The sequence below is a fragment of the Corylus avellana genome, chromosome 10 (assembly GCF_965113065.1).
Source record: "Corylus avellana chromosome 10, dhCorAvel1.hap1.2, whole genome shotgun sequence".
Lineage (NCBI taxonomy): Eukaryota > Viridiplantae > Streptophyta > Magnoliopsida > Fagales > Betulaceae > Corylus > Corylus avellana.
Window position 1 is genome coordinate 6,237,877 of NC_142499.1, and position 142,241 is coordinate 6,380,117.

Sequence of the window (142,241 nt, forward strand, 5' to 3'; positions counted from 1 at the left end):
CGGTCGGTGTCGGTCGAAAGTCGCTTAGTCAGTAATTTGCTCGGCCCTAGTTGGCATATATCAAGCTCTCATATATATATATATAAAGTTTACAACACGTAATTTCATAGATTTTTGTTCAATTTGACGAAAATTAGTAACAAAATGTTTGAATTGAAAAGTTTTTAAAACATTATGAGATACATTATCAATTTTTAAATATTAGAATTTGAATTGAAAAACTCCTAAAACTTCATCAGAAAAAAAGTAAATTTAACCCTTTCTTTCGGAAAAAAGGAAAAACTGAGTTATCGTAAGTTTTCTTTTCTTCTAAAAAATGAGGTTTTGATTGATTGGAAAGCTAAATGTGTAGCGAAAGTAACTTGAATTTATCAAGTCTTACGTGGGCCCCAGTTTTTTTTTTTTTTTTTTGGCTCTAAGCAACAATAGGTATTTTAGTTACTCAAAATTCACCTTTTTGTATTTGAGATACTAATTTTTCAATACAAACTACAACAGACTATCTATTCAGTTCTCTACTTTCTTCAAATATTGTTTTTTAACATTATTTTTATTGTTTTTTAGCCATTGTTATGTGGATGAGAGAGAGGGGTAGAGGGAGAGGGAGAGAGAAAAAACAATAAACAAATTTTTCTAGTGTATGCAGTTTTAGAGCATATTTAAAAGAGTAGTTAAATTCACCATAATAGTCAAATTTGACTATTTTTTTTTTTCTCTCCAACAGAATAGGCTCTTTAACTTTTTTGATCTATTTTATTACAGTAAATAGATTATTAGTTCATTTTTATTGACTCTGACCTTGACCTATCGGTGCCTTAATGGCATTCAAGTTTAAAAAAGTCTACTTGACGACTTAATGACGATAAGGTGTTTGTTAGCCACACATATATTTCATTTTCCTCGAAATTTAATGACTACTTCAAAGTTCAAACAGGTAGCAAGTTTCCCATCTTGCATCTGGATCAGAAATAAGAAAGATTATTTCCTATAACTCTTTTCTCCTCATTCTATTAAAAAAAAAAAAAAAAAAGTAGCAAGTTTCCTTGAGCTGTCATATTTTCTTTTGCTCGGGTCCACGTATAATGGCATTCTTCATTGAACTAAATGACATTCTTCTGTTAATTGGGTCCACGTATGTCACTATCTTTCTTTCGGAAAAAGCAAAAAAAAAAGTCATCTTAAGTTTTATTTTCTTCTAAAAAGTCAGGTTTTGATTGATTGGTGTTAAAAATGGGTCTTGGTCTAACTCAACCTAAAAGCTAGCTTAAGAGTTGAGATTTTCCCTCACCTTATAAATGACCCATCTCCTTAATACCCAGACAATGTGAGACTTTCAACACGCCCCCTCACGTGTGGCGGGAGAACATCCAAGCCAACACGTGCGACAATGGGTGACGGTGGGCCACAGCTAATTAATTGGGTTAGGCTCTGATACATGTTAGAAATGGGTCTTAGGCCTAACTCAATCCAAAAGCTAGCTCAAGAGTTGAGGTTTCTCCTCACCTTATAAATGACCCATCTCATTAATACCCAGACAATGTGGGACTTCCAACAATTGGAAAGTTATATGGAATTGGTTGGTTTGTTTGAAGCTAAATTTAAGAATTCAAAATGAAGGTATAAGATATACCAAAAGTGAACCTATTGAATGTATGTCCATCATTTCAATTTAAGTTTATTAAGAGATAAATATTTCTAAACTTTTTTCCTTGAATTTGGCGGAGGTGTTGTGAAAAAACCTACTATATATATGTATGTTACAACTTTTTTAATGGTTGGAATTTAATTTCCCTCTTTTCTCTTTTTTGTAAAAAATTTAGAATTAAATCTTGAACGTTGAAAAAATTTATAGCACATACACTTTTATTTATTTTTATTTTTACAATACCTAAGCCAAATCCAGTTTAATAAAGGCAAATAAGAATGATTATTAAAGTTACAATCATCTTTAGGCTTCAGGCTATTTCTTATTCTTCTTTTTTCCAGTAAACGAAACAAAAATCCTAAATGTATGACATCGTTGCACTCCTCTCTACTTTGTCATGCTTGAATATAATTTGGTTTCTTATTTGGGGCACGTGGTTTGCAGAGTGACACAGCAGTTCCACGTCGTCAATGTTTGACGACGTGGTACTGTTGACACGACGTCCTCCGTGTAGGGAACGTCGTTTCAACAGTAGAACGGCACCTCTTCACTGTTTAAACAACACCTATTTGATTGGTGTCGTTTTTATGATAAAATGACACTATATAGTTTTATTTTCTTTTAACAACCCACTGTTTATCCTCTCAATTTCAAATCTCCTCTATTTGTTCTATTTAGTGTATTTAGAAGAGTAATATTGTTCAAAAAGTTTGAACCTCAAAAACAATTTGGATAATTTTAGACAACACTACTATTCTAAATGCACTAAATAAAAAAAATAAAAGAGATTTAAAATGAAAGAGCATCATTTTTCCCTGTTCACACCACACGAAATCAAAGAATTCTTGTGGTGGAGGTTGTCTCCAACTTCCAAATAGCTCCCAATCTCATTTATGATCATAAATGCAATTCATGTATTCTATGCAATATTGAGATAGTTCAGAAGATCATAAAAAGAGCCGTGATTCAGAGCACGCGATTCAGAGCACGCGCGTGCTCTAAACGCCAAGGTAGCAAAAAAAATTTTTAATATTTTAATAAAAAAAAAAAAAAAAAAAATTGCACTGGCGTGCCACTGTTTTACTACACCCCATAAAAAATAATGGAATTTCTTGTATTTTTACTCTTTTCCTTTTAATCATTTTAAAAAAATACATTATTCCTCATCTTTCTTCTTATTTGACGGAAATCAGAAACATCAGAGAATGGGAATCAGGCTTACAACACACAAGTCAAGAATGCAGACTTTTTTTCTTTTCTTATGAATTAAATAGTATTTCATTCAACAAGTGAACCAACTACAAACAAACAAACCAGCAAATGAGACTCATTAGAGACCCTCAACGAAAACACAGAGAGAAGCTCAAAACCATTAATCTACATCTGCAGAATACAAGCCAGAAATCAACCCAACAAATCCATTAGGAAGATTTAGATTCCATTGTTGACGCAGAACAACATTTTCCAAAATCAACCACCACCTCTACAACCACCACCTCCACAACCACCACCTCCACAACCACCACCACCACCTCCGCAACCACCACCACCACCATGTCCACCACCACCACCTCCGCAACCACCACCATGTCCTCCACCACCGCCACAGCCTCCGCCTCCACCTCCAGCTGCATAACCAATACCGCCTCTTCGCTTGCGAGGTTTTCTAGAGTCGTCATCATCATCACCACAAGCAAAGATGGCCATTGATATAATTGAGAGAGACATGATAATCATGCAGATCAACAAAAGTAGGCCACCCGAGCTCTCCATCGCAACACCTGAATCACCGACATGGGCACCAAAATATCTCACCATTTGTGGGATTTCCTTCTCTTTCTATGATTTTTGATAGGTCAAGTATGTGCCTCAACAGCATTCAAGTTTAAAAACGTCTGCTAGCTTCACGACGGATCCGGCTTAGGTGCTGTAGTTAAAAACAGTCAACGGTTGGGATTAAATAGAATAAAAAAATAACAATCAACGGTTAAGATTTAACCAAAAAAAAAACTAGAGGAGAAGGAATACTGCTTCTAGTAGTCTGTACTAAGGGAGTTGGGTGCTTTTAGCAGACACTTGAAGGGCTTGTGAGTAGGGGACAATCTTGTCTTGTTGGAAAACGGATTATAATTGTTTCCAAAGTTTTGGGAGATAATTTGTTCCTTGTAAATTTTGAATATGCGTGGTATAAAGCATTATTTCCCAACTCAGCCTGAATCATACAGACTAGAAGCAGTATTTCCCAACCCATCTTCTCTCTTTAATCTCTTCCTTCAAAATCCATCCTCAAATCATCACCAAAATGAACACAATAACACCCGCCACAACCGAAAGAGAGAAAACAAAACAAAAAAGAAAACAAAAAATTTATCTACCTTCTTTCTCCTCTGCACCTTCTTCTTCTTCTCTCTGATTGACCTTTTGGAGTGTAGTACTGGGTTAATGAGTTTTTTTGATGTGAATTGCGACTCCCTGCAATTGATGAATTGAGAATGGCTATATCTCCAGGTTCGGGCAGCTTTGCAAAGAAGCCCTTGAAAGATTTTATGAATCAGTTCTCTCCCCTCCTCCCCAATTTGAGCAAGGGACTGACATGGAATTCCAGCAATTGAGAGGAAAGTGCATAGGGGAAGAACAAGAAAATGGGTTATGCAAAAAATAATAATAGTAATAATTGTTAAATCTCAACCGTTGATTGTTTTTTGTTTTTATTATATTTAATCCCAACCATCTGTTGTTTTAACAGCACGGCACCTAAGCCAGATCTCAAGCTACCCGACCCAAGCAGTGATTTATGTTAATGTTATTTAATTACAAAATATAATTAAAATATATATATTATAACACTTGCTTTCATGCACGCTAATGTCATGTAAATCATTACTCCAAGCTACTCTCATCCATCTCATTAAATGAGGCTCTCATCCATTTCATTAAATTTGGAAATATGATTCATTTTAAACGTTTAAATGAGATTAATGACTAATATATATATATATATATATATATATATATATAAAGCAATTAAGCTTACAACACGTAATTTCATAAATTTTTGTTTAATTTGATAGAAATTGGTAACAAAATGTATGAATTGAAAAGTTTTTGAAACATTAAAAAATATATTAAAATTTAAATTAAAAAACTTATGAAACTCCACCAAAATAAAATAAATTTAACACTTTCAGAAAAAAGGAAAAACAGAGTCATCACGTAAGTTTTCTTTTCTTCTAAAATGAGGTTTTGATTGATTGGAAAGCTACGGCCTTGTTTGGGAAGCAAGATTTTCCAACTCAATCTCAATTTTTTTCTAAATTCAAGTTTGGCAATTTTTTAAACTCAATTCAACTCAATTCAAAAAATTTTAACTTAACTCAAAAATTTTCAACCCAATTAATAAAAATTATAAATAAATATTGAAAAAATAAATAAATAAAATAAATAAATAAATTTAGGGTAGCCGAAACACCCCAGGTGGTGGCTGGGCCACCCCAAGCCCAACTGGGGTGGTCCGACCACCCCTTAATATTTTATTATTTTTTAAAACTTCTTATTATTATTATTTTAATTAAATTTAAAATATATGTAATATTTTATTATTATTTCTATCAATGGGACATATGTTTCATTTATGACCTTAGGATCTCTCTAGAGAGATCCTAATTATTAATTGGATATTCTCCAATCCAAAATAGATCGAAGAAAATCCTCTACCGTGTTTGACCCACATTCCTTCGTGGGCCATAGGTCGAAAAATGAAGGTTGTTGATAGAGGACAATCTTCAATCATATTTGCTTTAACAAAAGGGACATATATAGCGATTCTGACATCATATGGGGACATAATTAATGGCATTGGAAAGCTCATTTAGAGGGTTACAAAGTCATATTTCATTAAGTTTTTCTAATTCAAATGTTTACTAAGTAAAAATAGACTGTAAAAAGAAAATTGAAAAGCCGTACAAAATTGCTCGTATGTTGTTTATGTTTGAACAAGCTTTAAAACGAGTTGACAAAATAGCTCGTTCAATAACTCATATGAAGTTGGGTTCGAATGAGTTATTCATAGATGCACTCGTTTAAAGTTGGGTTAGAACGAGGTGCTGTGTGAATTGAGAATTCATGTAAGAATACGAGGAAACCATAGTTAGGTTCGAAAGAGCCTCTTACACGTTCAGACAAGCTCCAATAAATTTTTATAAACAAACTTTTATTGGAGCGTTTTCTTAGGTTCAGGAGTCTAGGTAGTATAAATATATGTAATGGCTATCTATAGCCTTAATTTATTATGTTCTTTTGACCAGTTATCAATGAAAAACACTTTTAAGAGTGGTTTTATTTTCTATCCACATTAAATCCTTGATATATTTGCCGATAGTTAAGAGTAGTAATTACTAACGTTCCTGCTCTGCTAGTTAACGCGCTTTGGATGAATTTTTTTGTTGTTTAGCCCACAAGATCTCCATCAACAATTAAATAATTGATGCAGTGCAACTTGACTTTGATATTAATTAATGCAGCGTGTAGTGATTAGTTTGCAACTTGACTTTGATTGAGTATTAGTTTTAAGAAGAGTTGTGATTCTTATCTTGTTTGTCTTGGCAAACTAATCACTACACGCTGCATTAATTGATATCAAAGTCAAGTTGCACTGCATCAATTATTTAATTGTTGATGGAGATCTTGTGGGCTAAACAACAAAAAAATTCATCCAAAGCGCGTTAACTAGCAGAGCAGGAACGTTAGTAATTACTACTCTTAACTATCGGCAAATATATCAAGGATTTAATGTGGATAGAAAAGAAAACCACTCTTAAAAGTGTTTTTCATTGATCACTGGTCAAAATAACATAATAAATTAAGGCTATAGATAGCCATTACATATATTTATACTACCTAGACTCCTGAACCTAAGAAAACGCTCAAATAAAAGTTTGTTTACAAAAATTTATTGGAGCTTGTCTGAACGTGTAAGAGGCTCTTTCGAACCTAACTATGGTTTCCTCGTATTCTTACATGAATTCTCAATTCACACAGCACCTCGTTCTAACCCAACTTTAAACGAGTGCATCTATGAATAACTCATTCAAACCCAACTTCATATGAGTTATTGAACGAGCTATTTTGTCAACTCGTTTTAAAGCTTGTTCAAACATAAACAACATACGAGCAATTTTGTACGGCTTTTCAATTTTCTTTTTACAGTCTATTTTCACTTAGTAAACATTTGAATTAGAAAAACTTAATGAAATATGACTTTGTAACCCTCTAAATGAGCTTTCCAATGCCATTAATTATGTCCCCATATGATGTCAAAATCGCTATATATGTCCCTTTTGTTAAAGCAAATATGATTGAAAATTGTCCTCTATCAACAACCTTCATTATTCGACCTATGGCCCACGAAGGAATGTGGGTCAAACACGGTAGAGGATTTTCTCCCGTCCATTTTGGATTGGAGAATATCCAATTAATAATTAGGATCTCTTTAGAGAGATCCTAAGGCCATAAATGAAACATATGTCTCATTGATATAAATAATAATAAAATATTTTATATATTTTAAATTTAATTAAAAAAATAATAATAAGAAGTTTAAAAAAATAATAAAATATTAAGGGGTGGTCAGACCACCCCAATTGGGCTTGGGGTGGCCCAGCCACCACCTGGTGTGTTTCGGCTACCCTAAGTTTATTTATTTATTTTTTCAATATTTATTTATAATTTTTATTAATTGGGATGAAAATTTTTGAGTTAAGTTGAAATTTTTTGACTTGAGTTGAATTGAGTTTAAAAAATTGCCAAACATGAATTTAGAAAAAATTTCAGTTTGAGTTAGAAAATCTTGCTTCCCAAACAAGGCCACATGTGTAGGAAACGCGACTTGAATTTATCAAGTCTTACGTGGGCCCCAGTATGTTACTTTTTTTTTTTTAAAAAAAAAAACAATGATAAGTATTTTAGTTACTTCAAATTCACCTTCTTTATATTTTAGCTACTAATTTTTTAATACAAACTCTAACATACTATCTATTCAATTCTCTATTTTCTTCAAATATTATTTTGTAACATTATTTTTATTGTCTTTTAGCCATAGTTGTGTGGATGGGAGAGAGAGGGGGTAGAAGGAGTGGGAGAGAGAAAAAACAACAAACAAATTTTTCTAGTGTCTACAGTATTAGAGCATCTCCAAATGAGTAGCTAAATTCACCATAATAGTCAAATTTGACTTTTTTTTGTACTTTTTCTTTCTCTCCAATAGATTAGGCTCTTTAACTTTTTTTGATCTATTTTGCTACAGTAAATAGGCAAAAGAGTCTATTCACTATTCACAACTACAAAATTTTTTAATCACTTCTCTCTCATCCCTTTCACCTTTCTCTCTCACTCCCTTTCTTTCTCTATGATAAAAATAATACTACAAAATAATATTTACTTAGAGTTGAGAGTTAAAATAGCTATTCTGTTAGAGTGTGTTGTGAAAAACTAGTAATTAAAATAGAAAATGTGGTATTTTGAGTGGCTAAAATAGCCACCCTTACCGGAGATGCTCTTAATAGGTTAATTGGCCTATTCACTATAGCAAAATAGTTGAAAAAAGTAAAAAAGCCTAATATGCTGGAAATGAAAAATGGCTCACAAAAACAATTGTAGATTTCTTTTTTTTATTATTATTTATTTTGGACAAACAATATTTCTTTTTTTTTTACTTCGCCCCTTTGCATCAAAAGAGCAAGAGCTGCTGTCAGTATTGGAAACGTGTTCAGTTCTTTGTTCCATTCCGTAGCGCGAAATCCAGCTTAAGCCCTTCCGATCACCCGAGAAGCCCTCGATGAACTGCCTATAGTATTATATATACTTATATATAAATAAATATTTTTAAGTATAACTAATCTGAGGAAGAATTGGTGGTTTTATTTGTACTTTATGTTTTGTTAGTGAATTTCTCGTGGATTGTCTCCACCAGTAAATATAAGGTTATTAAATCGAACCACTTATATTTTGGTGTCTTGTGTAACTGATTATGATTTTTTATTCTAATATTTTTTCTGCTTTATTGACAACTCTTTTCCTTGGATAGGTATTGTGAAAAAACCTGCTACATATATGTTATAATTTTTTCAATAATTCGGATTTAATTTCATTCTCTTCTTTTTTCTCATGAAAAATTTAGAATTAAATCTTAACTTTTTTTTTTCTTTTTCTTTTTACAATACCTAAGCCAAATCCAATTTGATAAAGGTTGATAAGAATGATTATATATTAAAGTTACAATCAGCTTTAGGCTTCAAGCTATTTCTTATTCTTCTTTTTTTTTTTTTTTTTTTTTTCCAGTAAAGGAAACGAAAACCCTAAAATGTATGAAATCCTCGCACTCCTCTCTACTTTGTCCTGCCATTTCTACTATGATTTGTTTGTTGGTTGGTCATTTCTAGCGAGGTTATCTCCAACTTCCAGAAGGCTTGCACCAGGCAATAGTAATTGTGAATGAGGACCCATCTTGCTTAGAAAGCTAGGCATATTTGAGTATATTTTGCAATTACTTCAGAGATTTGGCCTTTATGGGAAAAGTAAGAGAATTTAGCCATAACTCTTTTTTTTTTTTTTTTAATTTTTTTTTTTTTTTTAGGGTAAGGAACCCCTCCAAGGCAATGATACTTTGCATACCCACTCACGTCGAGTAAACATCGGATTCATGTAAAGCACTCCTTCTACACAGATCGGGTAATACTCCGACTTCATCAACAAAATGGCCTCAAGAAATTATTTGCACTCAATGGAATTCAACCTTAAACCTGATGAAATGCCACCAAGACCAAGACTCTTACCACTTGAACCAACTCCTTCGAATTTTTAGCCATTAACTTTAGACAGTAGAAAACATTATTATATTTGGCCAAATAACAGCTTTAGAGATTTTAAACATGCCTTTACCTTTTGCGCCCTATCCTTAATTTGTAACCTAAACTCTTTGTTTTCTTTTAATTTTTAATCATCTTTATCACTTTCGTTTTTCACAAACTCTTTCATTTAGCAATATTACCTTTAGAATTACAAATAGTTATTAGTTTTCTGTCTACAAATATGAGGAAGGTACCATGTTCAACCTTAATTGACATATATAAGTCTACAACCATAGTGAAAAAGGGAGATGTTCACACCCAAGTAACTCCATAATGTATTTACAACAAAATCAAATTGATAGCAGACCATATGTAGATGCCAGATACCATCATCACTTCTAAAAAAAACACTTGTTTCATGTCAAGAAATTCTCATGCTTTCTCCTTTTTTTCATGTAATCACCCAAAATTATAGGCTTCTCAGTGATAACCAACTGGAGCAGGAGACTCCCTCAACTCACGTCCTTGATAATGTATGTCCTGCAATTCAACATTTGCAACAAAAAAAGACCATAAACATACAGAAGAGCTAAAGGGGGAAAACCTGCAACAAGCAATGAGATCATTTTATACTTACAGATGCAAAGTGGTTGACATCGCGGTGGTGAGCCTCATCCGCTCTCACAACCATGACAACGTCACGTAAGGTTGAGTTCGCGGGCAGCTGCCAGTAATCGATGGCAATGGCCGGAGCCGGCACATTCTCAATGGTGCCCTTGTCGAGTTCCTTGAGGAACTCGGTGTAAGAGTGTATTGCCTCCTCCTCGAGGTAACCCACCACACGGTGAGCGAATTTCGGAGATATCATATAGCCTAAGAAGTAAGCATTGAAGAAAACACCTTGGACAGTAAACACAAGAGCGCGCTCGTACCACCTGGGATTAGATACCTCCATGAAGGTCATGAGATGCATACGCTCATTCTCAGCTTCTTCCAGCAGGGCTTTGATCCACCCGCCGCTGTGCTCGAAGCGCCTCAGTGACTTGCAGTGCAGCAGCAAGCCACCCACCATGCCTGGAACAGCAGCTACAGTTTCTAGCATCATTGCCCGGCAGCCATATCGCCTCTGTAACATATATGCAAACACATAGAAGAAGGAAATTTAATTAATCTATCCAAGGGAATTTCAAACATAAAAAACACATGGGAATATGCAAATTATGCGCCCAAAATGACACAGGAAAGCATGGCTGACTTTGTTTCCAAATTCATTGGAAGCCAACAATAGTTTCACAACTTCCTCATTATGTAATAACTGCTAACATGTTCTTTCTAAATTTTTTATAAGAGCATATTTGAGATTACGTTTAAGAAATAGAGCTTTTAAATAAAAAATATTTTATGGCATAAGCTTTATTATAAAGTTTTTGGCTTTTGAACCATTAAAAGGGCTTTCAATTTTTTTTACTAAACTATTACTTTTTTGTTCAAACGGATTTTTTAAGTATTAAACGCACTTTTAAACTCCTCAAACGCTCACCCAAACAAACTCTAAGCCAATGATATACTATTAAGCCCGTTCGACAATCCAAACAATTTTCTCACAAAAAATTCAAAACTCGTTTCACATTTATATCACATCAATCATTTTTTTTTTCTCACAAAAAATATAAAACTCTTTTTCATCTTTATATCACATCAATTAATTCTCATTTGTATTACAAAAAATAAGAATGGTTTGCCAAACACAAACACAAATTATATTAATTTTAATTACATGAGGAAAAAAAAATAAAAAAATCCATTGAACCTCAACCATCCATCCCAATAAGATAATCACCATCCAACAACTTAAAAACTTAACAATTGTCCTCGACAAAAAAACTTGAAAAAATAAAAAATATTAAAACATTTTAATCAAAGACATATAATAAATAAGACATGCTCTTTAATCGGGTGGAGACAAAATCTGAAATAATTTGCAAGAAAAGAGGCCGTCCGATTAAATAATATAAAAAGAAAAAGAAATAAGAACCTGAAAGAATAAGTCGGTGGGCCATCTGAGGGATTTGACGGTCCAATAAGCCAATTTGTCCATAAACGTCGCAGGTACGTGGTGCTTATTCAGATCTATCGAAAGATCAGCTTGGTACGCCTCCCATGGCTAATTCCATCGTCAATATACAAACCATAACATAAATCATTAATTTCCAACACAAATCAAATTTTAAAATAATTACCAAAAAAAAAAATTATAAATCCTTTAACAGAAATTCGTTCTTATAATATTTTATTTAAAAATATGTATAATATTCCAGAGATTCCCAATAGCTACGTACCCTAAAGCAGGTCCACCTCCATTCGGTGCCATCCTTTTTCACAACCTTCCCCGACGGCACGCCCCAGTAACTCACAATCTCCTTCTTCTCCTTCGCGTTCTCAGCAGTAACGGCAACACTTGGCTTACCATTCTCCACCTGCTGCTGCTGCTGCTGCGCCACCGCGCTCAAGTTCCGGACGCCGACGATCCAACTCTTTCCCGACCCGCTGGTCGCGTTGCCGTTCATGATTCCGGCCAAAACAGATTTCCCGTTGGCCAAGCCACGGGCGGAAGCACCGGAGGTGGCGGAGTGGAAGAAGAGGCGTGCGCCTAACGCGGCCGCCGTAGACCCGGCGAGCCTGGACCCACCTTGACGCATCATCGCGACCACCGCTGCTCTGATTGTTTGAGAGGTCTTGGCAGAAGATTGAGAAAGAAAAAAAAAGGGTTTCAATTTCTGGGTTTTGACTTGGTGAAAGGGTTTAAGACAGATTTCTGTATGTTGTGTGGTTACCCGTGGGTCACGCCAAGAGCGTTGGGGTTAATATATACGTGCAAGTTAACTATGGTTAGTTTGGTGGGTTAGCCTATTATTTATGAATGGGGAAGAGAAGGACGTTTTTCAACTCTGGCACACCCCGACTTCGCTGGTAGACGCTTGTTCACGATATTTCCAGTAAAGAGTTTTAAGGAATTGACGTAATTGTCCTTAAATTTATTGTATTTTGTATTGCAGGGGGTGCGGATATTTTAGTAACTTTCTAGAATAAAAGAATTTGTTGACGATAAGTAAAGCGTGTTGTACTACTTTTTTTTTTTTATAGGTACTACCGTTTCTTGGGGACCAAGCGTAAGGGTATATGGTGAGTTAAGTTGCGTGGTGGGCACGAACCATGGTTAACTGCATGTTGCCAAGTTGGCAGTTTCCAATTTGGAGGCCCACGTTTTGGGAACTTTCTCAGGCTTTGACCAGTTTGACTTTTGGCGGCCGGGAGAGAGAAATAGGTGGCCCAATCTCCCCCACACAAAATCAAAAGCAGTAAACAAAAATAATAATATTATTTAGGATTAAATACTATTTAAGTACAATTTGCACCAAAATCAAAACGCCACCTAATTTTTTAAAAATATCACAAATTGTACCTATAGTAAGCCAATAAAACCACTTGATACCTCTGTTAAAATTTAGTTAAATTTTTTAATGAAATGCCCCATCACCTTTATACGTGGGCACGTACCTAAGTTTTAGAGTGCCACTTCATATTTTATTTTATTTGAAAAAAAACAAAAACAAAAACAAATAAGAAAATACGCTGGGGTGGCCGAACCACCCCAAAGGCCCAACGGTTGGCGGCCAAACCCTAAAAAAAAAAAAAAAATTGAGGGTTTGGCCAACTCATGTTGGGTGACAATAAAAATCAACCTTTAGATTAAGGGATTATAAAACAAAAAATCTAATTATTAAATAGGATAAAAAGAAAAAGGTAGTAAAAGACTAAGAAGTAATCCAATTTAAAATTTTATTATCGGAAAAAGACAATTCAAATAAAAATGTTTGAAAGTGCTATGGGGAAATTCAAAAAAAGGTTGCCCCAACATTTCTACAAGAAAAATTATAGTGAAATTTAAGACATGGGAAGAGATCTCTCGACGCTTCTACAGAACATTCTATTACATTTTGTGAGGCATGGAAAGAGAAGCTGGCTTGTGCAGCCATACTAGTTGGTTCAGGACTGAAGGCCATAGCCCTTGCGATTCCAGACCGGAGTCGTCTCGATAAGCTTATGAGGTACAAGCCGCCTCTCTCGCTTGGAGAGCTTGCGGAAATTATGGACTCTAAGTCTGGCTATCTCCGCCTCCTCTTCCGCGGTCATCTCCCTTACTACAACCGTTAGTCGGCACTCCGGTCTCATTTTGACTCCGCATCTTCCTTTAGAATGGTAGGAAACTCTCTTTTTGTAGAGCCCTTTTCCAAGAAATGCCTCGGCTGTATGGAAAGAGAGAATGCAGGGATAAGCAGGATTACAATAAGAGGAAGAATGCAGCAACTTCACTTTCATCATTTACCAACAAGGAGACGATCTGGATCCAACCCATGGTTATGTGTTGCATTTGCTCGAGCTGAGTGAATAACCTGCAGAGAACACACTCTTATTACATAATGTAAATCTGCAAGTTCAAAGAGAGAAAAAAAAAAATAAGAAACCTCCTTTCATGGTTTTGTGAACACGTCTTGAACATGAGCCAGCATTAAGGCACAAACTAAAAAGATTAAAGTAATTTCCAGATCCAATTGCAAAACCATGTATGTGATGATAAACGACTATTTGCATGAGATCATATAGACCAAATTTGAAGAAAAATTCACACTGGATCTGTTCCCAGAAAGTGCATGGCACATCAGCTTCCTCTTAAATATGAAAAAAAAAAAAAAAAAAAAAAAAAAAAAAAAAAGAAAAGAAAAAAAGACTAGTTCAGTCTAGAAGTCTAGAAGGCTGTTTAGAACCAGATCACCGAGATATATATACACACTCCAGTTTCTTTGCCATATTACAGTGCAAGCTCTCAAACATTTAAACATCACCCCTCCCCCCCCACAAAAAAAGAGAGTATTTATGATCAAAGCTACCATGATCCTTCCTAATTGGTATTACTGACATGTAGAGTGCTTGTATTACCTGATATACAGTTTTTGCAGCTCGCTTTACTGTCACTTGCAACTGCAACAATGCATCTTCAACTCGCATCCCACGAACTAATGCAGCAACCAAGTTAACCTTCTTTGGACTCTGAAAGCAGCATTTAATCAGGGGGACAAGCAACGCATGGATGGTGGTTTGTAATATTAAATATACAACTTATACAGATGCCCTTCAGGTGCAACAGAATATAGCATTATATACACATATGCATATATTTATACACACAATGTTTTTCAAGCAATTAAAGTTTGTTTATTGATCCAAATATAAAATTTCAAATTCTAGGAAAGTTAGCAGCTGACTATAATGAAATTATGGTATGCTTCGCTTCCACTTCAATAAATTTGTCCATCCACAGAGGTTGTTTAAAATGGATGTCTTTTGTCCTGTGGATACTTAGAATAACAGAAGTACAAAAAGAAAAAAAGACGAAAATAATAATGATAAGAAGGTCCAGAGTATCAATATGAGAATATCTCGTGTTGTTCCCCTGGACCTTGGAAAGGTGGTAACAGGGTTAAGTGGAGTCGGACTAGATCTTATGATCAAATCTTAGCAAGCTTATTTAAACCCCTTTTCATTATAATAGATTGGGAGATGTTTAGGCACCTTATGGTAACTGAATCATACAATTGAGCTTTAACAGCATTTGACCTCTCAAACTGGTAGTGTTACATACAGATTACTGTATTCCTTTTTTTTTTCTTCTATAAGTAATTCTTACAGATTACAAACAGAAATACCAGCCTCTAAAAGCGACATTGAGTCCTTTAACATATTAAAAAAGCATGTGACAAACACATGCTATTAAAAACACATGTGCGTCTCACATGCTAAGTACATATGTTCCTTTTAGAAGTTGGTTCCTAGGAAATTCCCTACACACGTGCATCTCACATGCTAAGGCATCTCATACCTGCTTAATGCCCTTTAATACAGCTTGAACTTTTGAAGGCTTAGAGACTGCTTTCTGGTTCTGATCTTCACTTTTTCCGCTATTTAATGCTAATACAGGAGTCAACGGAGATGGGACAGCTGCTTCTTCAGGAGACCCTGCTAGTAACTTCCTTGAACTGGAAATTCCCTGGATCAGTAAAAGATTATCAAAACAAAATATCATGACAGTAAACAATGTCTAGAAATGCACATTTTGATGATTATAACTACTTTAACTTATATATGTAAATTGAAGGATAAAAATCAAGCTTCAAAACACACACACTGTATGAGCATGATTTAAAGGTTGAGTTTCATCCTCCAATTGAGATGAACGCTTCCAAGATATGTACTTACACCATCCCTCCTTTTTTACAATCATTCATTATACTTGCACTTCATCATATTAAAAAAATCAATACATTTAAAAGATGTTTAGTCCACGTCTGCTGCATCTATAATGTGATGAAATTTTATTTGAATTCTGGACACCAAAGAAGGTTTACAATATATTTCCATTTCTGTTGGAAAATGTCATGTTTAAAATGCTGCACAAAATCTCTGCTAAAGTATCATAGCTACATAGGATAAAAACCAAGAAAAACGTAACTAAACTAGAGGACAGGTGAGGAACTAATATCAGTACATTTTTTTTCAATATATATATATGACAAAGGATAAGTTAGCAGTACCATATGTTGAATATATTGATAAAAAGGCCTCAAGATGTTTGCAGGAGGCGGTCTCCATAGTCTCTGCAGATAAGGTAACTCACCTGCAAAAGCAGCAAGTGTTATTCGTTACTATTAGACACAAAAACACTGAAAGGCATTGAATTTATTTATTTATTTTTTATTTTTTATAAATAAAGGCATTGAAATAAATATTATCTTTAAGATGACAACAACAATGGCATTTCAAACATAGAACTTGGTTTTGAATGACAGAACCAACAAGGAAAACAAAAATGCTATCTAAACATTTTCCACTTCTAAAATCGGTTACTTAATAAAATTTCGTATATGGCAAAATGTTTCCACCAAGAAAATTGGAGACTGACATGGAGAAATAGAGGATTCCAAGCGATACGAAGAAAAGTTGGCAGATACGTTGTAACTATGTTCCACCCTTTTCCCAACACGACGAAGCACAAATTGAACGTGTCTCTGCCAGCCCACCATGACCTCAAAAGCCAACTCTACCAACAAATCTTCTGCCAGGAAAACATCAAATTATCTACAAGTAAGCACAATTAGACAGTAAAATCCATAAAACAACAATGCACAAAACAATAGACGTGTATTAGTGGGGTAAGGTAAAACTCAACAGTCTCTCATTCAAGACCCAAAGGCCATCTACATCTATCACCCAGTTGATAAACTTAACACTCCTTAATTTGTTTTAGTCCCATTTTCATTCCTCAAACACGTTTATCTAAAAATAATCAACATATAGCCAAAAACAAAAAATTATAAGTAATGCTCCGTTTGTTTCGGTGTGAAGCTTGAAACAGCTTTGATTGTCAAAACTTAATGGAGAAATATCAGATCTGGAAGAGAGAAGGAGGTGCGAGAGAGTGCCGAGAACTCCAATGGCGACAGGGAACGAGGCTGCGGAGGAAGTGAGACAGATTACGCTAGTGAGGAAAGTAGGCTGTTTCTTCGTATGTGTTTTCTGGGGTTTAGGGGCGAGGAACACTAGCGGAAAATGGTTCAGGGTTTAACCAACATTTTCCGCCGATTGGGGAAAACTTTTTCTGAAAAAGGTTTTACACCCAAACAAACGGGGCCTAAAGTTAAGTAAATTCTATAACTATTAGAGGAAAGAAAATCAAATTCCTTCTAACACTTAAACCCTTTAGGGTTTTTGAACTGAGTTTTGTTCTTCCATTTGCAAAATCTTGCACTTCCCACACATGTTTCTAGGTTATTTTCCTCGAACTTTTCCTGGAGTTTCGCGGAAACCAAACAGAGAGTAAGCGCGTGAGAGTTTTACCTGAACGGGTGCAGTTCCTGCAAGCTGAGTAGAGCAGCGAGTCGGCTTCCGGGAGAGAGATGGAGTCCCAAGCTTTTCACAAAATGAAAAAAGCCTAAGATCCTAAATCGAAGCATACGGGTTTGAACCGACCCGGAAACCCAAGTAAAAAAAAAATTTTGGGTTTTTCATGGGCTTGTAAGTTTCTAAAAACAATCGGCCCAACGAAGACCATAAAACTTGACTTGCAAGGCACCGCCATAAATCTTATTTGGGAAACCAAAACCCCTAAGAGGCAACGGTTATATATATATATATACGTCTCCTTGTTTCCAACTACATTACAGTCGCCAGAGAAAATCTGAAGCGTAGTTTTCGCTCTCTTCTCTTTCTGGTTCTTGAATCAGTTTCTATAAAAGTCGAGAGATATGGCGAGGCCACAAGGTACGGGGCGCAGGAAGATCGACATCAAGAAAATAGAGAAGAAGCAGAGTCGGTTGGTGACCTTCTCGAAGCGCCGGAACGGATTATTCAGCAAGGCTGCCCAACTTTGCTCGTCCTCCGGTGCCAACATCGCCATCGTCGTATTCTCTCCGCACGACAGGCCCTACGCGTTCGGCCACCCATCCACGGACGCGGTGATTGAGCGCTTCCTTGGCATCGAAGAAAGATTGAAAGATGTGGAAGAGGGAGAGGGAAAGAAAGGGTTTCAGTTGGACACGGAGGTAGAGAAGATGGGTTTGGATGATGAGGAGGTTGAGCAGAGCGAGGCGATCTTGAAACGGACGAAGAACAGAGGGTTTCAGTTGGACATGGCGGTAGAGAAGATGGGCTTGGATGAGCTCGAGCAGAGCGAGGCGATCTTGAAACAGACGAAGAACAAAGGGTTTTCGTTGGACATTGCGGTGGAGAAGATGGGTTTGGATGAGCTTGAGCAGAGCGAGGCGCTGTTGAATCGGATAAGGAACAGAGTGGCCGTGCTGGTAGACGAGATGGGGATGCGGAGGGTAGCCACCAGAGAGTTTTTCCCTCTCAATCCCGTGACTGTGGTTACTTGATGAAGGGGGTATTGAAATGTTTAGTTTGGTAGTATTTTAGGGTTTTGCCTTTGTGGATTATTTATTTTTTGTTTATTCGAGTGAAGTGCTACAGTTTGTAATTTATTTTTAATTAAAGAATGAGAATTGAACTACTCTTGCTCTTATATAGTTATATTTACTAAATTTTGTTGCGTATCTCGTTCATGAAAAGTGCGTTTTACACTTAAAAAGTCTGTTTAAAGAAAAAAATACCTGTTTAATAAAAAAAAAAATTAAAAGCGCTTTTAAGAGTCCAAAAAGCCTAAAAGTGATCAAAACACACTTTTTCCAATCCAGCCTCCCATTTTTTATTTCTTTTTGTAATTTATATCCAAGATTGATTAACATCTCATGAACAGAGATTAGCATGACCCAGATAATGTTGAATGTGAATTGGCATTATGATATATAGTGATGGGGAGGAGGAAAGAAGGAAAAAACCAAAAAATAATCACTGTTGACGGAGCTTCCTCATTAACCACTTCTTTCGTAGAGAGGCATCCAATGCTAAAAACATCCTGCCTTTTTTCTCATCCTCCAAGAAGTCACAGGCATCCAGCAATAGATTGTCATCCATGTCCGGCATAGCCTGGAGCACATCAACCACGCCCTCCATCAAAATAGAGCTCTCTTTCTTTGTTTTCCTTGTTAATGATGTAACCACAGCTGCCATCTCCCTTAGAGCATCAGCCATACCATCATGAATTCTTTTTGCTCTTTTTGACTGTTGAAAGGTTTGTTTACACATCTCAGGTTGAAGCCTTTTCTGTTGTTCACTTGCAATATTCTTATCACCATCTGAAATTGAATGATGCTTCTTCTTGTCACCACCTGAATTTTTTCTGGATTTGTGGTTCTTCTTCTTATCACCACATGAATGCAATGCTTCTTTACCTGCATTATCTGCTGCTAAATCTGTATCACTGATAATCAAAGCTTTTCCATTCATATTCTTCTTCCCATGGGTTTCCTCCTGAAGATGTGACTTGCAATATGGTGTATTATTTTTCATGGTGGTGGCTTCATCGCCGCATATGATGCGCATATCAGAATAATATGGCATTACTTTATTTCTGTACATCCGAAAGTTGTGATGAGCCTGTATTTACAAGAAGTAAGCTAGTTGACACAGAATCTGTTGAAAAACTTGGGACTCATTTGGCTAACACTTTTAGGACAGGATTTTGCTTTTCAGCAAAGCAAAAAACATTAACAAATAACTCAACACATAAAACATTCAAAACTACTGTCACCTTCGTGTTACATTACAACCAAAAAGCAAAAAACATCTAAAAAGTTTTACACTTTTACCAGACAAACCCGGATTGAGATCCCAGCAATTTTGCTGCCAAGATTGCTAGCAAAATTGTTGAGGATTCAAACCCAACAAACCCTAGATCATGAGGGGGAAAAAAACTTTGTACCTTGATATACTTATTCCAGAGCAACTCATCAGCTACCACTTTTTGTTGTGTTTCATCCCAACAAAACCCGTTTTGAGTGAGCAGAATCTTTATGCTACTGTGATGCCTCCTCAAGATATTATACCGATTTTTCAACACCACCCCACCACAGTGGAAGCCAAATTTAGTATTAAATGATGTGACCATGCCTGCCCAAGCTTTCTTCTTAAAAGTGTGGCCAATTTTATTCCCTTTATGCACCTGGTCCAGCATTAGTTCAACAAAGAATTGGTCCATGGTCTGCGACCAGTCAATTTTTGAATGATCATCACTAGGTGGAGTTTTAACATTTGTTGTTTCTGCTACAAAGTTTTGAGAAAAAGTAATTAGAAATTAAATTGCTTGCTGTTTGTGGATATAAATTAAGTAGGAACAAGTACTAATAAAAATCACCAAACTTCAAATTGATGAATACTCTGCATTTCATACCTTCATTGTCAAAGTCTATGTCGAAACATGAAAGACTGTATCTTCCATCGGCAACTGCATGCCCACATATTATGCACAGCTCATTATAGTGTGGCACAACCCTTGCTCTGTATGATAGCATATCAGGGTGGGCCTGCAGGTTAAAAGTAACCAACTGCAACTCAAATTTTTTATGCAGTTTTGAAAGATTTAGATATAACTTTTACCTTGACGAACTCATCCCATACGTTCTCATCAGCTGTTACCATATGTCGGGTTTCATCCCAGTTAAACCCACTTTGATCAACAAGAGTTTTTATCTCATTGTATTGCTTCCTAAATCGTTTGTATCGGTTTTTCAGAACATCTGTACCATACTTAAATCCAAGATGTGTATTAAACTGTGCAATCATCTCCGCCCATGCTTGTTTGATAAATATATGGCCAGTTTTATTCCCTCTGTGTACTTGGTCTAGCAAAAGGCCAATGAAATGCTTGTCTTGGGATGGAGTCCAGTTAGCCCTCAAGCTATCATTGCTGATGGAGGAATTATCATCCATTTCCTCACCTGCAATTTAAAGAGCAGCTGGAATAATGAATGAAGCACATGCTTGCAAAATGTCATATGCTTAGAGATGTCCAATAGTGTCATTGTAACACGAGTTTAGCACCCAATTGATAGTGTGAGATATATTATGACATACTCTACATACCTCCTTCCCATGCACATTAGTTTCTGCAACTACTAACATCAATGGCCCAGCCAATACAACCACGCATACCCCTGACATCAACACTGACTCTCCATTAACACCACCATACCCGTCGCCATTGCCAATGCATCACCACCACTACTGGTATCATTACCTGGTCCACACCAGTACATAAAAATTTTGAATCATGATTTATTGCAATAGGCAGAAGTGCCAATCTTCTATTGCTCATCGAAAATAATTCTTAATTTTCAATTTATGATGCCTAATATGTTTTAGTAAATTTCATTAAAAGCACAAAGGCGCAACCCCGATACATAGAAAGTATACACCTATACAAATTCCTAATATGTTATTTTAATATAATATAATACTGGATATCAGAAAAAGTTAGCTCCCTGGCTAACACAAAGCTTACTAGTTACTAGTGCATCTTATCCACTAGGGGGAGTAGTTAGCAGGCCCTTAATGCATGAGGGGGAGTAGTTAGTAGTTGGTAACCCAAAATGGAGTTAACTGCATGAGATAAGGCCAAAAAGTAGCGACTAAGTCAAAAGCAAAAAAACCAGCTCACCTAATATGAGAACATTTTTTAATGTTCTTGGACCAGTATGAGATTTTAGAAAGAGGAATAATAATACAGGGGAAGTATACAAGAAAGGACATTGACTCATGCATCTATATAGGACACAGATTTTACCCTACCTAATCAATTTTAAATTTTACAGGTAGATTCCTTTATTGTTCCTGATACTACTGCAGACAAAATCTAAAAGTATACACTATATCTCTTGTGTTTTCATTGTAAAATCTTTCATATTTTCCTAAGCAACATTTGCCTTATCGCCAATCCATATATAATTTAGTACTGCTGTCCGTAAAACAAGATGTTTATGGTACCCTCTTGCATAGTGCAAAAGTATCACTTTCACTCATTGTTCAAGAAATTTCTTTGGAAAAGATTGGATAATGTTTCAATGTTTTGAGTTGCTTTCCTGTTCATGCTGATGTTTCTACATGATCGGCAACATTAGCCAACCCATGTTTCAAGGAACAATTTAAGCTATTACAATTTTGTCTTGGGAAAATGCTAAACATCCCAAATTTTCTTCCCAAAAGTTGGTTCCCAAATGATGTGTCACCATCCCATGAGTTAGTAACACACTTTCCAAAATAATAAATTTCATGAGATGGTGACACATCATTTAGGAAACAACTTTTAAGAAGAAATTTAGGATGTGTAGCTCTCCTCTTTATCTTATTCATGAAAGTGTGCAATCTGTCTAAGTCTGTGACCATTGATTAGAGAGCAAATAACCCAGTTGAGAAAATGAGAACGATAGTGAAAAATTAGTGAACTACACTTTGCAATGTCCCCCAAACCAAAAATAAATAAAAAAAAATTGCAATCGACCCCAAAAACTATTAGCCCTTTGACTTCACCACTTGCCGATAGGTTTTGGTCTGTAAAAGGTCTATTTTATACAAGTAATGATGCTAAACGTCACCCCATGTCCCCCTTGTGTCACCTCAAATTTGACGTAACTTTTAAAATTACCATTAGATCAAAATTTAATAGTGAGTTATCACAAATTCAATAATATTTGTAAAAGTCACGTCAATTTTGGAATTACATGAGTTTACCTTTAGCATTACTCATTTTATACTCCATGTTAGATGTGTGAAAATACCAAAATGTCCTTAAATTAAATAAAATTAATATATATATATATATATATATATATATATAGAAGATTTTTACTTTTATATTTGATGCTTGGTTTCCGGGAAAAGGAGAAACTTTTGTCATTTACATTAAGGGCATGTTTGAAATTGCGTTTTTTAGCAAAAACTTCATTTTTAAGCTTAATTTTTGCCATTCACATTAAGCTTCATTTTTTGCCAAAAAGCTTTTAAGCTTAAGAACTCTATTTTTCAAACACAATCCCAAATATGTTCTAAGAGAACTATAGTTTCCGTTATATTCCCTCAATTTCTCAGCAGCCAAACAGGCCACGACGAAAAGGAATTAAGAAATAGTTCACAGTCTAGCCAATCACTTCATCAAAATATGGATTCTCAGTAAATTTACAAGTTGGTCCTCGATTGAAAATATGATTAAACACTTATGCTCGTGTTTGGATGCCCAGAAAACATAATGAGGAAAAGCAACGAATTCCTAACCAACCAAGAACCATAAGCAAGTGAATGAAAAATAAATAAATAAATACAACAATGAAATTTTGAAACCTAAAAAATTAAACAAGAAGAATATCAGGTACCTCTTTGCACAGCTTCGGATCAGTGAAGCTCTGGGTGGCAAAATGGGGAATAGGGTTGTCCGAGAAAGGTCTTGCTTGGTTGGGATTGGTTTACCTGTAACCAAAATCCCACGTATTCGGTAAGTGCGGTTTCCATGGATCGACCCATTTGTCATCGATTGGATCCGTCGTCAAACTTGAAATACTGAAATTATTTTATTACATTGAAATTTATCAATATTTTGTCACATCGACAATTACTACGTACTTTTTCTGTCTCAGCATTTTCATTTGAGTATTTACCCATATTTTACAAGTGATTAATATTTATATGACAAAATATTAACCATTTAATTTAAAATTATCTCCCTTAATCTGTCTTTTCATTTATAATGTTTTTCAATCTTTTTAATTTGGTTGATATAGTTTCTGATCTAATATTATGTTCCAACGTCCTTCTTAAAAATCGAAAAAAGAACAAGAAAAAAAACAACCATAGTCGCGCCATGAGTCACAAGTTTTTATTATTATCATTATTATTATTTTTTTTTAAGGTATTTTTGTCTTTTTTTTTTTTTCTTTTTCTTTTTTTTTAAGGGTAAAAGCGAGACATTGCGACTCCAAATTACAACAAAGATAATAAATTAAAAGTGGGTAATGAGTTTTCAAGATGTAGCTCAATCGGCTGGGACCACACTTAATGAAGTGGAGGTCACTAGTTCAAATCTCCCTCCCTCCTCTTGTGCGGACATGTCAAAAAAAAAGGTGGGTAATAGTATTTTCTTCTTCGTTATGATTTACACTTTTTTTTTTAGTAACTTTATTTTAACGACAGTACCTAAAAAAAACCAAAATATCAATAATTTTTGTTTTTAAATTTAAAATTAAGGATAAATTTAAAATTCTATAAAAAATTCAAGGGTATAAACGTCATTGTCTCATTTTTAACGTTTAAAATATGATGGAGGGGTTCAATTCAAATTGACTTTAATTGAAAGTTCAAGAGTTCAAATTTAAAAGTTTTAAAGTTTGGAATGCTTGTCAAATCGCATGGTAATTCAAGGGTTTAAAGTGAAGTTATATTTTTTTTATTTTTTATTTTTTATTTTTTATTTTTTTGCAAAACAATATTACCTTGTATATCATTAAAAATAGAGTTTAATAAAACCTCTAAGGAACAAGAGCAAGTTGCTCTAAAGAACCAATAAAAAAGATACAATCAAGACATTCCTCCCTCGATACTCTATCCACTAAGTTGAAGAGAGCATTCTTTGTTAAATTATGGACCGCGGGATTAACTTCTCTCTTAACATGGCTCGCTATCCGACTCCTTCTTGTGTTTTATTATTTTAAGTAGATATGATTTACACTCATTTCCACGGATTGACAATCTGTGAGTATTTATGCGAGTATTTATGTGAGTATTTAAGTAAATTCAGAGTCGTACTCTGGAGTCTACTTTTCTTTCAATTTGAGGTTGAACACTCATTAAGACATAGCCCGCACGGCAAGCAAAGAAGCATTCAATTAGGGCATGTTTAAAATTGTGATTGAGAATTTAAAAAATATTTTTAATATTTAAAAAGCTACAAAATACGACAGTAAAAATTTTCATAAGTTTTTTTTTTTTTTTTTTTTTAAATCATCAAAATGCATTTTTGACAAAATATTAAAAATAAAGTTTTTGCAAAAAAAAAAAAAAAAAAAAACACCTTTTAACTTAAAAACTTTATTTTTCAAATACAATTTCAAACATGCTCTTATTATTTTTCATACATTAGAGTTATCAATTGATAACAGTTGATAACTCTCTCCATATTATCAAGAATTCAAACACACATTTAAGTGAAGATAAGGATAGCATTAGCATTAATTGTGATAAATTGATAACTTTAGCGTTATATTGCCTTACCATCAATTATGGTTAAGACTTTGTATATATAGATAAAACTGTTATAAGAGATAACATAGAGATTACAAATATAAAATCAGATTACAAATATGAATTCAGATTACAAATGGTTAGTTGTGATAAACTATTTAATTAATTCAAAGAGACTTTAGTTTTAAAGAGACTTTAGTATTTAATTCAAAATTGTCTATAAAGGGTAGCTTAATCGACTGTGAACCACGTCGATTGAGCTAGTTTCCTCCTCCTCCTTCCATTTTGTGGACATGAAAATATATATATATATATATAATTCAAAGTTTTTTATCGACATAAATGCAAGAACTCCATAAAAATGATAGAAATTTTTTTCAAATTAGTTTGAAGGAAATATCTTTAAATCTATTTAAAATTGTGTCAAGTGTCTCTAAATATTTAAAACGCACATTAATTAAGTTGGTTAATATTTTTTTCAGAATAATTTAAAAGAAATTTCTGTCCTCATAAAAATATTATATGCAATTTTAATTAATAATATCATCTTTTTAATAAATAATCCTTATCTTCAAGCCGGGAAGGGGGGTGGCCGCCCTTTTATAGCTTGTCAATTCGATCTCCCCAACTGTATTTATTATGACTTCCCTTTATGGGTGTGAGGGTGTCGGTGAGTTTCAAATTTCAAGTCCTTTATTTATTAAACCAATTAATGAAGTGCAATCCTTTTTATTTACTAAACCAATTAATGCCTATTGTTCCTTCTATTTTGACAATTTATATATATATATATATATATATATATATATATATAATTTCTTTTGCTCGATTGGGTTTCTTTTTTATATGACTGCCTCTTTAGGTATCTATATATTTAAGAAAAAAAAAAAAGAAAGGAAAGAGAAGAAAGAGATGCCTCTTGTGATTAGGTTATCAACTTAATCAGTATTACCAAATTCTAGATATTATAATTTAATTTTTAATCATTATATGTCACTTGCAATTTGACTTTGTGCCAAGCACGTCGGTAGGGACAACTGTGAGGATCAAAGTCAATCTCATCCACTTCTTTAATTTCTTTATAATTTTTATTTAACAGTGAAATTAGGTTGGGACTCTATTTAAGTTTTTAACGGTGCTTTTACTAATTTTGACTTTTAGTTTAAGATATCAATTTTTAATTTAATAGATGTTTAGGTCAATTAATTCTAAATTCAAGATTTTTATGTCCGTCTTTTCGTATTAAACAAATAAGAAAAAGGTTAAAAAAAAAAAAATTACAATCGCCATTGAACCACCCCTCAGTGACTCGACTACCTCTGTTAAGTAGCCAAAAGCCATCAATTTGAAGAAAAAATATATATATATATATATATTAAAAAAGGGTTAATAACTATTTTGGTATTTGGATTTTAACGTTTTTATTTTTTTACCTTAGGTTTTAAAAAAAAGACAAATCTAATATTTCAGATTTTTTGAAAAAGACCTAATCACCACCTTTATCAATTTTCTTTCATCCCTTTGGCCTTAGGGGTGGTTCTGCCACCCCCAAAGGGGTCGCAGGGGGTGGCCAAAGCTACCCCCATGGCCTATGGGGGTGGCAAGGGCCTTTGGGGTGGTTTCGGCCACCTTTTTTTAGCCCTTGGGGGTGATCGAACCAACTCCTCAGCTGGCCTTGGGAGTGGCTCAATCACCTCTAAGGTCAAACTAAGGGTAGCCGGCCACCCCCTGCTGTTAATTGTGATGGACGAAAATTAATGGAGGTGATGATTCGGTCTTTTCCAAAATTTGATATATTAAATTTGTCTTTTTTAAAATCTAGGAAGAAAAAAATAAAAACATTAAAACTACCAAAAAAAGTTATTAACCCTAAAAAAAAAAACAATTATAAACTATTTTTTTTTAATAGAAATTATAAACTAATTATAAGTGCTTGTTTTTACGTAAAAAGTTGTATCAAACAAAAGTTATATGAGTAAAATATATATATATATATATATATATATATATATATATATTTTGATTTAAAAGTTATATTTTTCCTGTACAATCCTAGACACAAATCTAAACATGCTCCACAATCTAGTATTATTAGTCAAAATAATCCGTCGGGTCATATTTTTTTGTTGACTAGAGATAAAGCCGTGTCAAGTACTTCCGCTTGAAGTTTTTCTTCGTACAAAGAAGAAACCAGAATCTTGTTTTTACGGTTTAAGGAAAAAAACCAGACAATTCATTTTTAGCAAAAATTAAAGAAGAAAAAACGCAGAGAGAAATTCCTTTTGTTCCCGCGTGTCTCCTAAAATCTAGCGGCCGTGATTCTTCGCTTGGGGAGAACGCGACGTCGCCGATGACCTTACCGTGACAAAGGACCGTGACAAGCACACGTGGTCCCTGTTTACCTCATTCTTAACCACCGAAAGCCGCCTCTTTCTCTTCTCCGACTGTCAATTTAGCAGTTTCTCTATGTGGTCCTCACCAGACACACTTCCAAGTCCCAAAGGAAAGAGTACGAAACCAACGTACTCTCGTCAATGACTCAATATGGTATTTTTTTTTTTACTTTTTCTTTTTTATTATTATTTTTTATTTATAAAAGGTTTTTTTTTTTATTTTTTATTTTATTATTGAAGGCGGAAAATTTTGGAAACAGTGTGAATTTTGTTGGCATTCTGCTGCTGTGTCTGGAATTCGTTATGCCCAAGAAGAATAGCTCATGTTGATGTCGTATTTCCGTCTCGGTGATCGCACATCAGGTGACTCTGTCTGCTCTGTTTCAAGGAGTGAATGATTCATTTTTCATGGAGATCTGCATTGACGTGGTGGGGATTTCAGTGTTCTGATTCTGGCTCTTGTTTAGAGTTCATAAAGGCCAGCTGGGTGCTCCTCAGGGAGCTTCATGTGAGTTGAATTTTAATGGATTCTTAAAGAATCTGCCTCTGGGTACTTAAATTTTTCGGACTTCTGGTTTTGTTTTGGATTGTGTTTTGATTAATATCAAATATCTATGTATGGTGGCTTGTATGTTTGTTGGTGAAACTTCAAAGTGTTTATGTAATCTGGGTATTGATGTTTTTCGTTTTTTTCTATTGGTTGATGTGTTTAGAGGTGTAAATATTTGTGTGTATGAAACAATCCGATGGTGAGTTGTTAACTGTAGTGAAAATTCTGTTACTGGGTGCTGGTGGATGTAGAACTTTAGTGGTATATTATGCTGGGAATGGAATAAGATTAATCGTTGAAGGCTTTTAATGGAAGTTTTCTAATGGCTTTTCAATGAACATTAAAGCTTTTCTGGTTCCAGGTGCCTTATAAGATGGAAATAATGTAAAGAACTTTGACTGTCTTTAATTACTTATGTAGACCAGGAGGAAACTTTTGCAGTCATCATTCAGAATCTTATCTTGAAGCATATGTCTTTCATTACATGCATATAGTTTGACATATTGTGGTTAATCATGCATATTGAGATGTAGATCTCATCTGAAATCTGAATACACATGTTGCAAGGTGCTGTTGGGTTTTTGATGTCCTTATTAGTTATTATCTCCACTTATTCTATTTTTATGAAATAACATTTTACATGTTTTTATATAATGTTAAATCAGCGATGATACTGAAATTCATTAATATTATGTGGTGTAGATTCCTCAGTTGACTGTTTGAGACACAGCTCTTTATGATTTTCTTGGAGATGCAAAGATGGAGAAAAGGCAAAAGATCACTCAGTATAGGGAGAGGCTGGACAAGACTCTTGCGTCTCCTGATCTGACAAATGAGGATACACTTAAAACCCTAGTCAAGAATCAACTCCTACATTCTTCAAAAGATGAAATCAAAGGTTATTATTAATTCCCCAGATTTTCGTGTTGCCTTCCTCTAGTCAGCTATGGTTTATGTTTCCTTATATTAAATGAGGTACTAATATGAAGATTTCATAGATTGATTGATCACTTTCCAATTTCAAATTTTTGGTTATGCAGGATGCGATCAGAAAGTCATTGAGAAAAGGACTGCAGAAGTATCTCATTTTCTTGACATGATGAGGAGTGTTTCTGTAAGTGATAATGAGGGATCAAAAGCCAGTGAGAGATCACATCCCGAATGGAAGGTAGGCTATCTAATTCGCATAATCTTCTTCCTTTCCGTTTCTTGCTAGTGAATCCTTGTAATCTTCTTCCTTTCCGTTTCCTCTCTCTCTCTCTCTCTCTCTCTCTCTCTCTTTGTGGTTGATTCTGAAATCTTCTTAGTTTCTTCCCTCTCTCTCTCTCCTGAACTTTTTCAGTTCTTCTATCCAGACAATTCCTTTCTCAGGAAACTTGAAAGAATTTTGTCTGATGAATGACTTCATCACTGATTGGTTTAACTTAGGTCCAAATGTTTCAAGAGAATTTAATAAAACTTGATGTAGTTGCATATGATTTTTATATTTGGATTGGCCTGTAGATTACATATTATTAGAAGGTGTTGGGATACTTGGTGACAATCCTACTTCTTTTGGCAGTTAAAACAAGATAATGAAGAGTTTCGTGTTATGTATCGTGAAGGGCCTGAAGGCACTCCATTTCATAACTTACTTGTTGAAGGCTATGTAGATGGGCCTATGGATGTTTGTAAGTTAAACCATAATTATTCAGACATATTGAGTTCATTCTAGAAAGATGAACAATAATCAATGAATTCTTTTAGGCTGTTAGGTTCCACTGAGTATCAAATTGAAAATTTTATTCCATCGTTCATTGCAGGTTTATGCATCTCATGGGAGTCATCCCTCTACAATAAATGGTGAGAATTTTTTCCCTCATTCTACTTGCTCTTAATTTTCAATAGGTCACCTGCATTGACATATGTTATATGGTGGCCTAACGCATCATAATTCTGCTGAATATGAATAACAGAGTTGCAACATAAATTACCTTAACTTTATAAGTTTTAGTACAGTGCCAAAGATTATTATATGTATTGTTATAAAAATTACCTTAGCTTGAAAGTATTAGTTTGGTTTTCCATTTATTGGCATTATATTAGTTCATATATTGGTTTAAAGGTTCTTTGAATTTCTTACTGGTTATAAAAATGAGTTTGTAGAACTTCAATCTTAGTGATGTTTTGTGTTTCTTTTACATCCCTTCCTATGCTCATACCATACATTCATCATGGTACATACACATTGGAAGAACTAAAAATGGAGGCATTCATGAGAAGTTTGATGCAGAGCCTGTTGGTAATGAGGACAAGATGAGAAAATACCAGTTGACATAGTTGTTCTGTCTCTCCTGTATTTCATTCATTATCAACATATCTTTTCTAGTTTCTTATGTGAGGAAAGAATGTTGGGTGAAAGGGTTTGGTTGTGTACAATAGTTACCAGTGAGTGCATCAATCAGAAGCGCATAGGCAACTCCCCCTGTTTAAGTGTGTGTATGTATGCAGACACATGTTTGTGCATTGATAGGGAGAATTAAGTAAAGGCATTAAGAAGAGAGAGAAGGCATCAGAGTTTATTTATGACATACGAAAACCCAGCTTTTAATCTTTGATTTAGGTGACAATAACTTTTCTTTTTTGACTTTTTATTATTTGTCAGGTGGCCTCAGTCTAGTGTTCCAACTTTCAAAATTATCTCCTGCAAATGTTTACAAAAGGTCCGGATTGGTGAACAGATATCTTTAGTGAGGTTTGTTTGGCATAAAACCACAGCATTTCTTCAAAATGTGCTTATTTGAGTACTTGTTACTTTCTCAAAATATATGCCACTTTGGATCCTGATTTTTCTTTAAATTTTTGGAAGAAAGGATGAAGCTCTCTTGGCCGCTGTCAGCAAGGGAGGCTGTTGTGCACTATTTTTTGTTCGAGTACTTTCAAGACGATCTAGTTGTTGTTCTTCTAAATACGGTAGAACCTGAAATCTTAAGTGGACTTGATTTTTGTCTCGGTTGCAATGTATTTTCTGCCCATACACCTTGAAGTCTATTTGTTTCTAGATTGAAACCAGAAGTAAAGGTATCTTGTCACTATTGTGCTTGCAGATCTCTGATTTGAAGAGCATTGATATAACTACTCATGGTTTCACCAGTGAGGGGATCCCTGAAGCAAAGGATGTTGTCAGGATTGATGTGGTAGGAGGCTTTGCTTTGCAAAAGGTGACCGCAGAAAGAAGTTACTTTCGGTGAGTTGTAGTTGATTGGCTATCATACAAGAGTGGTCCTGTAAGTAAATCTGAGCAGATTACGTGTAGTAACAACATTTAGATCTGTAATCAACCCAAGCCCATAAGCATCCCTTTCGATATAAATCTACTTTATTCTTCTTTTTTGGTTCTTAAATGGCTAGAGCCTTGATGATTTAGGACTTTCCGTATGCATTTGTCTTGTTCACATGATTTTTGAGTGGGTCTAATGGCTTTCCTACTGGTAGCTTGTCTTATGTTGCCATTTGAAGTAATTTATGCATCGACTTGCTTGTTAAACAAGACTTTCAAGTGATTAATCGGCTTTCTGCCTAGTGGTACCTAAACTAATTTAGGCAATGCCCATGATTGCTTGCCTTGTTCAGTACTCCACCAATTTAATAAATTTAAGAACTCTTAATTTTTGTAGGACAATAGCGAATATGGATATCAAGATGGACTTTGTTCCTCCATCCCTTATAAACTTTATTTCAAGGCAGCTCGTCGGCAATGGTTTCAGACTTTATCAAAAGGTCATACATTTTATTCTGTTATACTTTACGCATTTGGTTCAAGATGTCATTTTGTCCACTAGGTCAGCAATAAGACCAACTCGTGGTGGAATAATACTATTTAATCTGGTTATGATTGAAATTGAGGCTATATTTGATTCTGATCATCCAACTCAATTACTTTCTAACTGCATATACCATGCTCATCCACTGGATTTCAGTAGCTCTCGATGATTATTAAGGCTTAAATAAAAACTCAAAAAATGTACTTGGTTGGACCTCTGCAATGGATGGCCCTGGTTAAAATCCTGCGTTGGTTCCTGGATCCTCATGTATGTGATTCCTGTTCTATTATTTTCTCACATTTTCCAATCCTCAACACCATAGGTAGTATCCTCTACATTTAAGCATGATGAAGATTTTAGCAATGCCATGGGGGATCCGCTATATACTAAAATACGTGAAGCTGTTTATTCCACTAATGTGTCAAAAAAGACTCTGGAAGCGGAAGAGCTTACGACTGATGCATGCACTCTCCCCGAAGAGCATCCTATTGAGACTAAGCAAGACGACTTGAAGGATACGAATCAAGAGGTTTATAGCGATTACCACGTAAGTGAATCAGAGCCAGAGAATGCAAGAGCTAAAAATAGGAAAGCTTTTGGAGAGATTGAAGAAGAAGAGAGTGAAGAAAGCAGACACTTTGAGGAGGATAGCGAGGACATAGATCACATTTCAACCAAGAAATTTAGAGAAATGTGTCATGTAAATGGCAAGAGAAATATTGTAGTCAGGCCTGAGGTGGAACAAGCTCTGGGAACATTGGAGAAGGTCATCTCAGTGTTTCAGGAACATGGATTTAATGCCCAAACCAGGTGCTCTTCTGGTTTCACAGGTGAAGAACCTCCAAATATGGAAAAGGGTCTGGTGAAAAACTCGAATTCTTCAAAAGATGATAGAGTTTGTTCAAATGGTGAGGTTAATCTTTTAGTATCCGAAACGGAAAGCACGGAGAGAACTTCACAAGAACGACCTAGAAACAGCTCCAGCAATCAAAGCTTCAGGTAATAATTATGCTAGTGAACCCAGTTTTTATATGTCCCATAATGTTTGGAGTCTAATTCATAATTCTTGTCCTCCATTTTTGCTCATGTATCCTCATCTTTCATTCGTTTTGGTTATTTGTTTACTGAAAGGTCATGTCCTTTTCTCTTCGTCCATCTTAAACCAGAAGAGAAGAGGAAAAGTACTTCATCTTTTGGTTTTTGCTCCACTTTACATTTTTATGTCGCCCAGTTTTGATATTAACCTAAGCAGAATTTCTGCCTCGCTTACAAATACACGAAATAAATCGTACCATTTTGATCCCGTTTTGCAGGCGTCCTGGATCAAATTCTCACTCAAAGGAAGTAAACCATAACAAAGTAGCACCAGCATCACCAGAGCAGCCTCTTTCAGTTCCCAGTGAGGCTACCCAGGTTGCTTTGTGTTCCACCGGGAACGGGGGAACAGAAGTACTAGTGTCTTTGGATCAAAACACACATGATATTACACAAACGAACACTGAGCCAAATGGCCTCCATGAAAGTATTCTAAATGAAGAGAAGTCAAGCAAGCAGAAAAAGCATAGGTACTGCTGTTTCAGCAGCAGACATCGTCTTGGTTGAAATGGCTACAAAGGAGAAGATAAATAGAAGTCACAGGTTTCATACACTCACACCAGAATTCAATACTCAACAGAAACAACTTGTGTAATAGTCATAAACTTATATTTTCAAATAAGTATTTTTTTTTTTTGGAAATCTTTTACTTTAATGTACCAATAAATAGAAGAGTTGAGAAATTGCAATAAACAATGGAAAAATGTTCGGTTAATGCAGAGTAGAATATGTTATTATTATTTGGTGTCACGTTTCATAGATATGTAATATTCTTTGTTATTAATTTAAAACAAAAACTAACATGCTCTTAATCAAATGAATTTCTTTCTGTTTAAGAATGAGATTGTTATTGAATTAAAAAAAAATTAATAAGCCCTAACTTGATGACCTCAAACCACAAATGCCTGCAAAGAGATAGAAAATGCGATCGGAGGTTTGTCGGGGTGCCATATGGGAATATCTCCGATGCTCAAGTTAATTAAGGGTTCCTTTGTAGGAGAATTATACTAGTATAATTAGGAAAAAGTTAAGTAAATATGGTAAAGAATGGTATGTGTGTACTTGGGTCACAGGGTGATTGCTTTCATATTCTCATATGATTTGAAGTATAATACAAATTTTTTCTAAACTAGTTTGAGGTCATGATGATTATTCTGTATGTCGCGCCCCTCATTGCAATTGGGACAACTAGCTTGTTGGCTCATCAAGGCTTATGGTTTGGGGTCCAACTACTTAGCCCAAGTTTGCAGTCCTACCTTAAGGCCGATCAAGTAGACGCTCGGTATATTAAATTTAAATAAAATATCTATATAATTTTTTTTTTTTTTTTATGGATTGAAGATGGTGAGATTAAACAAAACTTAATTTTTTTTTTAATTATATATATATACTTAGGTTTCTAGCATGACACTAACTAGGCACTAGCATACGAACATTAGGCAAGGTAATGCTATTTTTACATCTATTTTATATCGATTGATGTAACATATTTTAAGTGATTTCTTATGTCAATCACTTTTAAAAAACAAAAAGTAAGTTTTTTAAAACATTTCACATAAGGTTTTTAAAGGGTAGTTCACTCGGTTGGAAATCACGCCTCATGAAGCAAATGTCACTAATTCAAAAAGAAATGCTAGGCGCTTTCATGGTGTTCTCATGATCCTAGGTGAAAATTATTTTATAAAAACCAAATGAAATAAATAAGAGCAATTTTCTTTTTTGTTTTTTTTTTGTAAAATAATATCCAAATAGGACCATGAGAATACAAGAAGACCATCAGGAGAGCACTTAGCAATCCTCCTAGTTCAAATTTCCCTCCTCTCTTTCGCCCTTGTGCAAACATGAGAAAAATAGGTATGAAGTGTAACATTATTATTTTTTTATTATCTCATTAAATTTTTCTTTTTAGCAATAGTTGATCTGCAACTACTTAAAACATACACGTTAGCTAGTGTGATAAATAGGTATGAAGAATAACATTACTCATTTATCACTCTGGCTAAGTGCATGTTTTAAGTGGCTTTTCATTTAGATAGCTATTGCTTAAAAAATAATAATAATAATAAATTGATAATATTAGATAATGGTAAAGTAGTGATTTGGTATATAAATACAGGGCAAGGCTTAGGTGCGGTAGTCTTGAACTACCGCACAGTGCGGTAGTTCAAGACGACCGCGTTTTGGTCAGTAAAAAACTAATTTTTTACATTAAATATTAAAATAATCAATAATTAAAAAATGAAAATATTAAAAAACTAAAACTCACGTACTATTAAAAAAAAAAATTTTTAAAAAAAGGAAAATTAAAATCAAAACCAAGGGGCGCGTTTTGGTCAGTAAAAAAATTATTTTTTACATTAAATATTAAAATAATTAATAATTAAAAAATAAAAATATTAAAAAACTAAAACTCACGTACTGTCTCTCTGACTCCCCATCTCTCTCTCTCTTTCTCGCCCTCCCTCAATTTCTATCTCAATCAACTCTGACTCTCCCATCTCTCTCTCTCTCTCTCTTTCTCGCCCTCTCCCTCAGTTTCTGTCTCAAATCAACCCTCTCCCTCTACTCTCTCTGTGTTTTTGAAATCTGTTAAGGAGAGAGGGATTAAATAAAGAAAATAGAATAAAAAGAAAGTCAAGAAAGGAAACAGAAGAGATGAAGAAAATTGGGGAAAGGAGAAAAGAAATTAGACGGTGGGCGGAGGCCCTTCGGGCGGTCTGGCTGCCCCCAAAAACCAAACCTTTCCTTTTTTTTTTTTTTTTCTTTCTTTCTTTCTTTCTTTTGGCCCTTGGGGGTGGCTGGACCACCCCAAGCCGGTTATGGAGCCACCTCCTTGGCCAAATTGGGGTGGTCCGGCCACCATATATATTTTGGCCAAGGGGTGGCTCCAGCCACCCCTTGGTTTTGATTTTAATTTTCCTTTTTTTTTTTTTTTTTTTTTTTTTGTTTTAATTTTTTAATAGTACGTGAATTTTAGTTTTTTAATATTTTCATTTTTTAATTATTGATTATTTTAATATTTAATGTAAAAAATTAGTTTTTTACTGACCAAAACGCGGTCGTCTTGAACTACCGCACTGTGCGGTAGTTCAAGACTACCGCACCTAAGCCTTGCCCATAAATACACAAGCAAATTCCTTTCATGTCCCCAAACCCCTCAAAAAAAAAAAAAAAAAGGTTCTCCATTTTTTGTTAAAGCCTCTGCTTAACCGGAAACAGTAACGCACCCGAAAGCTGAAGCTCTCCCAAAGAATGTCGAAGAGGAAGCTTTGGAGCCCTCTCTCCATAGCTCTACGCCGAGCCCTCCCTTCAACGCTTCACTTCCCAACGTATTCCGCTTCACAATTCCACTCTCCCACTCACCATTTCTCGCCCTCACCTCCGCCTCTGATTTCAACAACTAGTTCCCGAATTTTCTCAGCCCGAGATTTCGAATTTACCTGGAACCCCATATTTCGAGGAAAAAGCTTCTGCACGGGAACGGCGGAGGATCCCAGCGTCAGGTGCTGGAGCTGTGGCGCTGCCGCCGAAGCGGCGCTGTTTCTGGTCTGCCAGTCGTGCCGGAGCGTTCAGCCCGTGGATCATTCCGTGGACTACTTTCAGATTTTCGGCCTGTGAGTATTTCGAACTTGCAAAACCTGTTTCCGGATCCCATTTTAGGATTACGCGCTCTGTTTGTTTCCGGAGAAAGCTGAGGAAAAGTTAGAAAACAAAATAGAATTAGAATCGAAGGTTCCAAATATTTGCCCCTAATCGTAGATTTCTAGAATTCAAAATTTACTTTCTAGTAGTAAAAAATCAATGAGGTTATGCGCCTTTTTTTTTTTTTTTTTTTTTTTTTTAATTCCAGTAATCATAGGCCAATGATTATTTATTTATTTACTGTGACAGCGAGAAGAAGTATGATATTGAGGTTGAGAATCTGGATGGAAAGTATAAAGATTGGCAGAAGAAATTGCACCCTGATCTAGTGCACTCAAAATCCGAGGTCTGTCGATCAAATTTTTCGTTTTGAAAATTTAAAATTTTATAAAAATTGTTAGAAATTTTGTTGTAATTTTTTCTGGTGTTTTTATAGGAAGAAAGAGGGTATGCCGCTGAACAGTCTGCTCGTGTAATTGATGCATACCGTACGCTTAGCAAGCCATTGTCGAGGGCAGTATACATTGTAAGTGTATTTTGAACGGATGGGTTTTGTTGAGGGTGGTATGTTTAGAAATTTATATTCGTTTCTAAGGTTTTCACTTTTTTTTTTTCACCACTTAACTACTTGATATCATGCTTTCTTTTTTAATCGATATTGTCTCCAGATTTTACTTTGAATCCATATGCTTATGAATTTGCATTGAAAGGCTAGAATGTATTATGTAGGCTGTCTAATTTTCAAATTTCTGTTGATTCGGTGTTTATTACTTATTAGGTCCACTTCTGCAATTTATTTAAGAACAAAGGATCAATGTTAGAAATGTTAATATATCTGTTTCTTTTAAGTGCCCTTTATATTCATGTTGAAGTATAAGTGTTTCTGCACTGGCTGCAAATACTAGCCAAATATATTTTTGTGAAGAGAGTGGCAGTTAACCTGGATCTTCTTAGTTGAAGATATTTATCATATGAAACACTATCTTTTTATAATAGATGGATATGGGCGTACTTGGAATGACCTAAAGGGCTTGCAGCAATAGTAGTAATAGAGGCATGTTATGAAATTATAGGATGCACACTGAGAAAAGGATGGTATCTTGATGAGATTTCTAAATTATGATATCTATTTTTGCTGAGGCTTTAATTCCTTGGACCAATTTTCATCTTTATTTAATTCTGTGACATTTAGATTTGTCATTTCCTTTATAGCTGAGGCTTCAAGGTGTTGATGTTGATGAAGAAGAAACACTTTCAGATCTGGAGTTGCTTTCTGAGGTAATTTGTGTGTAATTTAATATGCATCTAGATAATCAACCTTTTTACTTTCTTTGTACATTACACTTCCAGCCGGATGATAATTGTGTTCTGCACTTTTTTGTCAACAAGCACGATCTGGTGTCCTGCTCATTGCTTGATGTTACAAAAATTATGAACAGATTGGAGTTCCTCTCTGAGATGTAGCATAATTTGTGTAAGGATCCATGTCAAACATGTCTGATCAAAGGGAAGGAAATATTGCACGTATCTATCTAGGGAGGTGATGTGCCATCTCCTTAGCATGCCCCTCCCTACTTCCAGCTGGAAAATCTGTGATTACAAATTGTGATTTATGATTAGTGGATACTGTTTGACTTGTATATACTTGCCAATGTTAGTTAACTAGTTAGAGTATTTCCAGCAGACTCTCTATAAGGGAGTTTGTTCCCTAAATTTAGGGAATATGTCTAAAAAATCGCAAAAAACGTCCCACAGCAGATTTCCTATATGGTTCCCTAAACCATCAGCTGCTACAGTTGAACCCAATGTTTTAGGTTCAACTATAGCGATCCAAAGACTTATTAAATTGAAAAAAAACTCTTTCTCTCTCCTATCAGCACAGCTCTCAACGCATCCTCTTTCTCTTTCCCGTCAACACGCTATCCCTCTTTGAACACAACCTCTCGCTGCAAAAACTCCATCTTCTTCAACCTCTCAACTTTCATCCATGTTCTACACAAGGTAGAGAGGAGACAGAAAAGAGAGAAAGTTCGAGATTGAGAGAGAATGGTGAGCGTTCTGTTCAAGCCGAGAGAGAGGGAGACTGAAGAACGGTGTTTGAGCCACTGTCGTCGTGCAGTGGGTAGCGCCTGGGCAAAGCTGAACCAGCCCTCTTCCAACGAGATGAAAACTCGGAAAAGAACAGGAAAAATATTCGCATCTTCGTTTTCCTCCGTTTCTTGGGACCCAAACAGAGAACTCGGAGAAGATGAGACGATGCAGCAAAAACCCAGACCGATCAAGACCCAACATAAACTGATCAAGACCCAATAAAAACCCAGAAACCCAGACCGATCAAACCAAACTTCAAGGTTCTCATATATGCTCACCAGACTTCACCATTCAAGGAGATCGAGAGAGCGAGATGGAGATGAGTTAGGTAGAGAGGGAGAGAGGTGCGGCTGGAAGGGAAAGAAAGGAAAGAAATAGACGGGGATGAGATGAGAGAGAGAAAGAAAGGTTAAATTAAAGGAATAAAATATAAAAAAGGTAAAATAAAAATAATAATATTTTAATGATATAGGGAAGCATTAAGGGAAGCTATTGGGGTGCAAATTGATATAGGAAAGTAAAAAGTAGTTTGAATCCTTAAACTTAGGGAAGATGACTGAGTAGCTGCTGGGAATGCTCTTAGACTAGTCTTAATAATAATAATTATTATTTTAACAAATAAAAAATCCTTGCTGCAATCTTAAATTGTGATCTTTGAAGTACTAAAAATACAATTGTATTTGTATATTGGTTCATGTTTTCTCAATTATTTATCTGAATAGGCAAGTGTCTTGGCAAATATTCAAATATAATTGTCTGCTGTGATAGTTGGTGGTACTTGATAAAAAAAATGAAGGGGAAAATTCACTTTATCCCATGAAGTTTCAAGGGTTTTTCAATTCGAACCTCAATGTTTAAAAATTGACAATGTGCCCCTCCTAATGTTTCAAAAATTTTCAATTCAGACCCTCCGTTACTAATTTCCGTCTAATTGAACGGAAATCATCCTATGTGCGGCTCGCGTGGGATTTTGATGCCTTCTATTCCAATTTTGCCCTCATTAAAACCTATGAAATTACGTTATTACCCTAAATTTTATAGGTTTTAATGAGGGTAATTACGTAATTTCATAGGTTTTAATGAGGGCAAAATTGGAATAGAGGGCATCAAAATCTCACGTGAGACGCATGTGGGATGATTTCTGTTCAATTAGACGAAAATTAGTAACGGAAGGTCTGAATTGAAAATTTTTGAAATATTAGGGGGGTACATTGTCAATTTTTAAACATTGAGGTTCAAATTGAAAAACACTTGAAACTTCAGGGGGGTAAAGTGAATTTAACCCAAAAATGAATAGTCATATTTCATGAAGTTGTTGGTGCTACTGTAGCAGTTGGAGATAATTTTATGAAATTTTAAATAACCAGTGTTTCATTGTGTTGTCGATACTGTAGGAAGCAGCTATTGGTTAGTGGACATGTTTTGTTTTCTGGTATAGAAAAAGCTTCTTTTGTATTTCAAGAAGGGATCTCTCTCCATAATTAAAAACAGAATTGACTTCCGAAACTTGGTTTTTTGTTTTGTTTTGGTGGAATTACTTATAGGCAAGCTTCTATGCTGTGTGAACCTTTATACTTCTTGATTATGATATCCCAGTTCCTAGCTCAAAAGGCAAGACTTCAATTTCTTATGGTTTAAAAATCTGCATTGCAGATATTGGAAATCAGGGAAGCTGTTGAAGAAGCAGCTGACTCTCAGGCGTTAAATCAGATTAAGTCTCAGGTATGAGGAAACCCTCTTTATCACTCGACATATTTTGTGAGAATGGAGTGGTCAGTTTCAGAAATGCATGGTTGCCTATACCCTAGTTTGAATATTTTAAAACCATCATACGGTTTCACCTGTTAGAAAATTTGAAAGCGATGGCTGATTCAAGAACCTGAATGTGATAATTGAAGTCATCCAGCCACATGATTGCTACGTAGGTCTCCTGCATAGATGCTAAGATTGGTGGACCTTAGACTCGTTTCCAACTGCTCTGTTTTCTCTATTTGCTAGGAGGAAAAGCTTTCATGATTTCTGTCTGATTCTAACCATAATCAGAAATGTGCATATTTGCTTTGTCCAGATGCAAGAGAAGCTGAACCACTGGTCCAACTCTTTTGCAAATGCAATTCAATGCCAGAAGTTCGAAGAAGCTCTAGATTCTATCCGAAGAATGACTTACTATGAACGTGTAAATGAAGAAATTACGAAGAAGCTTTAATATAGGTACTCAATATTATAATTTTTTTTTCCAAACTCTTCCATATCGGAAATGTGACTTTTGGAATTTTCTTATGGTGAAAAAGATATCAAGTTGTTTCTTCTTTTTCAGGATTGATTCTTCACCTCAACTTCCCAAACCCTGACTTCATTAGTGGTTTTGTAACTGAATGAATCGGTTATCTTGCTAACAGCTAATACTGACCCGCGGATGGCAAAACATTTTATCAATCTAGATCAGTTCAAATCATTTTCAAGGAAATAAATTGAAAATATCAAATGTGGTTTAAGATGAGTTATTGAGCTGTAGGTTTGCAAATTCCCTGATATGTATTAGAAGTTGGGATCCTTGCCTTTTCGTTTATGAATTGTTTGAAACAGAGTTCTACATGATCATAATTAAAATAAGTTTCTGATCAAGTCACTTCCTAACTATTTTCAGGGTTCTTGTTGGTGCCCAGATTTTGCAGTTGTCGGGTCAACAATATTTAACCCCAAGATTCACAAGCCAATCCCTTACAGGAGTATATATGTGAGTATTAAATGCCATGATTGCAATCAACATTTTATTTAATATTGAGAAGTATGGTGATAGCTGATTCAATACATAAATAAAGCTGCAGGCATATTTCTGTCCTTGTTAACGTTAACGAATTCAGTTTTATTTTCTCTTTTTCAAGCAAAGCTGTATTTTGATCCTTGTCTGCTTATTCAATTTTCTTGTAGAACCTGTTCCAGCGCCTGGTTTAGACTGCTTGCAATCATGGAAGAGAGAGACACGAATAAGACATAGAAATACAAAGGTCAGCGTTGAGGATGTGTGGCCAAAGCCCATAGATGTTTGTTGTGAGACTATTTGTTTATTCTTTTTGTAATCCATGGTTTAGAAATAAATTGACAGTTTTCTTCAGGCACATGGCACTATGCATGTATCATTTACCTCCATAAATTAATGTTTGATTTTAGAACAAATTGATGACTTTTATTTTTTGATGAATAAATAGATGACTTTTCTAGCATTGAAACAGTGTGCACTTTTTTTTTTTTTTTTTTTTTACATGTCCACACAAGAGGGAAAATGGGGATTCGAACTAGTAACCTCCGCTTTATAAGGCGTGGTTTCCAGTCGATTGAGCTATCTCTTGGAGATAATGCATTACTACTTGAATAACTTAATCCATGAGGTGCCCAGGCTCTTCTCCTCTGCTCCAGGCTTGTTGGATGATAAAATCCATCATGAACTCCCCTCCTCACAATCCAATTATCTTTTATTGACCAAGCTCGTGCTATATTTTAAATTTGTTGATTTACTTGCTGTGACCTTCAAATCTTAACTGATACACAATGTAATAAAATTTCAGAGTTGTGCTTAAAAAAGTAGAATAATTTTAAAGACAAAATATGATTTTGGTGCATATTACCATTTAAGGGCATGTTTGGTATATGAATGGGTATTATTGGGAATATAAGAAGTTCGTACATAATGCTTTCACTAATTCCTAAAATACCAAAGATTTGTTATAAAAAATTACTTCCAAATGGCATAGGAGTCGCGGCCACCCCTAATGTTATTGTTAGTGTGGCTGGTCACCCATAGAATATTAAGAGTTTTTCTTTTATATATAAATTTTGAGTTTGAAGAAAAAAAAAAGTTTTTAATTTTTTGAAAACTCTGTTATGTTCCTCTTATTTCTCTTTGTAGGGAAATATTTCAAGAATGATGTGCTTCCAATCTATTCCTTATACCAAACATGCCCTAGGGCTCGAGGTTTATCTATCCATTAACATAATTTATTCCTATTGTGTTTTCTATTTTAACACACAATAGAGGCATATCATCATGGTCAAAATCATGTTGTGACAAGAAAAAAGAGTAGATGTTGCAAAGGTTCCCAGTGGGTAGATAATAAAGTGAAACAATTAATGCAAATACTCAGAAAAAAAATAATCAAGATAGATTATGTCAAGAACTTTCGTTTAGATCTTAAAGCTGATTTTTGTTCCAACACAGTACGGGCTAAATCTTGCTTCCCTTCTCTATTTAGCCCATGAAAAACTTCTCGAAAATTAACAGTACTGGGAACAATCCCACTACCAATCATTTCTGATATAAGCTGCAAGGCCTCTTCAGATCTACCTATCTTACACAGAGAAGTAATGAAAATTGAATAAGATTTAAAATCAGGTAAAGGACCTTTCAACTTCATCCGGTGGAAGATGTTCCAAGCATCAGCCACCTTCCCCATGTTCATGTAACCTCGTACCAGTTCTGTATAAGTAACAACAGTTGGTTGACAACCTTCCTGTTGCATTTTCTGGAAAATTTCGAGAGCTCTTTCTATCTGATTCCCCTTCATGAAATGAGCCATTAAAGATGTATAGACATGGACGGTTGGAGAAATCCCGGCCTGCTTCAGAGAATCCACCTTAGCCAATGCCTCTTCCATGCGACCCTTTTGTAGTAGTCCATGAACAAGGCTTCCATAAGTGTACTTATCCAAAATAGATCCTTCTGCTTCTGCACCAACCTCATCCACCAATGCTTGAGCTTCTTCCACCCTCCCCGCTTGACAAAGCGCCCTGATGTACAAGGAATGACTCAGTGGAATTGCAAAACCGACTCGACGAAGGGAATCTGCGCATCTTCTAGCATCTAACAGCCTACCAACTTCACATAAACAACCAAGATAAGTTTCAACCAGTTCTTTGTCCGGGATATATCCCGCATCCGTCATCTCCTCAAATATTTTAATGGCTTCATCCACCTTCCTACCTTTCCTCCTACAAAGGCTTATAATCAAATACTTGTAGCTGCTGCCATTTGGTTTACAGCCATCAACTTTCATCTCCCCAAAAATATTCAGAGCAATCTCAGTCAGACCTGTACGGCCATATTGCATTATCATGATTGTCCATGTATCAGATGTTATGGAGCAACCTCTTCTTCTCATTTCATAGAAAAGGTGTCTCATGTGCTTGAAATCTTTTCCTCGTCCGGCAAGTTTAATAGCCGTGTTGTAAGTTTCTGTAGTGTGGCTATAACCAGATTGTTTCCCTACCCATGAGAAAAAGTGTAATGCAGCAGAACCATGCATATTGCAATTGCGCAAGATCTCCACAACAAGGTCTGGTGTGAACTGTACATTGCACTTCTCCAAAGCTTCTTGAATTAAGTACCAATCTGTTGAGGATGACAAAATCCTACAAACTTCATGCAAATCCTGCTCATCATAGTTCTTTGTAGGTGGCTCCATTAAGTGACAGTCTATCCTTACCGCCTCTGATTGGTTGGAGTTCAACTCCAGCTTGAGCTTCTGTTCTCCGGATGCATCAGAAGACCTAGGTAACTCGCCTTCTTGTGGGTAAAGCTTACAGATTCTTTGCATCCGCTTTACTTTTTCAATACTGTCCAGCTCACCCTTTTTCTCCATATAGGACAAAACCCCATCAAATATTTCATCTCGAATGTCTATCTTAGATGCCTGCATTTCATTCAAAGCCTTGAAAATTTCATCTGTCCTTGAAACCTTGCAAAGCTCCTTAATGAATACCGAATAAGATTTCCATGTAGGCTTGATGCCTCTGTCCTCCATACTCTTAAAAACTTTCCATGCTTCAGATACACGGTTTTGGCTGACATGACCTGCAACCATGGCTGTGATTGCCACGGTATCTGGCTTAACTCCTCTTTCCAACATCTCATTATATAGCACACAGCCCTTTTCATACTCGCCCAATCTGAAAAGACGCTGCATCAGCTCTGTATAGGTAGAAGTCATAGGCATGTGCCCAGACTCTTTCATGCTTTGAAACAAATCAAGTGCCTTAGAAACATCATTTCTCTTCAAATACCCATTGATGATAATCCCATAAACTTTCCCATCAACAAGATGTCTTCTCTTCATAATATTAACAATTTCCAAAGCATCGGCAATTCTATCAGCCCTACACAGTCCTTTCACTAAGGTCTCAAAGTATTCAGGGTCAAGTGTTAAATCTTTACTTTTGAGTTCACGAATCCATTCTAAAGCTTCTCTAATTCTTCCTGAGATGCACAAACTTTTCAGTACACATCCATAAACATTGTGCTCTGGAATTTGACAAACCCTCATCATGTCATCTGCAACTGTGCGAACAGCAGCAATATCTCCTGATCTTGCCATGCAATCCATTAGCATCTTATACAAACCCACATCAAGCACCACGTCCTTCTGGTTCATCTCCTTGTAGAATTCGATCGCAATGTCAGCTTTTCCAGCAGAGCAAAGTGCACGTATCATCTTCTTGTAAACCTGTGCATCTGGCTCACAACCACACTTCCTCATATTCTCAAAGGCCAACAAGGCTCTGCTAATTAGCTTTGCATTCCCATATAGGGAGATAATAATGGTCCAAGTCTTGATATCTTTCTCACACAAGTTCTTCTCCATTTCCTCCACCACCTTCTCCACCAGCTGAAACTCTCTCGCTTCCCCAGCTATGGATAACATGGTATTGTAGGTCTTCGTTGTATGACGAAACCCATCTCTGAGCTTCACCCAATCGAAGAATTTTAAAGCCAAATGTGGCACTTTAAAGCACCTTTTCAACACTTTCTCAACAACCTCTGAATCGAACCGAACACTCAACTTTTCTAACTGCTCCTCCATCGAAGCCAAGCCGTTTTCCGCCCGAACAATCTGCGTAATGTTATGAACTTCTGGGCTAACATCGCTACCACCCAAATTTCCCAACTGGGTATCCTCCAAAGCCAATACATAATCATTTTCTTGCAATATGCCATCCTCGGCATTTCCACAAACACCTTCGGTCCTATGTGGGTGTTCTTCCTTTAGCTCAGCGTCCCTCCCATGGATATCTTTGGATATTGAAATCCCAGACTGGGTACCATCTGCAGTGAAGCTATCAGCGCCTAAAATCTCTTTGATCTCACTGAATAGTAAGCTAAACGTACTAGCTTCTGCTCGGTTCTTCGAGTGGGTGTCTTGGGTCGTTTTCTTGGGCTGGGAAAGTTTAGACGATGACCTGGAGAGGCTCGAAAGAAGACAAATCTGAAATTTTGACAGCTGAAAGTGAAAGAGCCTGTCGCTTGAATTGGAACACAAGCACCCAAACTTGATCAAGTTCCTCATGGCCTGATTTTTAGAACGTTGTTACTTGTTATGCCATAGCCTTTCTTGTGTGGTAGGGGAAGGAAAGTAGACAGGAAGAGACCCCAAATTCGCATGAAATCACATTCAATCTAAAGCAACTAACAAGCTTATAGCAAGTCAAGTATGAAATCACATTCACTTTTTTTTTTCCTAGGCCTCACATATCATGCTAAATTCCTAGGCCTAACCATGAGTAGTTTATACCCCTCATAAAGTAGGTAGAATGTGATCAGAGTAACGCTATACATACTTTTACTTCAGCACTCTCATTTTCATATTTTCTTATATAACTTTTAAAATTATCACTAAATTTGAGATGAATCACTATTAAATTTTGATCAAATTATAATTTTAAGAGTCACATAAAAAATATAAAAATGAAAGTATAAGAATAGAAATGTATCACATTTCTCGTGTTACTATGATTACTATGGTAACGTTAAGGTAGAATGCCACATTTTTTTAGTTGACCTTTTTAAAATAAGAGTTATCGACATATATTTTTTAGGGGACCTTTTTAAAATAAGAGGCATAAGGCCTAACCATGATCCATAAGTCGTTTATACCCCTCATAAAATAGGTAGAATACAAGCCTACACATACTTGTACTTCCACACTCTCATTTTCATATTCTTTGGTATAGTTTTTAAAATCATTATTGGATATGTACAATGTTAAACTAAGACAAACAAAAAACAAAAAATAATAATAATAATATAAAAATGGCTAAAGGTCCAAGCTTTGGTAACAAGCTGACCCGTTTAAAACCCGACCGATCCACTTAGGGCTGTAACGAGCAGAGTTACTCGTGAACTTTTCTTGGACTTAGCTCGGGATCGGTTTGTTTATTAAAGAAACAGAGATTGAACAAAAAGTTCAGGCTCGTCTTGTATAAGCTCAGCTCGATTCGTTCAAACTCGTATAAGCTCGTATAACTTCTTTTTATTATCTTTAACTTTGTAATGAGATCATGTTATATATATATATATATATATATATATATATATATATATATTGTGTGTGTGTGTCAGTGTGTGTGTGAAATTGAGATTAGATTACTTAATGTTTGACTTAATTTTTCTAATTACCAAAACAATAAATCTTAAATATAATTAAATAATTAATAATTTGTATTAATTTGGAAAAAAGAAATTGAACAATCACGATATTTACTTTATATATGAAATAATTAAATTAATTGGGTAACTCGTGGACAAGTTCAAGCTTGACTCGTATTCGAACAAAATTAAATGAACTAAGCTTGAACATTCGATTACTACTGCCCTAGTCATCCACACCAACTCTGAAGCAGACGCACCCAAACAGAGCCATATTCTTGGGCCACCTTTCTGAACCTCCTTTCGTGGACTCTTATCACCTTGGGCCCAAAGTAATTTCTCACCTTTATAGGCTTTATATATATAAGAAATCGAAACGCCGCGCTCAAATCCCGTATAAGAACTTCGGAACTGTCCGGATTGAGCGCGAAGTCAGACGAGTCGGTTACAATGGGGTGGGTGTGGAGGGACGACGAAGAAGACGAGATCGATTCTTCGGCGGGAGGCGTTAGCTCCGGCAAACGGTGCGCCACCAGAAAGGTCTTGAAGTCGCAGTGCAGAACCGAGGAGGTTGAGCGGGGAAAGTTCATCAGAAAGTGCGAGAAAACCGAACAGGTTCTCAGGGAATGTGTCGGCAAGTACGTTACTAGCTTTATATATCTATTGCTTGTTTGGTTGCCGAGAAATTGTTTTAAATTGCAAAAGGGACTTGATATTTTGTGTTTTGTTTAGATTTTCGACTTTTTGGGATTGGATAGGGTTTATCTTTTATTTGTTTATCTATTTATGATATGTTTATTCAATTTTAGTTATAATTTCGGTCGGTTAGTGAATGGACGATGGATTTTGAAAGAGAGAAATGGATTGTTTTTTTTTTTTTTGGTAGAAATGAAATAGAAATGGATTAGGAACAAGGTAAATCACAAGAACTAGGATTTTGTGTGGGGGCCAACAAAAAGGGTACCTTTGAGCGTAGACTCTTCCTCCTAGCAAGATCCCCCGAAGCCCAACAACAACGATGCTGAGAGTAGACCCTTCTTTGTCTGTTTCTAAGGGAGGAATGTACTCGTCTTGAGCTGGCTTCTCAAAACTCAATACTCAACACGTTCTGTAGTAGAGAATTTGCAGGTGCACCTATACCATAAATTCACTTCAATCTCAGAACTAGCCACTTAGCATAAGTATATGGACAATTAATTATGAAGAATATCAATAACACACTACATTAACCTAAATGCTTCACATAGTTTTGATGCAATTATGAACCCTAAGGGGTTGGCCCAAGTGGTGGAGACCTTGGTTTTAAGATATCATCCCTTCAAGCTCCAAGGTTCAACACCTCATGGGTGCAAATAATTCTTTGGGGCCACACCCCCTGGTGAAAAGTAAACGATTTAACCAGTTCCGTGTAGGGAAACTTCCAAGGATGCGGTGCACGGGACTGGGGTTTACTCTGCAGGGGTAGGTCCGAAAGCCTGCCTTGGAGAGGTTCCCGACATCCCAAAAAAAAAAAGTTTTGATGCAGAACTTTAAGAACAGACCACTGAAGAAAGCGACCCAACAAGAATGAGGTGTGTGCATGATAGCTCTAAGTTATGACCGTATGTTGAAGCTGGGCTTGTTTTAGTCCAAGGGTGACGTGTGTACATGATAGCTCTAATCTCTTGTACTAATTTGGTCAATATTATAAACAAAGCTTTAGAGTTCCTTGCAATGGCTTTTTTTAATGCATAGCCTACAGCCACATCACATCTTACTAGTTTTATTAAGCTATACTGGATTTAGCTATAGAACATGGTGAGCAAATTGTTTAGTTACAACTGGAGAAAGAGACTTCTATCAGACGCTGAGACACAATCAGATGTGGAAAATGTTTTGTCACACCCCCCTTGTCCTCCCCAAACTCCCCACCCAGAAATAGCGTAAAAGAGGGTGGAGAACAATGACAATGATTGAAAGTAGTGTCTACCAAATTTGTCATTGCCAATGTTTGTAACAGATGCTTGTGACCAATAGAAAAGTTTCTCCTGAACCTTACTACACCTTCAGGGTTCTGAGGTCCAATAAAGAGTATGGATAAGCATATAGTTGGTTATTGAAGATTGTGATATCAAACACCATAAGACCCGATAGGACTTGGGATTGCGTCACCTCAAGTAAGTTATGAGTTTAACTCTTTAAGTTGCAGAATATGTATAGGGGGGTAGCAAGATATTTGGGGCTTTGACAAATAACTGGAAGAATGATATTTGATAGAACTGACGGGGATGTGGTTTGATGCTTATTGGTAGGATACAGGTGGCACTTGCATATAAGCATTTTGCTTTTATTTGAAAGAGACATGTCAAAGTCTGCAATGCTTGTATGTTATGCATCATGGACGTTATTTATAGGTAGCCCATGAAAGAACCCCCCAAAATAACCCCCCCTCCCCCTGGGCTCGGGTGGCTTGGGATGTAATATGTAGACCAAAAAAGAAAGGAGGCTTGGCTCTAGAGCTAGTGGATCTTTGGAAGAGAGCAGCTATGCTCAAGCATCTTTGGCCCTTCCACCCCACCCACAACGGTTTTAATACTATGCAGCATAATAGTGTTGCTGTGAAAGAGTTTCCAAAAAATGCAAAAACATCGATTTTGTAAAAGAGGGACGAGTGTGCCACATTTGAGTGGGCTGGAAGCAAGAAAGACAGATGGGTTCGTTTGCAATAGATCTTGGAAGAAAAGTAACAGAAAACCAGGATTTCAATAGCAGGAGAATGGTTGGAAGCCTACTTGAAGAAGTCTAACAAACCCACATCAATCAAGTTTACTCACTTTATGTTGTTTAAAATGAAAAAATTACCCGTAATAAGGCATTCAATGATTAGTTGAAGGGTTACTCTGTTTGTTGGCTTGCAAAAGGTTTGTAGAAGACGATTTCAAAAAGTTAGTCTTAAAAAATTGCAACATTACTTGGTGGAATTCAACCCATTGCCTTTTGCAGTCGGTCACAAGAAGGAAGGCCTTCATTTTTTTTCATTAAAAAGGCTTGCCGAATCTAGCTGTATTTCTCCCTTGGCCTAGGCTTGTGGTAAACTATTGAATATTAGGAGTTTAGCTGGGGGCAAAATATTAGCATCGCTCCTTGGACATGGCTAACTTTTTTTAAGGTTATGTTTTATTTTATTTTTGTTATGAGGTTCTTAATTAATCTTCAACCAGGTAGATGCGTGAGATTATGATCAATTACTTTGTATTCACTCAGTATCCAAGTAAAAGAGTTGTGCCCCTTGCGCTTCTAATAAATTTGCTTTACTCAGAAATGTCATTTTAAATTGAGTTTTGCTGCATTTTGTGATCTAGAAGGTTGAGCTTGAGGATTTGTCTCTGTTATTACATACAATAAAAATTGAAGACTGTTATTGATTCCCCTAAACTCAACTTTCCTTCAAGCTTAGGCTTATCTATAATATGATTATGATTCTTTTGGGTGGTTACGTTTTATTTGATTTTGCTCATGTGTGCGTGGGTTTTCCCTTGTCCAAGTCTAAGGGTTACAAAACAGGTGGTAATTCTCTCCAATCCCCTTAAGCCCCCTGTCATTGGTGAATGAGGGATTTGATTCCAAGTATTCGTAGCTTGTACCTTCTCTAGACCCTTAATTGTTTCCTTAGGCCTTATATCTTTGCTGAAGCACATTGCTAGATGGAGATTTTCGCATCTTAACCACTCTATTGCCTAAGCTTTCCAAAATCTTTTCTATCTGCAAGTTTTAGTCTCTCACTTTTTTGTAGATGACATTGTTGTCTGAAATTGGTATGTACCAACTCAAATTTTGTTTGTGAAATCAATTATCTTGCTTAAGTTGCAAATGATGTCCATCCCTCTGCTTCAGTTTAGGATATATTCTTGTCATTGAAATTTTGAATGTTAGCAATATATATGATACGTCTTTCTTGTTAGAAAACTGATACAGGTCCCAAGGAATATAAAAATTCCAATTGACATTGTAGCAACCTCCAATTTATGTTATTGGGCGGCAATGGGGTTTAGTCTTACACTTGCCTTTTTATTTATTTATTTATCAGGCCAGTTGAAGTAGTGGAGTTCAACAAAGAATATACTGAAGATGATGTAACAGACGAGGTGGTTAAACGATCTCTCTCATTTGGGACGTTAGAGCAAGGGGCATTGGACTTCCCTGGATTACGCAGTGATATTGAAGGTATCACGCGAAGCTTCTTTGGCAACCTCAACCGTTTCTTCGAAGAAGCCGATGGAATGAAGAACAACTTTTTGAACGTATTTGGGGTTCCGCGCGTGTTCGATGGCGGGGAGTCTTCTTCACCATCAATGAGGCGAGGGATACCTGTGGAGGAAGGCCTTCCAAAAGCAGGTGGCGAGGGTGAGTCAGGAGGACAGGTTGACCTTTCTGGATTGGCAACAGATGTCTAATGGTTTGTTAAGGAAAAAAAAGGGTTAAGTTTGTGTTTATTACCTAATAATGTAGACAAGTGGTGGTTTGACTGTATGTGCAGGGGGAGTAGTTTGAATGGTCAAACATAAAATCCTTTGGGGAATAAAACACGGGGTTTGACTTGATTTGGCCCTAGTAGAAAAATAAAGAGGAGCTTTCATCCATTCAAACGTGTTATTAGTGGCCTTCACTCATTGGAAATCTTCTTCGATAAGAAAGTTTATCTCCCGTTAATGCACGTTGGGAATTTAGAATTGGTAGTGGTGCACCACCACTTATCCCATTCACATGACTTGACCGACCCCAACGCTGTCAAAACGAGTTGATCCCGCGGGAGCTCCATGTTGCCCCCGGATAAAGCCTCCTCCATCCAAACTAATTGCACTTCATACCTACCCCTACCCCTACACCTACGCCTACCCCACCCCCACCCCCAATTTAGAAGACATAGTGTGATGCGCACTTGGAATTATCTACCAAATAAAAGTTCATCAATTAAATAAAAATACCTAAAACTTTTGCTTTCACCTCAGCTGTTCATCCAAGAGAAATCAAATGTGGGTCATTAAGTCTCCTAGGGTAGTTCAATCGGCTGTAAACCACGTCTTGTGAAGCGGAAGTCACTAATTCGAATTTCCTTCCCCCCTCTTGTGTGGACATGTCAATATATATATATAGGGTCGTCAACAAAAGACCTCTCAAATAGTTAACAAGGGACAGTTTGGATGAAATTTCTTTCAACTTACTCTAATAAATGCTAAGTGTCCTCGAACATGTGATGATACAAATTAGGATCATCTCTATTTTAAATGAATTGGATAATATCAAGTTAGTTATAGTGGATATGTACTTTTGTCCCCTCAAAAATTGAAAAGACAAAAATATCTCTCCACTATAACTAACTGGATATTATCCAGTTCATTTGAAATTGAGAGAATCTTGTTACATATTTTCTTTAACATTCTTAATGGTCATTTATTACCCTTCTACTAATCTAGAAACTCATTGATTTTTGATAAACTTAACATGTTAGAAGAAACTTGACATTTTATTAGAGTGAGTTGAATGAAATTTGGAAATCTATGTTTCTTGTGAATTATTTGAGAGGTCTTTTGTTGACGAGAACCTTGAGCCTTGTAGATTAGTCATTTTAAACCATTCTTCCAATTTGACCAGGATCCAATACCACGAGACTTACTATGATCCAATGCCACTTCAACAAGTCTCGGGTAGTTTAATCATTGGAAATCACTTCATTAATCTTCCATTGACAAATTAGATGACTTTTAAAGGAGAAGGCCGGAGGTGGGTATCAGATCCTTCTTCTACGCATAATTGTATAATCAACCCAAATTTTAATGTTGCCCCCAATTAAATTAAGGCTGCATAGGAACAAAATATGTATGCTTTATCCTATATCGTAAGAGCTAAGCATGTTTGGAGGGAGTCCAAATGGAAAAAACTAAAATGCACTCACCTAATTACACCCTTAAATAAAATACATAAACGAAATTGCACCGGCATGGCCGGCTGCCGGCAGCGGAGAGCCCAGCCCAGCCCAGCCCAGCTCATAACGGTGTCAAGAAAAGTAAGCACCCGGGGTCGGTCAATCACAGCTGACTACTTTGATTGGGCCCACCCCCCTCCACCATTCAATTCGTATAGTGCGTGTGCGCCTCCTAAAAGGTGCCGTTTGTAGTAGTTGTGCTTACACCCAATCAAAACCCACGTCTTAACGCGTCCGTTAAATCTGAAACATTCCAACAGAAATACCTGCATGTCTGTCTCTCTCATTCCTTTTCCTTCGCTCCTTCCCATTTCGTGTCCAATTTAATGCGAGAAAGAAAGAGAGATTAGGATTAGAAAAGGAAAATTTCAAAACCCTAGTCGCGCACAATCGAGGAAATTTCCAACCGCCCTTTTTTTTCTTCTTAAACCTTTGACGGCAAACCTTTTATGTATCCAAGTCTTTCTTCTTCTCCTATAAATCCTCCTCGGCGTGGATTTCGTCAATTTCATCATTTTTTTATTGTTGTATTGTCATTGGTTTCTTCTTCTTTCTTCCTTTCTTTTTTTTTTTAATCGAGGTTTTTCTTCAAGAGCTCTCAAGGCTCGGTCCATTGATTTTCATATCGGTTTGTTTGGGTCATACATGATACATCAATAGCCATTTCTGCTTTGACTTGGTGATTGACGTATGAAGCTTCGTTTTTCATGCTTTTTGCTTCAGAATCAGACACCCATATAGGAAAAAGCAAACGGGTTTTTGGGTATTTTTTGAATCATTATATGAGTAGTTGTTAGTAGAAATAGTGGGAATCACATGGGAAACAACTGTGTGGGATCGGGAGCTTCGTCCAAGTACGGACTCCTCCAATCAATTTCCAATTCGATTTGGTGGTATAGAACCTCAGATTGCGGGGGTTCTAACAAAGGATTAACCAGTGGATCACCTTCTGTGAAAAAAGAACCTGAATTCCCTTCACCTGTACAAAACAAGCCCCCTGAATTGGTGAAGATAGTCATTGAAGAGACTAAATTGGCACAACCCATTAGACATGAGGAGGAGAATCAAAAAAACCGGCACCAAGAGACTATTAAACCAGTAGAAGCAATGAGGCACAAGGAAGAGAATGCTAATAAGCCACCAAGGCCGAAGAATACGCCTCAATATGTGAAGAGGCTACCGAGTGCTGGACTTCGGGCCGAGTCAGTGTTGCAAACCAAGACAGGTAATTTGAAGGAGTACTATAACTTGGGGGCCAAGCTTGGACACGGTCAGTACGGGACGACTTTCCTCTGCGTGGAGAAGGAGACCGGGAAAGAGTACGCGTGCAAATCCATTGCCAAGAGGAAGTTGTTGATGAGAGAAGATGTGGAGGATGTGAGGAGGGAGATTCAGATAATGCACCACTTGGCGGGGCAGCCTAATATAATCTCAATCAGAGGGGCTTATGAGGATGCTGTTGCAGTTCATGTTGTAATGGAGTTGTGTGCAGGGGGCGAGCTTTTTGACAGGATCGTTAAGCGGGGGCATTATACAGAAAGAAAGGCAGCTCAGCTTACTGGGACTATAGTTGGTGTTATAGAGGCTTGCCACTCTTTGGGGGTCATGCATCGTGATCTTAAGCCTGAGAATTTTCTGTTTGTCAATGAGCATGAGGATTCTACTCTTCAGGCTATAGATTTTGGATTGTCAGTATTCTTCAAGCCAGGTTTGTTCTCTTTTTCCCCTGTTGAGAACCAGTTTTTTCTTGTATTCTTTGTCTTGTCATATTATTTATAATTAACACTATTATACCGTACTTAGTATTTTAAAATTTGATATCCTTCTGACATTGTCGTTGGGAACTTTCTTATGAACATATCAGCCTCTTGTTGTAATTATTTTGCTAGAAGTGGTAATATAGATCTAGTACAAATTCAGATAGTGCTCTGATTATGATAAATGCGGTTATTAGATTATGTGTTTTTGCTTTTGGTAACTATTTAATATTGAATCTTCTGATATATTTCTTATTGGCTCAAGTTTCAGGGCAGTCTTCCATAATTTTGACATGTAGGAACAATAAAGTTTTGATTGTGAATTTTAAAGCTTTTAGGGTTGCTAATTATTATCATCCTAAAAAATTGTTGTAGGGGAGAGGCACCCTTTGGAAGTTTTAAGATTACCTGTCAAATAAATAGCAGAATTCTATGAGACAATCATAATGCAAAATATGTTGTTCCCAATTAGAATGTGATATTCACCTAATGATACTCAATTATTTGGTAGACTGTGAACTCTATGCCGTTTACCTGCTTCTATCTGCTTATTTGATATTGCTTATTATCAAAGGTTTTGCAGTGCTATAGATATGATTTTACTATGTCTATTTTATTACTGATATTTCTAGATTACAGGGGAGGTTTTCAGTGATGTGGTTGGAAGCCCATATTATGTTGCCCCTGAAGTTTTGTGCAAGCATTATGGTCCCGAAGCAGATGTTTGGAGTGCCGGTGTGATCCTTTACATTCTTCTAAGTGGGGTGCCTCCATTTTGGGCTGGTAAGTGTCCTAGTGAAATTTTTATTTGTTTTTCTTGTTTATACTTTCATGCATGATGAAATTTTCTTTTCTTATTTCTTTCACTTTCATTTTGAAATAGAAACTGAGCAAGAGATATTCGAAGAGGTTTTGCGCGGTGATCTTGACTTCTCATCAGATCCCTGGCCCAACGTCTCTGAGAGTGCAAAAGATTTAGTTAGGAAGATGCTTGTCAGAGACCCAAGAAAGCGGATAACTGCACATGAAGTTTTGTGTAAGTTGTTTAGTTTTTTTCTTTTTCTTTCTCTTTTTTTCTTTCCCTCCGTGGATATATATGAGAATAATCGTGAGTGTGATGGTGGGAAAACCCCCCTCTCAACAGATTTTTCATGATATATCATATAAGTTCACTGCAATTTCGTATAAATATGACTTGCTTTCAAATGCTAGATTAGCTAGTAATTTCTAGCTTCTGGGTTTTTATTGTATGGTTAAAGACTGATGGATAATCAATCAACTGGTTTGTTATCATACCTTGATTGTCTGATGCACAAATTCAATCAGTAGCTTTCTGTTGTGCTCTTAATAAAATGGTTTGTAAACTCTTTGGGAGCGATTTCCTGTTTTAGGTAGTTACTCTTTTAAACAACATGGCCTTGAATTCAGTAGAACGTCTCTCTCAGAATCAGAAGATCTTTTTTTTTTTTTTCAAAGGAATGTAGGATGACATGCATCAACCCAGCATTGCTGTTTGAAGCAAATATAAGAGAATTGATTTCTGAAAAATAAAAAATAAAAAGGAAATAAATCTTAAGAAAACATAAGCCTTTGGATAAGGCAGATGACTTTGCATTCTCATTCTCCACATGTGAGCTATCAGTTTATTTGATGGACATATGGAAAATCAGGTCTATGTTAGTAAAAAACCAGATGTCTTTTTCTTTGATAATGATTGTGGTGGTTCCTTGCAGGCCATCCTTGGGTTCAGGTTGATGGGGTGGCTCCAGACAAGGCTCTTGATTCCGCAGTCTTGAGTCGCTTGAAGGAGTTTTCTGCAATGAACAAGCTTAAGAAAATGGCTCTTAGAGTAAGTTCTGGAAATTTTATTATATCATAGAAGTCAATCCCACAAGTATTTGTGATGTTCTTTCCAAATTCGATTATGTGAAGAAATTGCTTTTCTTCTTCTTAATTTTTACCTTTATTATCTGTAGGTTATTGCACAGAACCTCTCTGAAGAAGAAATTGCAGGTTTAAAAGAAATGTTTAAGATCATAGACACTGACAATAGTGGTCAAATTACTTTTGAAGAACTCAAAGATGGACTGAAAAGATTTGGGGCCAATCTAAATGAGTCTGAAATATACGATCTTATGCAGGCTGTAAGTATTGCAGCAGAATTATTGTTGATTCATATGCTACACTTGAAACCCACAAACTCTGTGCTAGTATTTAAAAATAGATGAAGGTGCTTCATTGCTTTAATTCTATCATGTCTTTAGGTTACATGATTCTAATTGACTGCTATTTTATTCAGTGAATGTTCTAGGATAGCCTAGAAATTATTTTTTCTTCATGCACCAAGAAGAAAAAATTTAGACATTTGGATAACTGAACTATATGGCTATGGGAATCTCACTGTGTCTTAGCCATTCAAGTGACTTTGTAAGATTTATGTTTGAAGTTAATCTATCTTTCACGAAAAAAAATAAAAAATATTGTGTTCTTGCTAACTTGGACAGTATACATACTAATAGCTGATTGAGTTTTAGTGGCAATAAAAGTATTAGTACAAATAAAAATATATGGAAGGCTCTATGCAACATTGGTGGATCCTTTATATATGGAAATTTTGACTGCAATTGTAGAAATCAAAACGTGGAAGCTTTTCTGGGGAAGTTTAGGGAATGTTAATTGGGGCACCTATATACACTATTATTTTATAACAATTACACTAAACAAGTAAGATTATTCTAGATAATAATGTTCTTCTTAGCACAGTGCTACAAGAAAGGACGAAGAATAAAGGAATTTATAGATTATTTTTGCTCTCAAATTTATCAGAAGCAAGAAAACATATGGCAATAGCATACAAAATGACCACAGACTGTTTGAGAAAATACAAGGAATCATGTATCAATTTTATTAGAATTCACAATACTGCCAGTTTCCCATTTATCAGCATTGCTGTTATACTATTTATACTAAAGTAGATGCTTTTTTTCAATATTCTCATATCGTTTAATTGCTTGCAAGCCTTCATGCCTGCGAAACCTCATTATTGCTCCTATGTTCAAGGATGGCTTTTGTTAATTCTATAGTTCACTGAGTGGTGGTTTTGCTGGCTTCTGTATTCAAATCCATACTAAACAATGGTCTAATATGTTTGTTTCATAATAACAGGCAGATGTTGATAATAGTGGCACAATTGATTATGGAGAATTTGTTGCTGCAACGTTGCATCTAAACAAAGCCGAGAGGGATGATCATCTATTCGCTGCTTTTTCATATTTTGACAAAGACGGCAGTGGCTATATTACTCAAGATGAGCTTCAGCAGGCCTGCGAGGAGTTTGGCATTGAGGACACGCACTTGGAAGAAATGATCCAAGAAGCAGATCAGGATAATGTAAGTATATTCTTTATAATCACATAATTTTATTTTTACTTGGAATTCATTAAGCCCTTCTCACTTGAAGAAAGAATGTAGCACATAGAGAAAGCTATTACATTTAGTTATCAACAACCTTCTTGCACTTTTTCGGAGTCCATGGTTGACAAACATCAATAACTACGTGAAAATATGTGCGAATGTGCGTTTGAGACAAAGTGCAAATATGATGTGTTTGGAACACAGAAAAGAAGGAAAATAAAAGAAAAAAAAAATTTAGAGAGAGAGAGAGAAGTAGTAGTTAGCAAGAATGGTTGAGAAGAGAAGGGTAAGAAATACTGGGGTGGAGAAAGGCTACTAAGTAAATGAGTCATATAGCATTGTTTTAGTTTGATCTTTCATTTCAAAAATAATTATAAGTCTCAATATCCCTTATGAAATAATTAATGGAAATTTTCATTGATGATAGAAGAATTTCTAACCTCACAAACACCCTCCCAACTTGGGGTGAATCCAGAGCTTCTAGTTAATAACTAAAGGAGAGAAAAAGCCAATGATTAAGTTGTAGTTATTGAAGCACAACCTTTTTGTGATTAGAGATGGAAATTATCATACCAACTGGTTGAGAATGAGATAGATAAGCTGGCCAAGTAGATTACAGTGAGTTCGAAACTGACTTTAATTTTGTAATTAGATTCGGCTTTCAATTTGTTCTAAAATTTGCTTGATTTTATGTTTCAGGATGGACGAATAGATTACAATGAGTTTGTGGCCATGATGCAGAAAGGCAATACTAATTTGGGCAAGAAGGGTCTACAAAGTAGTTTTAGCATTGGATTTAGGGAGGCACTTTCTGTCTGTTAAGATAGTGAGGCCTTCTTCTTTTTTTTTTTTTTTTTTTTTTTACTTGATAACTTTTTCTTCCCCACAGTATTGTGAATGTATACGAATTTTCAAGGTTTAAGGATCATCAGATGCTCGTAAATAGTAGGGTATACTATTTACTTGGATAGTTGCAGGCGTCTGATTGTGTCTTACAGATTGCAGAGTGGGGAAATGTAATCTGTGAAAAACAAGTTCAATACATAAACAGGCTAACTTCTCCTATGATTTGTGATTTATTGCTCTCTCTCTCTCTCTCATAAGCCCAATATAAAAATAAAATCAAAGCAAATGTAACAATCAAGCAAAATCAAGAGAAATCAAGAAGAAAATGAAGGGATTATTCAAGAATTCTATCAAAATAAATTACAAAGGACAATCTTTTCCACTATCTAATCATAAGTCCAAAAGATTTATGGATGTTTCACTTTCTAAAAGATTTTCTTCTTTGTTGTGAGATTAGCATAGGTGAATCCCAATGTAAAAAATACTGACAAAATTTCAAGGGTGAAGTGTTACTGTTTTTGACTTATTAGACCAGACAACTCTTTCTTTATGCTCATACACGTTTCTGTGCTGGTTTCATTTCAGATAATGGACATCATGAGTTTACTAGATCATATGGATATGCTTGGAACACTATAAGTCTCTTACGAAATAACGTGATAGTCCACCTAAGAGTCGAGTGGTGCCACATGGGCGTAAAAATTAAACAACAAAATTTGACGGGTAAATTTTATTGTTTAATGACTAACAAGTTGACATGAAAACTATCATGTAAACCGCCACGTCGGTTTGTAATAAGTATAGGATGAAGAAATTTCAATAAAACTCAGTGGGGTTAGGGTTGCTTTGTGATGGGTATAAAAAAAATATTAAACATATACCTAAGTGGGGCTTTCAAATTATTCTTGAAGACAAATTAATCTGTTGATAAATATGGTTGGCCCAGTTTGTGTTTATCCCAAAGAATTTGCTAGGTTTAAGTTGCTGTCATTTGTCAACCACCACTCGGCCCTGATCAAATAAAATAGGCACTGGAAAGATTATCATTCTGACTAAACATTATGATTATTCTTAATTATTATTATTAGTATTATAATTATTCTGATTAAAACTTGTTAACAACAGTAAAAGGTAGAGGAATGCCTTGTTTGGTGAGTGAAAAGATGGAAGGAAAACATTTAGAAATGACATTTTTTTTTTTTTTTTATGACATCCTAACTAAATATATGTTAATATGTTATGCTAGATTTAAATAATAATTTTTTTATAATGATTTTGAGCTTTAATTTTGAGAGGTCTTCTGGGTGTCATTATCAATGAAAATGCAAGGAAACAGCTCATTGTATGGTAAGGACATTATTTTTGGGATCCAAGGTGTATCATTTAATTTATAGTAAAGTCATTTTCCCAAATGCTTTTTTGAGAATATATTCACATAATTATTTTCAGATTTCACAATTCTAATGAAGATTTTTTAGATTTTTAATTGAAATGGGAGATAACGAGACGGAAATAAGATTGACTGAATCATGTTAAATCATCAATTATTTTAAATTAATACAAATTAAATTAATTAAATTAATATTTTATCAGATTTATCAATGATAATGCGATAAAAATAACGAAGATAACGCACCGCCATAGCTTGTAATAAGTCAAATTTTGATAAATCACTTGTTAAAATATAACATTAATTAATGATTAATTGGATTGAATGATCTGCATTTTACAGGTAATATACATTGTACAAAAAACTACTTCAATATTGTTTGACTAAGATTCGTATCTCTTTTCTTTTTAACAAATTAATTCCTATCTCTTGTAGATTTGTTAATTGACAGCATTGTTCACAAGAATAATATTCCTAATTAAGAGTTTGAAATAGGAAAAATGCTAAGTGTTTTTCTAGTGTTATCTTGGTATCTTCCCAACTGTGATGTAGCTTTTAAAATTACCAATAAATTAAAAGTCAATAATGATAATTTTAAATTCAACGGTGATTAGAACATTAGAAGAACACCTAGCATTTCCCTTTGAAATATGCTGTTAAACTATGACCACCCATCACCCATAAAAAGTGATTTTTAATTGGGGACATTTTTTTTTTCTCCTAAAATTGAGTTAGTGGAAATTCTTCGATTTAATCTATATATAATTTTCACATACATTTTAATAATATGTAAAAATGAGATGTTTAATTAAACATACATGTGAAAATTACATACTCTAATAACATATGTCAAGTTAATAGACTTAATTGGAAAAGATTTTTCCAACTCAATTTAGAGAAAAAATTAATCAATTCGCTAGCATGTATCACTTGTGTTTAATCACATTTCCCAATTGATCTACAATTTCAAGTATTTTAATCGCTAGCATCTACCACTTATTTTTAAACATAGCCAATGATTTAGTTTGGTGTAAAATTACAATTTTACTCTCAAATTAATAAAAAAGAGTCGTTCCTTAGTGGTGAGGGCCGGGCTGTCACCCCTAAAAAAAGAGCTACTAGTTGCCCCTTAGCGATTGATTGTGACGTAAATCTACGCGTGCATATAACCGTTTTTGTCAAGCGGCTGATTATATGGAGTGTTTTAGACTTATCTAAGGGATCTTTTAAGTTACTTTTGATACCCGGCATCATTTGGTACAACTACAAATCCTAAAGACTAAATGAATAATTTTCTCAAATAAAAAAAAGGTTTGATATATACCATTAATGACCAAGTCCTTGGAATCTTCTATGAAATGATTTCACATAAAATAAATTGATTATATTATATATAAAATAAAAATAAAAAAAATTAGTAGAGGTCACAACTTGTGATGAGGAAAACAACGTTTTGATCATCTTGAGTTATAAAATAACTTTGATTAATTAAATATCATTTCTTTTATTGAAACTTGAAAGAGTAATGCTTGTCTTCAAATTTATTACATTTATTTATGAATATGGAATTCACCTATGATCTCATATTATATGTTCACAATTTAGAAAGAAGATTGATGTTATCTTTATGTAAGGTTAAGTCCTCTTCAGGTGAAGATACCATATCCGACATGCAATCAAATTTTGACAAATGAACCGTTCCATGGCCCACATCTTTCTCATTGCCATGTCTGCAAATCATTTTGCAAACTTGGCAGTTACATCTTTGAAGCCAGCCTTTCCCTTCGAGTGCAACGTACCACCCACAACATCCCGACCAAAAACAAACAATTTCTCACAAGCTGTCTTTTTTTTGTTTTTATTATTATTTTTTAATCAACAAGCTGTTTTTTTACAGCAACGGCTCTATTCCCACTCATATGTCTGCTGTCAATAATCTGAAAATATTTGTGAGCCTAACTTTTTTATAAAATTGGTTCAATAAGAGAAGATTGTCAATTTCTTATAAGCACGCTCAAGAATTTGTCCATATGCAATGTGAGATTATTCTTCAACACCCTCATTTAGTCCTTGTCACTGAGTATATAGTGTGAGCACCATTCATCTTGTGGTAGACTATACCATAAAGAAATAGAAATAAATAAACACAAAAGATTTTATGTGATTCGATCTGTGATTTACGTCTGCAAATAAAGGTCAAAAAATTACATTATACTCTTGTTACTTTAATCACTTAATTATTACTTTAACATAATTCGCACGCATCCAAAAACTTCCTCTTGTCGTGATTATGATCTATGCCACATCAATCCACAGTCTGACGCCATTTTCCCCTCAACTTCTCGAGCTTTCCACTGTCAACCCATTTTATATCTTTTTATTATCCTTCCTTCTTCTTTTCAATAGAAGTTTTGCAACCCATTTTATATTTGCAACCCAAAACCTATTTTCCTACACCAATCACTACATTTCTTTTTTATTTTCTTATATTTTCCTATAAATGGCAGGACTTTTTTTTCTTTTCTTTTTTCGAGAGGCCATGCTTACAAAAAATATATATATTATTAAAAATATTTTATAATATAACGTGACATAACATAATTTTTTAAAAAATTTAATCGTATCATATTACGTCATGTTGTAAAATTTGATAGTAAATTTAGATTTTTTTTTTTTAAAAAAAATATTTTTGGAAGGGCGTAGGATGTTTTGGCGCTCTCTTCCCATTACCAGCCACGCACGTTGTGACAGCACATGTCGAGGTTGGCCGAACGTGGAGGCCAATCATGTTGCTCGGTCGTGCCACGTCATGAGAGTAGGACAGCACCGGTGGGCACACCCACCTGTGAACCCAACACGTTCTCGAACAGTAACTTTCTGTTGGCTTTCAATCATTGGTTCATTGCATGATTGACGAACATGCCCTTGCTTATAGTGCTAATCACATCATTTCTTTTTACCTTAAGGCCCTTAATTTCTACCTTGTATTAATTCGGAGTTGGTGAGCCAAAGATGTAATTTGCTTGTGGGATTAAATATGATATGGGATTTATGACTTCATTAGTGATACACACAAGGTGGAAAGTTATTGTAAGCGAAAATTACACTTAATTATCCTTATGTTTTCTCAAATTTAAAAAGTATAAATGTTTCACCAAACTACTTGATCCTTTCACTTAGCCCCCACGGTTAAGATTTCATGTTAATTTTAAAAAGTAATGATTTGAAATTGTAAACATTTAAAGAGCCAAACAAATGAACTCAAAAAAATTTTCAAACTGACATAACAATAGTTTTTAAATTAAAAAAATGCAATTCTCTCTCTCTTGTCTGCCACTCACTCACGATCGTCGGTTTAAAATTTTTTTTGAGTTCATTTGTTTGGCTTTCTAGTACTTCTCAATTAAGAAATTATGATCTTCTTCAGTTTTTGAACAGAATAATATACAATTAGTTATATTGGAGGGTATTTTTGTCATTTCAAAAAGTAAAAAGACAAAAATATCCCTCATTAGTAAATATACACCATTAAATATTTTGATTACATGTAAATCTCTCTCTCCTGCCCTTTCTTGCTTTAAAAGAGACGTTATCCTTTTTCTCTTTAGTAATTTTGCAAATGTGATTAAAAAAACCATGAAATAATTAAATCTCTTTTGCCTATATATATATATATATTTCAAGTTTGGATAGGTTTGAGTAGGAATATTTATATTTTGCCAAAAACCTCATATATCAAGAAATAGCTAATGATAACAACTAAACCTGCAAGTCCTCTGCCTTAATTACAACAATAGGGGTTGTCGTGGGGCTACTTGTCAATATCAAAACCTTTTACTTTCAAAGAGCTTGTTTCTTTGTAAAAATTTTTCTCTCCAAGCAGGAAAATGCTTAGGGCATCAGAACTTTTAATTTGTAAATTGTTTAACCGTGTATGATTGACAAGTTAATTATTAATTAATTAAATTGACAAACTTAATTATTTATGAACTAACACTTCAGTTTATAAGAAAACTGATTGTAAAAACCAAAAATTAAAGGACAAAAATCCAAATTCCTTTGCTTTGTTGTCTGTCGGTTACATTATATTTCCTCCCTCAACATTCAAATTTCAAACCGCTAGAAGTTACGATTGATAATAGCTTAAAAGTGCATATTTTCTCTATTAAAATAAGTATTATTATAATTTATTTTATATCAATTCTTGCATTTTATATTTAAGGTACGTTTAAGATTGCAATTTTTCAAGAATAATTTGTGTGTTTTTTTTTTTTGACATGTCCGCACAAGAGGAGGAGGGAGATTCGAACTAGTGACCTCCGTTTCATTAGGCGTGGTGTCAGCCGATTGAGTTACCTCTTGGGGACAATAATCTATGGTTTAAAAGATATCGTAAAACGTAAAGCGTTTTACATTGCGATTTAAAAAACACTTAATTTAAAATAATCTATGTTTTTATTAATTTGCATTTGGCAATGCGATTTAAAAAGCACTTTATTTTATACCAATTCTTGCATTTTATATTTAGTATGCGTTTGAGGTTGCGATTTCTCAAGAATAATCTATGTTTTTAAAAAATATCGCAAAACGTAAGGCGTTTGGCATTACGATTTAAAAAACACTTAATTTAAAATAGGAAAAAATTCTACGATTTCTATAAGCAGGTTAGGGGGTGCTTATTTAAAAAAGTGTGAGTTTAAACCAAAATCACGATTTCTCATAACAAATATTTAATAAAAAAGTACTTTTTAATATATTTTACTAAACACCTTTGTGATTTTAAAAAGTAGTAATTTCAAAAACATAATTTTTAAAATTACATTTATTAAAACCACAATCTCAAACAGACCCTTAAATTGTGAAATATTGTTCGATTATTAATCGTGAGCTGAAAAGGATTTTATAATGCAAGGTATTGCCTTTGTAAAAACAAAATAAAAATTAAAATAATTAATTAATTAATTAAAAAAATAAAAATAAAAATAAAAATAAAAAAGAAAAGAAAAAAAGGAAGGTTGAATGCAATTATGCAAGCCTTAAGCAAACGTGGGCCCACAAAAAAAGAAGAAACCCTTTCATTTGCCTTAAGAAGACATCTCACGGACAGACTTGGAAAGAAGAGACAGAGAGCGCCGCGGGAGAGCAGAAAAAACATTTCACAACGGCGGTTACAGTTTATTTCACAACAACGGTTACAGTTGAAAGGCAGGGGCAGTTGAGTCATTTCAGCAACTCTTATCAATCTCTTCACTTCATTGAAAAGCTCGTCCTACTTCATGTTCTTTTCCACGCCTCTCTCTCTCTCTGATCTTTCTCTCTCGCTGTAGCTTTCAAGCTCAACTCGTCACTAGTGCTTCTAATTCAAACCACTATCAATCTTTCTTCAAACTCCACTCTGTTTCAGTCTTCTAAACCAAACAATCAAAGATTTATTCAATCTGCACCATAATTCAGGTTTGGAAAGTAGTTGATCTTTGTCTTGTTCTCCGTCTTTCTCTGAGCCTGCGAGCTTCCTATTTATAATTCAACTCCAAACACCCACAACCCAATTTTCCAAGGTACATAAGCAAACTTTTTCAACATTGCATTTCTTTGACTTTTGATGAAATGGGCTTTGAATTCTTGAAAACCTGGTTTATTTGTGCTTTAATTTCTTTATTTTTGACGTCGGAGTGTTTGATGTTGTGCTTAGTAGTATTAAGTATCTCATATCTGTGCTTTCTTTTGTCATTTAATTTCACTTGTCCTCAAGTTTGGTAAGCCTCTGCTGTTTATGATGATTTGTATTAATCCTCTGTTCGGTTGCTTAGGAAATGAAGTGCAAGAAATTCATTTGGCCGACTTGGTTTGTTTGTTTGTTTTGGTCTCTTTCTTTCTTTTCTTTTTTTTTTTCCTTTTTTTTTTTTTTTTTTCATTTTATGAAAGATTAGCATCTAGAAAAATATTATCAAAAGACCAGAAAGAGAGCTAAATCTTGAAAGAGTGTCTACCACCAAATCAAAGCATGAATATGAGATCCTTCATTGGAGCAGCAGGCATGAAGAGTGATGCTAAATCTGCTCATTGTGTTCTTATTTTGTCTGAGAATTCAGAGTTTCCCATCCTTTAGTTGAAATACACCGAATAGAGAAGTATGGTTCTTGTGAAAAATTCCCTTTAGTCATTATTGTTAACTGCACTTCTGGCCGTCTGCCTATTTTGATTTTGTGGATCTCTTAATGTCTTGTTTAATATTTGCCACCCTTATTTTTCGGGTGCGTGTCTTGCTCTGCAACCAAATGAAAAAGTAGTTTTTGGCCTAAACGAATTCGAGCTTGTCTCTGCAACCCAATGGAGCTTTACTCAGTTTTCATGTTAATATTTTTGCAATTGAAAAATGACAAAATACCGAAAGGGGTGTAATTCTCAGAAGAAAATATAGGAAAATTTGGATTTTCTAGTCTGTAATTTATCTGGTGTTATTTCCAATACTAGTTCATGTGATTGAGTGGATTGAGTGAAGTGTTTTTGGGCCTAATTGGGGGCATTGATTGGTTCTGCAGAAATTCTTCTTTCCTTTCTGTAAGCATCAGTCACACAATGGAGTCTGAAAATGGGGTTTCTTTGGAGGATGAGAGTTGTGTTATTGTCAAAAACTATGTGGAAGAATCAGTTGGTAACAGTGAAGTTCCCACCATGAATGGAATATCTGAAGGCTTTAATTCCTCTGAAGTTGTAGTTAAGGCCTCTACAACTGTTGCTACAAGTAAAAATTCAAAATCTATAAAGGTTCTGCACAAAGAATTTCCTCACTTGAGCTGATTCTTGATGATTAATAATTGCATGTGTTTAGGTATGCATCTAGTTATTAATATTTTGGGGCCTGATTTGTCTTTGTGTGGCCAGGAACCAAGAGTTTTGAATGGTGGTTCTCCAAAGAACAATAAACTGGCCAAGGACAAAGCCAATCTGAAAACCACAACTCCATTTTCTCGAAACCAGAGGTCGATCCTTACTCAGAGTGTTTCCTTCCCGGAGAAAGGAGTCCGGGCTGATGTTATGAACAAGAGCATTGATGCGTATCCATTGAAAAGAGACGCCAAAGATGCTCAAAGAAATGGGACTAAATCCCACTCAAATCATCCCAATAGGCATGCATCCACTGGAGTCCACTCAAAGGAAGCAAATACAATTGGTGGAGCTTCTGGTTGGCCAACTTCTTTAGCATCCACACCTAGCATTAGACGCTCTGTGGTAATTTTTTTTCTCTTTTCAATCTTTCATGTCAGTAAATACCTCCATTTATTACCATACTTCATGCTCAAGTGTGTTCTTGCTTGTATCAGCTTGGGAAGTCTGGTTCTTTGAAGGCAACTAGTAACTGTCCAGCTGAGGCATCCCAGTGAGTCTCAAAGATAATGTTGCATTACAGATTTTGGCAGAGGCCTTTATATTTTTCTCCTGAATAAGTTCTCATGAGGTGATATGATGTAACTGCAGATTGGTTAATCAAAATTCAGATCCTATGAAAGCAGCACTGTTGGTGAAAGAGGATGAGGATGCCCGTTCCACTACTTCGTATGATCCTTGATCAGCATTTTTCTTTTTCATTTGTCACAAATATAATTAGTCATTATTTCTCATCTCTTTCTCTTCAGTATCTATATTCTCCTTGGTATTACATTGATGTTCTTGTAATATTCTTTCAGAAGTGGTACTCCTCATGAGCTGAGGAGCAGCGGTTCAAGATTTTCCTCCAGGTTGGAAGAACGAGCTGAAAAACGCAAGGAGGTTGTTGATGCACTTGATCTGTATCTTTGTTAAAAAATTTATCCTGCATGCATAACACTGATAACTTGTGCTTTTTCTTGGCCAGTTCTTTTCAAAGATAGAAGAGAAGATACAAGCAAAAGAAGCAGAAAGAACCAACTTGCAAGCAAAATCCAAGGTGTTGGGATAGCATTTTTATGCACTTGGGAGATATTTACTTTGATTAATTGTTTCTTCTTTTTGAGCTTCCAATTTTATATTTGTTCTGGGTATCTTGCAGGAAAGCCAGGAGGCAGAGATCAAGCAACTGAGAAAGAACCTGACATTTAAGGCTACACCCATGCCAAGTTTCTATAAAGAGCCTCCTCCAAGAATTGAAATAAAGAAGGTACTCTCTTCTATTTATTTGGCAACTGTAACAGAGTTTGATGCTTGAAATGGGCTAGAGAAACCTAATCTTTCTTCTTCCCACCCTGCTTCATGCACCTGACCTTTCGTACATAATTGATCTAGATTCCGACCACACGTGCAATATCTCCAAAGCTTGGAAGGCAGAAGAGCTCTGTGACTGCAAAAAACAACTCTTTAGAAGGTGATGTTCCTTGTGCTAGCCCACGTTCGAACCTTTCTCCAAAGCTCATGAAGAGCAAGAATTCCATTGCTGCAAACGATTCTTCAGAAGGCGAGGGGTCTTATCGTAGCCCGCATCTTAACCGTGAACAGAACAATTCAAGCAAAGGATTGCGGGCAGAATCTAACAAAAATGTTGTTGCTTCGAAGAAGCCAATTAGAAAGTCGCAACTCGGACTTCAATCTCAGGAAGTTGCAGTCACCAAGACTGAAAGAAAGCCTGCTAAGCCTAAACCAGAGCCACCAGGAGAAGAAACCCAAAACCAGAAAGCATGTAGTGCAGAAAATGAAGAAAGCCAGAACCAGTCCCTGTGTCTTTCGGAATACAAAGATGAGATAGACCTAGTGCCTACAATGGATACTGCCCAGAACAATGCACCGGTTTTGAATTCACCTGCCCCTGAGATTATGCCTCATGAAGTTACCGTTGGAGGTTAAAGACATACTTCTTGGAACTTTATTTATAGGTTTGAAAGTTTTTAAAGTTTTTAAAGTTTTCATTAAACTTATCAAAAGAAAGAGAGTTCCTGGTCTTGTGAATACAGTGGTTGTGAGTAAATCATGTAAGTTGAATACTGTTATCCACAGCTTATGGAAGTGTTTGCCTAAGTGATCACCATGGCTTTCATCTTTTATAGGCAATTTATGATAAATCTGTTTTATTTTTTCTTGTTTTGCATGGATCAGGGCATCAAATCCTTGTCTCTTATGGATCAAAGCATCAAAGGACTGAATTTAGCAGTTAAGCAGGATTGAATTTTCTTTCAAACTCGTGGTTATCCACATTTCCTCTCATGATGGAGACAGGAGCAGCTTCCCATTTCAGTTTTATCTGAAAATTGTTTAGGAACTGTTTCCACAAGCATTTGTTGGAAGCAATCATTCAATTTCATTTGAAAACCATAGGCAGACTCCAACTGGAAAACTTTCATAAAGAGAGGCCGAGATATTCAAGCACTATCTTGACAGTCAAGTAATATACAAATGATAAACATCTAAAGCTTTCCGCAAAGACAAGTAGTACTCAATGTAGCATTTCCTTCCCTATATTGTGGATGTACAATGAAGTTCCAAAATTTAACTTTACTACTGCAGATTGTTTGGAACCAGGGTGTCAAAGTTTCAGAGTCGATTGCATGGCTAAACAAAACTTTCCACAGTAATTAAAACAAAACTTAAAGCTGACCCCATAAACCAATAGATATAAACCAATAGATAATATGTGCACTTGTAGTTGCCATTTCTTTTCCATCAAGCTCCACTCTGAGATGAGAAATGAGGAGCTCTGCCAAGTGGAATCATGAGATCCTTCATAATCTCATATTCTTCAACACTTATTTGGGCACCATCCAACACCTATTTACTCAACAACAAAACCAGAAGTCAAGTTAAAACTTTTCTTACTCAAATGACATTGAAATTGTAAAAATTAGATCCCATACTAACATGATTAAAGTATATAGCTATCTTATCAATCTTTACGTCCCAGAGTTACCCCTTTGCAAAATTAGGCAGTCAGCACCCCTATGACTCAATTTTTTCACATTCACCATCACATATTTCTTCCATTGTCCACCATTTAATTCCAGCCTCATAAGCTGATTCAATCTCTTTGAACATGAGTTGATCAGCAATTATTCCTCTTTGATAATAAATAAAACAAAATTATAGCATAAATAATAAACATAGTTCAAAATCCACTAATTGCAACAGCATAATTCTACCTTCACACAATACCTAAACTGCAAAGTTAACACACTTTTTCTGCCATGCTTAATGTACCGCTATCTAGAATTTCCAATCATAAGTTAAACGTATAAGATGATAAGACAGAACATGGTAGACGGTCTAACCTTCGGCAACAACATCCTCCTATTAGTCATGTGTGGTGTAAGTGCAGGGATCCTACAAACAGAGAGAGCTTCAATAAACAGAAGAACAATCACTTGCCACTGTTTCGATCTGAAAGCTGGAAGTGCGTCCGTAAAAGTCATTGTATCCAACAAGCGCCCCTGCATAAGAACTTCTTAGTAATGGTTCACCAGTCAAAAAAAAATCATCTAATGGTTGGATGATACACTATATTATGAAAAGAAAAGAATGAAAAATATCATGTTAAAAATATAGTACATTGTCCCTTCATAACCCTCACATCTTGTCATCTCATGGTTAATGTAGGGTTTATTGAGATAATGACACAAGTACTTTTATTGCTTAGAAAAGGGAAAAGATAGACCCAAGCATGACCAAGAAAAAGAGGCAAAGAACAAGCCAAACATAGTATAAACATAATATCAAAGAGGAAAATACTTTCCTAATAGGAAATGCAGATACAAATTATTCATGGAAGTGGTAATTGAGAATGGAAAAGGTGAAAACTTTTTCAAAACCTAACTGATTTCATGTCATAAGTGAATTACATCCTCCCTTAAGTTTTTGATAAGTGGCTTTTATCTTATATGCCTACCATGCAATATGAATATATTTTATAGTCATTCAACAGCACTAGAAAACCGTATTCTCATGGCTAAAATAACAACTGATCAGAAATCTCCAATTTTTTGGAAGCGGGTATTGGTCATGGAAGAAAGATAGAAAACTAAAAGGATTACAGAGGAAACAGTGCTTTTGCAAAAATCAAATTTAGCCCTCGACATGCAAAAAGAATCTTGAAATACAAATGTAACTAATTCACCTAGAAATTAGATTGCTCGAGACTTGCTCATGATTCTCCAAAAAATAATATCATGATATTGGTATTAGTGCTATTCAGGGACAGGTTAACAACCTAGGCTCAAAAGCCCAACAATGAGCCATCTAGAAAACCTTATAATGCCAAGTTCAAAGAATTAAAAAGACTTCAAACACCAGACTTGGTACTTCTCTTTTTGTTATCATAGGATTTTATAATAGAAGGAGCGGCTCCCCTCCTGTTAGAAAGCCTCCCATAGCCTCCCATTATAGTATAGATGGAGAGCACATGTCCAAGACAAGATCCAATGATCATTCTTTAGCCACATCCCTTCCACTAAATAAAGCTAAACTAACGATGTAAGCAAGTTAGCATATTGAAGTTCTGCATCGGGAGATTCCTCTTCTCAGAGGAGAGGAAGGGCAACTAGGCTATGGTGGAGAGGAAGTGCAACCAGGCTATTCTGTTGATTCTTCTCCAAACAGGAACACCGATGAAAGCTACTACCGGAAGAAAATAAATCTTAGGCAGTTGATGAAAGCCAAAGTGCTGAGAGTTCTTGAAGGCCACCTTTCACATGATACACAGATAGAGAGTGCACATGATTCACTGCCCCACAGTGACATAATTTTGCAACTCCATAAGTGGCTTACAATGGAGCTTCTTTCCATGGATTGTTTCTTCCTCCGTCAAAGTGAAATAAAACTGTACCTATTATATTGCTTCTTCCGCACTTTTAAGTGGCATTTACACTATGTTTAACAGTAACAGTTTAACAGTGTGATAGAAGCAGTAAATAGAAGGAAGGGGGAATGGAAAGGAAAGGGGAGGGAAGTAAAAGGTCTGCTCCTTTGAGGTATTTGATTGCTTGAGAGAAGATTAGGAGGAAAAATGTATTTTCAGTGCCTCAGTGGCTTCTCTATCCTCTTTCTTCCGCTGCCTCCCTAATTTGGTAGGAAACAAAACAGTGGGTCCACTGTGGAGGGATGGGTATTGACTCCGTGGATCTTGAAACCGTTCTGTCTAGTTTGGTGGATGAGATTGTGCATTCCTGTTTTAGTTTATTGCTTCCTTCTATGGTTACCCGAAGCGGATTCTCCTGCTCCTCGACAACTTGCTTGGTAAAGCTTCTCTCTTGCTCTCTTGACAAGAGGACGATTTCAGGCTGACAGACGTTACTTAGCGTCACTTGGATTTTTAGTACTTGACATGTCGCATATCCACTCAAAAAGGGGAGCAAATGGGAGGTATTTAATGGGAGGGGAGCTGCTCCCTATAATAGATACCTCATCTATAAGAGAAATAAGGAATAATATACTCAACAACTACTTTGAATACAGGTAAATAACACAAAACCCAAAAAGAAAAAAGAAAAAAAAAAGAGGGGGGGGGGGGGGGGGGGGGGGTGGTGGGTTTGGTGAAAGTAAAACATAGAATGTATAAATTATATCTTTCTAAGAGTGAGGAAGATATTTTATTTTAAAGTCTTAGATATCCAAATGTCTTATTTTTCCCCTCCTTTCTTTCTTTCCTTCTTTCTTTTCTCCTTTGAATAACCCAAATTAGCATTTAGTTTCTTTAATTAATGTTAAGGAGGTGCAAGACTCTTCATTTCATAATCCATCATTGCTGAAACAAAACAGAAAGGTTCAAAATAAATACCATTCCTTGCTCCAAAGTAGATATTGGTGTTGGCAGTCTTAGATCAGCAACTAGTCCAGGCAAAGCCCGAGCAAGACAACCAGCAAGAGTTTGCTTGATTTCAGAAGAACGACCATCTGCCAAGACAATCTTACAGGGGTACACCTTCCCATTAACAGATAGATAATCTTCATGAAAACTTTCATCTCTTCCATATATATAAGCCAAAGAAGATGACGTTATCCATGCAAAGAGAGCCATCCACATTGTAGCAAAAGGTGATAACTGAATGACAGCAAGGTTGTATCTAGTAAAACATAAATTTAAAATAGAGAAATAAAAATCACTGCGGTCTTGGTTTAAACAGAAAAAACTTACAGCCAAACTGAAACCTTCTGGTGGAGCATCATACCATGAATCTTCAGGCTCAAATAAATCAGAATATGCAGTCTCAGGGTTTCTTGGCCACTTTAAAGGAGCTGATTCTGGTTCCAGCATATCAACATCCTCCTCAGATTCCCCTTCAGCTAAATCACTTTGATGTGACAATATAATAATTCCAGCTTCGGACACTGGATATTGAATGTGAGAGAACACGGGAAAAGAAAAAAGTTAGTAATTCAGTTAAGCCATCTAAATAAAAAATTAGTTCAATAACACAAACTTAAGAGCATACAATAATATACCGGCATCAGTGGCATCAGATTCTCCAGAAGCAACAGCCTCTGCTGCCTGGCTCAATGCCTTTGCACAAGCTTCTGCAGATACAAACCATAACATTTCTTCATCATCTCCCACACTTGTACCACCTAATTTTTCAGGAAATTTTTTGCTTTCCATGTTTCTAACCTCAAAAAGATTTCCAAACCCAATGCCATCGACTTTCTCATCAGCCCAGGTAACAGTGCAACTAGGTTTCTTTCTACCTGAAGGTTTAAGACAGGATTTGAGCAAGGTTCCATTTGATTTAGCTGCTTTCTCAACATGGGCTTCCTCTTCTGCTTCTGCAGTACTTGCATTGGGACCAGTTGTGCAGGGATTAGAAGCTGAAGGCACCTCCAGGATGCTATGATTATCTTTGCGGACTATTTTACTCTTTTCCCCTCTTGATCCTCTTGATTTCCTTTCAGAATCATTCTTTGTGGGAACAGATGGTTTTTCAAATATGGTGACTTGATCCCCTGAGTCCTCACAACTGACTTTTCCCTTTGGTTCCTTTGATTTAGTGTGGGAAGCAGTCTTTGTTGAACCTGGTGGCACTTTTGAGACACTATATTCATCTTTAGTAATTATGGTACTCATGAAGTCCATCTCATTAACAAGCAAGCCTTTTTCACTACTCAACTTGGTATGTTTAGCTTTGGACCCTGCAACATACAATCCAAGCTCATTTTCATGCTAAAAATTAGTTTCCCACTTTTCTCAGCAACTTAAGCGAGAGTAAGATTCTCTAACATACAACTTAAAGTTCATACCTTCTTTAATATTTTTCGAAGGTGAAGGCTTGGAACTACGATCTCTCTGAGGCACATAACCTTCAATCGCATTTGATGGACCAATCCACGGCTCCAAAGAAACTTCCCCATCCTTGGTTTCTGTTTTCTCCTGAATCTTCAAGCCAGACAATCCTAAATCCCCATTCTTCCCCAAGTCATCCCCACAATCCAAACTCAAGTTTCCAAATAACCTCAAAACCTCATTAAGTTTATCCAAATTCAAAATTAAGCCTCTCTCATCTTGCAAGCTCTTAGTAAACACTTGGCTATTAACAACACAACTGGAAGAGCAATACATGTTCGTCTCCTGTAGATCATAAACCTTGTGTTCCTTCAAGGAAATGTGATAACGGCCCTTCCGAGCGTGATCAGACAGCAGGGAATTGCGGCAAAGAGGGTAACCACAGATGTTTGCAATCGAACGCTCAGTAACAACATCTTCATAGTCGCTGCGCGACAGCAGAGATCCAGCAGCCAAAAGCTGGTTTTCGTCTTGGATGCCTTCAAGGAGGGAAAGCTGCAGTTTGTAAATAGCATCTTTCGCAGAGATTGGTTGATCCCTTTCCATTGGAGAAGATCTTCTGAAGCAATGATCAAGTTAAGAGGAATTTTAAGGTAACCCAAAAATTTCAAAACAGATTTGCAAATCCTCAAATACACAACAAACAGTAGAGGAACTATCATAAAAGTAACAACTTTCAAGCAATTTTGGTAAGCCTTTAGATACCAAAAGAGCCGATATTCTTTCTTATTTTCCATTCAAAAAGCACATATGTGCAAAAGGAAAATATGTTCACTCATATTAAACTATGTAGTCCTCTTTCCTTCCAACATTCTATCAAAGTTCAAACATAATCAATCAATAATCAAACCTACAACTAACTAAAAGCAGACAAAGCGGATAAAGTGCATGAAAACACACACACACACACACTAATAAAAACTATAAACCCAAAAAAGAAAGGATTTTATAGTCACAAAAAAGAAAACCCTAAGGGCACATTTGGTACACGAAATGGCTATTCCATTGGAAAAATGAATAGCTATTATTATGAATGAAAGAAGCTGGAATGGAATAGCTATTCCTTTCTATTAGTTTGATTGTAACACTAGAATAGAACCTTGAATATGCATTTTATTGTTTGGTACAATGCAATATGCTGGTAAATGGAATTGTATTATAATCAAATTTCCTAAAACACCCTTTTATACAATTCTAATTTACATTTTGTGGACTTTTTTTCTTATATTATTTTCACCATGTTCAATTTCTTTATTTTGGCTTTAGACTGCCAAATCGAACAACTTCATTGGATCTTCCTTTATAATTTCACATAGACCATCACTTCCAACTTTCTAAGTCTTTGCAAGCAGTTCCTGTTGTAGGTGCTTTTACCAGATAAATACCTAAAAATCCAATTATTTTCAATCCCTAATCTCTTCAATCTTTCAAGAACCTTTGACAAATTCACTATTAACACCAAACAAAAGTGAGGGGCAACAACTAATGAGCTTAATAACTGCGGGTCTACTCAAACCCAATGTTTCACAAGCTTGAATTTTCAAAGCCATTATCCCATTATCATATTCAAAAATCTCTTTCAACAACCTTGACAAATTCACTATTTAACACCAACAATCAAAAGTGAGGGGCAACAACTAATGAGCTTAATAACTGTGGGTCTACTCAGACCCAAACTCTCAAAAAATGGTTCACTCATTAATGGGATTGAGCGGCAGGAATTTGGTTAAAGACCGCGCAACACCTTTCTCACTACCAATCGCGGAGAGTAAAATTTTGAAGAAATTGAGGGGAGTTCTTACTTATGTGCAAATAATGAAAGAACACATCTTGGGTTTCAGTCTTTCAAGAACCTTGACAAACTCACAACTAACACCGCCAAATCAAAACTGAGGAGCAACAACTGGAAGTACTTCGTTAGAGAGAGAGGAAAAAAAAAAAAGTTGTAATTTCTATGAAATTGGTTTCTGGCAGAAGAAAGCATGTGGGTCATTCAAATATTTCCACACAGAGCTGAGCTGAAAGCCAAAAACCATGAAATTTACAAGTTACAATTGAGGGGTTTTCTTACCAAGGATAGACTTTTCAGTGGTTTACGTCCCCTAAGAGCTCAAGCCGATCCAACAGCGTCGAAACCTAGGGTTCGCTAACTGGAATATGGCAAAGCGGGGCCGATCCAATTGGGTAGAGAGAGAGAGAGAGGGATAATTGGAAGAGGGACGAGAGAGATACGGGCGGTGTTGTATTCCAAGAGGCAAGGTTTTGGGAGGAATACTTATTTAAACTAAAAAATTGAGAATAGATATTTACGTTACGTGTAATAGCTCCTTCCTTCCAAGTTCCAAGACAGAAAAATAAAATTAATTAAATAGATAAATAATAATAGCTCCTTCCAAGAATAACCGAATGAAATTGTTATTCATGTTACCAAACCTGCCTTTCCTCACCTACTTTCTTTTTTGGGATTGCAGTTTTAATAAGTGCGACATAGAGATGTTTGGTAAAATATATTAAAAAATATTTTTTTATCAAATATTTGTTATGTAAAATTGTGATTTTGATTTAAATTTGCATTTTTGATTTTTAAATTATAATGTCAAACGTCTTATGCTTTACGATATCTTTTAAAAACGTAAATTATTCTTACAAAATCGCAATTCTAAACACACCCTACAAAAATTGCGTTGAAAAAGTGGGCCAGCACTTTTGGCCTGGTTCCCACACATGTGCTTGCTTCTTGGAAGTAAAGGCTTCATTGTTGCTCATGCCCACAAGGATTATTGCCGAAGGGGCCCAAAGGGACTTTTAGGTACAGGAACCTAGATAGCCATTTGTTTCTTTTCCAATCACTAAATTTGCATCTCAAAATGTTTTTTTTTTAATTTATTTTTTTATTTTTTTATAACATGTCCGCGGGAAAGAAAATAGGAGATGGAGATTTAAACTGGTAACATCTACTTTATGAGGCGTGATCTCCAACCGTATGAGCTACCCTTGAAGACTGCATCTCAAAGTTAAATATGCATAAGGCCGATCGGAATTTTTGGATGATTATTTTATACTATTAAATTGCAGTTGAAAGTATTTGCCCATGACTCTCTTTGACAAATACAAATACCCATTTCATTTTATATAATCCACTTTGAGAATTCTTTTTTTTTTTTAAACAACCAATGTAAGACAACAAAGAAAATGGTTGATTAATGTTAAAATATTAATTTAATGATTAAATTTATCAAATTATGTTTTTTTTTTTTTAATGATAATTTAACATAATATTTATTATCTTCTATTTCAATTAATATCTCACATATTAACCCTTACTTCACTTATTAAGAGAGTTTAAACTCATGTAAAAAAAAAAAAGTATAAAAAAGTAATATAATTGAAGGGGAAAATTGGAAAACCATGTGCTCAGAGAATACCCAGGAAGTGAGACAACCTTTGCTTACAGAAAAAGTCAAATCATTCCATGAACTGAACTGGTTTGCAATGGATTATACAATTAATAAACAATTATAAAAGATAGTGAACAGATTCCCCCAAACATTAAGCAAATGATTGGCCACAATCTGTTTATTTATTTATTATTTATTATTATTATTATTTCTTAAATTTTGTTCATATAATGACAGAGCACCAGCACCAGACGTGAAGGATCATTTCGGTGGGCTGTCTAAATCAACAACAAAATAATAAACCATACAACAACCACCATCGCTGTCGGTGCACTTGTAATTTCAACGGAGAATAAACCCCCACCCAGACCAACCAAAACGGACCTCCATTTTCATACACACATCAAAATATGATAACAAAGAATATTATATGTGTTTTTGGTATGACTCTTAAGCAATGGATGCATAAACAAAAACCAGCCATGAAAAGGGTAATAATAAAATCTTCCAAAGATAAAAATAATTCCCAAAAAAAAAAAAAACATGTAATTACAGTATTTGTGACCAAAAAAAAAAAACAGTGAACTTCCTCTTCTGTGCTCCCTCTTCCTATGCATCCATTGTATTAGCAGGGATGGGATTATCATACAACTGCACATAATAAATAAATAAATAACTCAACCAATGAAATTAACCTACTTTATAATGAAATAAGAGAGAAAAGAAAAATAAAAATAAATAAGTAATTACCATTTATTAATTGTTTACATGAATTCCTTTTTACTTGTGGGTTTTGTTGAGAGGGTATTTTCATTGACAAGTGGAGAAATGAGAGTCCTGTCCAAAAGCTCCAAGCATCCTACATGCTACTTCCAGCAACTTCCCTGGCACATGCAATTAAATCAAATGGAAAAAAAAAAAAAAAAATTAGGTCAACCCATATATATTAAATTTGAACAAAGACAAAAACAAATCATGCTGGCTGATTAGAAAGTGTATATCCAGGCTGTTGTTAGAGAGCATATCAATGGCTCACAGCTTGGCAACCCTGGATTTTCAATTATTCCTTGAATAATTGAAACAATTAGTTGAGGAACCTTCCTTGGTTCCACTACTTTTTTTTTTTTTCACAATTTCTCATAAAAACAAATATTTCCATCAAAATTGTGACACCATCTCCCTCTTTACCTCTCACCGACAATTAAGTGAAAAAAAAAAAAACACATCTCTTTGTCACGTACAAATCCACCATTGAATTGAATTTGCAGAAAAGATGAACAAAAACAGTGAAAGAGAATGACACCAAACACATCCCATTTGTTATGTACAAATCCACCATTGAATCGGTGCCACCCACATGTGTGATATGTACAAATCCACTATTGAATCGGTGTCTATTCAATCCTTAATCGATGGCAGAAACATAAACCCCACATGAAAAGGAAGAAAAAGGTTCCACTTAATCAGTCAATGATCACAATTCACATCAGGCGAGAATAATTTCTCCAATGGGGGCATCTTACATCAATGGCTTCTCCTTCCACACACGCTATTCACAAAACTCATCAAAAACGGAAACGACCACTACCTTAAACGCGTATTCCATGATTCCTTCCATCTAACCCACTACCAACAAAACAGTAGCAAAAATGTTGCTGCTATTCTAAATCAATGCGCCTAGACATAAGCAATTGACGATAATAATACATAAACATAAGCAATTTTGATTAATTATGTCTATAACATACCTCTTCTGGGCTTGGTGACAACCTTAACAGCCGGAGATGTTTTTTTCTGTGTATTCGTCTCCTCCTCCGGTGGGAACAAAACCCCATCGATCCCTTGCACCGAAATTCTCCCGTCTGTATAGATATCGGGGTCGAACAGATACGCAGACCCGTCTCCTTGCCCGAATTTCACAGACCCATCAGCCTCCTGAGCCACAACCTTGTGCGGCAATTGCAGAGTATCGTACCGGATCTTCCCGAACCGCCGAACCGCATTGTACATACTCTCCTCCGTCTGGTACTCCGGAATGATATGGTAGTATATTATCTGCTCCGGTGCGCCGGGCTCGCTTAATTGGTCCGTCGTCAGCTTAGCCATGGCTTCGTCGTTGGGCGCCAAGACGGTCAACACGTACCCTTCCGATACCAAGCGCCCCATTTCGGTGGCTAGCGAGGTTAGATTGACAAGAATATCGGCCATCTCGTTGTACCCACCGTAGTGTAAGAGAGTGTGTATGAAGTCCTTGACCTGGCGCATGCCGTTGAAGTGATGGTGGGGACCTCCCGGTCCCGGCGCCGGAGCCGGAGCCAAGGATGGACCCGGCGCCAAAGCGTCGTATATCGGAAGAACCGGGGGCGCACCGGCCGGTACCGGTGCTGCCGGTTTCTTCAACCTGTGCGTCCTGGGGTCCACCTCGGGTGCGCCCTCCGGTAAGACGGCCGATATCGAACGTAGACTCCTCCTCCGATTGAAATCCTCTTGTACGGAACGGGGAACCAGGAGCCGCTCGATCCCGTGGATGACGCCGTCGGGGCGAACGACGTCGTCAGGGCGAACAATCTCGGCCGAGTCGACGATTCTCTTCCCCGAATCGTGGCTTCTCAAATGCAGGTGTTCGTTCCAGAGGGTACGATGCCGAACCGGGCCGGACGGGTCAGTGGGCCACTGATCCGACCCGATTCGTCTGGGAACAATGTGGAACATCAAGAGGGTCTGGAGTGACCTGAGATTACCGGGCTCGAGCAAGAAGCGCTTGAACTCCGGGTCAAGCCCCCGCTCCAGAGCCTCATTTCTGGGCGCGAAGATGGTGACGTTGTACTTGCCGACAGCTTCCTCGAGAGTCTGCAAAAGAAGGGCCTTTTCGACGAGCTCGGCCAGCTCGGTGTAATGCGAGTCGAGGAGGGCGACGAGGACGGAGTTGGAGTTAATTTGGCCGGAGGTCGCCGAAGAAGAAGATTTAGAAAGAGGGTTGAGAGGCAATGCCGCATCGGATGATGTGGAAAGCGAAAGAAATAGTAAGAAGAAGAACAGCTTGGAGACACCACAGATGTGAGAACCCATGGCGCTCTCGAAGGAGAAGAAGGGCGTTGATTTTTTTTCTCTCTCTCTTTCTCTGGTATTTTGGCTTTGTAGAGTGGGTTTGCTTGGTGAGGAGAAAAGAGAAGCAGAGGAAAAGAGACAAGTAAAGTAGAAGAAGACTTGACGATGATGGGCTGTGTGCTTGTGTGTATTGGGTTCGAACAGGCTGGATGTAGGGACCACACGGTCACCACCATCACCAGCCGCACGGCTTCCAACTTCAAGCCGCGCCCTTGTCTTTCAGCCGCCGTTTTTGCTTTTCTTGGGGGTGAGGTGATATTTCTGGGGACAAAAGTTTTTCACCAAACTGAGTTTTTGACACAAAAAAAAAAAAAAAACTGGTTTTCCATGTGAATGTGTTGAATATTGATATAATTTAATAAAGATAGGTTGAGAAAGATTTGAGATTAAGAATCTAATAATAAATCAACTTCAAAATACAGTTAACCCTTTCACTTGATTGTTACCATGGAACTCTTCGTGGATACTATACTCTCTACCTTAATGCTTTAAAATATACAAAAAAAAATTATACCAACTGAAATTTTATTGATCTCTTATTTCTTATATTATTAAAAATCTTGTTATCTCTGATCTTCAACGCTTTGAGCAACCCAAAGCGTAACGTTCAGACTTAAAAGAAGAAAGTCGAAGAGTGGAATAAATCACATTATTTCATGTGGCGCTATTACTATTTTTCTTATCATCATAACATACAATTTCAAGCATTTTTTTTTCTTTTTGAATATTTTAATTTTGTCATCATTACAATCTATAAAATTACGTAATTATCCTCATTAAAACTTATGAAATTAAGGGTAATTACGTAATTTTATAGATTTTAATAAGAGCAAAATTGAAATAGGGCATCAAAATCCTACTTGAGACGCACGTGAAATGATTTCTCTCAAATTATACAAAAATTAGTAACGGATAGTTTGAATTGAAATTTTTTGAAACATTGGCGGGTACATTGCCAATTTTTAAACATTGAAGCTCGAATTGAAAAACTTCTAAAAACTTCAAGAGGTAAAGTGAATTTAACCCAATTTTTAATTTTTAATTTTTTTTTTTTTTAACTTGAGATGGGGGCATTTTAAGAAAGAAAAAAAAAAGTCAGAATGGTCGAATTGCAACAATTTGAAAGTTTGGGAGAGTCAAGTGTTACTTTTTAAACATTAGAGATCAAAGTGCAAATGAGTGGATAGTTCATGGGGTAAAATGTATTTTCCCCTATAATTTAAGAGTAATGTTATAAGGAGAACTAAAATCTCCTCAAATGTAAGATGACTTTTAAAATCACTAATAGATCAAAATTCAATAATGATAATCTCAAATTCAATAATAATTTTAAAAGAAACCTCACATTTAAAAGGAATTTAGAAAAATTTTAGTCCTCTTCATAACATTACTCAGTTTCTAACATATAATAATAAAAAAACAATAGTTAAATTACAACATGCCACGTATCATATTCACATGAATAAATACATACAACACAATTAATCAATCAATCATTTTTTTTCCTTGACTTGTTAAATCGCATCACCCTCGCTTAATTATTGGGTTGTTAAGGACAAAAAAACATACTACGCAAATGATGTAGGATTGGAATTGGCCTAAACACTATTCATCACAATTTTTCAAAAAAATTAACATAAAAATATTATAACTTTTTTCACTTTTTATATAAAATCATTCACTTTTTTTTATTATTCAAATAAAAAAATCACTACAAAACAAAATTTTTTTATTTTTTCATACCACTTTTTTATTTTTTTTATACCAAACATTTTTATTTTTTTTCACATCAATCTACATTAACTGCAGTGTTTAGGCCAATCCATTTACCAAACACCACCATCCTCACTTCATTGCAATTCGTCCTTTTGGGACATAGCTTATTCTAATTATACTTTTAACAATTTCTATATACATCATATAGTCCTAAAATAGCTAGTCATAAAAGATAAAAGAGGATTGCTAGGGGACCCAAATAAATGAACCCAAATTTTTTTTCAAACTGACGTTGCAAACTGTGAGTGACAGACAAGGAAGAGAGAATTGCATTTTTTTAATTTAAAAACTCTTACCACATCAGTTTGGTAAATTTTTTAGGTTCATTTGTTTGGCTTCTCAGCACTAGCCAAAGATAAATGCTATGGATCAATATTGTTTTTTTTTTTTTTTTTTCTTCTTCATATTTAGTCAATTTCATCATACAAATCAACTATTTGATTTGTAGATTTACGTGGACTATACATAAGTCAATAGTGGACCCCACGAATATAATGATTGACCTATTAAATTTGTAAAAAAAATATGAACAAAATATAAAGAATTTATTGACCGAAAAATGCTAGGTGTTTTTCTAGTATTTTTTTGGTATCCTCCCAATTGTGATGTGACTTTTAAAATCACCAATAAATTAAAAATCAATAATGATAATTTCAAATTCAACAATAATTTTAAAAGTAACATCACAGTTGAAAGAATACTAAAAAAACACCTCACATTTCTCTTTATTGACCCCTAACATTTATTGTCATAAAATACTCTTATGTACTCCGATGGCCACGTAACCTACTATTGTTAGTGACGTGTATTTTTCTTATTTCAAAACAATATTCATCATTTAACTATGAATTATTAGCACCATATGTTGGAAATAGAAAACATTGAATGCCTCTCGATCACTATATATAACACGTGAATCACCCCAAAACCAAGCCAAAAGGATGCAAACAAAGCATCATTTGACTCTCGCAAATCTCCACTGTTTGGATCGTTGATACATGAATTGTCGGTTTCAAAAAAGAAAATAAAAATTGTAGGACAACAATAGAATAGTACACGTGAATGAGTGATGAGTGATGAGTGAGCGAGTGAGCCGGCTCCAAAGTCGAAGCAGAAGCCGCGTCTGGTCACATGTAGCTCGAAGGCAAGCTGTCGGTGTCTGAAAAGTAATAAATGCCCTCAATTCTACGCCAAGTAAAAACAATCGGACGTCGCTTTAAAAGCGCGCGTGTGATGCGTGGACTCACTTGCTCTTTAGTGTTTTTTACAACTCAAAACGGCGACGTCCTGTCCGCCAGTAGGTCGTTTGTCGCCCTCAGCTGAGCGGAACATTTTATTTGTAAAACGTATTTACTTATATTGGTGCCAACTACGAATCGGGACTCTTTCTCCTCTGCCTCTCAATCAAAATACATTTTTATTATATATATTATATTATTTATCACAGATTCACACCACCTAAAACTGAATTATTTAAATATCTTGTATTTTTTTTTTCTCTCTCTATTTCTCCCATTACAAATTCTTTATATTTTTATTATTTGCCTTCAAAGTTCAAACTAGAACCAACCGTTGATTTTATTATTATTATTATTATTTTTTAAAAAAATTATGAAGTTGCCAAATTGGATAAATCGATATATTTTATTTTTTGTTCGGAAGTGAATAAATTAGTTTGTTGGTAGGTCTGTGTAATTATGTTCATCAAAAGGTGGTTGTGACCGAGATGAGAAAACTAAAAGGAGAAATGCAGTTTACCTCTTTGAAGTTTTATGAATTTTTCAATTTTAATCTCAAAGTTTAAAAATTGGCAATCTACCACCCTGAAGTTTAAAAAATTGGCAATTTAAACCTTCCGTTTAATTTTTCCGTCTAAATTGACGAAAATCTATAAAATTACATCATTACCTTCAAGCTTTTTTTAAAAGTTTCCGTCTAATTTAACGGAAAGTTTAAATTGCCAATTTTTAAAACTTCAAGGAGGTAGATTGCCAATTTTTGAATTTTGTGGTTAAAATTGAAAAACCTCCTAAAATGAAATTTGCACAGTTTTCTCGTACAAAAATAAATGCTGTGTTCTATAATGTTTGTGGTTTGAAATTATGTTTTGATAAAGGTGAAATGTAATTTTAGAAGTATATTATGGTAGAGTTCACGTTTGAGAAAATATATTTGAAATTAAATACACTTTTCTTTTTGAGAAAGTTTAGACAAATGAAGATCGGACTCTTTAGTTATATAAAAAATTAGAAAAAAGAAAGGTCGTGTGTGGCTATCTTTAATGGTGGCCATGTTGTGATGTGGCCATCTTTTTCTAAGAAAGAGGTGGTCGTGTGAGTACAAATCCAACCGGTCGGCCGTCGGAAGCGCCCTTACAAATCGGACCATGCTTTCCAAACCTTACATGTGTTTTTTGATGCACTAGAATCTTTTTTTTTTTTTTTTTGATTAATTTATAATAGGAAAATCATATATAAATTCCTTAGGTCACACGCTTTTATTAAAAACTCCCTAGGTATTTTTTTTTGAAAATTTAGTCCTTAAGTCACTCGAAACTACTAGAAAACTTTCTACCATCAATTTTTGTTAACTGTCGTTAGTCCACTTAAAACTCTCAGTTTTATCTGATTAAAATATTAATTTTTTATTAATTTAATTAAAAAAATTAAATCTTAAAAAAAAAAATTAAAAAAAAAATGGAGGGGTGGCCTGCAGGCCACCCCAAACCACCTGGGGGTGGCCACAAGCCACCCCAAGGGTGGGCTAGGCCACCCCATAGGGGTTGGGGTGGTGGCCAGGGGTGGCGTCACCCCTCCATTTTTTTTTTTAATGATTTAATTTTTTAAATTAAATTAATAAAAAATTAATATTTTAATAAGGTAAAACGAGGAGTTTTGAGTAGCACTAACGACTGTTAAAATTTTTTGACGGTAGAGAGTTTATTGTAGTTTCGATTGACCCAGGGAGTCAATTTTCGAAAAAAACACATAAGAAATTTTTAATAAAAGCACGTTGACCTAAGGAGTTTATATATGATTTTCCTTTATAATATGAAGTTCCTAAGGCCTTAACATCCTTTTATTCTAATCAGACGACTATGACTGCACCACTCAAGTTTTGGGCCTTTTGGCATTATAAGAAAAAAAAAATTTAAAAAAAAATCCAAAAATATAATTATAAACAGGCTGACTTCAAAAGCTGCAAAGAAAATCACATTATTGTCTTTAATATATATATATACATTATTGTCTTCAAAAGGGGAACGGTGTAATTAATGGATTTTACCCTTTTAGATTGTAAAAAGTAAAAAGTAAAAAGTATCAATATACAAAATAAATTAAATGATATAAAAATAGGGAAGTACTCCAACTGTCCTACATTCTTTTAAGCAAGACAATGTCAAATTGAATGCCAAGGGTAGTGGGCCTACAACTTGTCGTAGCTTTGGATGCCTGTCAATAAGTCTCCTGTAGTCACTTTCGGAGGAGCATTCTTACGTTGAACCAAGAGCTTGCCTCCATTATCAAAAATAAATCACTCAAGATTCTCTTCCACACAAGCAAACTGTCAACATTGTCTCCCTCCAGTATTTCTTCTTCTGCTTTTTTTTTTTTTTTGAGGCATCCAAAAAACCTTAAGATCCTTCACAATTTCTTTCTTAATTTTGCAATCTTGACAGCTTATTTTTTCACATAAAATCTCCAAAAAAAATTTCACTAGATACAAGGACAGAAGATGTATGAATTATGATGATGCATAAGAGTTAAGACTAGATCCGGATCTCTTGAAATTCTCCAAATTTCATTGAAATTCAAACAACTTAATTTCAAGAGATCCTCGTTCGTGTAATTAAATTTCAAGCAACCTAATTTTAAGAATTCTTGTCCCTTTAAATCGTTCCGATTGCAATTACACAATTTGAACAGCAATTATGAGAGTTCATGAGATCCCGAACCCAAAACTTATTTAGATAGATAGGTCTGTCACATACAAACTCTCACATAATTGCTGTCTAAATTGCTAGAAATCTCAATTCGACTTCTTTCAAGTTCTTCCCTGATGTTGAGTGCCACTTGGTAAAGTCACAATATGCATTCCTAGCCAAGCTTCCTACTAGACTCTACCCAACAGATCCCAAGGGCATGGCCCTCCCCCATGCCCAATGAGCCTTTCACGAGTCCTACAATGTCACAAGCTTCCTACTAAACTACCCATCAGATCCCACAGACATGGCCCTCCTGCATGCTGAATGAGCCTTCACAAGGCCTACAATGTCGGTCAGATCTAAAAGCAGGAAAAGTAAACCATTTAAGAATGCAGTTAAAAAGGCTGTGAGTTCATTAGACTTGACACACATATTCCATCAGGAATATTAATATTCAGTATAAATAGAGTGCCAAAACCTACCCTACCATCCAGACAGCTAATACAGATCCCCACATCATACACTTACATATATATAAACAAATTCACATACAAATACACATTTACAAGTCTGTCCAGATGGCAACTCTTTTTTCTCAGACTTCCTCTGCTTTATTTGGATTCAAATCACAATCACCATGATATTGCAAAGCATCCTGTCCTCAGCATGTCATGTCTGGAGAAAAAAGTTTTAACCTGAAAATTCAAGCTAAACTCGGATCAAAAGATGAAATAGTAAAAAATACGCTAAATAAAACAGAAATAATCCAAGGCTTGCAGAACTCAATCCAAAATAGTTTTAAGTCCCTGTAACAACTGTGTCAATGACATTTCTATTACTTTTGCTCTCATGGTATTTTAAGAACAACAAGGTTGACCGGCTACATAATATTTTGTTTTCATAAGTTATGCACTTTTGGCAGATTTACACACAGATTTAGATAATGCAGGCAGGCAGAACTTGAGTCTGAACTACAGTATGCCCTCTACTAGGAAATAGTAATGGCAAAAACATATGCTGGTTTTGGTAGTGTGAAGCAGTTGGCTTAATAAGTGGATTCCCATAACTCGACGAATGAATTTAAAGCTGAAAAAATCAGCACCAACATCATTACTCACCTACAAATATGAAAAGCTGAGGATAGGTGCAGCACTTGCTGAAACAATGTTCAACAACTTAGCTTGAAGCAGAACTTGCAGCACAAGAAATTGGTTGTTTGCTGTCATTCAAAGGGTTTTCTCCACGAGTCTCTGCAATGTTCTGTATGCTCTGCTCCGTAACAGGGGAATCATCCAGATGATTTGCTACCGAGGCTTCACTGTCTCTACTATTTTCTCTGGTTTCAAGGCGCTCCATCATACGAGATACACTGGCAATTCCTGCATTCACTTCTCTCCGAACTTCAGGGACAACATCCGGCATGGAAGTATTACGAGAGAAAAGCCTCTCCTTCCACCCTCTTGTACTCTTTGATAAGGACTCTTTGTACCTAAGGTACAAGTACAACAAGTGTTCATGGTAAATGAGCAGAGGAATGAAGTAATTAAATTTGTCCATATGATACAGGTTACCAAAAAATGAGAATTCATTTCAGATATTATACTTCATTGACATGGCGTTAAGTCTAGATTTCAGAGACTCTGAAAATGACTGAAAATCTGATGGTCCTGCCCTATCTTGATTTTGTGGTGAGGAATGACTAGCAGGGCTCCTACAAACAGATGAAAATACACTGGTAAAGAAATATATACACTACGCATACAACTGCGTAGAAGATACTGAATACAAAAAAAAAAGTCACGACAATTATTGACGGATACAAGACAATCTTGATTACCGATTATTAAAGGAAATTCCTTGACGATTTGTTGGCAGGAAAGTAGATCCAGATGCTGGGGACGAAACTTGATCAGTAGGGGCAGAAGGAATATGTGAGACCTGCTGTGATAGTTCATCTCCACCGGATGCAAGCGGGGTAGATGGATTAGCTATACTGATTGCAACCGGTTCATTGTCTCCTCCGGAGTCAGAAACTGGACCAGGAGGCTCGCTAGGATGAGTGGAGAATACCAAAAAGTGTGGACGACCATGGGCAGATGATCGAATCCTCTGACCTTCCCTCCTTCCAATATGGTGGGCCCTTCCCATTGCAGCAGCAGCAGCCAAGTGCTGGATGATACGTTCTTCAAGTTCAGCACCATTAGCACCTACTGGTAACTGCATTACAATTCAAACACAAAAATAACCCAATGGATGCATTGTAAGGTGTTTTCATAACAAATGAAATAGGGGAAAGTATATTTACCCCTCTAACTACCAACAAATTTACAATATCCCCCAACTCTTTCAATTTCTGCAATGTTCCCCCAATCTACCATTGGGGCTGCAATGTCCTCCCTTCGTGCCCAAAATAACAAAAAATAACCCTGATAAAAGATTCAGAAAGAAAAAAAAAATTAAAAACAAAAAAACAAAAAACAAGTTTTTCCTGAATTTTCCTTTTTTATTATTTTTTTTTCTTTATCTTTATTAGGAGTATTTTTGTCATTTTGGGTCGCAAAACGGGACATTGCAACTTCAGTGGTAGATTGGGGGTACATTGCAAAAATTGAAACATTAAGGGGAACATTGCAAATTTGTTGGTAGTTAGAGAGAGAGAGAGAGAGAGAGAGAGAAGAGGGGGGGGGGGGTGGTGGTGTGTAAATGTAGTTTCTCTATTGAAATAAAACAAAATTCTAACTAATGATAGAAAACGGACATGCTGCAATTCAAAATCACCAAGGGTAGGATGATGAAATATAGTAGCATTTCTTGGTGGAGTAACCCTAATCCTCCTCTCACGTTCCACTGCCTCAAGCAATTCTTGACTGCCACAATATGCACATAAGATTGAAACCATGAAAATAATTACAAGAAATGTTGTAAGTAAATATCAAAAACTAAAAGAACCAAAATGCACCTGGTTGGATCCTTCAGGCCAATAGCCTGCCAACACATTGGACACTGTGAGCTTCTCTGGCACCTAAAATTAAAATCTAATGTTAAACTTCAAGTTTTTCATTCCTTTATCAGTAATAACATACATTACGAAATTTGCCTCTTATCAACCACGGTCTTTGGTCAATTAGTACAGTGCGCTGCATAGATGATGTCACTTTTCTCACAGTATGACAGCATTTAGTGAATAAATGATAAGTTCTAATAAGGAAGAAAATGATGAGAAAGAAATTACTCGTCCCAAATTGTATGTCCACCTTAGGAGATCCAAGTTTTCAAGAGGACATCCTTTAATGCATTGCCATTGAAATAAAAATCACCCGTTTCTAGAACTACTGTACTTAATTAAAATTCAAATAAAGCAAATGAAAATTAGGCGTTGAGTTTTCAAATAAAGGGTAAGTTCAAAGGATTATTAGAATCATGACCATTGACTTTTCAAAATGGGCAATATTTAAGAACATCCCAAATTAAAATAGAACAAACAATATGGGACAAATGTTATGATACCTCGGATTATCACAAATATGCACCAATTAGGAGGGAGGATGGGTAAAAAATGCATATAGAAGTCTCACATTGGTTGTATACTAGCTGGAATTGGGTTTTATGTGTGATTCTAGGGACCTCTAATTGTAACTTTGACTAGTCTTTTTTGTGTATAATGCAAATATAACTAGCATCTTAATTAGATATGAAAAAGGTAATAACATGTTCAACTTTTCCGTAGGCTGATTGTAGGGAAAATGGTTTATCGGCTTTTTGGTGCTTAACCTCTTACTCATCAAAAACTGATCTGTCAAAGAAAATGCTTGGTGGTCTTTGTAAATGCCAACCCACCACATCCTTGCTCAACCAGAGTGAGCGAGAGAGAGAGAGAGAGAGAGAGAGAGAGAGAGATGCCAAACCAAAATAAGACGCATCATATGAAAAAAGAAAAAAAAAAAAATTAAGTAATCTCACCCATGTTGTCATTTTTTTTCTTGAGCCCATGTAGGCATCATTTGGATAAAAAGAAAATGCATAAAGCAAAACTCTGTCCGTCATAGGTGTTTCAAGTACCACTTTTTTCCCACAAACAAAAAGGCTACAACTCTCTTTACCAACTAGTTAACCTAGTTTTTCTTTTTTCTTTTTTAATTAAGTAGAAAGTTGGCTTTAAACTATCTAAATCTAATTTTACCAGTTGAATCAATAGGCACCATCCATTTATCATGGAAAAAGGGGGGAAAAGTAGATCAAACAAAATTTATTCCCCTGATTTTTTAAACAAATGTAAGTATTTAAAAACATACACAGTAACACAAATACAAAATAATTATCAAAAGTTAGAAAATATATAACAACAAAGGTAGGAGAGAATGAATTATGTCAAAACAGAAAGTCACACAACAAACTCAAAAATTGAAAATAACACAAATTATACCATTCCAGGATGCATTGAAGGTGAAATTCATGTTTGCAAGTAGTCACCTGCAATGCAAAGGATAGGATAAAATCAAACATTCGTTTCTAAAATATTAGCAGATTAAAATAATGCATAAGTTTCAAAAGAGAAATGTATTACCGTTGATGGATCACTTTCGGAAAAATCCTCAAGGCATATGCTACAAGCATCATCACAGGCTGGTTGTATTCCCCCTTCTACAAAGGCTGCAGCTGATGTCAAATGAGTTTCAGCTGATGTCAAATGAGTTTCAGCTGATGTCATATGAGTTTCAGCTGATGTCATATGAGTTTCAGGCTTTGCGTCCTCCATCTCCGGAACCTATCAAACATAAAACCCTTCAAATTTAATCCTCTTGAGTATGTCATTCAAGAAATGCAGCAAATTTAACACCCTAGAGAAAGGGTAATCAATATTCAAGATGTAAACATTACCAGTTATTGCAATTGATAACACCCTCATACATATAAATATTCTGGATCTACTAACAGATCAACAAAGCTAACTAAAAGTTGTTACATTTGGCTAGAAAGCTAACTAGCTTTGAAAGTAATCCATCTTATATTATATGCTTCTGCATAAATCATTTATTCCTAGAGGGAGAACAATATTTCATACTTCTTTCAGTTATTCCATGTGATTAATTTTTTCCATGATGCTTCACATTAGATTCTCAATAATTACATCCATCGGGCACAGTACTAGAATTTATTTGTGTTCTGCTTTCTGTATCCAACTAACTCTAGTTATCTTCAACAGTTGCTGTTGAATTCAAATTAAGTATCACGTCAAAAAATATACTTGCTGAATCAGAAATGCAGGCAGACATTTTAGAACGTTAACTTTTGTTTCCTATATTAACAAGTACAGGATTAGCTGTAAAATTCTTTGTACCAACCAGCAGAAAAATAGGTTGGTAGCTATTTTGGGTTTCATCTAAATACCAGAATAAAGATGAGGATCTTTCACGCCGAAAATTTTACTTTTTCTGTCAAAACTCTCTAGTACATATAGAATTTTACATAGAAAGAAACATGGCTAAAGTATACACACACATATATAAATGAATACAGAATGAAACCCAGATGGGGGATATGCATCTTCCACATAAAAGATATAAATTCATGAAAACAAATTGATATTTTCGAAACAGAAAGACAAAATTTTGATTGAATTTCATTGAAGAAGATATTGGCTTTACCTCCATAAATGAATTGGAAATGCTACAAAAAAGGGGTCAAGGATTTATGGCAAGCCCATGAAACAAGAACCAAGCTGTGAATTCCCCAACCCAATCCAGGAACAATGCTAGAGATCCATACCAGGAAACGAAAACCCTAGAATTCGGTGATGATTGTGGTAAACAAGAGGCAGAGAAAGAGAGAGAGAGAGAGAGAGAGAGAGGGAGAGAATGTAAAGAAAGAACAAGACTTATGTGTATGTTTCAACCTTTACCTTTAATTATGGGATGGTTTGTTGCTTTTTTTTTCTTTTTTTTTTCTTTTTGTTTTGTTTTTTTCTTTTTTTTCTTTGGTTTATGTGTTGGAAAACAAACCCACCACCCCCACAGCATCTCAGAGGGGGCCTCTCAAAATGTCCCATCTCCAACCCTTTGAATAATTGGAATCTTATCTCATATTATAAAGTCTTTTCTCATTTTCATACCCAAAAAAAACCCATCACCCCCCATATTCTTTGGATTATATATATATATATATATATATATATATATAATGTGCAATGTAGCTGTATCAAGATGATAGTAAAAATCAAATCAATTATTATATTATTACTTATAAAAAATAAAAATAATTTTTACTGTCATGTCATTTTATAATTTATTTTTGAGTTTCATTAATGTTTTATATTGATTAATTATCGACATTGGTAATCATAGATAAGATATTTTTATACACGTGCCGAGCAAATACGGTAGATATTTGTTTATAGTTTCAGAACAAATAATATAATATGATTGTCATCATCAATCGATGGTACTCGTGAAATATAATATTCCTGCCATGTACAAATTACATCCTATATCTTATTTGATTCTTTTTGTTGAACAGTTAATATTTAATAATTCCTTATTTATAGATTATTGAATTGAACCAAGTTTTCTTCTAATTTAGATTGGTTTAGCATGTTTTATAAAATTATCACGTATTTATAATCACATGAAAAACACATATTATGAAAGTAGAAAATTAGGTAACATTATTTGGCTACCAACATTATTATAAGAGAAATACTATACACAACACATGGTGCAGTATCTCTTAGATCAACTATCGTTCAAAAAAATAATTCAATTACTATTAAACCTCGTTATGTTAGCATTAAAAAAAGAATTGTTATGTCAAAAAAAAAAAAAATTGTAGTATATAACATTATTCTTCCTATAAAAAATCGTGATGTGAAAATATGTTTAAATATCTTTGAATAAGATCTCTCTTTTCCATTGTTACGAATCTTAATCTACACAATTTTTTTTGAAAGCTTGTGGTGTTTTAAGGGGGTTTTATTACCTCTGATGGTTTTATCCATCCAAGTGTGCCACGGCGTTCATCAACTGCATTCACAAGTTACTTTTTTCTTCTAGTGCTTTAAGGTGAAAGTCTGTCTAGATCGGATTATGCTGGTAAAGCTTGTATTTTTCTTTTTCCCTTATGTTTGTAATCTCTTTTGATGTTGAGTGAGAGTTTCTTACCAAAAAAAATATATATATTTTTTTGTTTTTGTTTTTGTTTTTTTGTTTTAATATGTTGAATAAGGTGTCATTGAAAGGGTCCATTTAATGGTTGGTTGGAGAGGAGAAAATATGGATGGTTTATTATATTATATGGGTTGTAATTCAATGAGTTATTTAATTCACAAATTAAAAGAAATTTTTAAATAATTAAAAAAAAAAAAAGAAAAAAAAGAAAGAAAGAAAGGTATTGAATGAGTTGGTCAACAAAAAGTGGGCTCTTGTGGGCAGTCGTCTATATGTATATTAAATATGGGCATCCTTAATCATACAAAAAGACAACTGACAAGTCTTGGACGCAAACTTGGCAGCCATCAGAAGACTTGGAAATTGGATGCTAATGTCTCAAGAGGAAACCAAATCCTTTTGCTAAAATGAGGGAGAATATTCTAAGACAATCTAGGGAGACCAATTAGATTATTTTATTAGCATTATCATCATTGTGTTAATTCCTGTTATATGTTACTGTCTACTTACGTACTAATTGTGATTAATTTGTTGCATTTAGATAACCTATCTTTCTTTTCTTCCCTATGCCCTCTACTTAGCTTCTCAAAGTCCACTATACCACCATAAATGATGCAACTCTTTGTTAGTTGTTTGGGATTTAGGTGATCTGTTCAACCTAGTTTCAATTCTAAACCTAATTTCATTCTTTTTTAGCCTAAACGCTTTCATCGTATTAACAGCGTAGCAATTTCAACTAACCCTAAAAAAAAAATTATAAATAAAAAATAAAATAAAATTAACAATTGGTTGAAACTGCCACATCAATATAGTATGTAATATTACTCGTTTATAGCGTACTAATAATCAAAATGGAATTGAATCCCCGAGAAATCTCATTTGAAAACGGTTTTAAAAACCTTTTTTTTTTTAAAAAAAAAAAAAAAAAAACTAAAATGGTTGAAACTGTCACATCAATATAGTATATAATATTACTCGTTTATAGCGTACCAATAATCAAAATGGAATCGAATCCCATTTGTAGCGAGAAATCTCCTTTGAAAACGGTTTTAAAAACCTTCTTCTTCTTTTTCTTCTTTTTTTTTTTTTTTTTTCTTAACTAAAACACATTTTTTCTCAACATTATTATCAAACATACATGGAATGGAAGATGGTTATACATTTTATACAATAATAATAATAATAAAAAAACAACAAAAAAAAAAAACAAAAAACTTAGATTTAGGTGGTTTGATTTGTGGGAGGCAACTAATTGTCTGTTATCATTGAGCTGGGCGGTCAAATTGGACCGTTGAAAAGTTGAAACTAAATTTTCATTGGCCAATCAAGGCTTCTAAATTCGTGGCAGACCATCCTATTCCTCCCCCTACCAAGACAGAAGGGCAAAAAACAGTTTTAAAGGACTGGAGTTCTGGTAAACTATCTTGACTTTGATTTGTTATCGAAAGCTTGAAAAAGGATATGGATAAGATCCTCTCTACCATTTCAGATTTTTTAAGATATAAAGGTGTAAATATTTTCATGTAGTAAATATGTTATAACAATATTTTAAAATTTTAAGTAAGTACCCTGTCAAAATGTCAAATGCAATAAACACATTTTTGACAGTAAAATAGATTCCCCATTTAAAGTAAAAAAATAATATTATAAATTATATTTTTCCCTCACAATTATCTTACAATACTAATGTGATAATTCCAACCAATCATTAATTTTTTTATTTTTTAGAGTGATGCAAGAAACCACATTTTTATCCTACAACTATTCAACGATAATTATGTGGCAGTATTAACCAACCTTTAGAACATTCCTTATTAAAAAATAAAAAATATAAATTCGAGTGTTGATTGGGAGTACCACACTAGCATTATGGGATACAAATATAATATATAACATTACTTTTTTTTTTTTTTTTTTTTGCATACTACACTCGTATTTCACCCCTATCTTACTAGATTGATTTGACATGACCATCATTTTTTATTTTTTATTTTTTAATTAATTTATTTTTTATAACTATGGTGGAATAGGTATTACCAAATCAACCTAATAGAATAAGGCCCCGTTTGGTTTGCGGAATAGACTCTTGGATTGGACTAGCTAATACTAGGTATAGCTAGTCCTTTGTTTGGTAACACTCTATTCTTGAAAATAGTCTATTCCCATGGGACTACTAATTTCATACACACAGGGTTAGCTAAGCCACTAAAAAACGAGTGGCTTAGCTAATCCTTTCCTTTGAGATTAAATTAATTATGTAAATTTTCAAAAAAAACCCCACTTGTGGGATGAAATTTCGATTTCTCTCTGATTCTTCTATATTTCTCTCTCTCTCTCTCTCTCTCTCTATATATATATATATAGAGAGAGAGAGAGAGAGAATATATATATATATATATATATATATATATATATATCTTCGTGTCTCTTTTCTCCGTTTCTATATTTCGTTCTCTTTTTTTTTTTTTTTTTTTAATCTCTCTTTCTATTTTCTCTCTAATTCTTCTGGTACAGTTTTTCTACAAGTGCAAACGAATTTTTTATTTTTTATTTATTTATTTATTTTTAATTCTGTTTTTTTATTTCTTTTGATTCTCTCTACATTCTCCAACTACATTTTTTTTATTTTAAGATTGAGTTTAATTCTATTTTCTCTAACTATATTTTCTTTATATAAATAATTTTGTAGCGTAATTGCAAAAAAAAAAAGAGAAAAAGAGGCCACATACCTGATATAATTAAAAACAAAAAAGAAAAAGAAATTATAGTAAAATTGTTTATGTTTAAAAAAAAAGAAAAGAATGAAAGTCCTTAATAATATAAATTGTATTTGTATTATAAGGGTATTTTAGAAAATTTGATCACAATATGATTTCATTCACCAACATATTGCATTGTACCAAATGAAAGAATATGATTAGCTAGTCTAGTCCAGCGTTACAACCAAACAAAGGAATATGAATAGCTAATCTATTCCACACTCTTCTATTCCCAGTAGTAGCTAATCCTTTTCCAATGGACTAGACATTCCACGAACCAAACGAAGCCTAAGGGTGTAATATGCAGCATTACTCAATTTTATTTTATTTTATTTTTTCATAAAAACTGATCCAAAGGTTGATCGTAACCACTGCACACTATGTCAACACTAAAATTGAGTCTTCTCAAATGTGATACATTTAAAATTATTAATATATCAAAATTCAATAATAATCATCTCAAATTCGATGTTGATTTTAAATGTCATGTCACATTTGGAAAGACTTTAGGAAGACTTATATCATTACGCAAAACAAAGAGAGATGAACTTATTCCAAGACGAGATTTGACGAAAGCCATAATGGTGGGCCCAAATTCTAATGTCTAAGCAAAATGGGCCTTATAAATTCCGGGTTGTTGTGGGCTTTGTACGAGGATTTCTCGCACGACCCAAAAGAAAATATCGAGCTCTCTAGCATGGCGTAATGTTTTGATATAGTGACGTGGCATTTGTCAATCGTGTACTCGACAAGATAAATAAATTTAGTGTAAACTCAAACTCCACATAAAAGTTTGTAGTTTGTACACAAAAAGCTGGTAAAGAGTCATGCCCTTTTCTTCAACTAACATCCTTCTTCCACACTTCAACCATTTTTCTTTGAATAGAGATGATTAAATGAAAGACCATAAACATTTTAGTTGAAGCAACAAAATCATTAATTATAGGCCTAAAGTCCCACGCAATGATGATATAGCTAATTGAATATGACTTGCATTAACCTATCATTCTAGTATCATGCTTGGGCATGATCATGTTGTTAACACGGTAATCACATGCTAAGCATCATGTGGAAGAGACTTGCAAGGAAAATAGAAAAGATAGGATGGCTCATCGAGAGTAGCAGCGAAACCATCTTTAATGCTTAAGTAAGTAGGCATGGAAGTACATTGGTAAAATATAGATTAAAAGAATGAAGTGAGTGTATCTAAGGAAGCCATCCCTTCTTTATTTATAGACTCATCATTCCGATTAATGCTATATATTACACCACTATTTTTATTATGAATTTTATTTTATTTTATTTATTATTATTATTATTATTATTATTATTATTATTATTATTATTTTTAACATGGCTTATCTAAGGATGTATTGATAGTACCTATAAGACCTTTGACTTTAATACTATATTAAATAATTACTTATTCAAAAAACTTAAACCGATAGAAAATAATATTAATGGTAATTTTCCTTTCACAACCATCCCAAGTATCTAGCCTTACTTACCCATGTTGACTTAGAGCATGCCTGAGATTGCGTTTAAAAAAAATAAACTGAGTCAAAGAGCTTTTTTTTTTTTTTTTTTTTTTTTTTTCAAAAGCTTTATTTTTAAGCTTTTGCCGAATGTGCATTTTGGTCATTTTTACAATAAACAAGTCCAAAAATACATTTGAAAATTTTAACCAAACAAGTTAGTTTTTGTTTGGCACAACTTTTTAAGTACTAAAAGTACTTTTTAAGTTATCTAACGCAATCTCAAACGAGTTCTTTGTATATGTGTGGAAATGAATGAATTTGGTGTGCCGTACTCAGTTGATATCTTGGGAGTGCGGTGGGCCAAAGGTGTGAGCTCTCTTGCCATCAAGGCCAATGGGAGTTACCACCAACTCGGCCCAAAAGGGCATACAACCCACTTTACAATGAATACGAATAGGGGTGGGCAGATTGACCGTTACCGTTTAACCGGCTTCGACCGAACCAATATTAACCATAACTGTTTAACCGATATTCTTATCGGTTAAAAATTTTGTACCTATCGGTTCGGTTCGGTTAACCATTTGTTATCGGTTAACCGTTTTAATCGATAAGAACCGGTATGGGGGAAGGCTAGTAATAAAACAAGTCTAGTTTAGTTGGCAGAGAACTAGAGCACAAGGCTCAAATCCTCGTGGTCGTGGGTTCAAGCCCCTATAGACTCTTTCTTCCTCTGTTTTTCTTTCTTTTCCTTCTCACCATTTCTTTTCTCAATTCCCACGCCACATATTTCTTTTCTTTTCTTTCTTTTTTTTCCCTCCTCCTCCCACACAGTAGACTCTTTCTTCCTCATTGTTTTTCTTTATTTTCCTTCTCTTCCCAATTCCCATGCCACATATTTCTTTTCTTTTCTTTTTTTCTTTTTTTTCTCCTCCTCCCACACAGCAGACTCTTTCTTCCTCATTGTTTTTCTTTCTTTTCCTTCTCACCATTGCAGGAGAATGGGTTTCTTCCCCCTTTTTTGTTTGTTTGTTCTCTTTCTAGTTCTCGCAACATCTACCCCCATCTGCTCTCATAGACCTCTCTTTTACCATCAAAGATTCAATTCAAGTAAGAATTTTTGCCTTTTAGTGCTTGGGGGTTAGAGAAGTAGAGAATAGTGAAGAATGTGAGATTTATAATCGGTTAACCGGTTTAACCGAACCGTTTAACCGTGTACCGTTATAACCGATAATTTCGGTTAAAATTCTTATCGGTTCGGTATCAGTTAAGAAACCGTTTAACCGAAAATTATCGGTTAATAACCGATAAGAGCCAAAACCGGACCGTTTTGACCGATACCCACCCCTAAATACGAACCTGCCTTCTCCCTTTATTCTTCTTCTTCTTATTATTATTATTATTATTTTTATCCTTTCTTTTCTTCTTTTTGTTTTTCTTTCGTCCTTTCTTTGGTTCGACGATATGACTTAAATTAAGTTTTTAACTAAGGATTTGAAGAGAGCAAAAAATTTTGAGTATTGTAATTTTTTTACAAATTCATTTGACAATTTATATTTTATTAAAATAAATGTCACATGGTAATTTATATTTAAATAGTTAATGTCCATATTTTACTAGCTGGGATTATAAATATCATGTAAACTTTTATATCAACTTAAATGTAAAAGCTAGACTATAACATTACTCTAAAAGAAATGTGATGATCTAATCATCCCATCAAAAAACCAATCAATGATGTCCACCTATTTGCTTAAAAAATAATCCAAATTAGCTAAAAGGGGTCAAGTGATTAGTGAGAGAAGTAAGTGTTCTTTATAAGAAAGAATTTTAGTATAAATTGGGCCCTAATTGATACTGCAATATAAAGCAAATGATTTTGGAATCTGACCTAAAAGCAGCAACTTTCGCCCTTTGTGGGGGGTTTTTCCTAATAACAATAAAAGCATATAATGGAATGGAATTATTCTATGTTAGTGGATCTCTTCTTTTTCTTCTCTTTCGGCTCTTTTAAGTTTGCTTGCTTTAATAATAATTAGGAAAAACTTTATAAAACTCAACTTCGACTTGTTTTGACACTAGCTACCTTCCTAAAATTTAAAAGCTTTCAATTAAAAGTATCGAACTTTTATTTTTTTTTTCAATTATCCTATTCTGTTAGGATTTTCATTTTCATATTTCATGCGCTGTCACCTACAACAGAGCATCCTAAGTATTTGTAGTACTATTTTTGCCATTAGCATGTGCTCATATGTTTACTAAACACATCCATCCAAATGTTTTGTTTGTAAGAGGTAGCTCAATCGATTTAGACCACGCTTAATGAAACGGAAGTTACTAGTTTGAATTCCTCTCCCCGACCTTCATGTGCAGACATGTAAAAAAAAAAAAAAAAGTTTTTGTGTTTTTATTTTTAAACTTAAATTTGCTCCTATCTTATATATTACCTTGAAATTGATGGAAATTATATATTACCTTGAAATTGATGGAAATTGTTAATATATATAACAGATTGACATATAGTATATTGTATTACACTATACTTTATAGTCACTAAGTTGTGCCAGCTATACAAAGTAACATTATCATAAGGGTTAATAACTTTTTTGGTACCTTGATTTTAAGGTTTTTCACTTTTCTCACTAAGTTTTAAAACATAACTGAACTAGTATCTCAAATTTTGGAATAAACCGAATAGCCACCTCCATTAATTTCTGTCAATTCTCCAATAACGGAAGTCCACGTGTCACTCTCATAATATGCCATGTGTCCTAAAAATAAAAAATAAAAAATAAAAAAATTAAACCTAAAAAAAAAAATAATTCCCTCTCTCATATGAAAATCCCATCTCTCAGACTCTCACTCCATTTTCTGAGCAAGCAAGCAGACTACAACAAGAACCCAAATTCCAGAGCTACATAATTCCGAAACCTCATTTCCATTTATTTGATCAATTTTATTAGCAACGAAACACAACGAAACAGCAAAATCACAAAGATCACCTCTCATTAGCAACACAACAAAAAATTGAAAACTAAACAAGGTCGAAACGCATCGTTTCAGTTCTTTTGCTCAATTTTCTCAGCAACCAAACAGAATTCAGCACAAATGAAAAGAAGCCTCGTCACGGTTCCGACCAGCAGAGTGAAGATGCTGAAGAGGAAATCAACAAATTCCCAGCAACCAAAAACTTGAATGAATCTGCTAATCGCTCACTAATTTTTCCCTAAATTCCGATCAACCCATTAAAACTAAGAAAATCGTGGAAACCCAAAAAGAAAAAGAAGCCCGAAATTCAGCCGGTGATCTGTTAACGGCGCACAATCATGGGCTTGGATTTGATCGAAATGGCTGGTGAGATCGTCCCCACAAAACCCAGTTTCGAAAATGGATTCTTTGGAGAGAGATGCGAAAATGGAGCCCAAATCTTCTTCCCTTCTCTTGCTAGTTTTTTTTATTTTTTTATGGAGCTCTTTGGGCGTCTGAAAATGGAGCAGATGCAAGTAGTTCTGCAAGTAGTACACTGATTTTAGAAGAGATGGAGGTTGCTGGAGGCCAGCGGTAAGCAAAGTGGAAGAGGAGAAAGACGAACTAAGCATTTGGGTGTTTTTGAGGTTTTTGAAAATGCATCAGGTTCATTCTTTTCCTTGATTTTCTTAACAACCAAACAGAGGAAAGAGAGAGATTAGTGTTTGTATTGGAGATCTGGAGGACAGAGAGACGTTGGGTTTAATTTTTTTTTTTTTTGGATGAGATCATTTTTTTTTAAAATTTTTTTTAGGTTTAATTTTTTTATGATTTTTTAATTATTTATTATTTATTTTTAGGACACATGGCGCCGTATTATGAGAGTGACACATGAACTTCCATTAATAAGGCATTGACGAAAATTAAAGGAAGTGGTTATTCGGTTTGTTCTAAAATTTGAGGTACTAGTTTAGTTATGTTTTAAAACTTAAGAGGAAAAAGTAAAAAACCTTAAAACTGAGATACCAAAAAAGTTATTAACCCTTATCATAAATATGACTATCATTGTACTGTTCAATAAATCAATAACAAATTCTATAATAAAGAAAAAAAAATCATTAAGTTAATGCCCTTGCCATTTGACATGAAACTTTTGTGCAGGCCAAGAGACACCAGCAAGAGACAACCACCCTAGTAATTACTGAGTCCAGTGCATTAGTTCTTGAGCTGAAAAAATGGGGAAGAGGACCAAATTGTATCCCTCCCCAAGGGAAGGAACCCCACAACCCAAAACCACTTGAGTTGAGTTCTAAGCCACATGTGGCTAACATGGTGAGGATTGGATAAAAGGCATTCACTGCACTAGGCCTTGAATAAAGTCTACCAAAGTACAAATAATTCTACCACAAGCACCAAATCAATAAATGTCTGCTTGAGAAAAGCCTTCATATTGAAAGCGTTAGGCTATAAGGAAATTCTTGTTTTGATAATAACTTTTGTAAGGACTTGACATAAATCAAGACCTTTAATGCTCTCGAATAAAAAAAAGACATATCAACATGCATTACACTAAATGATATTATGCGGAAAATGCATGTTCAAAACCCTCATTTCTCAAATCAATGACAAATAAAAACCTCATTTCCACATTCAATCGGCAAGCACCCAGCCACTGCCCATTCACTGTCCTCTCCTCTGTCTAGCACCGCCTAACGCTATTAAACCCCATTGATGAGCCCTCTGCTGCTACTCCACCGGCTTTATCAGCATTGGACTCCCATTGGATTTGAAAAGTTATTCTCATTGACAAACCCCCTCCATTTGATCGAGTTGAATATTTAGCATTGTTGTCAGGTCCTAATTAGTAAATAACCATAAAATGACTATAATTTGACAAGGAAAGTCCTAAAACACCTAATCTTAAAAGGTCATCTACTTTCTAATTCTATACTAAAATTAGAAAGTAGCACCAAAATCATTGACATCAATTTTCGAGCTTACACAGCCTGGTAAGCTCATAGTGTGTAGCACGAATCTTTTCTACTTCCCAAACACCTTTACACAGCATGGTACACATCATCTCATAAACTTCGAAATCCTTAACTCATCCTGCAAGTCCGAAGAAACTTTCGTTTTCTCTTCTAACATCTTTTCTTTCTAACGAATCTGATTGTAGTTGTAGTGATCGTAGGTGAGTCCAGTGAAATTTGTCTACTTTTTCTCTTTGATTGTTGTACATTATCTCTTGACAAATCATTGTTTTCCCGATCCCGATCTCGAGTGTTGAATGTAGCTACTTTAACATCTTGCCCATCAATAGACCTGGCCATCCATGTCACTGATGGCCTCAATCTTGGATTGAGACTCTGCAAAAGTAATAACTCCAAATGGTCTGTCTCACAATTTCAAGTTTCTACGCCAAAAAACTTATTACAACAATATTTCGTTGAAAATCTCATATATATATATATATATATATATATATATATATAAAATAAACTTTTTCTTTTTTCATTTAATGAAATGTATCATTGCATGAAAATATTGAGCAATCTCTTAATGAGTAACTTCGTGAAATTTCTGCAAAGTTTCTAGATGTTAGATTGTTTTTTTTTTTTTTTCTGAAATATTTAAATATGGTGTTGATTCGCTGAATATAGATAAAGTAAAGGATTATAGTTTTTTTTTTTTCCTGTATTCTTTGACTCAACTGATATGCTAAATTTTATTCATTTGGTAGTCTAATATCGAAGTTTATACTAGTCTTATTTTGAATGTATGGGTAATCATAATTATTAGCTATTTGGATGGACTTGAAATATTAATCGCAATAGTCTTGTTTATTAATTTTTGTCTCGCAATTTCAAGTTTCTACGCCAAAAAATGTATTACAGTATTATTCTGTATCATGGATCTTTGTGTGGTGCTTTGTGTTCAAACTTGGAATCTTGTGTTCATGTAGAAGGCTTCTATGGCAATATGATACTATTATATTGAATTCACCACTGGGATTTTAAGTTAAGGTAGGTCTGTCCATCTAACACATTGGTCAAACCAATGTACGCGTACAAAATCCAAATTGTACAAGATTCTTGCTAACTGGGCCAAATATTGGACCTATAACCACATTCTCCTCTTCTAGAGGAGCCATAACCATCATTAGAAGCACTTCCTCTCAGAGCCAAAACCACACCGCCATCTGGAGCACGAAAATCATCGACATCAATTTTCGAGCTTACTGAGTCCACAAGAGTCTGGAGTTTTTATTCTTTTCTATTAAGTTTTTCAAAGCACTTTTTTACTTGCTGAACACCTTTACACAACATGGTACACATAATCTCTGTGTGTAGCCGTCAACTCATCTGGAAGTCTGAAGCAACTTTCATTTTCTCTTCTAACATCTTTTTTTTCCAAGGAATCTGATTGTAGTTGTAGTGATCGTAAGGTGAGTCTCAAGAAATTTCTCTACTTTTTCTCTTTGACTGTTGTACATTATCCCTTGACAAATCACTGTTTTTCCGATCCCAATCTCGAGTGTTGAACGTAGCCACTTTAACAGCTTGCCTATCAATAAACCTGCTATCCATGTCATGGATGGCCTCAATCGTGGATTGAGACTCTTGATTCTTTATATGGGCTTTTAACTAAACGTATTAATATATAATAAAGGAACGGTTCAATTTTATTTAAGGACCAGTTCATTAACTAAAAAATATGGATTTACGCCACATGTCACAATTTTAAGAAACTTCTAAAAGGGTTTCAGTTTATATATATATTGGTACCATTTAACTAAATGTAACTTCGCATTGATTAATTTTTTTTTTATTATTATTAAATCTCAAGATCTCAGTATCTTGAGATCTCGCTAGGCAGAGTAGGTAGTATTATATTTCTCATCCAAGTATTTCCAATTTTATCTTCTTCCTAATTCTCTTCTTCATTTCTCCTTCGTTTCTTACTTTCTGTTAGGCCAGGAAGGGAAACGAGTTAGAAATTTTTGATTATCAATGATAGGTGATATGTTAGAAACATTAAGAATAAGCATAATGATGCATAATGATATCTCTCGGTAAATGATAGTGGTTGAGGTAACATTGTGGATGAGGCACCAAGCAGACAAAAGCCGTTTATTGGATTATAGCAAAGTTTGTAGTAAGTGGGCTGATTTTTCTATTTGATGAATTTTTCTGAGTGTTATTGATAGTGGAGAGAGTAATTGCTTTTTGGGGTTTATACTTTCTGTTGATTTTGATACAACACTTGTTCAATAATGATATCTAATTGTTTAATGCTTGGGTAATGATATCTATTAATTGTATTTATTTCTTGATTTTTTTTAAAAAATATTTTTTCTTCTTCTTTTATTTTCACTCAAATTTAAGATAACTATGTCAAATCTCATTGGATATTCTTAATGTTTATTGTTATATGGTGTTGCCAATAGATATATGATTTTTTCGGAATACGCCATACAGTCATGCTTGTGAGGTATACTAGCATTTGATAGAAACTCTTACTATTTGTGAATTTTTTTGTAAGTTAACTTACGACATTTGATGGCCTATTATTCAGTTTTTTGGTTTTTCTATGTATTTGTTGTGTATATATAAATTACTATACAATCCTTCACATATAAGACATTTAAGGTGAAACAACTTTTATTTTATTTTATTTTTTGGTACCATTTAACTAAATCTAAGTTTGCATTTTTTATTACAATTATTGTTGTTGTTGTTGTTATTATTATTATTAAATCTCAAGATCACAGTATCTCAAGATTTCAGTAGGCAGTATTATATTTTTCAGAGCACTTTTTTACTTCCCGAACACCTTTACACAACATGGTACACATCATCTCATAGTGTGTAACATTAAACTTCGAAGCCCTCAACTCATCCTGCAAGTCTGAAGAACCTTTCGTTTTCTCTTCTAACATCTTTTCTTTCCATGGAATCTAATTGTAGTTGTAGTGATCGTTAGGTAAGTCCCATGAAATTTGTAGCGCCCCAAAATTTTTAAAATTATTTAAATAGATTATTTTGATGATGATGTTACTTTAATATTTATTTTAGCTAATGATTTTAATTCTTAGAAAATTTATGGTGTTACAGAGAGTGGTAATTAGAGAATGGTAATTGATAAAATAATATGATAGTAAATGGTAGAAAGAATAGTATTGGTAGGTAGAATAGTAAGGGAATGTAGAATAGTTAATGGTAGGTATAATAGTATTGGTAGGTAGAATAGTTAATGGTAGATGAAATAATATGATAGTAAATGGTAGAAAGAATAGTACTGGTAGGTAGAATAGTAAGGGAAGGTAGAATAGTTAATGGTAGGTATAATAGTATTGGTAGGTAGAATAGTTAATGGTAGATGAAATAATATGATAGTAAATGGTAGAAAGAATAGTATTGGTAGGTAGAATAGTAAGGGAAGGTAGAATAGTTAATGGTAGGTAGAATAGTATTGGTAGGTAGAATAGTTAATGGTAGGTATAATATTATTGGTATAGTAAAACGAGGGTAGAATTGTAAATGTAATGTAGAATAGTTAATGATAGGTATAATAGTGTTGGTAGGTGGAATAGTAAAATGCGGGTAGAATTGTAAATGGAAGGTATAATAGTATTTGAGTTTTTCCTATAAATAGAGCTCTTCTCCTTCACAAATTTCACCACTCCTCTTCCTTCTCTTCCACGTATTCTTCCGTCTTCTGCTTTCTGCTCGGTCTTTCTTCTTTCTGAGAGTGTTTACACAGAGCAGAAAGAGAAAGGCGAGACAAAGCACTGCAAGAAAGAAAGAACACGAGAGAGAACGAACTTGAGAAATTAGTTTCAAAAGATATACTAGTGGTGTTAGTCAGATTGAAGCAACTAGATCCTTCAAACCACTTTTAGCTTCAGTCTAGAGGTAAGTAAATTTACTACCCCTTTTAAAATTACTTCATGTCATGCTATTTATACATTCTTGTATCAAACTGTAAATGATTATTTTATTTACCTGTCATGGAGATATGCTGTATGCATGAAGGATTTCTAAAAGAATTATTTAGAAAGTTTCTATTTCTTTAAACGCTTTCTAATTACAACAAGTTTATATTTGGAAAAGTTTTCATTTTTGAGAAAAGAAAGTTGAGAAATGATGATATTATAAGAAAGAAAAATGATGATAAACGCTCCTACATGTTGCCCTAAGATGTATCAAAAGAAGTATAAAGAGAAGTACAAGAAATGAGTTAAATGTTTATGAAATGAGAGTACATGTATGGAGAAGAGTATTTTTGGCCCCAACATAAGTAAGGATGAGAGGAGTTCGGTACTGATACTCAGATGGAGGCGAAACCACTGAAGGAGGCTATGCAAGAAGGTGATATTCCATCAATATGACCCGTTGAGTGCACCAAGAAAGAGTTAATTGACGGTCGGGCATAGCTGAGGCTATAGTTCAGTGCCATGGTCACAAGGACCCGCAACCCTCGTACACGGGGGTAACAGTGTACATGAGCCTTAATATGAGAAAATGATAATATAATTTCAACAATGATATACTATGATGATTTACAATGATGATCTACAATGATGATTTATAATGATGTATTATGTTGATGATTTATAAAGATGATTTATGACGATGATTTATTATTACTAGATGTAATAGTATGTACATGCTATGGGAGATGCAACCATACATTCATGTATTATTATGGCTGGATGTATATTTATTTGTGAAAACGATTTTCAAAACTGAGAACAAGGAGTAAAACTATTTATGGTTGTGGATTTTACTTGCTGGGCTCCTTTGGGCTCATTCAATTTTATTTCTTATTTTCAGGTAGAAAGGATGCTGGAATAGGAGGCCGGAATGAGGGCGGAAATAATTATTAACTTTCAAAGTCTTTTCATATCAGTTATTGTAATAATATGATATTCTGCAACTAAAGTTTAATGTTTTCTAATTCCGCTTGTAATAAAACCTCTTGAAAAATGTTTTATACATTTATCGTATCCTTAAAAAAGTCAAGTACTCTGATAGACCTTATAAATATTTGCAAAAACTTTTGTTGTAAAAGAAGAAAAGTGGCAAACTCAGCCTTAACGGGCTGGAGATGTTACAATTTTGGTATCAGAGCAAAAAGTTATAAGGTTCTGCAGACTTTTCAAAAAGTTATAATGAGAAGCCATATTCCGGCCAAGTAGAGTATGTATTTTTGTGTGGTCTCTAATAAATAATGCATGGCATTTTTCTAAGTGTTAATTTTTGGTTAAAAAAAAAAAAATCATCTTGGTGTGATTTATTTGGAGGATTTTATTATTGTGATCAAGTTAATGACGAAGATAGATTTTTTATTTTTATAGATAGGTTGTGATCTATAGTATCTGCCCATTTGGATTTGCGGCAATTTTATTGAGTATCGATCGATAAGAGCATATTTTAAGGTGTCTCGAGGATTTAGAAAAGATTATTGATCATGATTTAAAAATCGTATGATGATTTTATAGATTTAGGTTGCGAGATGATTTGTGTAATTAACTTGGTGACAAAATGGTTTTATGGATTTAGGTTGTGAGATAAATTGTGTAAGTGACTTGGTAACGAATGGTCTTATAGATGTCGGTTGTGAAATGATTCTTGAACTAAATTAATGATATAAGAATTTATATGAGTTTTTGGTAATGGCTAAGGTTTAGTTGATGACAATAATGACACTATGATTAATGTTGTAATATATAGATTGATGAATAGGCATTATGTAGTGACATGAAGTGAATGCCTAAGTATTGCAGGGATAAATGCAAATGAGGTATACCCTATAATCTATAAGATATTTTGATATTTACATTTGTGGTTTAAGGATTTTGATATTTTCAAATGATTGTGATGACTTTAAGGTACAATTCATGAAATCTTTGAGGTGATTCTTAGAATTTGAGGTGTTAGGTTTTCTGTAATTGAGGTAAACTATATTGAAGTGACGCTTAAAGTTTTGAGGATGAATTGGTGCTCCTAGGTTGTGGATAATATTTAAATTTTGAGGCATTAGTGGGTATAGTATTATGAGAATTTTAGTTACATGCCAAAGCTTTTGATATAATTTTTTTTTTCACTAGGTAAAGATGATGGATTATTATTCTTAAGGTAGTTTGAAGCATTAAGGTAAGAGTTGAAAGACAATATAATATAGTGATATGATCTAAATTTCTTTTATAAAATATATGTTCAATGATATTCAGGTATTTTAGAGGTTGATAACATGTGATTGTGCGTATTTAGATGTTTTATTAAGTGATTAACTTGTTAAATATATTGTTTTGTTTAAAGGAAGTTATTACAATGACAGAATGATTACATAATGAATATTAAATGAGTACTGAATGATTACGAAAAGAAATGTTTGGAGAACAAGCTCCTTATAATATTGCACACCATTGTCCATTATTTAAAAAAAAAAAAAAAAATTGCATGAGGAGACATGTAGTAATGATGAGCAGATGATTCCTTCAGAGCTACTCCATGAAGATTATTTCTGCACAGAGAAAACCTAGTATGAGCAGAATCGTATATATTTATATATTTGAATTATCGAAGAGAATATTTATTTCTAATGAGGTACCCGGCTAGAGCTTGTGTGGAGAGACGTGCAACACCCTTGGACATTGACCCGGAGTTTTTCGTGTTGTCGCTGGAGACGTTTGGTATTCTTTTCCATTTTTAGCACCTTTGGTCCCAAGTATTTTGCGTAAGATAACACCAGCTTTTTCAGCTAAATATTATTCTGCTTCAGATCCACGTGTTTTCGTTTGTAGTAATTGAGAAGTCGCTGCAAGACCCTAATTTGATTTCTTAAGACTTTTAGCCCAACATTTCTGGCACTCAAACGTTGTGCCATGTCAGAAATTGAAGTAGCACCTTGGATACTGAACGCCAATGAATTATTAATAGCATCAATATCCGACCTATCAGCTAACAATGTTTGATCCCGTGGAATTACGAAACCTTTGACCACTGCTACAACAGTAGAATCGTGGAGCATGACAGAATCGTGAATAGTGATAAGATGATTGTCAAAGACAAAAGTTGGCTACCATACGTCAGGATGTGCAGTAGGTTCCTTAGGGTGTGCAACAGGTACGACGGGATGTATAATAGGCACTTCAAGGGAAACAGCAGGCACATATGGTTACACATAAGGCATAATAATGGGTTGTGCTGCAGGAGCAACATTCAAATCGATGTTGTTAACGGATGATGATGATGCTGCCATATTTAGGAGAGTAAGGAAAATAGTTGAGAATACGAAGAATTTGGGAGAGATGAAGTATTGGGAATAAGTGTGCAGAAGAGACTGAGCGTCAGAAACTGAAGAGAATTTTTGAAGTTTCTGGAAGCAGCAGACGAGTGGCTTTAAAGAAATTTTTCACTTCAGGTGAAATAAAGAGTAAACAACAAATGTTAGGTGACCTCGGGCTGCGAAGGATTTTTGTCAAAAGATCCCGTTGAAGTAGGATCTGGTCTCCTGTCATAAATTCGACTGAGCTCATTTTTTCAAACTTACTGTTCACTCAACGACTTTGAATTCCATGTGTGGGCAACCGAATGAATTGTCATGCCAACGCGCACCACACGCGCTCGTTCATTATCCAGAAATCCTTCCTATAAATTCATACCTCTTTCTCCATTGCAACCCATGCCTTCAGATCATACCCCTTCACCTGAGATCTTCTGCTAATAGCCTTCTATACAATGAAAGCTCGACTTTTCTCCTAGTTGAGCGTATCCTCAAGAAAAAAATGCAGCATCGCAACTTGATTTACAAACCCAACACCTTATACTCTCAGTAGTAAACCATTGAAGCAAGATTATCGTTGATCATGTCCTGATGAAGCAAGATTATCCTTGATCATGCTTCTCAGGCTAAATATCTCTATTTTCTTCAAGTATTCATACATGACAGAGGAGAGAGAGCATCTGATGTGGGTATTTTGAAAGTCTCGGAAAGGAGTCACATGCATATCATGTCCTGAAATGCTTATCAAATTTTCATTTCTGGAAAACAACAGGACTATTTGTCTCTCTTTTCTCTTCTTGACCTTGTAAGACCCAAGAGAGAGAAATTATAACATGTGTTTTGGGACTTCCAGCTTGGAAACTTACCTATATCTTGCTTTGCTTGCTTATCAATTTCATCTCTAGAACGTAGCAAAGCACAACATGTATTAGTCAAGAATGGATGAGGATCTTACATTTAATGTAATCGTGTATTTCAATTGAGTTTGACTAATAATTACGAGTTTCTTTTGTTGAGTTATGAGTTATCAAGTAAAGATGTAGTACGGAGAGATTTTCGCTGATATTGTAGCATCGACACAAGATTTGGGAGGAGAAAATAGAAACGGTTGTGTATTTAGACTGAATCGAATTATGATGTCACTTCTAAGATATATCCATGTAATGACGTTTTTGGGAGATATAAATTGTAGAATGTTGGTGCTATTTACTTTTACGGATTTATGATTGTGAGAAGTTAATAATTATTGGAGCATCATATTAATATTTTGTATACACGATTTGGAACTAAGAGAAATATAGGCAGGGATGATTTTTACACCTTTTGGTAAGATTGATTAAATTAGATCGAGGAAATTATTGTAGGCTTGCAAGGAGGACTATGATATTTTGAGGTATGGACTAGTGATCACATGATTTTTTTAAAATTGATGTTTAAACCTTGACTATAAACTGTCTTATATAAGGAGATGGATAATTCGATTGTTGTCATTGAGGTTGAAAAAAAAATGGAAAAGATTTTGAGGTAAGATTTTAATGTGAACTGATGAACGATTGCAGAAATCGAGACTTTCGACTGTGAATAAGATTTACTCCTAGAAGGAGATGAAATTTCAACATGATAAAAGTGAATATTGGAGAGAAGGCTTTGATGAATGATTGAAAGGAATATTTTAAATCTGAATCGCTCAATTTGAAGATTGGACGATAATATTATAGGCTTTAATTTCGATGACGAAATTTTAATAAGGAAGGAAGATTGTAGCGCCCCAGAATTTTCAAAATTATTTAAATAGATTATTTTGATGATGATGTTACTTTAATATTTATTTTAGCCAATGATTTTAATTCTTGGGAAATTTATGGTGTTACAGAGAGTAGTAATTAGAGAATGGTAATTGATGAAATAATAGGATAGTAAATGGTAGGAAGAATAGTATTGGTAGGTAGAATAGTAAGGGAAGATAGAATAGTTAATGGTAGGTATAATAGTATTGGTAGGTAGAATAATTAATGGTATGTATAATAGTATTGGTATAGTAAAAGGAGGGTAGAATTGTAAATGTAATGTATAATAGTTATACATTAGTTAATGGTAGGTATAATAGTGTTGGTAGGTGGAATAGTAAAATTAGGGTAAAATTGTAAATGGAAAGTAGAATAGTATTTGGGTTTTTCCTATAAATAGAGTTCTTCCCCTTTACAAATTTCACCACTCCTCTTCCTTCTCTTCCACATATTCTTCCTTCTTCTGCTTTCTGCTCGATCTTTCTTCTTTCTGAGAGTGTTTACACAGAGCAGAGAGAGAAAGGGCGAGACAAAGCGCTGCAAGAAAGAAAGAACACGGGAGAGAACGGACTTGAGAAATTAGTTTCGAAAGATATACTAGTGGTGTTAGTCAGATTGGTGCAATTAGATCCTTCAGACCACTTTTAGCTTCAGTCTAGAGGTAAGTAAATTTACTGCCCCTTCTAAAATTACTTCATGTCATGCTATTTATACATTATTGTATCAAACTGTAAATGATTATTTTATTTACCTGTCATGGAGATATGTTGCATGCATGAAGGATTTCTAAAAGAATGATTTAGAAAGTTTCTATTTCTTTAAACACCTTCTAAGTACAACAAGTTTATATTGAGAAAATTTTCCATTTTTGAGAAAAGAAAGTTGAGAAATGATGATTATAAGAAAGAAGAATGATGATAAACCCTCCTACATGTTGTCCTAAGATGCATTAAAAGAAGTACAAGAAATAAGTTAAATGTTTATGAAATGAGGACACATGTATGGAGGAGAGTATTTTTTGCCCCAAGATAAGTAAGGATGAGAGGAGTTCAGTACTGATATTCGGATGGAGGTGAAACCACTAAAGGAGGCTATGCAAGAAGATTGTATTCCATCAACATGACCGTTGAGTGCACCAAGAAAAAGTTAATTGACGGCGGACATGGCTGATGCCACAGTTCAGTGCCATGATCACAAGGACCCGCAACCCTCGTACACAGGGGTAACAGTACATGGGCCTTAATATGAGAAAAGTGATAATATAATTTCAACAATGATATACTATGATGATTTACAATGATGATCTACAATTATAATTTATAATGATGCATTATGTTGATGATTTATAAAGATGATTTATGACGATGATTTATTACTAGATGTAATAATATGTATATGCTACGGGAGATGCAACCGTACATACATGTATTATTATGGCTGGATGTATATTTATTTGTGAAAACGATTTTCAAAACTGAGAACAAGGAGCAAAACTATTTATGGTTGTGGATTTTACTTGCTGAGCCCCTTTGGGATCATTCAGTTTTATTTCTTGTTTTCAAGTAGAAAGGACGCTGGAATAGGAGGCCGGAATGAGGGCGGGAATAATTACTCAATTTCAAAGTCTTTTCATATCAGTTATTATAATAATATGATATTCCGCAACTAAAATTTAATGATTTCTAATTCTGGTTGTAATAAAACCTATTGAAGAATGTTTTATACATTTATCGTATCCTTAAAAAAATCAAGTACTCTGATAGACTTTATAGATTTTGCAAAAAATTTTGTTGTAAAAGAAGAAAAGTGGCAAACTCAGCCTTAACAGGCTGGGGATGTTACAAAATTTGTCTACTTTTTCTCTTTGATTGTTTTGCATTATCTCTTGACAAATCATTGTTTTCCCGATCCCGAGTGTTGAATGTAGCCACTTTAACAGCTTGCCCATCAATAGACCTTCCATTCATGTCACAAATGTCCTCAATCACGGATTGAGACTCTGCAAAAAATTTGTCTCGTAATTTCAAGTTTCTACGCCAAAAAACTTATTACAACACTATTTTGTGGCTTATGCAAAATACAAACTATCATTTTTTTTTAACACTATCGACTATTAATTTGTTTTAAATTTTTTAAATTGAGATAATTGAAATTCTCATATACATATATAATGACCCAACTTTAGACGAGGCTCCCTGTAAGTGTTATTGAAGCATCTCGTCCGGACACGATGCTTTTAGAAGACTCGCAAGGCTTAAACAACATTTTATAACCATCACAACATTTTAGCACCATTAACATGCTCCGGTTCTTGCTTCTCCAGCGATTTAAGCACAAAAGCTGATGAGAATGGCAGGGTAGTGAAGCAGGTTTTATGAATTTGGTTAAGAATGACGAGCAATGAGTTGGTTTGAGATCCAGGTTGCGGCACAGCGGTTCCATTTCTGGGTCAAAAATGTTGCCCGTCCTAGCCTTTTAATTAGATAAAAAAAAAGGCCTCGAGGTAAGCAACACCATAAACTCCCAGCATCACAGCAATAACAACAACAAAAGCATCCGCAAATCAGAAGCATAACAGTACTTCAAAAGAAATGTATAGAAAACCATACAAAGAATCAAATCAAAAGAAGCAAAAACAAAATCCTCAGAAACAACAACACCAGAAACGCTCAGCAACATAGTAATAAACAACAACAAACCAACCACATAACAACATACACCACAACATCTTAGAATCCACCAAAGCACATCAGCACTACAAAGCAGCTTGTAAATTAGAAAACTAACAGGAATACCCCAATGTTTCACAGGAGAACATTAGCATCTTGACATTATTTCCCAACAACCTCGGAACTAACCCCCCAACAAATATTTTGCAAAATCTTTCCTTTGGAGTTAGGCTGATTATCAAATTTGACATTATTTCGTTATCAACCTTGGAACTAACCTCCCGAGAAATGTTTTTTGTTTTGTTTTTTTTTTTTTATCAGGTAGTTCTGGAGCTACAAGATAATGGGAACTTGACTACCTAAGATGAACCTCCTGTGGCTCTTTTAATCTTTAGGATGTAGTAACTCTTAGATTTTATGATGTAGCTAATCTTGCAAACATACACCTCCAAAGTTGTATATGAATTAACATAGGCCAACTATATAGCCCTAGAAGAACGTTTTGTAATACGTGCAAAGCCTTGCAGCTTCTAACAGCAAACCTTCATTTAACAGCTTTTGAATTTCTCTTTATACGAAACATTTCAAACTTCATTTCTCTTTATATGAAACATTCCACTGTTGGGAACTCTCTGACAACTTATCAAGAAATTTATACACATTATCATCCGTAAGGCTTAAAAAACTTCCATCATTCATGGACTCAATCATATTAGGGTTAGACTGAGTGAAACCGTTGTAAAAGTATTGGATGAGACATCAAGTCTCAAATCCACGGTGGGGACATTTTAAAGGCGAGTCTTTAAACCTCTCCCAAACCTCTCCCAACTCTCATAGAATTTCTCAGGCTCCTCTTGAGAAAAGAAAAGATGTTACCAACTTATTGACATATGTACATGATGTAAGACTGAAGGCATCAGGAGTAGTTACTTGCTGAGCATTAATAAGCTATGATCTCAACTTATAAAGGATTTGTCCAGAGATTGAAATGTAAGAGGAAAGAATGTTAACCAAAGGACTTCCATTTACGTAGTTGTTGTTCACGTGGGTTAAGCTCCTTAAGATAAGAACAGGGTCCCATGTTTCCTGTGACAACTACTTTCCAAGGTTTGCAACCATAGTGATTTAAGTTGAACCGTGATTTCAGCCAGTCTGATTCGAAGGTTGGTGAGATGTTTGACTGGTTCTGTTTCAGCAATATCCATATAACTTCAACACAATGAGAGGTAATCACCAAGTACAATTTTCACAGGTTTCAGGGTCTGGCATGATTAAGAAAAACAAAAAAAGCATGAGAGAGTAGGTACATAGAAATATAAAGGACATACCTCAAAGCCTCAAACTCAACATGGCTATGCAAAAAAGAACAACAGACTTATAAACAAACAGAAGTAGTCATCAGCTTGTATAGTGAGAGTTCCACATTTAAAACAAATTATGTCTAATTCTCACAGCACTTCAACTTATATTTTAGGTATAGACAATAAGACATCATACACAAGTGCCTAAGGGGTAGTGAGACACTCCAACAACGAAATCATCAAAGATCCCACTAATACCAGCAAAAACCAAATAATATGCCAATTGTATTACAAGCCCTCATAGAGAGCTAGAACAAAACCAATCAAAAATAGGAAAACAAAACCTGCAGAAAAAGTAAACTACGCCAATTGTTATTATAATTAACATGTTACCCTTCTTATGCTACCATACTGCTGTACCATGGAGAAGACAGGGGCTAGGCACCTGTAGAATGAAAATGCCAACACTAGAGACACACACACACATATATACAACACAAGTAATTACCAAATATTATGAAATTAGTAAATCAATCAGCATAAATAATTTGGTAACAAAGTGGAAACATTTTGAAGAAATAAAGGTAGCCAAACCCAGGAAGCTCATCCATTAATAGAAGACTTAGGCTCCGTTTACTTCGATGTAAAATGGTTTCCTTCGTAAAATATTTTCAGGAAAGCTATTTTTCTTGAAAATATTTTTCATCGAAAACATTTTACGGCGTTTACCTTGTACACGGAAAATAATTTTTTTTTTAATATCTTTTTTATATATATTTTTTCCAATAAGGTCCCCGCCGGGACCTGCACGAGACTTGTTCGAAACTTTGGACTTGCCTGGGACATGATCGAGATCTACTCAAGACCTGTTCGGGACCCGCTAGAGACCTAACTGGGACCCACCCGAGACCTGCCCGGGACCCGCCCAGGACCTGACCAGGACCCGCCCAGAACCTGACCGGGACCCGCCCGGGACTTGCCCAAGACTCGCCAAGGACCTAACCGGGACCCACCCGGGACTTGCCCAGGACTTGACCGAGACCTGATTGGGACTTGACCGGGACCCTGCTGGGACTTGACCGGGACCCACAGGGACTTGACCGAAACCCGCCTGGGACCCATTGAGACTTGACTAGGACCCGCCCAGGACTTGCTCGGGACCTCACCGAGTCTCGGTCAGGTCCCGGGCGGGTCTTGGGTAGGTCCCGGGCGGGTCTCGGGAAAGTCCCAGGCATGCCCCGGGCGGGTCCCAGGCATGCTCCGGGCGGGTCCCGGTTAGGTCTAGTGCGAGTCTCGGGCAGGTCCCGGGTGGGTCTCGGTCAAGTCCCGGGCGGGTCCCGGTCAAGTCCCGGGAGGGTCCTGGTCAGGTCCTAGGCTGGTCCCGGGCGGGTCCCAGTCAAGTCCTGGGAGGGTCACGATCGGGTCTCAGGCTGGTCCTGGTCAAGTCTCGGTCAGGTCCTGGGCTGATTTAGGGCAAGTCCCAGTCAAGTTCCGGGCAGGTCCTAGGCGGGTCCCGGTTAGGTCCCGGGCGGGACTTGGTTAGGTCCCGGGCAGGTCCTGCCGGGGTCCTGGGTAGGTCCCGGGTGGGTCTCGTACAGGTCCTAGGCGGGTCCCGATCAAGTCTCGGGCAGGTCTCGGTCTAGTCCCGGCGAGGTTCTGGGCAGCTTTTGGCATGGTCTATCGATTTAAGAATGAGATGCTCATAGTCGGAAGTAAACACCGTAAAATAAAGAAATCATTTTCTAGAAACCATTTTACGTCGAAGTAAACAGAGCCTTAATTTACAAGGACACACTTATAAAACCCATTTTTAACAAAGAACTTCCTTGTACCAACCATATGACCTACTTGCTTCTACCACAGTAGCTCCAAAACTTTTGGACAACTCTTCTACTGAGCTTCCTCTTGTAATCTTGAAACTCTGGCGGTTGAAGCATCTTTTTTATTTATTATTATTATTATTATTATTATTATTATTGTTCATTGTCTGCAAAATTGATAATTCTTAAAAAAGCAAAAATTGTTAACTTCAGTGGTTAGAAAGCTTGTAGTTCTTGATTTTCGTGTAATTAGGGTTTGTCAATTGGGTTATTTTCTTAAATTCCTATCTACTATTTATGGGGATTACAATTCTTGCTGTTAGTATCTTGTTGGCTTAATTCTGTTTCAAAATACAAAGGCTGCTGTCTACGGGCTCAAACATTGGTATAAAATGCTTAGAATCCAATCTCCACCATTCACAATGAGGATTCACGTGTCATTAACATCCATAGAAAGTTTCAGCTCAATCAGACCACAAACGCCCATCGATCGGAGCTGTTGATCTAGGCTAGACAGCATTTCCAGAATGCAAGTTTCACCCACTGGAAGTCTGGATGCCTTGTCCGGACAGGCCTTCCCCATGTCTGGACAACAGTTCTAGAAACTCAGTTTCTGCCCCGTAAGGCCCTGTCTAGATAGCCCATTAACATTTTCGGACACCCCGTAAGTTTTTTGCCCAAAAACGTGATTTTAAGTGTGTCAGGTCTAGGGTTTTGTCGGTGGTATATATACATCTTTATAGAGAGAAGTACGAAATTCCACCCTCGATTTCGTGAGAGGCTGTGTTCAGAGACAAAATATGTGTAAGCCTAATTATTCCTCTTAGAGGATTTTGTTAGTTTCATTGTGTGCTTCATTGAGAAGTCTATCGGAAGGATCCCGTAAAGGAGAATCACGTTGAAGAAGATTGTGAGAAAGGAGATGAGTTGTAGGCTTGTCGATCTTACAGAGTTAAGGTCTTGCAAAGGGTTGTAAGTGTTCCTAGTGTCTGTAATCTCTAGATAATCTTTTGATAGTGATTTCCTGCGTTTAGTTGTTGCGGAGAGGTTTTACTTTTAGATTGTTTTTTGAAAGATTTCCTTTTATTTTGATGATTGTTTGCTTATATTTAAATATTGTTAATTTCGCATTAATTGGGGCTTTGAAGTCGTTAAGTGTTTTTCACTTGCCATGCAACTACTAAATAAATTTCTACAACAGATTAGAGAACCCAAATGAATTGGAGAAGAGGAGCAAATTAAATTTGATCATTTTCTAGATTTTGTAAGGCCTGGGAATTGCCAGAGACCCTTGAAAAGCTTAGGACCACTAGACAAAATTCTCGTGTACATATTCTCAAATCATCCAATGAAATTGGGGGACTCCTGTAAGGCCTTAGAACTCCCTAAAGCCCATACATCATAGGAGCCTAAGACCCGTTAGATTTGGAGGCACTAACACCCTTTAGAAGCCCAGGGCCTAAAAGTTCTATGTTTCCCGAGGATTGGTTGAGTGGCCCAAGTCAAAGCTATGCCTAGTTTCATCCAATGTCATCACTTGTCCTAACCTGAGAGCACCACTCAAAGTCCACTCTTGTAAGTAGAAGAAAAGGCTTTGATACAATCAAATATTCAAGGAAAAATGTAGTTATGAAATGACTTTGATGTATGGACGTAGGTTATAGGCCAAACCACCTTAATTCTTTGAGTCTCCCTTCCTTGTTCTCATTTCTCTTCTTGAAATTATAAGTTCTTACACGAAGAACTAACTGAAGTTATTTATTTATTTTATTGAAAAAATTCACATGAATGCTTTGTTCTTTTTACCTTGTTTGCATCGTTTACAAGGTAAACAAAATAAAAAAAAGGACGTGAATAAGCGCCTTACGTTGTTTATTGTGTAAATGACATTATTGATCAACTTACATACTAATATGACGTAAATGGGCGCCTTTTAAGCCAAAATCGTTACCAAAAAAAAAAAAAAAAAAAAACTTAACCGTGGGTTTCATGCCGAGACCAATGTGACGTGGAAAAAACGGCGTCACTAATTTGGCATCCCTTTTCATGAAATGGCGTCATTTAGATACGTGAAATCTAATGTGAATAATGAAATTACTCGTCTACATTTGACTTGAAAATGAAATAGAGAAGATCCCAATTATTTATGTATCGGATTTTTTTGGGGCCTCCAGCTATTATGACTAAGAGGCTATCATATTCTATCCATGCATGCAATTTAGTTTTTTTTTTTTTTCTTTTTGGGGAAAATATATTTTACCCCTCTGAACTATCCACACATTTGCACTTTGACCTCCAATGTTTAAAAATTGACACTTGACCCCCCCAAACTTTCAAATTGTTGCAATTCGACCATTATGACTTTTTTTTTCTTCCCAAAATGCCACCATTCAATGTTAAAAAATTAAAAATTAAAAAATTAAAATTAAGGGGTCCAGTTGGGCTTAGGGGTGGCTTTGGCCACCATAGACCAGACACCCCTTAATTTTTAAGGGAAACTTCGGAAAGCTCCCGTAAACTTCCAGCCGTTTTGACAAGCACCCCCTGAATTTTCAAAACTCTCACTTAGGTCCTCTGAACTTTGGTTTGCTCTCACTTTGGACCCTCTTAACGTTAAAGTCAAATAATTTGACTTTTTATACCCATTTTACCCTCAACCAAAACTACGTTGTTTTGGACTCCAAAACTACATCGTTTTGGGCTTCAAAACTACAACACCACTCAACCCAAAACGACATCGCTTTGAGTATAATATTAAAAAAAAAAAAATGGAAATCGGGGGTGGCTTTGGCGAAAATGGGGTGGTCGGACCGCCCCATTTTTGGCCAAGGGGGCCACCCCCTTGGCCATGGGGTGGTCCGGCCACCCCCAAAAGGCCAATAACAAAAAAAAAAGGGTGGGGGGGGGGGGGGATCAGGTGCATTTGGGGGATGCCGGACCATCCCCAAGGGGCTGGGGGTGGTTTCGGCCACCCCATACGGCCGGTATGGGGTGGCCGAAACCACCCCCAGCCCCTTGGGGGTTGTCCAGCCACCCCCAAAAGCAGGTTCGACCACCCCTAGATTGGCCAGGGGGTGGCACCTTGGCTAAAAATGGGGTGGTTCGGCCACCCCATTTTGGCCAAGGGGGTGGCTGAAGCCACGCCCGATTTCGGTTTTTTATTTTTATTTTTATATATAATAATTAATGCCTATGACGACGTCGTTTTGGGCTGGGTAGGTGTTGTAGTTTTAGGACACAAAACGACGTAGTTTTGGGAGAGGGTCAAATGGGTATAAAAACTCAAATTGTTTGACTTTAACGTTAAAAGGGTCCAAAGTGAGAGCAAACCAAAGTTCAGGGGGCCTAAGTGAGAGTTTTGAAAATTCAGGGGGCGCTTGTCAAAATGGCTGGAAGTTCAGGGGGGATTTCTGAAGTTTCCCCTAATTTTTATTTTTATTTTTTTTAACTTGGGATGGGGGCATTTTGGGAACAAAAAATTAAAATGATAGAATTGCAACAATTTGGAAGTTTGGCACCGGGGGGGATCTCAATCCTAAAAAAAAAATTGAAAAAATCGGCCAACTAGACCATTTATTTAAAAAGCATTTTTTCTTTCTTTATACTTTTCATTAATTTTTTTTTTCTTTGTATTTTTTTCGACTTTGCAAAATTATAGACGTTTTAATTTGTATTGAAATATTATAGATATCACACTAACAATATTAATTAATCATGCTGATTTTCTATATTATAATCCATGTATTCTTCTTGCTAATTTTTTTTCTTCTTTATATTATTCATTTTAAATCATATATACTTATAGGAACAAAGATTTAATTTTTTTTATTTAAAGAGGTGAGATGTATTTTTATACTTATTTTTTTTAACTTATAATGAAAATGATGTGTTTAAATTTTAAAATTAAATTATAATGAAAAATCTCATGCATAGCGCGGCTTATACTAACTAAAATTAAATTATAATGAAAAATTCCATGCATAGCGTGGCTTATAAGTTAGTATTAATAATGTAACATTACGGGTAAGCTTGGGGAGGAGGGATGGCCTTTGCTGCCTCCCTCCTCCCCTCGCGCCCCCCCCGCACACCCCCCCCCCCCCACCCCCCTCGCCTCTCTCTTGCTTGGTGAGTTAGATTATTTACTTGATGCCTCCCCCCTCCCATGCCCTATTTGCCTTGTGCGGTTTTCCCTGTCTCTTCCGCCTCTTTCCCCTCCCCCCCCCCCCCCTTCTCCTTCTTCCCATATTTGTCTTTCCCTTGTGCAGTGCGGGTCACCTTTGGGTTTCCCCGCTTTTTTGCTTCCAATCCCAGCTTCAGTCGAGCCCCCCCCCCCCCCCCCCCGCGTCCATCTCTTCCTCATCAGGGTGTCGCCAGTTTTGCTTAATTTTTTAGATCTGTTTCTTTCTGGCATGCTCGACAATCGACGCTCTTCAACTCCGCCTCCTTTGGCCACCACTCCCCCTTCGGCGTTGCAGTCTATGCGTTTTTTCTGTTTTTCTGTTTTGTTGGTTTTTGTTTTTTTTGTTTCCTTGTTTTGCTTATGGTTGGTCTTGGTTTTCCCTGTTTTTTGTTTTGGTTTTTCCCTGTAGTTTTGTTCTTGCTTTTGTTGCTTGTAATAAGGCTTTGTTCTCTTGTTGATCTGTGGGGTATTTGTGCTTGGTCCGGACCCTTGGGTTGTGGATGAGAACTGTATCCTGGCTTTCATGTCGAGGAGGATAAGTTTTGGCATAGTGTTTTTTGCGCCCAAGGCCGAGGAATAAAAGCTACCTATGCAATGGATTGAGTCTGTCTAGAGCAGATTTGTTATTATAACTGAAGACTAGTCATAGGTTAATGGATGTTGATATCATAGATAACTCTTGAAGGATTGATTGATATGTATGTATCTATAATGTTGTAACCTCATAGCTTCGGCTATGATTTGCATTCTCAGAGCTTTGTGCTCTTGCGATGTAAGAGCTTTATACTCGTGATCATTTTTTTTATTAATGAGACTGGAATGTTTTCCCTTAAAAATAATAATAATAATGTAACATTGCTACTGGTGTTACTCATATTAATTGTTGATGACTGGGTTTGATAATGTTGCAGCATCACTTTTCCAACACAAGAGAGTGACCATCACAATCTATAATGAACCTAAAAAATCTCACTTAAGCTCAAGGTAGAATTAGGAGTGAAGAAACGGTTAGTAAAATTCACTAACCGCCTAAGCGGTTAACCGGCGGTTAGCGGTTATTAACTACTAATCTCTTTTTAAAGAAAAAAGTTTAAAAAGTTCATTTAAAAAAAAAAAAAATCAAAACGACGTTGTTTTTATGGTAATATGATAAAAGAAATGGTAGGATACTCTTTCATGATCCATATGGAAAAAGATTGTTCCAAATCCTCTCGTTCATTAAATGGGACAAGACAAAGTAATCCCTCAAGCACTGCAATGGTCATATTCAAATACAACTTCCCACCTAAGCTTCTGGGCCTTGCAATCTCATGAAAAAATTCATCACCCATATCAAACGCCGCTATAACATTGCGAAAATTGCCTTCATCTGACCGCGGAGTATGCGCGACCCAGTGGGATGCCCCATTGACAAAAATGGATAAGCAACGCTGATTGACAATATATGATGGAGCAATGGCAGCAATGGCTCGCCAGCGGTGGAACCTTGTAGTTGTTGTCATCCCTTTCACTATAAATGGGAGGGTTCCATTGAACATAGTCATCACAAACTTCAAGATATACAAGTCTAACCAGCTTAATATCATTGCTAGAGGGGTCATAGCTGAATCCATGGGAATGCATCAAGTTGCCGTGTGATGAAGACGTGAAGTTAGGGTCTCTAAAGGCTAGAGCTCTATTAATCAAGGGGTTCCATAAAGTATAGCCTTCACCGTGAAAATGATCATCATAAGCCAAGCAGAGTACCCCATTCCACGAACCCTTTATGTTGGGAAAATCATACACATAAACAGCTCTTTTAAGTGGGCAGTTCAACTCGATTAAGTTTTTATTATGACCAAATGATTCATCATCAGTGCAAAGACTAAAGTGCTCGAATAGGCTAAATGAAATCGATTTTCCGTACCGAAAGAGAATTGCGTTGCTCTTATTGTCGTCATCTCTTCAAGAAAGAGCTCGCTTGGTGTGGATGCTGAAGAAGTTGTTGCTCGAGATAAGAGAACACCAGTTCTTGCTAACACACATGTACCTCACCAATGACTTCACAGGCAATCTTTGGAGGATATCGACCCACAGATCTTCTGGGATTTCATTTGCTTCTTCCATTTTAACTGCAACTTCCTTTAGGGATCTTCTTTTTTGGAAATCATAGAGAGTCGCAAAAGCCGCAGATTCAATCTACTAATTGACATCTTTGGAATCCGCCAACTGGTACTTTCAGCAAGATGATGATGACAAATGGACTTGCACAGCAGCACAAGGGCGTTGTGTAATTGTAACAAAGGAAGAAAGAAGAAGAAGAAAAAGAAAGAGAAATGCAATAGTTACAACCAGTTTCAAAAACAGAATTGCATAAGATGATATGGAGATGATGTGGCTCTGTCACGTTGGTTTATTTTTATTAAATAAAAATTCTAGAAACAGACCTAGAAGGCTACAATGCTAAGACTAATGAGCTTCATTTCGTGTGGAAGCAAGTTTTGTCACACAAACAAATCACTAGTGGGTCTCTTCGAGAACAAGCTTAAGCTAAAAAAAATGCAGAAATGGTTCAAAAAGCCTCTATCCTTAAATTTATGAAGCAAATCAAAGATGAACCAAAAAAAAATAATAATAAAACCCACAACAAGAAAATAAAAAATAAAATAAAATAAAAAAAAAATCAGAGGAAGTCAAAGGGGAAAATAGAGAAAAGAGAGAAGATCTTACCTCTATAGATCGATGGTGGCTCGTTCTACTATGGCGAAATTGGAAAGAGAGAGACTAGGAGAAAGATCTAAAATGGAGATATAGATCTGGTTTTATTTGAATGAGGGTGTTACGAACATAAGTTCGCAACGAGATAAATTAGGTTCTAAGGGAACCTAGATCTTAGATTTTAAGGGAACTTAGACCTTTCAAACACAAGGTTAGTGATTAATTTTCAGCATACTTTATTGATATCATAATGGCCTTTAAGTAGGCAAACTATTACAATATTTTTAGGGCTAAGTCATTAGCTTTTATTGGAATATAAACTAGGGTTGAGTCACCAAGACCCTTATATGGAATAAAATAAAGACAATATCATGACCCTAATACGGCTAGGGTTAGCCGACTTATACTAACATAATATAAACCTAATACATAGAATTAATACGGTTAGCCTAATATGAAAAGACCCGTAACATTCCTCCCCTCTTAAACACGTCCTTGTCCTTAAGGATGAATTTGGAAAAACAAGAAATAAAATCAGCCATTGTCGAATAGCATCTCTTTTCCCACATGTTCCTCATCAATTACTTCCAAACTCCATTGAGGCTCTTTAATCTCGCAAAGAGGAGCTTCACGTGCAGCCTCTCTACCTTCGGGCTTCTCAGTTTGTCTTTTTTGTATGACTTTCAAGGTGGCACTAATAATAGAACTTGAATAAGGCATCTTGGTCATGCGGTACTTCTTCTTCACAGATTTAGTGGCATGGTCCTTATGTTGTTTCTTGTACTTGGCTATCCATCTAGTCTTTGAATGCTTCCCTTGCTTGCTGGATTCTTGATCTTCATAAATTGCATCTTGCATTGCCTTAACCCAACCAAGAGATAAGAACTTCACGTAAGGCAAATTGGGTGAAGCTTTTGTTCACTTATATTCATCACAAGTTCTTGGTACTCCTTGATTGCCTCATCCCATGCTTCAGTCTCCAACTTTATTTGTTGCCTAGATTGAGATTCCACCACCTTGTCCTCTCTAACCTTTTCTTCTATCCATTGATTTAATCGAGAGTTCACGGAAGCAATGAATTCTCGTATCTCATGCATGGCTGAACCTAAACTTGCCTCCAAATGGCCAAGCCTTTGATCGAAATTTGAAGATGGCAGCGAAGCCATAGTTGGCCCTGATACCAAGTTGTTACGAACCTAAGTTCGCAATGGGTTAAATTAGGTTCTAAGGAAACCTAGACCTTTCAAACACAAGGTTTGTGATTAATTTTCTACTTGCTTTATTGATATCATAATGGCCTTTAAATAGGAAAACTATTACAATATTTCTAGGGCTGAGCCATTAGCTCTTATTGGAATATAAACTAGGGCTAAGTCGTCAAAACCCTTACATGGAATAAAATAAAGACAATATCATAACTCTAATATGGCTAGGGTTAGCCGACTTCTACTAACATAATATAAACCTAATACATAAAATTAATACGGCTAACCTAATATGGAAAGACCCGTAACAGAGGGAGGTTATGTTGTTTTTCAAAGAGAGAGATTGCTTCAAAAAGCCTTTGTTCCAAGCTCTTTTTTTTTTTTTTTTTTTTTTGCAGCCTCTATTCCAAGCTTAGTTTCGGTAATCTTTGTTCTTCAAAGATTTTTCTGAATTTTTTTTTCTTGCCTAAATGTTTTGTTCTTCAAATGACAAGCCTCCCTAATTTTTGAAAAATAGGAAACGTTACGAAATGGACGTATGTTAAGCGGCAATGTTAACTTTATTTAATAAAAACAAACCAACGTGACAAAGCCACATCAGCTTGTGCAATTCTATTTGTGAAAATGGTTGTAACTTTAGCATTTCTCAATAAATTTAACATTCCTCTTATTTTGTGATAAAGGACTATCGCACAAGGATCCCTCTCCATCATGGTCAACTTAAACATAGCCTCTACCAATTCCAACCTTCTTCTACATCTTCGTCAATAAGTCGTGCCTTGGTTGGTGAACATACATCTATGGCTCATTGGCATAGGTGCTTGGGTCATCTGCCTGTCGTGTCGTCTACTGCATTTTATCTCAATTCAGTATTTATGTCACCACAAATAAAGCTCTTCTGCCTTGCTCCGCTTTCTCGATTGCCAAAGGCCATCAACTACCATTTTAAGATTCTAGTTTTGAATTTTGTAGTCCCCTATAATTAACTTATTCAAATGTTTGTGGACCATTCCCTGTTATTTCAATAAATGGGAATCAGTATTATGTTTCATTTGTGGATGCTTTTTCTAGCTTCACTTGGCTTTTTCCAATTCAACACAAATCTAATGTCACGTCTACCTTTCTTAAGTTTCAATCCATGGTTGAACGATTATCCAATACAAAAATCTAATGTGTGCAATCTGATTGGGGAGGGAAATTTCACCCTCTCACCAAATATTTTCAATCCATAGGCATATTATATCGTTTATCTTGTCCTCCTACACATTAACGACAAGGATGTGTTGAACACAAGCATCATCATGTCATTGGCACCACACTTGCTCTTCTTGCCAATAGTGGTGTTCCCAAAATTTCTAGGATGAAGCCTGCCAAATTTCATGCTACCTTATTAATCGTTTACCTACCCCCATGTTAGATCACATCTCTCATTTTGAAAAATTGTTCTCTACAACACTTGACTATAATTTTCTAAAAATTTTTAGGTGTGTTTGTTTTCCCAATCTCAAGCCCCTACATCTCACACAAAGTCACCTTTCGTTCCACGTCATGTGTTTTCTTAGGGTATAGTACTTAGCATAAAGGTTACCATTGCTATCATCGTGAGTCTGGTTGTTTCTACATCTCCCGTGATGTCACCTTTCATGAGTCACAATTTCCTTTTCTAACTGCATCCACCTAGTCCCCACCCATGTCTGCACCTCCTGCACTTAATCTCCAATTCCCTTTTCGGGTGCACTTACCCCCACCTATATCTGTGTCTATCCCACACACACCCCCACCAACTCCTCCCACATCAAACACCATTGTGTTACAACATACTACCTCACTGAGTCTCTCTATTAGTGTACATGATGATCACGTGTTGAGTTCTAAATACCTATACCACATGCCACTATGCGAATACACCCTATTGTAACAAGAGCTCAAAACTAGATTAGTAAACCCAAACAACGCATTGACTAGACAGTGCATTACCCAGTTCGTCGAGCTCTACTTTCAGTGGCAGATGCTGCCTTGGTTGAACCAAATTAGTGTGTCACAACATACTATCTCAGTGAGTCTCTCTATTACTGTACATGATGATCACATGTTGAGTCCTGATATACCTATACCACATGCCACTATGCGAATACACCCTATTGTAACAAGAACTCAAAACCAGATTAGTAAACCTAAACAATGCATTGACTAGACGATGCATTACCCAGTTCGTCGAGCTCTACTTTCAGTGGCGGATGCTGCCTTGGTTGAACCTATGTGTTTTACGAATGTTATTAAAATTCCAGAATGACGTAATACCATGCAGGTTGAATTTAATGCCCTCATCAGCAATAATACGTGGACTCGTGTTCCATCCGCTATAACTACGAACATGGTAGGTTGCAAATGGGTGTTTAAGCTCAAACACAAAGCTCATGGAATGATAGAACACCACAAAGCTCGCCTAGTTGCCAAGGGCTTTCACCAACAGGGCAGCATTGAATTTGGGGAGACCTTTAGCCCGATTGCGAAACCCACCACCATTTGGACATTTCTATATGTGGCATACTCAGCTAGTTGGCCCATCAAGCAGATTGATATGTAGAATGCTTTTTTCCATGGGTTTTTATCTGAAGAAGTCTACATGAGCCAACCACTTGGTTTTACTCACCCCTCCTTACCACACCACATTTACCAGTTAAACAAAGCTATTTATGGATTGAAACAGGCATCCAAGCATGGTTCTCCGGACTCAGTACCAAGCTCCTGTCAATGGGTTTTGTGGCCTCTAAAGCAGATTCATCTTTGTTTGTATTTAAATTTGACTAAGTTACTATTTTTATCTTGATTTACGTGGATGATATTATTAATACAGCTTCTCAGCTTCTCAACCTTCAGCTATTGATGACCTACTTTAGCACATCCGCATAGACTTTGCAATGAAAGAACTTGGTGACCTTAACGACTTCCTTGGCATTGAAGTCCAATGTCTTGACACATGCATGTTACTTTCTCAACATAGATATATTTTGGACTTGCTGAAACGCACTAATATGCATGAATCATAACCAATCTCGTTGCCAATGTCCTCCTCAAGTGCTCTCTCGGCATTCACTGGTGATCCTATGGAAGATCCCTTCTTGTACCACATCATAGTTGGATCACTTCAATACCTATCCTTGACATGCCCAGATTTAGCATTCTCTATCAATCGAGTATGTGAGTTCATGCACAGGCCAACTAAACTTCATTGGCAAGTGGTCAAAAGAATTCTAAGGTACCTAAAACACACTATCACTCATGGGTTACTATAAACTCGCAATATGTCATCCACAATTTAGGCCTTCTTAGATGCGGATTGGGTGGGGTGTCCAGATGATCGAAAATCCACAGGTGCTTATTGTGTGTTTCTTGATTTTAACCTTATTTCTTGGAGCTCAAGAAAGCAACCTACAGTGTCTCGTTCAAGCATTGGGGCGGAGTACAAAGCGATAGCTAACACCGTTGCTAAGGTTATTTGAATTAAATCTCTACTTAGGGATCTTCGTATTTGACTTACAGCCACGCCCACCTTATGGTGTGATAATATAGGTGCCAAATACCTTGCTATTAATTCAGTTTTTCATGCCCGTACTAAACATGTGGAGAATGATTTCCACTTTGTTCATGATAGAGTGGCTGATAAAACAATCCAGATTTGGTTTATTACTTGTAAGGATCAACTTGCATATGTTCTCACCAAACCCATTGTTGCTACTCGGTTTCAATATCTATGTCACAAGCTCAACATTCATTCTTTCCTGTTGACTTGAGGGGGGTGTTAGAGCACCTGATGTATCGGCCATGGAAGGAGAAACACTCTGCGACTCTCTCTCACACTCAAGAAGATATCAAACCTAAACAGATAGCCACAAGTGATAGAAGATAGGGGTGTCAAGGCGGTTACGGTTAGCAGTTATTGGCAATAACCGCTAACCGTAACCGCCTTAATAGTTAGTAGATTTCACTAACCGCAACAGCTAACCACCTAGCGGTTAACCGCCAGTTAGTGGTTTGTGAAATAGATAACCGCCCGCTAACCGTTTTTTCAAAATTGAGCTTTTTGGGCTTTCTTTAGGGCTTTTCGGGCCTTTTTGGGCTTCTTTTTTTAGGCCTTTTTTGGCTTCTTCTTTTTACCCTCTTTTTTTTTTTTTTTTTTTTTTTTTTTTTTTTTTTTTTGGTGTGTGTGTGTATTTTTAGTGTCTTCTTGGGCCCAATTGCTATAAAAAGAGCCCATATTGAAAAATCAAAAATATTTGACCCAAAATTTACGTTTACGTGTACTTTAAAAAAATTTCCTTAAATATTAAATCATAACCGGTTAACTTTTTTTTTTTTTTAAAAAAAAAAACAACATATAAAAAAAAAAAAAATTCAACTGTTACAACATATAATGATAATACATTAATACTTAAATTATGTTTATAAGTCACACATTGGTCATTATTTAATCCAATGTCAATTACTTAATTTGATATTATACGAATCATATCATTATTATACATTAATAATATGATTCACTTTAAGTCTTAAATAAAGTATTTGAATTGTCATTGAATCATATAATTAAGTATTGATATTATACATTTATATTATTCATATGCATATGTAGACTTATATAGACTTATACGTTTATAACATACATTAGAAATAAGTTTTTAGATATTTAATTGTTGTATTAATATGAATTGGGATACTTATGAGTTATGTCATATTATATATGTATAATTTGTTATTATATAATCAAATGATTTAATGATCAATTGATCATGTGATATAATTATATAAATTATAATGATAATATATTAATACTCAAATTGTGATTTAATTATTTTTTTAAAAAAAAATTGTGATTTAATGATCAAGTGATTATATGATATAATCATATAAATTATAGTGATAATATATTAATACTCAAATTGTAATTTAATTATTTTTTAAAAAAATTGTGATTTAATGATGAAGTGATTATATATGTTATATATATAAATATTTTTATAATTATAATTATAAAAATATATTATATAAAAAGGCGGTTAGCGGTTACTAACCGCTAACCGCTAGGCGGTTATAACGGTTAGGCGGTTAGCGGTTAATACGGTTAAGCGGTTATAGCGGTTAGCGGACGGTTTTTAACCGACACCCCTAATAGAAGATAGGATAAGCCAAGAAGTTCAGTTGTAGATAAACACTAGCTAGGTTCCTGCGTTGATAGATTTCATGTAACAAGGATTCTTCCTCTACTCTCCTAGTTCTCTTGTATTTCTAATACTTTTGTATAGAGTCTCTATAAATATCAATGCAAACCACCGAGAGGTACGGGTTCTAAGCATTCAACCTATATTCTTTTAGATCTTGTAATTGGCATGGAAAGGTTTATTCGAGAAACAAAGGCACCTTTTGGCAACCCATTCCCCTCCCTTTGACACTCTTCATACTTCTCTTCCAAAAAAATCAACATGAAAATATTTTCACTTTTTTTTCACTTTTTATATCACTATCATTTACTTTTTTTTTATTACTATTTAAATAAAAAAAAATCTCTACAAAATAAAATTTTGTTCACTTCTCAATATAAAATTAAAAAAAAAAAAAAAAAAAGAACTTTATACCACATCAATCTATGGCAACTACAATAACAAAGGGCAAAGGGTTTGCCAAACACTCCCGTAGTATGCTGATAGATCCGGAATGAGTCCGGCACGAATTTGGCCCAAAAGAGAGGCCTGGCGCAAACTCAGCAAGCATCAAAAACAATTAGATGGAATCCACATGATTTTGCTGCCATTTGTTAACTCGAAATATGTTTTTGAAGACGCAAATGCATTCTTTTTTCTTTCATCTACGAGTTTGGAATTTGTTTGTAGCTAGAATGTGCATATACAGCTACTCCGCGTTTGAACAATATGAAATTATCCTGACTTCTTTGGCTTATAGAAGAATACGTATTTGAGGGAATTTGTCAAGCAATAAATCAAGTCAATATAGGATTTCAATCAAGATCCAATAGTTTGATATGAAAGAACACACTTTCTGAAGAGAGACACAGACATTATTGCTGGACACTCCTAAGTATTATAAAAATAAAAAACTAAAAAAAGTTAAATATATATATATATATATATATATATATATATTTGGTAATTTTACTGAAGATCCTTGAACTTTTACCCGATTTGACAAAGCCCTCCCAAACTTTAAAATCTCTCCATTTAGTCCTGTGAACTTCCATTGCTCTCAATTTGAACCCCCTCCGTCAAATTTAGGGTTTAGAAATACTAAAAAAGATCAAAATATTCTTGATTTTTTTTTTTTTTTTTAATAAAAAAAGTTTTGGAATTAAGGTAAAGTTGGAATTTTATAAAAAAAAGTCAGGGGTATAAATGCTATGTGATGTTTAAAATCTTACGGGGTCCAAATTAATTGCAATTGAAAGTTCAGTAGACTAAATTGAAAGATTTTGAAATTTGGAAGGAGTTTGTCAAATCGGATGGAAGTTCAGGGATCTTGAGTGAAGTTACCATTTTTTTTCTTCTTCTTCTTCTATTCAATAATGGGACAAGAGATTACAAGAAGATATATATAAAAAACCTCGCAATGTTCAAAAGATACTAAAGTAGTCCATCAAACTACCAAAGTGTGTCAAAAATGCAACATTTTTTTTAAAAAAATTTATCATACCCCTATTCTTTTAAAAACTAACCATTAAAAAAAAAAAAAAAAAAAACTAAATTATTATTATTATTTTTTTTAAAAAAAAGGAGCGAATAAATACAATTTTTTTTTTTTTGAATAAATAAAATATGAATCATTGTAGTTGACTTAAATTACAAATCGGTCGTGCGGTATAAAAAAAATATGAATAAATGCAAAATCAAACCATGTGGTTGGCTCAACTGGCAGCTACCCATTTCTTTTTCTTTTCTTTTTTTTCTTTTTCTTTATATATATAATTAATTTTTTAGTTTTTTTATTTTATTACTATATTAATTTTTTATTTTAGTTTTTAAAAGAATAAGGTTATTATAGTAATATAAAAAAGATGTGGTCTTTTTGACACACTTTGGTAATTTAATGAGCTACTTTAGCACATTTTGAACATTGTGAAGCTCTGTCGCGTAGTAAAAAAAAAAAAATAATATGTTTGATTGTGTGTGGAGATTAACCATGAATTCCCATCTGGATTTTATTTGTTCCGTCCGTTGGTTTGGTTGTTGTTGATTGCGTTTGGTTTATGTTTTGTGTTTCCACATATAATGCTCTTATAATAGATAATTGAAAGTAAGCAGGTCTTTCGATTGTACTAGCAATCTGCCTCATGGAAAAATATTGGTGTCATGCAATTGCTAAAAGACTTCAATAAAAAAGAAAGAAAGAAAGAAAGATTGCTTATTTAAAACCAAGGAAAAAGTTATTTTTGGATGGCTAAGGATAAACTCCTGTATTATTGATTTAACAATCATATGTCACCGATGAAGAGATTATTGATCTTGTAATAGGTAGTAAAGTGAGCGTGGGTGAATTGTTGGTAGGGGTGCAAAGGCGGTTACGGTTAGCGGTTAGTGGCAATAACCGCTAACCGTAACCGCTAACCGCCTAACGGTTAGCGGTTAACGGTTATCCGCCGGTTAGCGGTTAGCGAAATAGATAACCGCCCGCTAACCGCTTTTTTTTTGGGCTTTAAGGGCTTTCTTTAGGGCTTTTTTTAGGGCTTTTTTTTACCCTCATTTTTTTTTTCCTTGTATTTTTAATATCTTCTAAATCCTGAATTCCTAAAGTATCTAATAATGCTTTAATTAAATTGTAGACTTGTAGTTATAAGTAATATATTTTTTAATTCAATTGAATCAATTGTGATTATCATTGTACATGAATCATATGATTAACTTGTAGACTTATGACTTATGAGTTATGTCATATTATATATGCATTATTTACTATTATATAATCATATGATTTAATGATCAAGTCATCATGTGATATAATCATATCAATTATAGTGATAATATATAAATTACTAAAATTATAATGATAATACATTAATACTTAAATTGTGTTTATAAGTAACACATTGGTCATTATTTAATCTAATGTCAATTACTTAATTTGATATTATACGAATCATATCATCATTGTACATTAATAATATGATTCACTTGAAGTCTTGAATAAAATATTTGAATTGTCATTGAATCATATGATTAAGTATTGATATTATACATTTATATTATTCATATACATATGTAGACTTATATGGACTTATAACATATATAGACTTATAAGTTTATAACATACATTGGAAATAAGTCTCTAGATATTTAATTATTGTATTAGTATGAATTGATATACTTATGAGTTATGTCATATTATATATGTATAATTTGTTATTATATAATCAAATGATTTAATGATCAATCTCATGTGATATAATCATATAAATTATAGTGATAATATATTAATACTTAAATTGTGATTTAATTATTTTTTTTTAAAAAAATTGTAATTTAATGATCAAGTGATTATATGATATAATCATATAAATTATAGTGATAATATATTAATACTCAAATTGCGATTTAATTATTTTTAAAAAAAATTGTGATTTAATGATCAAGTGATTATGTTATATGTATAAATATTTTTATAATTATAATTATAAAAATATATTATATAAAAAGGCGGTTAGCGGTTACGGTTAGTAGACTCAATAACCGCTAACCGCTAACCGCTAAGTGGTTATAGCGGTTAGGCGGTTAGCGGTTAATGCGGTTAGGCGGTTAAGCGGTTGGCGGTTATAGCGGTAGGCGGTTAGCGGTTATAGCGGTAGGCGGTTAGCGGTTAATGCGGTTAGGCGGTTAAGCGGTTGGCGGTTATAGCGGTTAGCGGTTAGCGGGTGGTTTTTAACCGCCCGCCTTTGCACCCCTAATTGTTGGTTGTTTCACGAGCAATCTTTGAATCTTCCAAATGGAAAATCTTTGCAGTTAGTACTAATTACTGCCGATTCATTATTTCATTTTCCTCAAACTTCAAAGATAACGATCTATAAGAATTATTTATTCGAATTGTTAACAATTTTAACAAATAACGTAAGAGATCCTATAGGGGACTTACCTGCCAATATGGGTGTCAATGCGGGCGGTTAAAAACTGCCCGCTAACCGCTAACCGTTATAACCGCCTAGCGATTAGCGGTTAGTGGTTATTGGGTCTACTAATCGTAACCGCTAACTGCTAACTGCTAACCGCATTTTTATATAATATATTTTTATAATTATAATTATAAAAATATTTATACATATAACATAATCACTTAAATCACAATTTTTTTTTAAAATAATTAAATCACAATTTGAGTATTAATATATTATCACTATAATTTATATGATTATATCATATAATCACTTGATCATTAAATCACAATTTTTTTAAAATATAATTAAATTACAATTTGAGTATTAATATATTATCACTATAATTGATATGATTCTATCACATGATGACTTGATCATTAAATCATATGATTATATAATAATAAATAATACATATATAATATGACATAACTCATAAGTCATAAGTCTACAAGTTAATCATATGATTCATGTACAATGACAATCACAATTGATTCAATTGAATTAAACAATATATTACTTATAACTACAAGTCTACAATTTAATTAAAGCATTATTAGATACTTTACGAATTTAGGATTTAGGAGTTTGAACATTACCATTTACCATTAGATATTAAGTTCAATTCAAAGAAAAAAGATTATAAGTAAATATGATAAGAATTTAAATAATTAATCATATGAATCATATGATATAATTTAATGAGGCTATATGATTATATAATATCAAATTAAGTAATTGACATTAGATTCAACAATGCGTTACTTATAATCACAATTGAAGTATTAATATATTTTTTGAACATTTTTTAGAAAAGGAAATTTAGCCATTTTTTGAAAGAAAAAAAAAACCATTTTTTGAACAATTTTGAAAATTTTAAACCATTTGTAACAATTTTTAAAAAATTGAATTATTGATAGTTAATAGTTTTATCCTTTAACCCTTTTTTTTTAAAAAAAAAAAAAATTATATAAAAGGCAAAACTACGTCGTTTTGCACCTGTATATATTCATCTCTTTCTTCCCAACCCTAAATCTCACGAAATCTCAAAATCACTCAAAGTTGCTGAGCAGCCTCTCTCAAGTCTCAAACTCTCAGTCTCTCACTGTGAGTCTGTGACACCGTCTCAACTCTCAACTCTCGTCTCTCAACTCTCTCAAACTCACTCGTTGCTCACGATCGGCTCAACGAAAATACTGGGTAGTTTCTTTCCCAAATTAGACAGCCAAGGTCAGTGATTTTGGGTTCATTTTCTTGGAGTTTTTCCCGAGCTACTTTGATTTTTGATTTCCTACTATTTTACAATTCTTTCCAATGATTTTGGGTCGTTTATTGTGTATTTGTTGATTATTGGGGTATGATCGGAATGAGTTTTGGATTATATTGTGTATGGCAGCCGTATGGGGTATTGGGGTTGATTTGGTTTATATATATATATATATAACTTCATTTAGTTTTCATTATTTATTAATTTATTCTAATTATTTATTCATTGATGTGACTCAACCTTCAAGTTCAAGTTCAAATGTTGCTTCATCTTTTGCCTAGAGGTTTGTTAGTAACGAAGGTTATTACTTTTTGAATTGTCATAGTATTTTAATTACAATACAATTATATTAAGCACGTTTTGATATGTGTACATGCTTGTGCCTTAATATTATTATGTTTAATATTATAACTTTTCTTCTTTTGATGTCCACAGGATTTGCTAGAAGACCAAATTAGAGGATTGATAAAGTTTTAATGTTGTATTTGTATCATTTAATGTTTTATTTGAACTTATTTTATATGCTTTGTATTGAACTTTTTTTTATATGTTGTGACAGTTGTTTGAATTTTGAACTTTTTTTTTTATGTTGTGTTGAATTTTTTTTTTTTTTTTTTTTTAAAAAAAAAAGTTTAACCAAGTAAATGTAAATTTTGGGTCAAATATTTTTTATTTTTCAATATGGGCTCTTTTTATAGCAATTGGGCCCAAGAAGATATTAAAAATACAAGAAAAAAATGAGGGTAAAAAAAAGCCTAAAAAGTCCTAAAGAAAGCCCAAAAAGCCCAATTTTAAAAAAGCGGTTAGCAGGCGGTTATCTATTTCGCTAACCGCTTAACGGTTAGCGGTTACAGTTAGTGAAATTTACTAACCGCTAAGGCGGTTACGGTTAGCGGTTATTGCCACTAACCGCTAACCGTAACCGCCTTTGCATCCCTACCTGCCAAAGTAAATTTTGGGTTGGCCGGTCACCTATCTGGACAGATGGGTTTTATTTGGAACCGGTCACATTACTTACTCGAATTGTTAGCAATTTGGGCAAGTAATTACTGTGAATTTCAATCTAGTTTGTTTTTGCTAAGCCACTTAAGAAATTAGCGCCATTTTTGAAGTTTGATATTAGACCTAACACTATACAATCCACGTGAAACTCAAAAAAAAAAAAAAAAAAAACTAGAAATTAGGTTTTGGAAAGAAGCAAAAAAGGTTCAAAATTAGTTGATCCCAAAAATGGACCCTTAAAAGGGTTATCAAACGGGATAAGGATCCGCAGTACATGATTTTACTTATTTATTTAAAAACAAACCATATTTTTCTTAGAAAATATTTTCCTACAAAGTACAAACACATGCAAATGGAATTTTTTTAAGGTTACACCAGGTTTAAGGTTGGAGGTAGGCCCAACTAACTTGTACATACATGATTCAAATTTCAAATGTAACCCATACCTAACTAACTATACAAATGAATACAGGCCCAGGCCCATGCCCAGGACCACGCCCAAGCCCAAGCCCAATTAACTACATTATTCAAAGAGAACGGTGCATGTGAAATGGGCTAAAAACTTCTGGCGATTTCAATTGATGATTTATCAACTGATCATGTATCCCGACATACATACGATCGTCTTCCTGAGATGTTTTCTCGTCGTTCTTACCAACTTGGTCTTCTGTGTGCCTTTGATTTTCGACGAGGTGCTTTGATTGTCGAAGAGGATGAAGATGAAAAGACGCATACGAAGTGGTTTTAGCATCACTATTCATGCGGTCGGTCCTGGCACTGGCGAGGTCTACCCTAAGAAAAAACTGCTCGCTTCGTTTTGGGAAGGCAAACTTCCCATGTTTGAGGGCTTTGCGACCCTAGGCTCCAACGTCTACAGTTTTGGTGGGCGGAATTTTCCAATCTGTCTATCCGACGTCTACAAATTGGACGTTACCACCCCATCCCTGTGGCAGCTGTTACCCTGTTTGTCCGATTTATGTTTTTTCTGGTCACCTAAGATATTTATTTGAACCGAATATTCGGCCTACCGCCCGGTGGGGTGAGGTTTTTGATACCGATAATGGACAATGGGAAGCCTTACCGGATCCCCATATGATTGGAGAGTTACAACCCTTGCTGCAGCTCTTGAGAATCCAAACAGGATTCTTGTGGGTTTCGGTGTTCCGGGTAAATACAAGACTGCAGTGTTTTGTACATATAATGTGCAGAATCGATCTTGGGAATTTCTTGAACCTGCTGAGCGCAAGATCCACCGTAACTACCCTATAGGGTCTCTTCAGAGGACGGTAAATGTAGATAAATACATTACACTGGGTCGCTCGTAAAGCTAATGAGATAATCTTGATTGCCTATAATTTAGACTTGGATATGTGGCTAGAAGGGCATCTTCAGGGTCTCGCAATTTTGTTGTTTGAAGATGATCATGAACTCAGTATCGAATTTCCTTTTCTTTTCCATTTAGAGAAGCAGAGGTTCTACCTCTTACAAACTTCATCGTGTCTTACACCCGACGGTCATCTTCCCATCGGATGCTGACATTTCTCATATGCCCGGGAAGAATAGATTGGACATATCGCTTGCGTGGGAGCAAATATATAAGGTGGATTGCCCCGGTGGGTTGTCAGATTGCCTGTTACTGTATGTTTCTTGTTTTCCCATTTGATTGGAAATATTGAAAATCTGTGTCAGATAAAGATTTGTGTGTATTACCACGGGTTAATAATGTCTTCTGTAAGTGCTAATGTGTGTTAAACCTGCAGGGGGAATTGCGAGGAGCAAATTAAGGCTTAATATATAGCTTATAGTCTATATTAGGTATTCTCTACTTGTTCCATTTTCTTATGCCTTCACTCTATTCAGTAGATCGGCACATTATATGTTTTCTTCTTTCTTTTTTCTTAGAACTGTTCTAGAGATGACTTGATTTGACGAGGATCGTAAAAGCATGCATGTTCAAAAAATATTGATACATTGTGTGGATTATTTATTGTAGAGTTATTTCTTGAGGCTCCCTTTTGAATTATTCCATATGGAAATGATTATCTACCGTGAAAGATATTTGCCTTTATAAATTAACACCATAAATACCTCTGCTTTTATTGTCAATCCTATTGGCTTATGCAGCACTACTTTCTGAAAATAATTGCAAGCATTTTATATTCTGTATGATTTAATTGTTGTTATCAATCTTTCTGTAATTAAATAGCATTACTCCAAGTCCTGTTCCTCTAAAGCATATGTGTATCCTGCTCAAATCCCTCAAACAATATCTGACACAAAGTCCACGTTATTTTTCAAGCCTAATGATGGATTTCCAACAAAAGATCGAAAGTGAATCTTGCATCAACTTGGAATTGGTGAATAGAAGTCACCTTAAGCCTAATGATAGTCTTCTCTGCACATAAGCTAATAAGTACCTTTCTTCTCAAAAGCAGAATTTCAACCATCCGACAATTGACTGAACCATCTCCAAGTTCATAAGGCCAAAGCTGTGTTCTAGAATTGTCCTTTGAGGTTTGCTTGCCCCCTTCCATGTTGTATAGGATCAAAAACACATGTGGTCAATTGAAGGAAGACTTAATTCCAATGAACCTTGTGCTAAGAATTTTCGTCGGCTATTATTTTCAATCTTTCTCGAATGAAATTTTAGGGAAGTCCTTAGCTAGAGGAAGGATTGTAGATCTCTATTACTATAATCAATTGATAGGTAGAAATTAGGGCTGGCAAAACAGGTACCTGACACGACTCGATTACGACCCGCGAGTACTCGTTACACGATTAGCCTATACATGAACACGATCCATTTAGCTAAACGGGTAATCGGGTTTGACACGATTATGACACGAAAATAGTCGGATAACCCGACACGACCCATTTTATAATAACCAGGTCATATCAGGTAGACACGACCCGATCTCTTAACAGGTAACCCGACCCGGCCTGGCCCAATTTGCTAAAAACCCTAAACCCTAAATTTTTTTAAAAAAAAAAATTGTAATAATAATACATAAATACCAATACAATTGTTAGTAAAAACATTCACAAAATTAGCAATTTTCAACTCTATACATATTAGAATATTAGATAGTCCATTTCCATAATTCCATGTAATGCAATAATGATTTTAGTTTCTCTTTAAGGAGACTCCTTTGTTATGATGACCACACACACATATATGAAATGAATATGGAAAGCAATAAAGAAAAAGATAATAACAATAAAATAAAAAAAGCTAACAAAAACAAAATAATAAAGAAAAAATAAACAAAACTCAAAACTATATCATCATTAGATTAATTACAAATTAGGTTCCCATGTGCCATTATGCGGATGTTGTCCACTTGAAGTCTTGAAAGATCCATGATCCATCCCATGTAATCAAAGATATGAATTATGAAACACTATAAATATGCTCATTTTTTGACTTTTTTTTTTTTTAAAAAAAAAAACCGGGTCTAATGGGTACCTACCAGTCCCGAATAGTAACCGTGTCTGGCAGGTTGACTCGCCAGACACAAAATTAACCGAGTCTTAAACAGGTAGACCCGATTAACACTCGAACCCAATAAGGCCAAATCCAATACCTGTTTTTTCGTGTCATATTCGTGTCAGGTTCGCGAGTCGTGTCAAAATTGCCAGCTCTAGTAAAAACCCTTGTCAACAAAGCATGTGGACTGTGGATTTTTGGTGGCTTATATAGTCTTGCAAAAGGTGAGCATGTCTAAGTGTGGTCACCTTTTCTAAGCCCTTATGATGGATAAACTCTTAAGCATATAGTTCTTTCTCTAGTTGCTTCATTATGGTGTTAAAAATTTGAAGCTGTTGCAACAAAAACACCTACTAGCTTGGATGCCAAACAAGCTTGAATTGTAAATTTTTGCCGAAATGTTCGCGGACATGAAGTTTTAGTTCTATGCAAGATCCTTAGAATCTATAAAAAATGCGTGTGGACATAAAATTTAGCAAAATCTTTTAGAGTACAAGATGCTAAGAGGTTACCATTTATCATAAAGTTAACCTATGACCCTCTAAATGTTGTTATCGAGAATGATGTACCTCTAATAGGACCTATAGTGCTGCCATCATTTTTTTTTTTAAAATCTTAATAATGCTCTAACGATGCATTTGGAAGAGCTTATTTGATGTGCACATAAGAATGCCATTGCTGTTGGTCATGTTTTTAAGTGCTAATGGATGTTAAACTTGCAGGGGTAAAAGTAGATTTAGATGAAAAATCAAGCAAGAAGAAAGTGTGAGGAGCAAAGAGATTTACGACAATTGGTTGCTTTATGTTCGTATGCAAGATTGAGAAGATTGCAGCATTGTCTAATGCTGCCCAAGGAATATATATATAGGTTTGATACGGACACAACACAAACCCAACTCATGGTCAACTTCTCTTTTACGTGTAAAAAAAAATTGAATTTTAAACCAAACAAATTGTATTTTTTCCCAAATTTTCAGAATTCCAAAATCCTTTATTTCAATTT

The 142,241-nt window shown here is 35.2% G+C and overlaps 13 protein-coding genes and 2 pseudogenes across 19 annotated transcripts; 7 read left to right on the top strand and 8 right to left on the bottom strand.

The window, feature by feature from the left end:
* Positions 1-9,676: 9,676 nt before the first annotated feature.
* Positions 9,677-12,311, bottom strand: LOC132191444 (ubiquinol oxidase 2, mitochondrial-like). The gene is made up of 4 exons (XM_059606458.2): positions 11,829-12,311; positions 11,525-11,653; positions 10,127-10,615; positions 9,677-10,029 (listed from the first exon to the last, which is right to left on the bottom strand). The coding sequence occupies exons 1-4, from the start codon at positions 12,189-12,191 to the stop codon at positions 9,970-9,972; spliced, it is 1,041 nt and encodes a 346-aa protein (XP_059462441.1). The 5' UTR covers positions 12,192-12,311; the 3' UTR covers positions 9,677-9,969.
* A 1,001-nt stretch (positions 12,312-13,312) lies between these two features.
* LOC132191445 (uncharacterized) lies at positions 13,313-17,529 on the bottom strand. 3 transcript variants are annotated; one of them, XM_059606461.1, is made up of 7 exons: positions 17,443-17,529; positions 16,508-16,657; positions 16,140-16,222; positions 15,428-15,595; positions 14,488-14,598; positions 13,877-13,943; positions 13,313-13,796 (listed from the first exon to the last, which is right to left on the bottom strand). In XM_059606461.1, the coding sequence occupies exons 2-7, from the start codon at positions 16,626-16,628 to the stop codon at positions 13,537-13,539; spliced, it is 810 nt and encodes a 269-aa protein (XP_059462444.1). In that variant the 5' UTR covers positions 16,629-16,657; positions 17,443-17,529; the 3' UTR covers positions 13,313-13,536. The 3 variants fall into 3 exon arrangements, with proteins under 3 accessions (XP_059462444.1, XP_059462442.1, XP_059462443.1); XM_059606459.1 differs by having other exon boundaries at positions 16,508-16,660; XM_059606460.1 differs by having other exon boundaries at positions 16,508-16,683.
* A 252-nt stretch (positions 17,530-17,781) lies between these two features.
* LOC132191446 (uncharacterized) lies at positions 17,782-18,656 on the top strand. Its single transcript, XM_059606462.2, has one exon. It carries the CDS (start codon positions 17,850-17,852, stop codon positions 18,477-18,479), a length of 630 nt encoding a protein of 209 aa, XP_059462445.2. The 5' UTR covers positions 17,782-17,849; the 3' UTR covers positions 18,480-18,656.
* Positions 18,657-18,880: 224 nt separating this feature from the next.
* LOC132191447 (L10-interacting MYB domain-containing protein-like) lies at positions 18,881-21,160 on the bottom strand. Its single transcript, XM_059606463.2, has 5 exons — positions 21,085-21,160; positions 20,599-20,939; positions 20,393-20,525; positions 19,925-20,262; positions 18,881-19,599 (listed from the first exon to the last, which is right to left on the bottom strand). The coding sequence occupies exons 2-5, from the start codon at positions 20,929-20,931 to the stop codon at positions 18,952-18,954; spliced, it is 1,452 nt and encodes a 483-aa protein (XP_059462446.2). The 5' UTR covers positions 20,932-20,939; positions 21,085-21,160; the 3' UTR covers positions 18,881-18,951.
* Positions 21,161-27,504: 6,344 nt separating this feature from the next.
* On the top strand, positions 27,505-33,808 carry LOC132191448 (polyketide cyclase/dehydrase/lipid transport superfamily protein). 2 transcript variants are annotated; one of them, XM_059606465.2, is made up of 13 exons: positions 27,505-27,774; positions 27,861-27,983; positions 28,063-28,128; positions 28,873-29,068; positions 29,211-29,338; positions 29,732-29,840; positions 29,973-30,012; positions 30,815-30,904; positions 31,023-31,122; positions 31,257-31,396; positions 31,827-31,929; positions 32,296-32,972; positions 33,287-33,808. In XM_059606465.2, the coding sequence occupies exons 4-13, from the start codon at positions 28,930-28,932 to the stop codon at positions 33,573-33,575; spliced, it is 1,815 nt and encodes a 604-aa protein (XP_059462448.2). In that variant the 5' UTR covers positions 27,505-27,774; positions 27,861-27,983; positions 28,063-28,128; positions 28,873-28,929; the 3' UTR covers positions 33,576-33,808. The 2 variants fall into 2 exon arrangements, with proteins under 2 accessions (XP_059462448.2, XP_059462447.2); XM_059606464.2 differs by having other exon boundaries at positions 27,861-28,128.
* Positions 33,809-36,239: 2,431 nt separating this feature from the next.
* On the top strand, positions 36,240-42,025 carry LOC132192328 (DNAJ heat shock N-terminal domain-containing protein). 3 transcript variants are annotated; one of them, XM_059607626.2, is made up of 8 exons: positions 36,240-36,682; positions 36,960-37,056; positions 37,147-37,236; positions 37,923-37,988; positions 40,455-40,523; positions 40,870-41,012; positions 41,449-41,538; positions 41,733-42,025. In XM_059607626.2, exons 1-6 carry the CDS (start codon positions 36,321-36,323, stop codon positions 41,005-41,007), a joined length of 822 nt encoding a protein of 273 aa, XP_059463609.2. In that variant the 5' UTR covers positions 36,240-36,320; the 3' UTR covers positions 41,008-41,012; positions 41,449-41,538; positions 41,733-42,025. The 3 variants fall into 3 exon arrangements, with proteins under 3 accessions (XP_059463609.2, XP_059463611.2, XP_059463610.2); XM_059607628.2 differs by having other exon boundaries at positions 41,468-41,538; XM_059607627.2 differs by having other exon boundaries at positions 40,870-41,008.
* Positions 42,026-42,942: 917 nt separating this feature from the next.
* Positions 42,943-46,219, bottom strand: LOC132192058 (Pentatricopeptide repeat (PPR) superfamily protein). Its single transcript, XM_059607251.2, has one exon. It carries the CDS (start codon positions 46,136-46,138, stop codon positions 42,965-42,967), a length of 3,174 nt encoding a protein of 1,057 aa, XP_059463234.2. The 5' UTR covers positions 46,139-46,219; the 3' UTR covers positions 42,943-42,964.
* Positions 46,220-47,603: 1,384 nt separating this feature from the next.
* On the top strand, positions 47,604-51,836 carry LOC132192257 (Mal d 1-associated protein). Its single transcript, XM_059607535.2, has 2 exons — positions 47,604-47,855; positions 51,284-51,836. Exons 1-2 carry the CDS (start codon positions 47,668-47,670, stop codon positions 51,648-51,650), a joined length of 555 nt encoding a protein of 184 aa, XP_059463518.2. The 5' UTR covers positions 47,604-47,667; the 3' UTR covers positions 51,651-51,836.
* Positions 51,837-53,743: 1,907 nt separating this feature from the next.
* On the top strand, positions 53,744-59,396 carry LOC132191719 (calcium-dependent protein kinase 26). Its single transcript, XM_059606811.2, has 7 exons — positions 53,744-54,887; positions 55,576-55,719; positions 55,820-55,972; positions 56,670-56,785; positions 56,913-57,080; positions 58,102-58,326; positions 59,050-59,396. The coding sequence occupies exons 1-7, from the start codon at positions 53,996-53,998 to the stop codon at positions 59,170-59,172; spliced, it is 1,821 nt and encodes a 606-aa protein (XP_059462794.2). The 5' UTR covers positions 53,744-53,995; the 3' UTR covers positions 59,173-59,396.
* Positions 59,397-65,733: 6,337 nt separating this feature from the next.
* Positions 65,734-69,629, top strand: LOC132191335 (TPX2 (targeting protein for Xklp2) protein family). Its single transcript, XM_059606288.2, has 9 exons — positions 65,734-66,144; positions 67,129-67,354; positions 67,472-67,819; positions 67,912-67,967; positions 68,066-68,143; positions 68,275-68,356; positions 68,442-68,513; positions 68,616-68,723; positions 68,849-69,629. The coding sequence occupies exons 2-9, from the start codon at positions 67,166-67,168 to the stop codon at positions 69,401-69,403; spliced, it is 1,488 nt and encodes a 495-aa protein (XP_059462271.2). The 5' UTR covers positions 65,734-66,144; positions 67,129-67,165; the 3' UTR covers positions 69,404-69,629.
* A 245-nt stretch (positions 69,630-69,874) lies between these two features.
* On the bottom strand, positions 69,875-77,065 carry LOC132191333 (RNA polymerase II subunit B1 CTD phosphatase RPAP2-like protein). Of its 2 annotated transcripts, none has more exons than XM_088511270.1 (7): positions 76,888-77,065; positions 74,774-75,372; positions 73,985-74,665; positions 73,677-73,870; positions 73,320-73,583; positions 70,819-70,977; positions 69,875-70,321 (listed from the first exon to the last, which is right to left on the bottom strand). In XM_088511270.1, the coding sequence occupies exons 2-7, from the start codon at positions 75,360-75,362 to the stop codon at positions 70,217-70,219; spliced, it is 1,992 nt and encodes a 663-aa protein (XP_088367396.1). In that variant the 5' UTR covers positions 75,363-75,372; positions 76,888-77,065; the 3' UTR covers positions 69,875-70,216. The 2 variants fall into 2 exon arrangements, with proteins under 2 accessions (XP_088367396.1, XP_059462270.2); XM_059606287.2 differs by having other exon boundaries at positions 74,774-75,375.
* A 1,516-nt stretch (positions 77,066-78,581) lies between these two features.
* Positions 78,582-81,364, bottom strand: LOC132161866 (fasciclin-like arabinogalactan protein 15). The gene is made up of 3 exons (XM_059572072.2): positions 79,963-81,364; positions 78,965-79,098; positions 78,582-78,865 (listed from the first exon to the last, which is right to left on the bottom strand). Exons 1-2 carry the CDS (start codon positions 81,281-81,283, stop codon positions 79,025-79,027), a joined length of 1,395 nt encoding a protein of 464 aa, XP_059428055.1. The 5' UTR covers positions 81,284-81,364; the 3' UTR covers positions 78,582-78,865; positions 78,965-79,024.
* Positions 81,365-87,413: 6,049 nt separating this feature from the next.
* On the bottom strand, positions 87,414-92,898 carry LOC132191879 (E3 ubiquitin-protein ligase RHF2A). Its single transcript, XM_059606998.2, has 9 exons — positions 92,669-92,898; positions 91,588-91,788; positions 91,447-91,493; positions 89,983-90,045; positions 89,782-89,890; positions 88,861-89,240; positions 88,627-88,734; positions 88,142-88,512; positions 87,414-87,718 (listed from the first exon to the last, which is right to left on the bottom strand). The coding sequence occupies exons 1-8, from the start codon at positions 92,672-92,674 to the stop codon at positions 88,200-88,202; spliced, it is 1,227 nt and encodes a 408-aa protein (XP_059462981.2). The 5' UTR covers positions 92,675-92,898; the 3' UTR covers positions 87,414-87,718; positions 88,142-88,199.
* A 30,670-nt stretch (positions 92,899-123,568) lies between these two features.
* LOC148583289 (F-box protein At3g07870-like) lies at positions 123,569-124,538 on the bottom strand (annotated as a pseudogene).
* A 13,847-nt stretch (positions 124,539-138,385) lies between these two features.
* Positions 138,386-142,060, top strand: LOC148583290 (uncharacterized; annotated as a pseudogene).
* Positions 142,061-142,241: the final 181 nt, after the last annotated feature.

Bases quoted from the DNA above. Each gene is read 5' to 3' on its own strand.
- LOC132191333 (XM_088511270.1), bottom strand. From the start codon at position 75,362: ATGGAAAGGGATCAACCAATCTCTGCGAAAGATGCTATTTACAAACTG. The intron at 73,871-73,984 runs GTATATTATTGT...TTCAATATCCAG, and splicing joins ATCTGATGCCACTGATGCCG to TGTCCGAAGCTGGAATTATT. The intron at 70,978-73,319 runs GTATTTATTTTG...GTTCTTATGCAG, and splicing joins CTACTTTGGAGCAAGGAATG to GGGCGCTTGTTGGATACAAT.
- LOC132192328 (XM_059607626.2), top strand. From the start codon at position 36,321: ATGTCGAAGAGGAAGCTTTGGAGCCCTCTCTCCATAGCTCTACGCCGA. The intron at 36,683-36,959 runs GTGAGTATTTCG...TTACTGTGACAG, and splicing joins TACTTTCAGATTTTCGGCCT to CGAGAAGAAGTATGATATTG. The intron at 37,057-37,146 runs GTCTGTCGATCA...GTGTTTTTATAG, and splicing joins TAGTGCACTCAAAATCCGAG to GAAGAAAGAGGGTATGCCGC.
- LOC132161866 (XM_059572072.2), bottom strand. From the start codon at position 81,283: ATGGGTTCTCACATCTGTGGTGTCTCCAAGCTGTTCTTCTTCTTACTA. The intron at 79,099-79,962 runs GTATGTTATAGA...TGCATGTGCCAG, and splicing joins TGTCACCAAGCCCAGAAGAG to GGAAGTTGCTGGAAGTAGCA.
- LOC132191447 (XM_059606463.2), bottom strand. From the start codon at position 20,931: ATGGATGATAATTCCTCCATCAGCAATGATAGCTTGAGGGCTAACTGG. The intron at 20,263-20,392 runs GTATGAAATGCA...ACTTTGTAGCAG, and splicing joins CATAGACTTTGACAATGAAG to AAACAACAAATGTTAAAACT. The intron at 19,600-19,924 runs GTACAAAGTTTT...TTGTAAATACAG, and splicing joins TCTGGAATAAGTATATCAAG to GCTCATCACAACTTTCGGAT.
- LOC132191719 (XM_059606811.2), top strand. From the start codon at position 53,996: ATGGGAAACAACTGTGTGGGATCGGGAGCTTCGTCCAAGTACGGACTC. The intron at 54,888-55,575 runs GTTTGTTCTCTT...TCTAGATTACAG, and splicing joins GTCAGTATTCTTCAAGCCAG to GGGAGGTTTTCAGTGATGTG. The intron at 57,081-58,101 runs GTAAGTATTGCA...TCATAATAACAG, and splicing joins TATACGATCTTATGCAGGCT to GCAGATGTTGATAATAGTGG.
- LOC132192058 (XM_059607251.2), bottom strand. From the start codon at position 46,138: ATGAGGAACTTGATCAAGTTTGGGTGCTTGTGTTCCAATTCAAGCGAC.
- LOC132192257 (XM_059607535.2), top strand. From the start codon at position 47,668: ATGGGGTGGGTGTGGAGGGACGACGAAGAAGACGAGATCGATTCTTCG. The intron at 47,856-51,283 runs GTACGTTACTAG...TTTATTTATCAG, and splicing joins CTCAGGGAATGTGTCGGCAA to GCCAGTTGAAGTAGTGGAGT.
- LOC132191444 (XM_059606458.2), bottom strand. From the start codon at position 12,191: ATGATGCGTCAAGGTGGGTCCAGGCTCGCCGGGTCTACGGCGGCCGCG. The intron at 11,654-11,828 runs GTACGTAGCTAT...CGATGGAATTAG, and splicing joins GGAGGTGGACCTGCTTTAGG to CCATGGGAGGCGTACCAAGC. The intron at 10,030-10,126 runs GTAAGTATAAAA...GTTGAATTGCAG, and splicing joins ATGTCAACCACTTTGCATCT to GACATACATTATCAAGGACG.
- LOC132191445 (XM_059606461.1), bottom strand. From the start codon at position 16,628: ATGGTGGGCTGGCAGAGACACGTTCAATTTGTGCTTCGTCGTGTTGGG. The intron at 15,596-16,139 runs GTACTGCTAACT...TTACTGATCCAG, and splicing joins ATCAATATATTCAACATATG to GGAATTTCCAGTTCAAGGAA. The intron at 14,599-15,427 runs GTATGAGATGCC...TGCTGCTTTCAG, and splicing joins TATTAAAGGGCATTAAGCAG to AGTCCAAAGAAGGTTAACTT.
- LOC132191879 (XM_059606998.2), bottom strand. The intron at 91,494-91,587 runs GTAATACATTTC...TTTGCATTGCAG, and splicing joins CCGAAAGTGATCCATCAACG to GTGACTACTTGCAAACATGA. The intron at 88,513-88,626 runs GTATAATATCTG...CTTGTACCTTAG, and splicing joins CTTAACGCCATGTCAATGAA to GTACAAAGAGTCCTTATCAA.
- LOC132191446 (XM_059606462.2), top strand. From the start codon at position 17,850: ATGGCGAGGCCACAAGGTACGGGGCGCAGGAAGATCGACATCAAGAAA.
- LOC132191448 (XM_059606464.2), top strand. From the start codon at position 28,930: ATGGAGAAAAGGCAAAAGATCACTCAGTATAGGGAGAGGCTGGACAAG. The intron at 31,930-32,295 runs GTCATACATTTT...TCAACACCATAG, and splicing joins GTTTCAGACTTTATCAAAAG to GTAGTATCCTCTACATTTAA. The intron at 32,973-33,286 runs GTAATAATTATG...CCCGTTTTGCAG, and splicing joins TCCAGCAATCAAAGCTTCAG to GCGTCCTGGATCAAATTCTC.
- LOC132191335 (XM_059606288.2), top strand. From the start codon at position 67,166: ATGGAGTCTGAAAATGGGGTTTCTTTGGAGGATGAGAGTTGTGTTATT. The intron at 67,355-67,471 runs GTTCTGCACAAA...TTGTGTGGCCAG, and splicing joins AAAATTCAAAATCTATAAAG to GAACCAAGAGTTTTGAATGG. The intron at 68,357-68,441 runs GTTGTTGATGCA...TTTCTTGGCCAG, and splicing joins GAGCTGAAAAACGCAAGGAG to TTCTTTTCAAAGATAGAAGA.